Source organism: Alnus glutinosa, chromosome 10, assembly GCF_958979055.1.
Source record: "Alnus glutinosa chromosome 10, dhAlnGlut1.1, whole genome shotgun sequence".
Taxonomy (NCBI): domain Eukaryota; kingdom Viridiplantae; phylum Streptophyta; class Magnoliopsida; order Fagales; family Betulaceae; genus Alnus; species Alnus glutinosa.
In genome coordinates this window covers 9,510,038-9,626,238 of record NC_084895.1, presented here as the reverse complement: position 1 = coordinate 9,626,238, position 116,201 = coordinate 9,510,038, and the positions used below count along the sequence as shown (strand labels likewise).

Here is a 116,201-nt window from a genome sequence, read left to right as displayed (position 1 = left end):
CTAACCCTAGACCCTAGACCCTAACAAACCCTAACCGTAAACTCTAAACCCTAAACCCTAAACCCTAAACCCTAACAAACCCTAAATCCTAAACCCTAAACCGTAACAAACCCTAAACCCTAAAACCCTAAACCCTAAACCCTAATCGCTTTAAACCAAAATAAAACCCTAAATCGTAAACCCTAAACCCTTAAAAAAAAAAAAATTTACCTAAAACCCTAAACCCTAAACCCTTAAAAAATAAAAACCTAAAACCCTAAACCCTAACCCTAGACCCTAGACCCTAACAAACCCTAAACCCTAATCGCTTAAAAAAAAAAAACCTAAAACCCTAAACCCTAACAAACCCTAAACCCTAAACCATAAACCCTAAAACCCTAAACCCTAAACCCTAATCGCTTAAAAAAAAAAAAACCCTAAATCCTAAACCCTAAACCCTTGAAAAAAAAATTTTTACCTACAACCCTAAACCCTAATCGCTTAAAAAAAAAAAACCTAAAACCCTAAACCCTAACCCTAGACCCTAGACCCTAACAAACCCTAACCGTAAACTCTAAACCCTAAATCCTAAACCCTAAACCGTAACAAACCCTAAACCCTAAAACCCTAAACCCTAAACCCTAATCGCTTTAAACCAAAATAAAACCCTAAATCGTAAACCCTAAACCCTTAAAAAAAAAAAAATTTACCTAAAACCCTAAACCCTAAACCCTTAAAAAATAAAAACCTAAAACCCTAAACCCTAAAAAAAAAAAAAAACCTAAAACCCTAAACCCTAGACCCTAACAAACCCTAAACCCTAAACCATAAACCCTAAAACCCTAAACCCTAAACCCTAATCGCTTAAAAAAAAAAAACCCTAAATCCTAAACCCTAAACCCTTGAAAAAAAAAATTTTACCTACAACCCTAAACCCTAATCGCTTAAAAAAAAAAAACCTAAAACCCTAAACCCTAACCCTAGACCCTAGACCCTGACAAACCCTAACCGTAAACTCTAAACCCTAAATCCTAAACCCTAAACCGTAACAAACCCTAAACCCTAAAACCCTAAACCCTAAACCCTAATCGCTTTAAACCAAAATAAAACCCTAAATCGTAAACCCTAAACCCTTAAAAAAAAAAAAATTTACCTAAAACCCTAAACCCTAAACCCTTAAAAAATAAAAACCTAAAACCCTAAACCCTAACCCTAGACCCTAGACCCTAACAAACCCTAAACCCTAAACCCTAAAAAAAAAAAAAAACCTAAAACCCTAAACCCTAGACCCTAATAAACCCTAAACCCTAAACCATAAACCCTAAAACCCTAAACCCTAAACCCTAATCGCTTAAAAAAAAAAAACCCTAAATCCTAAACCCTAAACCCTTGAAAAAATTTTTTTTACCTACAACCCTAAACCCTAATCGCTTTAAACAAAAAAAAACCTAAAACCCTAAACCCTAACCCTAGACCCTAGACCCTAACAAACCCTAACCGTAAACTCTAAACCCTAAACCCTAAACCCTAAACCCTAACAAACCCTAAATCCTAAACCCTAAACCCTAAAAAAAAAATAACCTACACTTTCTAAAAAAAATACCCTAACCCTAAACCCTAAAAAAAAATCCTACACTTTCTAGGAAAAAAATCCTAACCCTAAACCTTAAACCCTAACTCCTAAACCCTAAACCTTAAAAACATTTTGACATACACTTTCTAAAAAAATACCCTAACCCTAAACCGAAAAAAAAAAAAAAAAAATCCTACACTTTCTAGGAAAAAAACCCTAACCCTAAACCTTAAACCCTAACACTAAACCCTTAAAAATAAAAAAACAAAATCCTACACTTTTAAAGAAACAAATAAAACCTAACCCTAAACCCTAACAAAGCCTAACCCTAAACCCTTTAAAAGAATAAAAAAAATAAAAACACTTACACTTTCTAAAAAAAAACTAAAACCCTACATAAAATAATCCTACACTTTCAAAACAAACCATAACCCTAACCCTAAACCCTTAAAAATAAAAAATGAAATATATTTGTACACGTTTATACTGTAAGCCGTATGATTTGTCTTGTCCTCTTAACCCTATACAGATAAACATGGACAAGTCTTGGATGTCAACACCTAGGGGTACGACACGGTATAACGATGGGTGTAGGGCGTTTGTGGCATTTGCCGTTAGTAATTGTACGGCCGGCGATGGAAAAATTTACTGCCCATGCAAGTATTGTCGAAATAACCAGCGTCACACTCCTGAGTACGTTCTTGCCCACCTGACTGGAGGTCGGGGGATGAATCCGGGATACAATTTGTGGTATATGCACGGTGAGACTACGACTGGTTCCGCTACTCCTGGTCAGTGTTCGAGTCATCACAGTGGCACAGAGGCCGCTGACCGTAGCACTGAACATGGTGATCATGTCACAGAACAGGAGGGTGTCGCCGTGGAACAGGATGATAACATGCACGCCATGTTGCGTGACGCCTTCGGCGTGCACGATGTTCCTGAAGACGTCAGTACTCTTCCGCAACAAGTTGATGAAGATACCTCGTGCGGGGACGCATTGAAGTACCAAGAGCTGTTAAAGACTGCCGAGAAGCCCCTTCACCCTGGTACGAAGCACAGTAAATTGAGTGCTACTGTACACATGTACAACTTGAAGTGCGTTGGAGGTATTAGTAACAAGATATTTTCAGACATTCTCGAATTCATCAATCAGTTGTTGCCTCCTTGCGATGAGGCATTGCCAGATAACACGTATGAGGCGAAAAAGTTCCTAAGTGGCATGGGTCTGGGGTATGAGAAGATTCCGGCGTGCCGTAATGACTGTATGTTATTCTGGAAAGACAATAAAGAATTAGATTCATGTACCGTATGTGGAGAGTCTAAGTGGAGGGCTGATACACATATAGATGATGATGGTGAGATCATATCAGCGAGAAAAAAACGCCCGGTGAAGATCTTGAGGTGGTTTCCACTCATCCCACGGTTGCAGAGGTTATTCATGTCTAAGCATACTGCGCCCCATATGAGATGGCATGCAGAAGGCCGCACTAGGGATGGCGTATTGAGGCACCCGGCCGACGGTGAGGCATGGAGATCGTTTGACATTTTACACCCAGATTTTATGGCAGAGAGTAGGAACGTCCGGCTTGGTTTGACAGCAGATGGATTTAATCCATTTGGGAACATGAGCACATCCCACAGCACATGGCCCGTAATGCTTGTGCCGTACAATTTGCCACCTTGGATGTGCATGAAACAGTCGTCCTTCATCCTTTCCATGGTTATCCCTGGACCGAGCTCACCAGGTATGGATATTGATGTTTACCTTCAGCCATTGATTGATGAGTTGCTGGAACTGTGGAATGTAGGGGTACGAACATTTGATGCTTCAAAGAAGGAAAATTTTATTATGCGATCTCAGTTGATGTGGACGATAAACGACTTTCCAGCGTATGCAGATTTATCTGGTTGGCCTAACAGGGGTGCGAAGGCATGTCCTTGCTGTATGCAATCGACGCGTTCTATACGCTTAAAGAACGGATGCAAATTTTGCTATATGGGGCACAGGAGATATCTGCCGCCTGAACATCTGTGGCGGCTTAACAGGAGGACATTTGACGGTACTGAAGAATTTGACAGCGCCCCGATTGTGCCATGCGGATACGAGGTTCTCCAACAGTTGGACGGAGTTGCGTTTGGGGATGAGACCGCGGGTAAGAAGAAGAAACGGAAGAAGCGGAAGAAGGGTGCAGGGAGTTCCGATGTTATATGGAAGAAGAAAAGTATATTTTTCAGATTGCCGTATTGGGAAGACAATTTGCTTCGGCACAATCTTGATGTTATGCACATAGAGAAAAATGTCATGGACAATATACTTGGCACTATTTTGGATATAAAAGGGAAAACGAAGGACAACTTGGCAGCTCGGCTGGACTTGCAGGAAATGGGGTTGAGACCTAAGTTGCATCCGTTCACGGCCGCCAATGGTAAAACGTATATTCCCGCTGCCTGTCACACCATGACTAGAGAGGACAAAGAAAGTTTTCTGAAGGTTCTTCGAAATGTAAGGGTCCCGGACGGATACGCCTCGAACATTTCACGATGTGTTCGGCTGAAGGACCGTACAATTTCCGGGTTGAAGAGCCACGATAGCCACATACTGATGCAACAGCTTCTTCCAATTGCACTGCGTAAGTCATTGCCTGATAAAGTTGTTAGACCTCTTGTGGAGATTTCGGCATTTTTTAGAGGCATATGCTCAACAAAGCTATCACAAGAAGATATGGACCGACTGCAGGGTGACGTCTGTATCACTTTGTGCAAACTAGAACAGATATTCCCTCCAGGGTTTTTTACGAGCATGGTCCACTTGGTCGTGCATCTTGTGCGCGAGTGTAGACTCGGCGGACCCGTGCAGTATAGATGGATGTACCCGGCGGAGAGGTAAAATTCAGCGTAATATGTAAATATATAATTTGATTTAAATGTAACCATAATTGACGACAATTAAATTGTCGTGTATGTGTGTACACCAGGAGTCTGGGGCATTTCAAGTCTACTGTGCGCAATAAAGCGGCTCCTGAGGGGTGCATTGCGGAGGGGTACATAGCGACCGAGCTGGTAACGTTCTGTTCAAGGTATCTGAATAACGCACCAACATTCCACAACAGACCTCAGAGGAATCCTGATGGATCCAAGGGGGCGGGCACGCGTGTTACCCTGAACCGGTTGATAATGCACCAGATTCATCGTTATATTGTGTTCAACTCTGAAGAGTTTCACAATTTGCGGACGTAAGTAGTGTTTATATATTTAACAGAATTCGAATAACGCATCTAATTGATTTTACTACATAATTGTATACGCTGAATGTAGGATGCACAAAGACGCGCTTAGGCGATCATGCACTAGAGGTCGCATTACGGAGGCTCTTATTGAAGCAGAACATCATGAGCAGTTCTGCGAATGGTACCCTGCATATGTAAGGAAATAGTTGTAATTTTTAAGTTGGATAAAGTTATGCGGGTTCAATATAATTACCCAATACACGTGTTTAATATTTGTAATTATAACATAGGTCGATGGCCTTGACGATCAACGTAGGGAGGAATTGGGCCACAACTTGGTTATGCGTTGTAGAGGGCTGAAGGAGACAGCGGTCAAGTACAACAGGTACGTGGTAAATGGGAAATTGTTTCGCACGCTTGCCCATGATGTGGGAAGGAGGACTCAGAACAGCGGCGTATGTGTTCCTACCGTTGAAGGCGAAACGTACTACGGGCAGTTAACCGATATAGTTGAGGTCGAGTACTATGACAGGACTACGTACGTCCTATTTAAGTGCAATTGGGCAGACCCCACGATGGAAAGAGGATTCACAATAGACGAGTATGGCCTAGTGTTTGTCAACTTCAATCACCTCGTCCACAGGGGAGAACTGATTCAGGACGAGCCGTACGTGCTTACATCTCAGGTGGATCAAGTATTCTACGTCGAAGATGGAAGGAACCCAAATTGGGTTTGTGCGGTTAGGACCAAACCGCGCAACGTGTACGACGTTGGCCAGGGGGATGGGAGTAATGAGGATGGTACAACCTACCATGAGTGCGTACCGCTCGTACTAGCCACTGATGACCTACCTGATACGAATGATGAATTCGAGTACGACAGGCCCGATATTGATCCGATTGAAGCTCCCGTGATACAATGATTGATGTATTTCTTGTGAGTATAATTAGCTTGAACTCAACACACTTGACTGATATATAAATTGTTTGTACAATTCGCTTGAACTGAATAAGGGTTTCTATTATTATATGCAAATTTCGTTGTATAATTTGCATATTCATTAAAAATATATTACAAAAAATATTCTAATTAATTTGTCTACATTTATTCGCAGGTATTGATGGACCAGGGACGCCATCCTTATGCATATCGGGCACCTCGCCCACCCGTGCCCCCCATGACCACGCCCACTGATTCGACGCCAGTATATACTGCGGCGTGGCCACCCCACCCAGACGGGGCTTATAGACCATTGTTGCCGGGTATGGTGGCCGTGCCCACGTCAGATCACGGGCAGACCAGCACAGCTGGAGTTGGCAGCTCTCCATTGTCGGAGCCGCCGACATTATCTCAGTTAGGGTTCACCCAACCGGGTAACGCCTATCGATGGTGGGTGCAAGAGGGGGTGGGGTCACAGGGTTATGCGCCGTACTTTCCGTATACGTATAGTCGACCTATGACGTGTAACCCTGATAGTGAGACGCAGGATTGTAGATTTCCACTGTCACAGACCGGGGAGATGCAGATGCCGGCTGTGGGGTTGGGACAGATACCGGCACAGGCGGCGATGCAGGGCCAGATTTTGGGGCCGAGACAGATGCCAGCATCGGGGGCGAGTCAGGGCCCGGGGCAAGTAGAGAGGCAGATGCCGTTACCTGGTGAGAGCCAGATGCCGCTTTCCGGTGAGAGTCAGATGCCGCTTTCCGGTGAGAGTCAGATGCCAGATGTGGGGGGGAGCCAGACTACCCATGAGGAGGACGTTGCGATGTTGGGTACCGATCAGTTGGCCCCCGGTAGCCCCCAGGGTATGGATTCAGATGATGATCAGCATCCTCCACCAGCCGGAGAGGTTGGCGAGGAGGTTGCAGGCGACCCAGCGACGCAGCACATAGGGACTGGGCAGATTCGGTTGATGGGTAAGTACATATGTAGACATCCTTAAAACTCATATTATGTTACCAAAATATTTTTTTTGGTTTGGAAAAAAATAACTATTTGATTACATTTTGTTTATATATGTGTGTGTGTGTTATTTAATGTTAACCAATTAAATTAATGTTGAATATATTTTTTCATTAGGGTACAACCCAGACGGGACCATTTATTATGAGGTGATTGACGACCCAGCGAGAAACTGGGTGCTCCCGAGGGGGAAGAAGGTTGTATTGCAGTACAATGCTGCTATACAACCTGTAGGACGAGCCTGCAATCGTTTTCGGCGGGAAGTGGGCAAGATGATCAGGAGTGGGTCCTACATACACATGCGGGACGAATGGGCGAGGGTAAATAGGCAGATTAAGCAGGCAATGTGGAACGCACTGATGGTATGTTTATGAATATAATTTAATTATTTATTTGAATTAAACTTGAGCTTAATGTTTAGGTTGAAGTTTTTAAACCTATAATGCTTTGATTGAAATGTGCAGGAGGAGTTCTATCTACCTGTATCAGTTGACATGCGCAGGGCACAACAGGAGGCGTGGAATGATATTGGACGTAAGCACCGCTCGTGGAAGTCGAGGTTCAAAACCCAACTAGGAATTGGAGACGGTGACACGCCCGAGAGTATCCGTGCGAGAATGCCGGAGAAATTTTTTGAGCAGTATGATGCAGAAGATGTAGAATTCCTGCTGAGAGATTGGTGCAGAGAGCATAAAATCGTATGTAGGCCAAAAAATTGTCAACTATTTTTTAATAACAGTTCATTTAATTTTAGTTTTAATTTAAGTGTGTCAATTGTTACATGTTTACTTTCATGTTCAATGCGTAGGCAACCTCTGAACGGATGAAGAGGTTGCGGGAGCGGAATGACCTACCCCATTGTGCGGGATCTAAAAGTTATGCCAGATTTAATCACGAGGAGGTAATTAAATATATATGTTTATGTTTTTAATATTTGTTGGTAATTGTTTTTCTTTTTCTTTTTCTTTAAACTATTTTTATCGCTATCTGTTTGTTATATATGTCAACTGCATGACGACAGGCATGTACATCTGGCACGCCCCCCACTCGCGCCGCGTCGTTCGTGAAGACCCACACAAAGAAGGACGGCACTTTCCTGAACGACCGTACACGGGTCTTATGCGTATGCTACTGATTTAGTTTACTAATATTTTTAAATTATGTGTGATATGTCATTATTCAATATATGACTTTTTCATGTTGACGACGTACAGGAGAGGATGACGCAGAGTTTAGCCAGTGATCCAGCCGCCACGCAAAGCGTCTCCGCAGACACGGTGCGTTGGGCACCGAACGACGCTTACGAACAGGCGATTGGGAGGCCTGAGTATGCAGGGAGGGTTCGGCAGGTTGGCCCGAACGTCACACCTGTTCGAGGGACATGTTTTTCATATAGGCCTCGGTCACAGGGGGGACCATCTCAGGGGACGTCTCGGGATTGGGCTGAACAGTCTCGGAAGATGGAAGAGATGCAAGCGGAGCTACATGCTGAGCGAGCGAGGAATGACCGTTTGGAGCAGCGCGTGCAACAGTTCGACGGCATAGAGCAGCGCTTGCGAGAGATGGAGGTCTTCATGTCCTCCATGGCAGTACCAGCACCATGTGTTGGTAATCAGTCTTCTCCTGCACACGTAGGTAGTACGTCGTCCGTTGGTAGTGCATCTGCAGGTATGGTTTATATTGTGTATAGGACAAAATTAATTTCAATTTGTTTTCATTACCCCTTTAATTTTGCAAGTAATATTATATACTTTAATTGTCTATATTATTTGCAGGTAATTCGACAACGGTTGGTACGTTGTCGCCTGTTGGACGACAGCTGAGCCAGCACTCCACTGTCGCTACACCTTTGCCCGCTACACCATTCATTGCGCAGCAATCGCCGGTGGGCGAGAACACGCCTGGGACGGTACCTCGTGATTCGCAGAAACGCCTTTCAGATTTGTAGATATTTTGTGTAATTATTTTTTGTTCGTAAATATTTGCTTGTTAACGAATATGTTATTAATTATTTGTTTGTGTAGTATGATTTCGTGTTGGTTTTGGGTAAAATAAATGCTGCGTTATTTGTGGTCGAAAATTACAAAATTTGAAAAATTCAAAAAAAAATTTAATTAACCCAAATAAATTTTATAAAACAATAAAAAATTTATTTTTTTTAAAAAAAAAACTAAATTCAGTTTTTTATTTAATTAAAATTTTTATTTAATTTTTTAATTGTATTTTTATTTTAATTAAAAATACAATTAAATAATTAAATAAAAATTTTAATTAAATAAAAAACTGAATTTAGTTTTTTTTTTAATTAAAAACATTTTGACACGTGTATCGGAATACACGTGTCAAATTTGACATGCGTATTCCGATACACGTGTCAAAATGTTTTGACACGCGTATTTGGAATACGCGTGTCTAATTTGACACGTGTATTCCAATACACGTGTCAAAACATTTTGACACGCGTATTGGAATACGCGTGTCAAATTTGACACGTGTATTCCAATACACGTGTCAAAACATTTTGACACGCGTATTGGAATACGCGTGTCAAATTTGACACGTGTATTCCGATACACGTGTCAAAATGTGCAGTTTGTAACATGCACATTTGACACGCGTAATACGCGTGTCAAAGTACACGTGTCTAAATGTTTGACACGTGTACGACACTGTACACGTGTCAAACTGCACGTGGCTATTTCATACCATTTTTGTAGTGATACTACATCTAATAAATACAAAGAAACGCAGTATGATGGTAGTTCTCTTGACAGATGCATACAAACATTTACAGTGGGCAAGGAATTGGATAAAATAATGGTCACCAGGAGGTCATTGAAATAATCTTCCAACCTTTTAGGTCCCATTATAATTAAGCTAAAAACAAAGAAAAAGTTGAGCCTAGTTGTTAAAGAACAAAATAGCAAAAGCTATATACTAAATTGTTTTTGCTCTTAGGACATGCAAGACCAACTTGTATGTGTATGAACAACATCAAATTGCTTTTTGGTCAAATGTACGGCTGTAATTGAGGCGAGTATTGAATGTTCAAGTTCAGTTCACTCAATTTTTTTTCAAACATGAGCTAAGCTCAAGCTCGAATTTATTACCGAGCTAGATAATCTGTTGAAACTTTGTTTATTTATTTTTCGAACGAATTTGAATTTGTTCACATGCTACTTAATTAACTTATTCATTGCATATATAAAGTAAATGTTGTGATTGTTTAATTTTTTCGTAAATCCATATTATTATTAGTTAATTAATTATTGTTAAAATTCTATTATTTGAGTGTTTTTTTTTTTTTTTTTAATAAGTAATCAAGAAATCATTAAAAATGTAACGCATCCCATGTATACAAGAAATATACAAGAGAAGCCACCTAACTAGTACGGGCAAAAAGAACAAAAAAAATTATGACAACTAATCACAACAGGACAAACATAAGCAGTTGTACAGAGATAGAAAGTATTGAAAAATAAAGACTTAATTAGATAAATTAACTCGAATCTTAAACAATTTAATATTGAGTCTATATGTTTGTCTTACAATATGTATATACATTCATTACACACACAAATATATACATACACACAAACCCACTCATATACACACACATCCACATATATTTATGTCAAAACTCATAATTGCAATAATTCAAACTATATCTATTATATTATGAAAAGAATTCATTTTCATCTTTTTAAATACTCAAGATGTTCTCATTACAATGTTAAAAAATAATAAAAATTGAGTTATACGAGTTTATACAAGTTTGGCTCAATCGTTTAATAAATAAGCCCGGAAATTTGTCCATGCGCTATTCGATTTAATAAATGAACTGATTCACGAAAAGCTTTGTTTCATTTACAACCGTAGTCAAATGATAGGATTTTACCAGCAAAGTTCTAAATTGGATTTCATTCGCAAAATACCAACTTATGTGCAGTATCAGGGGACCAGTAATATTTATCAATTCTACTGTAAACATAGGTTGGCCCATTTGAAATCAGCTGCAGGAGAATTACCATAAGTTCTAAATTGTTCTTGCTCTTAATTAGGACATGCAAGACCAATTAATATGTGTATGAACAGAGAGTTGCTTTTCAATCAAATGAAAGGATTTTATTAACAAAGTTCAAAATTGGAGCTCATTCAGAAAATACCAAATTATGTGCACTATCCGAGGACCAGTAATATTTATCAATTCCACTCTAAACTGCAGGAGAATTACCATAAGGTGACGAACAGTGTATAATTTGGCAGTCTGAAAATTTTGAGAAACAACAATGCCAAAACACAAGCGGCAGGAACATGCATTCACCTATAGGTTAATTTATTATTAGTTGATAGTTCATCAGTTTCTGTAAGATTTTGTGATTCTTTTTTCGATAATGTAATGCTCGTGGAAATCTTTGTATATACGATTTTCTTCTATCCATTTATCATTTCTCCATATATTTTAGTTTAACAAAGTCATCCTGTTAAAAAAGGTCCATGCAAAACCAGGAGAAACACGGACTTAAAATTTGGAAGGAGGTGAAAAATCTGTGTCCAGACCAAAATCGTAAGGAAAAAAAAAAAAAAATTGAAGTGAAATTGTTGAAAAGTGATGGTAGGATAGTTCGGCTTTTTGAAAGGCAAAGAAAGTACGGTCATTCATTTCCAAAATTTCCCCCCATTTCCCAAATCTCCCCCTCTCCACCGTTCCCGAATCTCTCTACGGTCAGTCTCTCTCGTCGGAGCTCTCTCTCTCTCCATAGTCGGATCTCTCTCTCTCTCTCTCTCTCTCTCTCTCTCTCTCTCTCGTTGCTTTCTGGGTCTGTGTTATTTTGGGTTCTGAGGTTGGGGGTTTTGTTAATTTATAATGGGTTTTTGTTACTTTGTTACTCACAGAGAGATTGTACAAAAGTGTTTGTTGTAAAGCTTATGTTAATTTTGCTATGGCCTTGGTTTTTGTGTTGGTTTTTGGCATTGGAGATGGAGGTTTAGAGAGGTGAAAAATGCAGATGAGGTGTTTAGTTAAATGCAGCTATAACGTGGGTTTTGGTATAGATGGGTTTGATGAAGTGCAGCTATAAAGTGGATTTTGGTAACGATGATGCAGTTTGGGTTACTTGAGTACTGGCAAATTATGATATTCCATGGATGGGCTAGATGCGTTTCATTCTACACGAACACACACACACACACACATATAATAGAGCAAATTTATGTAAATTAAAGCTAAGTTGAGTGATGTCTTGGTTTACAAGTTTTAGTGAGAGGATTATTTCATTTTTGCTTGAGATACTTGTATTGTCGCTGGTATTATGAACTTTCAGTTTCAAAAATTGTTGCCAATTTTTACAGACAGAGTATGCCTAATGTCATAATCGTTTGTCATTTTGTTTTTACGAGAAAGAGTGTGTCTAATGATTTTCTTTTTGTTGCTATTCTCTTTGTTCTTGTTGTTACCATTACATGAACTCAGTCTTAATTAAGAGAGTTTTAACAAATAGAACTATAAAAGTGGTGCAAGAAATGCGGTAATTGGCTTTCCATTTCAGTAATAACCAGAATTAGCATTTAATAATTTCAAGGGGTATAGAGAGGCACTTGAATTTTTTAGGAGAAAGAAACAGCCTACTAATTTTTTCGCTGTGATTCATGACAAAAGGCATTTACCTGTGGTTCTGTGTTATTCCCTTGATTTGTAATGAAATTCTTCTAAATTCTAATTTATTGTTTGTTTATATTGCCTTTGTTTGGACACAAAAATTCAAAGCTTTTATGTTTTCCATCCTTTTGGATCTCATAGCAGCTAGAGGGAGAATAATTGCATGGAAGAAGAGGCTTACGACTGCTTGACTTGTTGAGGCCTAATTGAACAAATTGGTAATTTTCACATGGCATAAACTTTACTTTTTAAGTTCCTTTTATATTTGTGGATATGATAATTTGTTGCTTAAAAATTCGGATGTCCTAGATATGAAATCATCTTAATTGACATATTGCTCTTTTTGACTGTGATGATTGATCTTGATGTCCCGTGGACTCTTGGCTCATTTTGTGGAAGGTACTAAATTTGATAGGAAAGATGCCAATCTTGTGGGCATTAGATGGTCGTCTCGCACACATGAAAGACAGCAGTGCCGTAATGGCTTTCTAAAGGGTCCCCTTGGTTGCTGCATGGAAGCAATGTTGGACCATTTCTTTCTCCCTGGCAAATCCACTCAGCCCCTCCCCCCCCCAAAAAAAAATAAATAAATAAAACGTTCTAGGGCTTTATTACTTTCTTACAGAGCTGGTCACCAATTTAACTTTTTGAAATGCAAGTACCATCTGGCTACTACCTCCGCAGCTCATTACAGTTTATTGGAAGAGTCTTAAATTAAATCACCAAAAGAGCATTCATATCCTTGTTATTGTAAATGAGAATTCACCCTTTTTGTATGTAAAAGTTAGTATTTGTGTTCTTTGTAAAGAAGCTGTGAGATATAGACCTTCTGTGGGTTTTAATGTTATTTGATTTACTTAAAGTGTATTTTCCCCTAATTGTTTTAAAGACAATTTGAAGGATATAAAGACAAAAGTAAACCACCATAACACTTGTTTTGTTTTCTTCTTTTGCTGGTTTTGTAGTACCTCTGAGTGCACTTGTTTTGATAAATATTCTTCGCCCATCTTGAATGTGCCTATCCAGATTTTGAACTTCTGAGGTTTTAAGTTAGAATTAGGAAATGAATGTTGGTATTGGTTTATTTTTCTTTATTTTTAATTGCAAATGATCAAAATTGAATGGTTTGCATAAAATGGTTGATACATGCAAAACCTGCAGGCTGCAGCATCTGAAACATCAAGCAAGCTAGCAACATTTGCTTGACATTAAAACATCTGAAACTCAAAAAGTTTACTTCAGGGCATTCTCATGCCAATGAGAATGTAACAGAGCGTACGTACAGCATTTGCTGGAATGTAGTGAAAGTAGAAAAATTAAAAGAACTACATTTTTTTATTTTTTTTTTATGAATAATAATTTATTAAAAAAGCAAATCCTTCGTACACATAAAAGTGTATAAGAGAAGCAGTCACCGTACAGGAGTTTGAAATATAAAAAGAAAAGAATCATATTTATTTCATGTACAAAATTTCATCACATTGTACATTGTCCAAGATGCCTCAAAAATTATGCAATTTCTTTGTACGAGTTGTTCTATATATGAGACTTTCATCCGTCTCTCTTTTGTCGGTTTTCCTACATGAGTTTTTTTTTTTTTTTTTTTGATTGAAAACAACTCAGAGGTTTAAACTATTGACCGCCTTCTTCCATCTCCCCCATTTCGGCTTTGGGTAGTGATACTTGCATCAGAAGTGCACAACTTTAAAGTATATTGGGACTTACACATGTAGGTCCTAAATATACTTTGAAGTTGTGCACTTGTTGTAATTCTAGCATTTTCCTTCGATTTTTTCCCCAATTTTTAGTTTCCCTCCATTTCTCCTCATTTTCAGCACCGACCACCTACTGCCGCCCTCCCCCACCATTCGGCTCCCCCACCAAACGGCCAACACTGTCTGGTCCTCCCCTCTCAGACCACCTCTCTCTCTCTCTCTCTCTCTCTCTCTCTCTCTCTTGTTCGTTCCTCTCTCACCTTTCCTTTTATCTCGTTGCAGACCCACCGACCACAGTTCCACTGCCGACCGGGAGCACCGCCCATTGCAGTTCCAGTGCCGAGCCAACCACCGTATTCTCTCTCTACAGTATCTCTCTCTCTCTCTCTCTCCACGGCCGGCCACTATGGGTTTTTGTTCTGTTTTTTCTCTCTCTCAACGGCCAGTCACTGCTTGGTTTTGTTTTGATAAATTTTTGTTGTTTGCGTTGTCTTTTTTTTGGTTCTTGAAGACGTTGGGTGTTCGACAAAATGTCTGAATCGAATTGTGCTTGGTTTTGTGGTTGTGAATTTTTTTTTTTTTTTTTGGGTCTTGAGTTTCCTCTTAGTTTGACATCCAAACCCGCCCTATGCCTTGCCTTGTTAGAAACCTTGTTCCCAACTTTTACCCATCTTTAGCATCATAAAATCCTAACTCTTCTTAAACTCTAAAAGAAGTTGTTCAGAAACTCTTACATCAAATTTGGCATCTCAGGCTCTCAGCCTTTGTATTGTATCAATTACTTTAACTCGATCGGTCAGTCTGTGTTGTTATTGCCAATTATAATCTTACTATTGCTACTATTATATATATATATATATATATATATATATATATATATTCATTAACTGCTGTTGTTGTTGGTTTATCTTCGAGAAAATGATGGGGATCGGATAGGATATTTTGGGAATTGCACGCTTAGTGGAAATAAAAAGCCAGATAGTTCAAAATTGTCTATTCCATGCTGACATAATTACTGTAAACCTTATGCAGCAAAGGAATGTTTATATTGTTCGAAAAGACATGGATCTATCTTCTTCTTCTTCTCTTGTGATTTATACTTTGTGTACTTTATATTGTTGCTAGTATGCTTTGTTACTCTTGCTTCTCTCGTGAGTTATTAGTTGGTTTAACATATATGATTAGATCAGAAACTTAGTCTCCAGCAGCCGAAGTTTAACCACCCACATTCATCCAAATCCATACAACTAACCCTAAAGTGAATGTTATGCAGATAGGTCCACCACTCTTCAGCACAACAAGAACAGAGCATCTAACCAATGATTTACTAATGGAGAACTCTAAATGCTGTGGCTCTTATTATTATGGATATGTTTTAAATTTTCTCATAGTTCCTGAATTGTGTCTAGTATCGTGGCTAAAATTTTGGTCATGATGTTGCAGCTTGAAGATAATTTGTGGGATGACTTTGGTGAGAGTGACGATCATATAGTGCCTCATCCTGGTGATGAATGTGGAGATCAATTTGCAGTACAGAGTGATGGCTGTAAGAATCCACGACGTGAAGTAATTGGTGTTACAAATGATGCTGCTAATGCAACTAAACATAGTATTCGGGGAAAGGAGAAAAATGATTTACCAATTTTGACCAAGAAAGACACATTGTTGGATAAGGGTTCATGGTCTCAAACACCTAACGGTGTTTTTCCTTCTTCACGTGACAGTGACTCTCTTAAAGGAGCTCGTCTATACGAACGTCAAGCGTCCGGCTAGAGACCGGCTCTTAAACCACGTGGCATCGTTTTTTTTCCTTTTTTTATTTTAAAAAAAAAAATAAACAAAACAAAAAACCAAAATGTTCAAAACGCGGTGCTCGTCCACTTTCCCTTCATTTCAAAAAATTTTGCCCCAAAACTTTCAAAATCTCTCAACCCAAACGCTCCGCCCACCGCTGACCACCCGTTGCATGAACCTCCAAGCACCGGTGACCACGCTGACCCAGCCTCCGTCAACCTCAAATCTGGTTTTCACCCAAAAATCCTTCTCGCCATCTCCATCTTCCCCCGCCCAACGCCGACCACAAACATCGCGAACCACTGTCGCCCACGACCACGCCGACCAACCTGAGTAGGCCGTCGTTCCCGAATCTCTCTACGGTCACTCTCTCTCGCCGGATCTCTCTCTCTCTCTCTCCATAGTCGGATGTCCCTCTCGCCGGATCTCTCTCTATCCATAGCCGGATGTCTCTCTCACCGGATCTCTCTCTCTCTCTCGTTGCTTTCTAGGTCTGTGCTACTTTGGGTTCTGAGGTTGGGGTTTTGTTAATTTATAACTGGTTTTTTTTGTTGTGTGTTGGTTTTTGGCATTGGAGATTGAGGTTTAGAGAGGTGAAAAATGTAGATAAGGTGTTTAGTGAAATGTAGCTATAACGTGGGTTTTGGTATAGATGGGTTTGATGATGTTCAGAAATTGTTGCCAATGTTGCCAATTGTATTGATGCAAATGCCGAATATATTTATTGCTGCAAGTAAATTGAGAAATCAGTGGCATCAACTTCAGTGTTTTTGCTAATATCGAATGCGTGAAAATAAAATGTTTGCTTAACAAACCGCTACCGAGTAATCTCTATGCAATGTTGCATTAGCAGAATGCACAAATACTTCAAAATTCATTGGAAGTTCTTTTCAATTGCTCTTAAAAACCCAGTTACAAATCTGGTTAACGGTTACTATTAATTCATGGGCTATTTACCAAAACTCTCTTAATTTGCTAAAATCCGCTGGAAAAATCTTGAGTTGATTTTTCCCTATATACCAACGTTTTGGTTCTTCAAAGAAACCTCTTCCAAGTTCCAACTGCAGTAAAACATAACAAGATATCCAGAAATCCAGCAGGAAGATGATTCACAAATTACATATCATATGAAGAACTTTGCTGTTTTTTCCGTAGATTTGAAAAAAAAAAAAAAAAAAAAAAAAAAAAAAAAAAAAAAGAAAGGGAAAGAAAAGAAAGAAAGAGTTGAATAACAAGGTTTTTTATTGGCAAGAGCACAAAACCAAGAAGCTAGAATGATGTAAATCACCCTGCCAACCGCTAATGCTACCTGTTTCAAGGTCCTTTTTCTTTTTCTTTCTAAAAGGCTTATGCAAAAGCAGCAATCAAAGTGCAAATAAATACATGGTACCAAAAATCTCTCTAACAGAACAACCCAATAATCCATTTTCTTCTTGGAAGAAATTTCAAGTCATACATATTAAGCTTTAACATCGTCATACAAATGAAACACCATAATTTCTCCAGCTTCATCGTCATACAAATAACAAGAGTGAACAGTGTTTAAACTACAATAATTTCACAATACTTAGCTGCTTACAAAATTTAGCATCACCTACAACAATCTTAATAGAGAAATGTTCCAAGTATAGAATCCAAAGTTGATGTTGCGCGCCGGTGTACAAATCCAAATGCATTTGGTTTTCATTGGCTTGGTAACTCATCTGCATTTTTCACAGGAAATCTTAGACCATGACCAAGTTGACCAAGTTGAAATTATAATGGTTATCTACAAAAGGGAAAAAAATATCATATGATAATTTACCTTTTCTGCAAAACCCCCAAATACTTACGACAAGTATATTAAATCTCCTTCAATAGGACATGATGATTGTGAATTTCAGAAAGTCTGAAACAAATATTTCATATGATTAACATATATGAAAATAAAATTATTCGTTAACATGTACGAATCAAATACACATGTATGAACCCATTTTTTTTTCAAACCTATAAATACCTGTGTAACTACACTATTTTGGATTCCAATTGCTTGCTCATGCTGAACATCATTTACAAAAGGCAACAGATCTTCACTTGTGTCAAGTTCATCTACTAGTGATCTTTGGCATGTCTTCAATAAATAAAATATTGAAACATGTTAGATATAATTTAACACATACAATGACTTTCAAATCTATAAATACCTGTTTTTTTTTTTTTTTTTCCTTTTCTGTATGGGATTTGTGTCACTATGTCTCTTGTTTCCTCCTTTTGACTTTTTCATCACTGCTTTTTCAACTTCAGACACCTTTCTTTTTGATGCTCGCTTCCCTTTAATCCGAGCAACAAGAGGACTACACACCTCCATCGCCATACAATCAATGGCTCCATTACCAGTCATAGATGTACTTGGAACAGATTTTGCACTTGGGAGTGGATGGGAAGGTGGACACTGTTCACAGCTTTGACCACTTAATTTCTTAATTAGCATATCAACATAATTATTCACTTCCGTGCAATGGTCCACGTCTGGTGCTGCGATTGCGGCTAACTTCAACATATGTTTGCTCAATTCAGCATATCGATCTGCAGTAGGGTTACCACTCAAGGGATCATAACTACTTTTGATTAACTTATATGGCCGCTTCAAATCCTTCCTCCATTGGTTTAGAAAATATTTTTCTGGCAACAATTCCACATCTTCAACTGTAGTCAATACAGATATGACATGTCTACACAAAATTCCTCTTGATTCAAACAAACAACAACTGCAGTTCACTTCACATGAAGGGTCATTATAGTGAACAATAAAGCATACTTTTTTCATATAGGCATCATTAATTTCTACCTGTTCCATCACTTGATAGGTATTAATTCCACCTTCATTTTTCAAAAGAGAACATCTACAATGTAGAACCTCTGTAATCTCCTTCTGAACTTCTTTGGATTTTGCATGTGTGTAAACTTTTTGAAACTACTTCTCAAGGGGGAACCTACTTACACATGAAACCGTGGAATTAAAAGAATTGAAATCAGCAACATTTTCATTCTCAACCTTCTTACGCAAAGCATTATCGTATTAATCTACAAATTCCTTCAATGAGGTGGATGAGTACACATAACCATCAAAAAATGCATTCATACTCTCACTCCGTTGTGTGGTAATCATGCCAGCCAAAAATACACCCTTCAAATATGCCGGTACCCAGAAAGTCCGTTCATTGTATAAACCACACAACCATGCATTATCCTCTAGATTATAACACTCAAGTATACTCTGCCACTCTGCTTCAAACTCGTCACATGTCTACGAATTATACACACAATTTCGTATGGCACTCTTGATTGCATTGTACTGTGAATGTGATCCAAATTTTTCTGGAAGTTTTTTCAGTATGTGCCATAAACAAAATCTATGTCGAACATTCGGGAAAACCTTATTAATTGCGCTTTTCATAGCCCTATCTTGATCTGTAATAATTGCCCTTGGCGCTCGGCCCTTCATGCATTTCAGCCATGCCTCAAACAACCAAACAAATGTTGATGTATCGTCACTTGAAATTAATGCCGCCCCTAAAAGAATTGATTGACCATGGTGATTGACTCCCACAAAAAGGGCAAATGGCATTTCGTATTTGTTAGTCAAGTATGTTGTGTCAAAAGTAACCACATCCCCGAAATCGTCATATGATGCCCTGCTTCGTGCGTTAGCCCAAAACACATTTTTTAACCTACACTCATCATCCACATCTATATCATAATAAAAATCATCATTCACTTTCCGCATTCTGTCGAAGTAGCCACGAAGTGCTGTAGCACCTCCTGTGCCAAGGCAAAGACGTCTTGACTTCGCAATATAATTGCTACAATCTTTCTCTCCAAATGAAAGATTCTCATATCCTCCCGCTTCAACAGCTAGTGAGTTATAGATCTTATTCATACGAATTCCAGCTCTATCATCTATCTCAAGCTTTCTCTTCGTACAAGGATCCAAGTTCTTGTGGCATCTAAAATATCTCCTTTGCCTGGGCTTAAATCATGATTATGACCACTGTTCACATTTGTCACATACCACTTTGTACCCACTAACTTTGCATTTAACGTAGCCTTACATCCCGTTCTAATTGTTTTGCTAGGCTTGCAAAAGCTATTACTTGAGCTGGATTGTCTGCTGCCTTGACGAGCACATGCTAGAGTTATGTAATGTACATCTCCATTTTCATCCTTTTTTTTCTTCTTCTGTATCACACCAAAACCCTTTTGCTTTGCGTAATTTCTATAATATTCATGAAGTTCCTCCATGGAGTCAAATAGCATCCCATCCTTAGGCTCCTTAACATTTGTATCTTCATCTATGAGCTTGAGCTTGGGACGACAATTGTCAACACTATCTGCCAATTGTTCATCAGCTACAGTTTCATTTTCACTTATATCTATATCAAAACAAATAAAACATAGTGTAAAGAAAAGAACCCAACTATGAATAAAAACATTTACTAAAAGATATGTTACAAATATTAAAAGTAAGAATGAAATACTCAACATACCATTTTGAGGGTCCATTTCGATGGGCACAACATCATCAAGCTGCTCATGTGTCAACGAACAATTTATTTTCGCATTGTGAAATCAAGGCCGGTTGTGAGAAATCCATCTAAAAGTTATTCCAAAAAAAAAAAAAAAAAAAACAAAAAAAAAAAACAAAACAAAACAAAAAGTTTAATTAAACAATTAAACTAATTAAACAATTAAACAATAGTAAAAGTTTAATTAAACAAAACAAAAAGTTTAATTAAACAATTAAACAATAGCAAAAATTTTGATCAGAATGTGAACCCCACTAAATCAAAAGGCAAAAATTACACTTCCCAAACACCCATTCTCAACAGTGACGAAATGGAGCAAAACAAAGCATGCATATTCGTTTTAAACATTTTGTCGAACACCTGATGAGCATCTTCATGAACCAAAAAAAGAAAACAAAAAAAACAACCAAAAATTATCACAACAACAAGAATCTGTGAATGGCCGTTGAGAGAGAAAAAAAAAAAAAAAAAAAAGCACAAAAAATCTACACTGGCAGGCCATGGAGAGAGAGAGAGAGAGAGACCATACAGCGAAAATACCGTGGTCGGCTTCATTTCTGATCGATGTTGGGCAGTGCTCCGATGGGTGGTGGGCGCTCCCTCGTCGGAGATCCGTGGTATGGTGTTAGTGGGCGGCGAATCCTTTAGCTGCTGGGTTCGAGAGAGAGAAAGAGAGAGAGTTGGCAGAGGGGCGGCGGTCGGTCGGAGTGGCGCTGGTGGTTTGATCGGTGGGGGAGGGTATGGTTTGATCGGTCGGTCGGAGTGACCCAAATGATTACTTTTCCATTTATTTTAACTCCAATTTCAATCAAAGTGTTTAATTTAATAAATGGTAGTAATAAAATTTTTTAAAATTTGTAGTAGTAAGTGCAAATGTTATAATAACTGGGGGTTAAAAGTGTATTGTCAAAGTGAAAGACTAATTTAGCGGAAAAATAAGTTTATGTACCTTCAACTATGATTGTTCAAGCACTTTCTTGATTCAAAACAAAAAATCCCAACATACAAAATTTCATGATTCTTCTAAAGAATGCAAAATATTTTCCATTTTTTAGTAGACTAGGCTACTTATGCCCTTTCCACGGGCCTAATCCATTCTATTTTGGGCCTCACAGTAGAAGCCCAATGATTATTGGCCCCTTTTTTAATTTGTTAATGGGACTTTATTTTTGAGAACCAAAGAAGCAATATATTTTTTGTCAAGGCATTATCCATTTCTTTCACTTCCACAACGATATTTTCCAGGTCCCCTCAATTCATGAATCGCTTAAAACAAAGTGTGAATCAATCGCCTGAGACCGGCCGGCTGCAGGCAAAAAGTTCAAAACTTGAGATAGGCTCCCCTGTTATTGTTATTGAGGCTCCCAAAATGATAAAGACCACCACATTATCTGTTCCATATATGCCTGTGCAATTGAATATGTGATGGGAAGCAAAGCTTCGGCTTTCTTTCTTGTCGATCCATTTGCATCTCTCTGTATTCAGTCGAAATTCTAATGGGGAATTTTCTATTCTATTCTCTCTCTCTATGTTTTTTTTGTGTATGTATGAATTATGATTAGAGTCTGAGGGCCAGTTAAGGATCAGGAGGATGTGGGTGGGTTCAGCAGAAACGATAAAACGACTCACAACATTGGGTTATCAACTCTCACAAGTTCAAAAGAGTAATGCTACATGTCTCCTTTGTGTCCTCCAAAACTGATGTGGCTCTTAAAATTACCATTGAGTTTATGATATATCACTATTAGATTTTGATCAAATGGTAATTTTAAGACTTACATCAATTTTGAGGGGATACAATGGGACATAGGGTGACATGTAACATTACTTTTGAAAGAGGGAATCTCCTTAAATTATAAGGTACCACTCAATTTTCAGACTTTTTATTTATTTATTTATTTTATCTAAAAAGATAAAAATGAGAAATCAATTATAGCTATTTTAGTTGGGCATGGCTATAATAATAATACATATTTGTAAAGCTGTACAATAAAGGCCTAGACGATAAGAATTACAAGTGTTCTTTCAAGTTCGACTGAATTATAACTTGACTCAACCTCGTCGACCATCAAGATATTAGTGAAACCCAAGACAACTGATACAAATAATTGGATGTGGATGCCTCTAAAGTTTATGGTCACCATAGAAATTTTCATCTCTTTTCTTCTACTCAATTAATTAAATCCAACATGAAATTTAATTTTTTAAAAAAATCTAGTTGATGGTTTAGAAAATTTATTTTATAGTTTAAATTAAATTTGGTTGCCTCTCTTTTCTTTTTCTTTTTTTTTTTTGTTGAAAAAAAAAAAAATCATTACAAATGAACTATAAATCTATAAATAATAAACTAAATCTTTTGTTTTATCTAGTAACGAATCCAAACCCACCATTAATGACCTTTAAAAAACAAGAGTTTGTAAAACTGAAATACTTCTTAGTTCTTTCTTTCCCTTCAGCTTTATTATTGGTATTCTTTGTTTTTCTTTTTCAGTTAATATTCCCCTTCCTTTTGAATGTTTACACGTTCATGCTGACTTGGCCGCATCACACGCTTTCTATTCGCCCTACTCCTTTACACTGCACAACTGATGGTCCCTTTGGTATTTGACATAATTCAATTGTTATTTGGTGCGTGAATTTTGAAGTTTAACTTTAAATAAAAATATAATTTGTTTAAAAAAAATTAAATTATATATGATTTGTTTTTCAAAAAGTTAAATAAAATATGATTTGTTTTTTAAAAAAGAAAAATCAAAATCATATTTGTTTGTGAAAATTCTTTTGTCAAACGCACCATAAAGTAGTAAAGTGATGGTGCAGAGCCGTGGCTCTACAATTTTTCTTTCTTAATTTTTTCATATAAATTCTTTTTATTTTATATCATATCAATCACTTTTTTTAAACATTAAAAAAAAATTCCCCTCATAATTGAAGGGATAATGTTACCAAACGGGCCGTGGACTAGTCTCATAGCTGAGTGGAGGTATTCTAAAAGAACTCAAATTACTTATAGTTGGTTTTGTGATTCTCCTTCAACTCAAACATTGAAACGTTTCAAAGTCATATTGAGATAAGTGTTACAAGAATTGAAGATATAAGAGTTACAAAAGTTACAAATAGATATATTAAATTTATTGTGGAGTAATGCTACACATCATCCCCTTGTCCTCCTTTTGTCCTCCCAAAATTGATGTGGCTCTTAAAATCACCATTGGATCAAAATTCAATAGTTATATATCAAAAATTCAATGGTAATTTTAAGAGCCACATCAATTTTGGGGGGACAAAAGGAGGACAACAGGATGATGTGTAGCATTACTCTTTATTGTTGGTAATATAAAAATATAAGAAACTTGTAATATTCAGACTCTTTCTCTATAAATCGAGTCTTGTATACAATTGAATGAATCAAGCAAAAATTTAACCAAAAAAAGGGTTTGACGTGTGGATGTAAGTCATAGCCTTTCTAAATTAGGTGATTTTACAAGTCAAAAAGAAAAATGTTAAATTATTGGCTAAGTGAATATGAAAACAAAAACATTTATTTATTTATTTTTCTGAGCATGCTTTGGATTTCTGCTCTGAAATGTTAATTAATCTGTACATCACACAAAAATAATGTTAGTCATAATAGAAGGTTTTTATTTTTATTTATTTTTAAGTGAGTCATATAACAGAAGTTAAAATGTAAAAGAAAATCAAAATCGTTTACAAAATGTAGGTGCCCAATGATTCACTTTTAAATTCTTTTAATTTTTCTTCGTTTGAGCTTCAAAAACAAAAAAAAAAAAATATTAGTTCTAAAATTTACCTCCCAAACTATTTTGTTACTTGATTAGCCAATTCAAATACTTAATAACTTTCCAGTTGTTTTGTTTTTTCTGATCAATGAACAAAAGACACAATCCTAGCATATGAACTATCTTACAAAGCTTCATAAAGATATCCCTATTTCATCAAGCGAGTGACGCCCAATTTTTTATCGAATCAGAATGCTTACGTTTAGAAACTCTTAGAAACAACAATTTAAATAGGGAAGTAAAATCATTGAAAAGTAATGACATGTCATCGTACCAATCCTCTGTTTTCTAGACCTCAAAAATTCAGTCTAAAGAAAAATGTTCCTTGGCCCTAAACTAATGGAGCCGAAGGTATTAGGAAAACATTTTTTTTTTAAAAAAAAAAAAAAAAAAAAAAAAAAAAAAAAAAAAAAAAAAAAAAAAGAGGAAGAATGCATTGTAGCAACTATTTAAAAAGCAAAGTAAAAATACTCCTGCACCAAAAGCAAAGAGTAATAAAAAAAAATATAGAAAAAAAAAAAAGAACAGAAAAAAGAAAAAGAAAAAGAAAGCTTGAAATATCTACAAGTAATTGCATCTAATCCTAATACAAGTTCATGCATTAATTTCTTAGTTTTCTACTTTCAAACTTGTCGGTGGTCCCGACAATAATGGTCGTACCTTATCCTTGTGTTTGGACTTTGGCATGATATACAAAGGTGTTCAAATTGGCAACATCAGGGCATTAATTTCTTAGCATTATCTTTTCTAATCATTTATATATATAACATCCCCCGGTCAGGATGGAGCATGAAGTTTTTATGAGCAGAGCAATGGCAAAAAAAAAATTTTAATAGGGTCGGTAAACTAAATTTTAATTTTTTATCTTATATTTTTAATTTTTTTTTCCAACCTTATAATTTTGTTTTTAAGGAAATGGGGGGGGGGGGGGGGGGGGGGGAGGGGGGGGGGGGAGGGGTGGGCAGGGGTCCCCCCTCCTCCCTCCGTCCCTACCCATGGTGATGTAAAACAATAACTATCAAAAGATAACATGGGTAAAACACTTGCGGATATCAATGAAAACAGTATAAAAAGAGCTTATCTCTTTTATCAGTAAGTTTCAGTAGGATAAGAGTTTTTTCTGATTATAATCAAATACAGTAGAGTAAAAGTTTTCTCATTATGAATCGATATACTAGGATGAGAGTTTCTCCTCATTAATAAATAGTTTAATACTCTGTTTGTTTCGGTGTAAAATGATTTCCGTCAAAAAATATTTTCCGTCAAAATTATTTTTCGGTGTTTGAAGCGTATGGAAAATTACAAATATTTTTTATATTTTAATTTAATCATATTAATTTTAAAAAAATTAAATTTTATACAAAAAATAAAAAATGTTAATATCAAATAATATAAAAATATTTTTTTTATATATTTGACACATACAAATTCCGGCAAAGTGGCCGTAATCTGGCCGTTTGTGACGGATTCCGGCGATATTTGCTGAAATCCGGCACAAAATGGCTGGATCCCAGTCAGTTGACCGGAAGCCGGCCATCCTGGCCAAATTCCAGCCAGTTGGCCGGGATCCTGTTGTTCTGGGAGGATCCCGGCCATTCGATCTGTCCAGGATCCGACTGTTCTAGCCAGATCCAGGCTGGATCCGGCCGGGATACACCAATTGGATGTTAACAATGCTTTTTTGCATGGTGATTTACATGATGAGGTTTACATGAAAATGCCCCCGGGATTTGGTGTTAAGGGCGAGTCTAAGGTGTGTCGGCTCATCGGCAATGGTTTTCTAAATTTTGTTCAACTCTTATTGATCTTGGTTTTGTCCAATCAAAGGCAGATTACTCCTTGTTCACTCGGGTACAAGGTTTTTCTTTCATTGCTTTACTTATTTATGTTGATGATGTGGCCATTGCAAGCAATGATTCTGTTGCTATTTCTTCCTTCATTACTATGTTGAATGACAAATTTAAACTCAAGGATTTGGGTTCTTTGAAATACTTTCTTGGCCTAGAGATTGCCCAGTCCTCTAGTGGAATTTCTGTTAGCCAAAAGAAGTATGCTTTAGAGATCTTAGAAGATTCAGGCTTGTTGGCATCAAAACCTGCTCAATTCCCTATGGAGTAGAATTTAAAATTGTCTAGAAATAATGGTGTTCTCATTTCGGATCCTACTGTTTTTAGAAGATTGATTGGCCGACTCCTTTATTTGACTATTACTCGGCCTGACCTAGCTTATTCAGTTCAAACTTTAAGTCAGTTTATGGATAAACCGAGACAACCCCATCTTGATGCAGCTCACCGGGTTCTTAGATATATTTAGTCTGCTCCAGCTCAAGGTCTTTTATTTCCTGCAAAATCAAATATGCATATCAAGGCTTTTTGTGATGCTGATGGGCAGGGTGTTTGGATACCCGTAAGTCCATCACAGGTTATTGTGTTTTTATTGGTGACTCTCTCATCTCCTGAAAATCTAAGAAGCAACAAATTGTTCCACATTCTTCTGCTGAATCCGAATATAGGTCCATGGCCTCAACATGTTGTGAACTTATGTGGCTTCGTTCCTTGCTTAAGGATTTGTTGGTTCCTCATCCACAAGCTGCTTTCTTATATTGTGACAGCCAAGCAGCTCTTCACATTGCTGCAAATCCCATGTATCATGAACGAACAAAGCATATAGAAATAGACTGTCATCTTATTCGGGAAAAGATTCAGCTTGGCTTCATCAAGACTTTTCATGTCTCCTCTAAACATCAGCTTGCAGATATTCTGACTAAACCACTTGGATGTACTCTTTTTCACCAGTTGATGTCCAAGATACCTGTCAGGGACATATGTCATCCATTTTGAGGGGGAGTATTAGAGTTAAAGAAAAGAATTTTTCTTTCCTTTGTATAGTTACTCTGTTTTAATCTCTGTTAGTTCAGTTTTTAGGCTTGTATTTTTCAGCCTATATATATATATTTGTGAAGGTTGACTCTTGACTGACTACTATTCAGATAATAAGAATTCCTTTTCTTCATTTCTCTGTTTTCCGCACTCTTTCTCTCTGTTCTTTCTAGAATTTGATAGCGTGTGTAGCAGTTCTTTGGTTGGTTAAAATTTCTATTCATCCACAAAAAAGAGGAACAAGTAATGTACTCGTCTTTTATCCCCTGTTTCTTGCTAGCGTGAACAGAGCCACTTCTAACTCCATGCTGAACGAAAACTCTCCTTGCTTTGATAGGTTATTGCCAACTTATCCACTTCCCTCCATTTCCAGGTATTTTAACAGGAAAAAAAAAAAACCAGAGAATTTGTTTCCACCTTAAATAAGCAACTTGAAGGTGTAAGGAAACCAAATAATCAGAAAAAGCGGAAAGGAAGAAGCAAAAATGCAAAATCCAGTTGAGTACTACTGTGTCAGTGGAGGGAGGCTGAAGCCGAAATCCAAAAATGCAAAATCCAGTATTGTCATTTTCGTTGAAAAAACTACTATTGTGGCTGAAAGGTTAGTTTTTGTGGCTTCAATTTTCAGAAGAAAATGGAGGGAGCTAACGAAAGTTATTTTTGGTTGAAAGAAGAAGGAAACGTCTGGTTCAGAAAAAGACTTACAGGCCGTTCTTTTGATATCCTCAGCGGTTGCTGGGTTTGATGGCGAGACGGCTACTTGTAGTCCTTGCATCTGAGAGTCTGAGACTGGTGGAGGTAGGGAAAACTGAAAAGGGTGGTTTTTTTTTATGAAAGAACGTGAAGTGCATGTGTGCAATTTTAAATCTTTTAGTTTTGGCGGAAGAGTTTAAAACCAGTTGGTTGAAATATGAGTTTTGAAATTTAGAGTTTTACACGTGTCAACTTCCGTGCCGTTGGTTCTAAGAACGGCCTGGATTGAAGCTATTGCTACCACGGCAATTCCTGGATCCGAATCCCGGGCGGTCATCTGCAATATCTGAATAACATATCCTAATTAATGTTGTTTTTTCTTTACGAGGTTGTCATGAACTTTAACTGAGCATATGATTGCATGAAGATAATAATTGAAATGTTTTATCTAATAATTCGTACTTTCTAATTAATTATGCCTTGAAATTTACAAAATTTATAATTTATTAAACGGTTAAAGGGTAAAATGAATATTACCAAATTCTCTTCAATTACAATTATACTATTTTTTTTTCTTTAATAAAAAATTGGGGAAAATATATGGGTAGTTTAGGAATTTTCAGCTATTGGTTAAGATTTAATACAAAATTCTAATGAAGGTGAGACTGTAAATTTTGTAAATTTAATACACTAAATTGAAAATTTTTGAACTTTAAAAAATAATTGTAAAACCTATAAAAGTTTTTTTTTTTTTGAGCGAAATATTTGAGTATTTCATTAATAAAAGATCACAAGTATAAAACCCTTACATCACAAAATATAAAGCTCTGCAAAATTTTAGTCACATGGTATGAGGTTACAAAGTCATAGATACAAATAAAATCTTTACAATAAAATGTTATATATGACTTTCAACTTCTATCAACCCATGTATAAAAATAGTTAAAGAACAAATCTGCTAGGTAGCCAAATATCCTAGAAAAATTTATTTAAACCGGTTGTGAGAGATAACCCATCAGCTAACCCATGTACAAAAATAGTTAAGAACAGATTTGCTACGAGCATACTAGATCTAAGACAATGGTAGCCAAATATCTTAAAAAAAATTATTTAAACCTGTCGTGAAAGATAACCCTCGCATCGAATTATTCAGGCCGTGATAGATAACCCCTTACACCTGATTAACCTTCATCCAATAAATCGTTCATGAAGGCAGATCTATAGAGAAAAAAACTCTTATTCAAAGTAAAAACATAACCAACAAACAATAGTAACGGTCATGTAGGAGATGAACGACATAATATGGAGGTAAATGGATAGATGTATAGCGGAGATGACAAAATTGTTGATCTGGTCAAAGAACACGTACAAACAAAAGAAAAAAAAATTAGAATGGGAGAGGAAGGGTAGGAGCGAGAAGTAGAAAGATAAATGAAGAGGAGGGAGCAGATCTACTCCCTCCTCCTTTCAGATTTGTTTTCCGAAAATTTTTTTTTCAAAACCGACCGAGAGAGAAAAAGTCTTACCAATGAAAATTGAATGTTTTACACTATCAAAAGCTATATATAAAAGTTAAAAGAGAGTTTAAGTGATAAATGCCAAACATAATAGAGGCAGTTCCGGTTTCGCCCATTTTTGGGGACGTAGGCAAGGAGAATTTTCAACATGGCACCAGGCGACCATAAATTATTCACTGCAAGGCACATCACTCAAGAAAAAAATTAAATTATAAAAAGACTGCCCATTATTTATTGGACACAAGTTTTTTTGACAAAATGGTTTATAAGAAATTCATATAAACCAAATTTTAAAAACGCCATGTAAAAATTAAATATAATTAAAAAAATGTGTATTTTTCACATGTAAAAAACACATTTCAATATTAGGAGTTGCTTAGTAAAAAATTTCCTACAAATAAATATTTAACTCCTTTCCTTTGTTTTTTTATCAATTTTTTTTTTTTTTGAGTAAAATACTTAACTCCTTTCTTAAGGGATGATAATGTAGAGGCAAAATCACATACATCAAATTAAAAGCATGCGAGAGAAAATGTAGTATTTAATCGAATTAATGTAGGCAAAATTGCAACCTAAAAACCTGACTCTTCTGAATTATGTTGTTTGAATCCAATCTCGTCCTTGGACCCGAAAAAATCTGCCCTTTTAACAACTTAGATCTATCTCTCGTATTTTGTAAATCATCTCCTCAAAGCAAGATTTAATAAAAAAATGGGAAAGCTACAGTGCCTCCTAATGCATTGAAAAACACTGTAGTATTCACAAGGAATAGAAAAATATAAGAAGGTTATTGTAGGTGGCTTTTTACGACTTTATTGAAATTTTTCGTAAAATTTAAGGAACAAAACACTTATAGAGAAATTGTTGTGAATGTTCTTAAAGCATCTCTAGCGAGCTCTCTAAATTTTCTCTAAAGTTTAGCCACACAATCTATTTTTATTATTTTATTTATCACTTAAAAAAACTTCTTACATTAAACTTTTAAAATATTTCTCTATTTTAATTAGATATTATTTTCTATTGGTTTTGAGAACCCTACTTTAACAACCCATTGTTCTCCTTCTTTATGTCACTCTCAATCCACTCCATCATGTAGTCCTTCACTCTCCCATACTCAGAGCATTTGTAGTGAAGTCGTCAAAATTTCAGCAAATTTTGACAAAAAATATCACTTTTGTTATTTTAGCTACCTAGTTTTCAAAAGCTTTAAATACCAAACTCCCTAAATATTCTCTACTTTAAATAAATATTATTTTTTATTACAATTAAAATAACCACTTTTCAACCGACCTCCACCGGACCCAACCCGTTCTCCTTCTCCAGACCCAACCCTCGACACTGGCTTCCTGATAACGATTGGCAAGATCTCAACAGTTGGCTATTCCTCGATGGCCAACTTCTTCTCTACCTTTGCCAACCCAAGAAAATGAAAGATCGGCTGAAGAAGACATCCTCTACTTCTAGATCCACCGGAACCCTAATCCTTAGCCTTGAATCGCCACACTTGTAACACCCGGTCCAGCCGTTGCGCCTATCTCCCGACCCAACCTGTTATCCGGCTTCTCCTCTGTCAGACCCAAGCCAAGATCCATTGGACCCTCGACGACCGGCTTCTCATCTATTGACCTTGGCTTCTTCGACGACCAGAAAGAGATGAAGGCAATTGGTTTGTCGGACCCGCAAAAATAGAATAAAAAACGGAAAAATAATAAGAGACGAGTGAAATCGACTCTGCTAAAGAGACGAGGCATTCTGACAATCGACTGATTTACTGTAGCAGTAGGGAGCTTGCTGCGTGCATGTTTTTGTGAAAGATTGACTGATTTTGGTGATTTACTTTAAATCAATACTATTTTTTTTATTGGTTTTAAAACAACCACTTCCAACCACTTTCAACTGGAGAATCAATGACAATTAATGTGAAGAACTAATGACAATTTGAATCTTTCAATTTGTATTTGATAATTCAATTAAACAAACCAACTACCAAGAATTAATGACAATTTAAACCTTTCCATTCATATGATGCAACTTAGAGCATTTGTATATGGTACGTCAATTGAATGCTTTTTTCTAGTTTGTTCAACAACCAACAAGAATTAATTAATTCAATTGAATGTTTTATTTATAGTGCACAACCATTTGTTCAGTAACATACTATTTTCATTTAATATAAAGAACAAAATTATTTTTTAATTTCTTATATAAAAAAAATACCTAACAAAAGTTTTTATTTTTTTTTATTTTTTATATATCAATTAAATAGTATTTATTTATTTTTTTTATACTTTTTTAGTTGTGATCATTTATGTGAAAGGAGAGATAACTTTTTTTATAAATATAATAAAGAAATAGAAAAGTTATATTGCTTCCTAATACATTGAAAATTATTATAGCATTCACAAAGGAATAGAAAAATATAAAAAAGTTGCTATAAGTGGCTTTTTACGACTTTTTTAAAATTTTTCTTAAAATTTAAAGAACAAAACACTTATAGAAAAATTGTTGTGAATGCTCTAAAAGCATCTCTAGTGAGCTCTCTAAATTTTTTTTAAAGTTTAACCAAACAATCTACTTTATTATTTTATTTATCAATTAAAAAGCTTACATCAAATTTTTAAAAATATTTCTCTATTTTAATTATATATTAATTTTTATTGGTTTTGGGAGCTCCACTTTAACAACCCATCGTTCTCCTTCTTTATGTCACTCACAATCCACTCCATCAGATAGTCCTTCACTCTCCCAGACTCAGACCCATTCCCGATCAAAACTGATATGAATTTTCATATAACCAAGAAGGAAACAGTGAAGAACAAACGGTCAAAGAAAGAACACAATCTTTTTGAGGCAAAAATTTTAAATTTCAGATATAAACCTGCACAGTAATGCTGATCAAGAGCCTGCTGCCCTTGGCGTTCTTATTTCTTCTTTGGCTTGTACAGCAACATCGTTGCAAACCCCCAAAAAACAAGAAATTGTAAGATAAATAATTCGACCCAAATGAGGATTTTTAAGAATCAAGGCGAAAAATAAGAAAGCTTGAAATGGGTATGGAGGTGGGGTCGGAGAACAAGAAAAAGTAAACAAGTGTGAGAGATTGAGAGGTAGAGGCCGAGGCAGCAGTAGTACCAGCCTTCCTTGCAAGATCCGAAAGCGAAAGCAGCGCTCGCCCCAGACATGAAAAGGGAGCACATGAAACTGCTACTGCTTGGGATTTCCACCATTTATACCGGCGGTGCTTGAATCTTCGATTTTCGTTTTGTTAGGCCTAAAGACAAGAGAAAACACGGAGAAAGAGAGGAAAAAGTGGGCGTGGAGTGGTATCGGGCCTCTGATCACCTGTTTGCGTTTTAAGGCTTAATACTTGGAGTGTCGTCGGACATTGGGTCGGAGATTAATCTGCAATTCTTAGCAGTTCACTACAAAAATCGCATGAAATAGCCACGTGCAGTTTGACACGTGTACAGTGTCGTACACGTGTCAAACATTTAGACACGTGTAGTTTGACACGCGTATTACGCGTGTCAAATGTGCATATTACAAACTGCACAGTTTGACACGCGTATCGAAATACACGTGTCAAATTTGACACGTGTATTCCGATACACGTGTCAAAAAAATTTTAATTAAAAAAAAAACTAAATTCAGTTTTTTATTTAATTAAAATTTTTATTTAATTATTTAATTGTATTTTTAATTAAATTAAAAATACAATTAAAAAACTGAATTTGGGTTTTTTTTTTAAAAAAAATAAATTTTTTATTGTTTTATAAAATTTATTTGGGTTAATTAATTTTTTTTTTGAATTTTTCAAATTTTGTAATTTTCGACCACAAATAACGCAACATTTATTTTACCCAAAACCAACACGAAATCATACTACACAAACAAATAATTAATAACATATTCGTTAACAAGCAAATATTTACGAACAAAAAATAATTACACAAAATATCTACAAATCTGAAAGGCGTCTCTGCGAATCACGAGGTACCATCCCAGGCGTGTTCTCGCCCACCGGCGATTGCTGCGCAATGAATAGTGTAGCGGGCGAAGGTGTAGCGACAGTGGAGTGCTGGCTCAGCTGTCGTCCAACAGGCGACAACGTACCAACCGTTGTCGAATTACCTGCAAATAATATAGACAATTAAAGTATATAATATTACTTGCAAAATTAAAGGGGTAATGAAAACAAATTGAAATTAATTTTGTCCTATACACAATATAAACCATACCTGCAGATGCACTACCAACGGACGACGTACTACCTACGTGTGCAGGAGAAGACTGATTACCAACACATGGTGCTGGTACTGCCATGGAGAACATGAAGACCTCCATCTCTCGCAAGCGCTGCTCTATGCCGTCGAACTGTTGCACGCGCTGCTCCAACCGGTCATTCCTCGCTCGCTCAGCATGTAGCTCCGCTTGCATCTCTTCCATCTTTCGAGACTGTTCGGCCCAATCCCGAGACGTCCCCTGAGATGGTCCCCCCTGTGACCGAGGCCTATATGAAAAACATGTCCCTCGAACAGGTGTGACGTTCGGGCCAACCTGCCGAACCCTCCCTGCATACTCAGGCCTCCCAATCGCCTGTTCGTAAGCGTCGTTCGGTGCCCAACGCACCGTGTCTGCGGAGACGCTTTGCGTGGCGGCTGGATCACTGGCTAAACTCTGCGTCCTCTCCTGTACGTCGTCAACATGAAAAAGTCATATATTGAATAATGACATATCACACATAATTTAAAAATATTAGTAAACTAAATCAGTAGCATACGCATAAGACCCGTGTACGGTCGTTCACGAAAGTGCCGTCCTTCTTTGTGTGGGTCTTCACGAACGACGCGGCGCGAGTGGGGGGCGTGCCAGATGTACATGCCTGTCGTCATGCAGTTGACATATATAACAAACAGATAGCGATAAAAATAGTTTAAAGAAAAAGAAAAAGAAAAACAATTACCAACAAATATTAAAAACATAAACATATATATTTAATTACCTCCTCGTGATTAAATCTGGCATAACTTTTAGATCCCGCACAATGGGGTAGGTCATTCCGCTCCCGCAACCTCTTCATCCGTTCAGAGGTTGCCTACGCATTGAACATGAAAATAAACATGTAACAATTGACACACTTAAATTAAAACTAAAATTAAATGAACTGTTATTAAAAAATAGTTGACAATTTTTTGGCCTACATACGATTTTATGCTCTCTGCACCAATCTCTCAGCAGGAATTCTACATCTTCTGCATCATACTGCTCAAAAAATTTCTCCGGCATTCTCGCACGGATACTCTCGGGCGTGTCACCGTCTCCAATTCGTAGTTGGGTTTTGAACCTCGACTTCCACGAGCGGTGCTTACGTCCAATATCATTCCACGCCTCCTGTTGTGCCCTGCGCATGTCAACTGATACAGGTAGATAGAACTCCTCCTGCACATTTCAATCAAAGCATTATAGGTTTAAAAACTTCAACCTAAACATTAAGCTCAAGTTTAATTCAAATAAATAATTAAATTATATTCATAAACATACCATCAGTGCGTTCCACATTGCCTGCTTAATCTGCCTATTTACCCTCGCCCATTCGTCCCGCATGTGTATGTAGGACCCACTCCTGATCATCTTGCCCACTTCCCGCCGAAAACGATTGCAGGCTCGTCCTACAGGTTGTATAGCAGCATTGTACTGCAATACAACCTTCTTCCCCCTCGGGAGCACCCAGTTTCTCGCTGGGTCGTCAATCACCTCATAATAAATGGTCCCGTCTGGGTTGTACCCTAATGAAAAAATATATTCAACATTAATTTAATTGGTTAACACTAAATAACACACACACACATATATAAACAAAATGTAATCAAATAGTTATTTTTTTCCAAACCAAAAAAAATATTTTGGTAACATAATATGAGTTTTAAGGATGTCTACATATGTACTTACCCATCAACCGAATCTGCCCAGTCCCTATGTGCTGCGTCGCTGGGTCGCCTGCAACCTCCTCGCCAACCTCTCCGGCTGGTGGAGGATGCTGATCATCATCTGAATCCATACCCTGGGGGCTACCGGGGGCCAACTGATCGGTACCCAACATTGCAACGTCCTCCTCATGGGTAGTCTGGCTCCCCCCCACATCTAGCATCTGACTCTCACCGGAAAGCGGCATCTGACTCTCACCGGAAAGCGGCATCTGGCTCTCACCAGGTAACGGCATCTGCCTCTCTACATGCCCCGGGCCCTGACTCGCCCCCGATGCTGGCATCTGTCTCGGCCCCAAAATCTGGCCCTGCATCGCCGCCTGTGCCGATATCTGTCTCAACCCCACAGCCGGCATCTGCATCTCCCCGGTCTGTGACAGTGGAAATCTACAATCCTGCGTCTCACTATCAGGGTTACACGTCATAGGTCGACTATACGTATACGGAAAGTACGGCGCATAACCCTGTGACCCCACCCCCTCTTGCACCCACCATCGATAGGCGTTACCCGGTTGGGTGAACCCTATCTGAGATAATGTCGGCAGCTCCGACAATGGAGAGCTGCAAGGTCCAGCTGTGCTGGTCTGCCCGTGATCTGACGTGGGCACGGCCACCATACCCAGCAACAATGGTCTATAAGCCCCGTCTGGGTGGTGTGGCCACGCCGCAGTATATACTGGCGTCGAATCAGTGGGCGTGGTCATGGGGGGCACGGGTGGCCGAGGTGCCCGATATGCATAAGGATGGCGTTCCTGGTCCATCAATACCTGCGAACAAATGTAGACAAATTAATTAGAATATTTTTTGTAATATATTTTTAATGAATATGCAAATTATACAACGAAATTTATGCAAATAATAGAAATTCGTATTCAGTTCAAGCGAATTGTACAAACAATATATATATCAGTCAAGTGTGTTGAGTTCAAGCTAATTACACTCACAAGAAATACATCAATCATTGTATCACGGGAGCTTCAATCGGATCAATGTCGGGCCTGTCGTACTCGAATTCATCATTCGTATCGGGTAGGTCATCAGTGGCTAGTACGAGCGGTACGCATTCATGGTAGGTTGTACCATCCTCATTACTCCCATCCCCCTGGCCAACGTCGTACACGTTGCGCGGTTTGGTCCTAACCGCACAAACCCAATTTGGGTTCCTTCCATCTTCGACGTAGAATACTTGATCCACCTGAGATGTAAGCACGTACGGCTCGTCCTGAATCAGTTCTCCCCTGTGGACGAGGTGATTGAAGTTGACAAACACTAGGCCATACTCGTCTATTGTGAATCCTCTTTCCATCGTGGGGTCTGCCCAATTGCACTTAAATAGGACGTACGTAGTCCTGTCATAGTACTCGACCTCAACTATATCGGTTAACTGCCCGTAGTACGTTTCGCCTTCAACGGTAGGAACACATACGCCGCTGTTCTGAGTCCTCCTTCCCACATCATGGGCAAGCGTGCGAAACAATTTCCCATTTACCACGTACCTGTTGTACTTGACCGCTGTCTCCTTCAGCCCTCTACAACGCATAACCAAGTTGTGGCCCAATTCCTCCCTACGTTGATCGTCAAGGCCATCGACCTATGTTATAATTACAAATATTAAACACGTGTATTGGGTAATTATATTGAACCCGCATAACTTTATCCAACTTAAAAATTACAACTATTTCCTTACATATGCAGGGTACCATTCGCAGAACTGCTCATGATGTTCTGCTTCAATAAGAGCCTCCGTAATGCGACCTCTAGTGCATGATCGCCTAAGCGCGTCTTTGTGCATCCTACATTCAGCGTATACAATTATGTAATAAAATCAATTAATTGCGTTATTCGAATTCTGTTAAATATATAAACACTACTTACGTCCGCAAATTGTGAAACTCTTCAGAGTTGAACACAATATAACGATGAATCTGGTGCATTATCAACCGGTTCAGGGTAACACGCGTGCCCGCCCCCTTGGATCCATCAGGATTCCTCTGAGGTCTGTTGTGGAATGTTGGTGCGTTATTCAGAGACCTTGAACAGAACGTTACCAGCTCGGTCGCTATGTACCCCTCCGCAATGCACCCCTCAGGAGCCGCTTTATTGCGCACAGTAGACTTGAAATGCCCCAGACTCCTGGTGTACACACATACACGACAATTTAATTGTCGTCAATTATGGTTACATTTAAATCAAATTATATATTTACATATTACGCCGAATTTTACCTCTCTGCCGGGTACATCCATCTATACTGCACGGGTCCGCCGAGTCTACACTCGCGCACAAGATGCACGACCAAGTGGACCATGCTCGTAAAAAACCCTGGAGGGAATATCTGTTCTAGTTTGCACAAAGTGATACAGACGTCACCCTGCAGTCGGTCCATATCTTCTTGTGATAGCTTTGTTGAGCATATGCCTCTAAAAAATGCCGAAATCTCCACAAGAGGTCTAACAACTTTATCAGGCAATGACTTACGCAGTGCAATTGGAAGAAGCTGTTGCATCAGTATGTGGCTATCGTGGCTCTTCAACCCGGAAATTGTACGGTCCTTCAGCCGAACACATCGTGAAATGTTCGAGGCGTATCCGTCCGGGACCCTCACATTTCGAAGAACCTTCAGAAAACTTTCTTTGTCCTCTCTAGTCATGGTGTGACAGGCAGCGGGAATATACGTTTTACCATTGGCGGCCGTGAACGGATGCAACTTAGGTCTCAACCCCATTTCCTGCAAGTCCAGCCGAGCTGCCAAGTTGTCCTTCGTTTTCCCTTTTATATCCAAAATAGTGCCAAGTATATTGTCCATGACATTTTTCTCTATGTGCATAACATCAAGATTGTGCCGAAGCAAATTGTCTTCCCAATACGGCAATCTGAAAAATATACTTTTCTTCTTCCATATAACATCGGAACTCCCTGCACCCTTCTTCCGCTTCTTCCGTTTCTTCTTCTTACCCGCGGTCTCATCCCCAAACGCAACTCCGTCCAACTGTTGGAGAACCTCGTATCCGCATGGCACAATCGGGGCGCTGTCAAATTCTTCAGTACCGTCAAATGTCCTCCTGTTAAGCCGCCACAGATGTTCAGGCGGCAGATATCTCTTGTGCCCCATATAGCAAAATTTGCATCCGTTCTTTAAGCGTATAGAACGCGTCGATTGCATACAGCAAGGACATGCCTTCGCACCCCTGTTAGGCCAACCAGATAAATCTGCATACGCTGGAAAGTCGTTTATCGTCCACATCAACTGAGATCGCATAATAAAATTTTCCTTCTTTGAAGCATCGAATGTTCGTACCCCTACATTCCACAGTTCCAGCAACTCATCAATCAATGGCTGAAGGTAAACATCAATATCCATACCTGGTGAGCTCGGTCCAGGGATAACCATGGAAAGGATGAAGGATGACTGTTTCATGCACATCCAAGGTGGCAAATTGTACGGCACAAGCATTACGGGCCATGTGCTGTGGGATGTGCTCATGTTCCCAAATGGATTAAATCCATCTGCTGTCAAACCAAGCCGGACGTTCCTACTCTCTGCCATAAAATCTGGGTGTAAAATGTCAAACGATCTCCATGCCTCACCGTCGGCCGGGTGCCTCAATACGCCATCCCTAGTGCGGCCTTCTGCATGCCATCTCATATAGGGCGCAGTATGCTCAGACATGAATAACCTCTGCAACCGTGGGATGAGTGGAAACCACCTCAAGATCTTCACCGGGCGTTTTTTTCTCGCTGATATGATCTCACCATCATCATCTACATGTGTATCAGCCCTCCACTTAGACTCTCCACATACGGTACATGAATCTAATTCTTTATTGTCTTTCCAGAATAACATACAGTCATTACGGCACGCCGGAATCTTCTCATACCCCAGACCCATGCCACTTAGGAACTTTTTTACCTCATACGTGTTATCTGGCAATGCCTCATCGCAAGGAGGCAACAACTGATTGATGAATTCGAGAATGTCTGAAAATATCTTGTTACTAATACCTCCAACGCACTTCAAGTTGTACATGTGTACAGTAGCACTCAATTTACTGTGCTTCGTACCAGGGTGAAGGGGCTTCTCGGCAGTCTTTAACAGCTCTTGGTACTTCAATGCGTCCCCGCACGAGGTATCTTCATCAACTTGTTGCGGAAAAGTACTGACCCCTTCAGGAACATCGTGCACGCCGAAGGCGTCACGCAACATGGCGTGCATGTTATCATCCTGTTCCACGGCGACACCCTCATGTTCTGTGACATGATCACCATGTTCAGTGCTACGGTCAGCGGCCTCTGTGCCACTGTGATGACTCGAACACTGACCAGGAATAGCGGAACCAGTCGTAGTCTCACCGTGCATATACCACAAATTGTATCCCGGATTCATCCCCCGACCTCCAGTCAGGTGGGCAAGAACGTACTCAGGAGTGTGACGCTGGTTATTTCGACAATACTTGCATGGGCAGTAAATTTTTCCATCGCCGGCCGTACAATTACTAACGGCAAATGCCACAAACGCCCTACACCCATCGTTATACCGTGTCGTACCCCTAGGTGTTGACATCCAAGACTTGTCCATGTTTATCTGTATAGGGTTAAGAGGACAAGACAAATCATACGACTTACAGTATAAACATGTACAAATATAGTGCATGTCACGCAACATGGGGTGTACGAATTTATTTCCCTTTTAAAGGGTTTATGGTTAGAGTTTAGGAGTTTTGTTTTTTTTTTTATAAAGTGTAAGAAATTGTTTTATTTTTTTTTTAAAAGGGTTTAGGGTTAGGGTTTAGGGTTATAACCCTAATTAGGGTTTTATTTTTTAGAAAGTGTAGGATTATTTCATTTTTTATTTTTAAGGGTTTAGGGTTAGGGTTATGGTTTGTTAGGGTTTAGGGTATTTTTTGTTTTGAAAGTGTAGGATTATTTTATGTAGGGTTTTAGTTTTTTTTTAGAAAGTGTAAGTGTTTTTATTTTTTTTATTCTTTTAAAGGGTTTAGGGTTAGGGTTTGTTAGGGTTTAGGGTTAGGTTTTATTTGTTTCTTTAAAAGTGTAGGATTTTGTTTTTTTTATTTTTAAGGGTTTAGTGTTAGGGTTTAAGGTTTAGGGTTAGGGTTTTTTTCCTAGAAAGTGTAGGAATTTTTTTTTTTCGGTTTAGGGTTAGGGTATTTTTTTAGAAAGTGTAGGTTATTTTTTTTTTTAAGGTTTAGGGTTTAGGAGTTAGGGTTTAAGGTTTAGGGTTAGGGTTTTTTTCCTAGAAAGTGTAGGATTTTTTTTTAGGGTTTAGGGTTAGGGTATTTTTTTTAGAAAGTGTAGGTTATTTTTTTTTTAGGGTTTAGGGTTTAGGATTTAGGGTTTGTTAGGGTTTAGGGTTTAGGGTTTAGGGTTTAGGGTTTAGAGTTTACAGTTAGGGTTTGTTAGGGTCTAGGGTTAGGGTTTAGGGTTTTAGGTTTTTTTTTTTTAAGCGATTAGGGTTTAGGGTTGTAGGTAAAAAAAAAATTTTCAAGGGTTTAGGGTTTAGGATTTAGGGTTTTTTTTTTTTAAGCGATTAGGGTTTAGGGTTTAGGGTTTTAGGGTTTATGGTTTAGGGTTTAGGGTTTGTTAGGGTCTAGGGTTTAGGGTTTTAGGTTTTTTTTTTTAAGCGATTAGGGTTTAGGGTTTTAGGTAAATTTTTTTTTTTCAAGGGTTTAGGGTTTAGGATTTAGGGTTTTTTTTTTTTAAGCGATTAGGGTTTGGGGTTTAGGGTTTTAGGGTTTATGGTTTAGGGTTTAGGGTTTGTTAGGGTCTAGGGTTTAGGGTTTTAGGTTTTTTTTTTTTTTTAGGGTTTAGGGTTTAGGGTTTGTTAGGGTCTAGGGTCTAGGGTTAGGGTTTAGGGTTTTAGGTTTTAATTTTTTAAGGGTTTAGGGTTTAGGGTTTTAGGTAAATTTTTTTTTTTTTAAGGGTTTAGGGTTTACGATTTAGGGTTTTATTTTGGTTTAAAGCGATTAGGGTTTAGGGTTTAGGGTTTTAGGGTTTAAGGTTTGTTACGGTTTAGGGTTTAGGGTTAAGAGTTTTTTTTAAGAAAGTGTAGGAATCTTTTTTTGTAAGGATTTAGGATTAGGGTTTAGGGTTTTCGTTTTTTTTTTCGAAAGTGTAGTAAGTTTTTATTTTTTTTTAAAGGGTTTAGGGTTTTATTTTATTCTTTTTATAAGAGTTTAGGGTTTGTTAGGGTTTAGGGTTTAGCAGTTTAGGTTTTTTTTAGAAAGTGTAGGATTTTTTTTTAGGGCTTAGGGTTTAGGGTTTAGGGTAAGGGTTTTTTTTTAGAACGTATAGGATTCAAAGTTTATTTAAGGGTTTATTATTGTGTTGGTTTTATGGTTATGATTTAGGATATAAAGTTTATATATGCATATGAGAGAAATTTTAGTTTTTTTTTTTTTGAGTTTTTTTATCCGAAGATACCAAATTCTTCTTATAAATCTGTAGTCTCTTCACATGAATAGTTAACGTTAAAAATGGAAGATAAAAAACAAATTCGTCGCAATTGATGATTTATGACGTTTGTTTTAAGGTTTTTTTTACGAATATGATTGTAAATGGTGGACAGTGGAATATTTGTTTTTTTGTTTTTTTTTTTTCCCGAAAATACCACAATTTATATATATTAGTAGCACAATTTATTTTCCCCACAATTTATATATATTCATAGCACAATATGTTGATTATAATTTTGTATTTTAATTTTACTTTGCCATTATTGCTCACGATCATATTTTTATAAAATTAAAATGATAGCGGATATTTTTTCTTTTTGCCACTTCATAAAAATACCAAAATTCACAATAGCACATTAAATCCATAGTAGCACACTAAAATATATCTCAAATATCCTCACATCAAGAGTTTTTTTTTAAAAAAAAATTAAATATAATCACCAATAAATTCCATATTTCCATATTCCATATTTTCCATATTTCCACCAACTAGACAATGATTCAGTAATAAAAAATCAGTAATAAAAAATCTACAAGTATATATTCCATATTTCCACAAACTAGACAATGAAAAAAATTAGACAAATATCACAAAAAAAATTAATAAAATATACAAACTTATAGCAAAAAATTCAAAACAAAAATAAAAATAACTCACAGTGATTTTTGTAGTGCAAGCTTGTACGTGTACCTGGAATTTTTGACAGAAAAAAAAAAAAAAAAAAAATTAAAGCTGAAAATGTTAGAACAGATATGCACTGTAAACCGAGAGAGAGAGAGAGAGAGAGAGAGATTGAGAAGATGAGTGAGAGTGAGAGGAAGTGGAGGGAATACCTTGAACGGACGCGAGGGCTGTGGTGGGCGGGGGACAGTGGCGAGAGCTGAGAGAGAGAGAGAGCTAGAGAGAGAGAGAGAGAGAGAGAGCCGGTACCGGACAGTACTGGCCGGAACGGGAGGTGAGAGAGCTAGGGAGAGCGAGAGAGAGGGAGGGTCGCCGGCAGAGAGCACCGGAATGGGCTGTCGCCGGCCAGAGCTCGACGGAGAGAGAGAGAGAGAGAGAGAGAGAGAGAGAGAGAGAGAGAGAGATAGAGTCAGAGAGAGAGAGATTTACGTAAGAAATGGGTAGCTTCCTTTGGAAGCTACCCATTTCTTTTATATAAATTAAATATAAAATTTAAAATTTAAAATATATTTAAAAAAGTATATAATTTGAATAATATATAATTTAAATATAATATATAAAGCTAAATTATATCCTAAGATTGGCCAGGTGGCGCGCGGGAGAATTCTCGCGCAGTACCTGGCCAATCAATTGGACACGTGTACGTAGTACACGTGCCCAATTGGGGACGTGTATGTAAATACACGTCTCCAAATGTCATTTTTTTTATTTTTTTAATATATTATATATATATATATATATTTAATATATTATATATATTTTATATAAACCCATGCAACCCATAACGTGTATGCACTGCATGTACTGCATGTACACATTGCTAAACCCTAAGACCTAAAACTAAAACATAAACTATAAATTAAAACTAAATATAAACCCTAAATTTAAATCATGACACTAAGTATAAGTATATATACTATACTACCCTAACCCTAAGTATATGTACTATATATTATTTTGAATTTTAAAATGGCGGCGCGCGGGAGACGTGTAATTAAAATACACGTCCCCCATTGTAGAAATTGTATGTAATTAAAAAATAATAATTATATATATATAATTTAACAACGTAAAAAATTGTTAGGGTTTAGGGTTTTAGTTTCTTAGGGTTTAGGGTTTAAGGTTAGGATTTTTGTTTTTAGTGTTAGGAATTTTTTTTTTAGAAAGTCTAGGATATTTTTGTTTAAGGGTTTATGGTTTAGGGTTTAAGGTTAGGATTTTAGTTTTTAGTGTTAGGGTTTCTTTTTTTAGAAAGTGTAGGTTTTTTTTTTTCTTAGGGTTTAGGGTTTAGGGTTCGTTATGGTTTAAGGTTAGGGTTTGGTTTTAGAAATTGTAGGATTTTTTTTATTTATTTTTTTTTTTTTTAAGGATATAGGATTAGGGTTTAGAGTTTAGGGTTTGACTTTCTTAGGGTTTAGGGTTTAAGTTTATGATAGCTTTAAGTGTATATATTATATATACATATACAACATAAAACCCTAACCCTAAGTGTATATACTATATATAGCGATAAACCTTAACCCTAAGTATATACTATATATAGCTATAAACCCTAACTCTAAGTGTATATACTATATATAGCGATAAACCCTAACCCTAAGTATGTATACTATATATAGCTATAAATCATAAGTTTAAGTGTATATACTATATATATCGGTTTTATTTAATTTTGAACTGCTCATGATTTAATATATATATATATATATATATTTAAAAGTGTACAATAATGAAACGTGAAAAATATATTGACATTATTATTCATTAAACGTAAAATCAATTAAATTATAATTCATAGCCCTAAGTGTATATATTATATATACCTATAAACCCTAAAACCCAAACCGTAAGTGTATACTATATATATCGATAAACCATAATCCTAAGTATATATACTATATATAGGTATAAACCCTAGCCCTAAGTGTATATACTATATATAGCTATAAACCCTAACCCTAAGGGTATGTACTATATATAGCCATAAACCCTAAATGTATATATGTACTATATGAGGGACTAAACTATAAGTATTTAATTCATTATGTAGCGCAGAATTCTAAAAATAATTGCATTTACTATATATAGCCATAAATAAAAAGGTTACTGTATATAATTTCTAAACCGTTTACATGCATGCATATCTATATATATAGTATTAATTATAGGTTTTTTAACTTTGTTATGTTTAAATTTTTTTTTTTTTTTTGTTTCTAAACGTAGATGGTGTACAAAACTGAACCCTAATTTGAACTATTTGGTTTAATTAGATATATAGCACCAAATTTGGTTAATTATGTATATAGTACAATATAGTATACTATATACATATAAATAAAGAACCTAAAAAGTATAAATTTCAAATATAAAATTTACATATAGCATATACTTTTCAAACTTAATTTTATGTGTATAAGTTATGTACACCGTATTTTCAAAGATTTGTATCATTAATAAGATAATGAGTTTAATTTTTTTTTTTAATTTTAAAAAATTAATACAACACTGATTTTTTTTTTAATGTTTATTTTGGCAAAAAATACCAATTTGCCACGTGTAAAAATACACGTGTGCAAGTGGACACGCGTATGAAATACACGTGTCCAATTGGACACGTGTCTTAATACACGTGTCCATTTGGACACGAGTATAAAATACTCGTGTCAAACTGGACACGTGTCTTATTACACGTGTCCAGTTCGACAAGAGTATTTTATACTCGTGTCCAAATGGACACGTGTAATAAGACACGTGTCCAGTTTGACACGAGTATTTTATACTCGTGTCCAAATGGACACGCGTATAAAATACACGTGTCCAATTGGACACGTGTATTTCATACGCGTGTCCATTTGTGACGCTTGCACAATTTGACACGTGTCACTTGTGACACGTGTCAAATTTGACGCGTGTCTACAGTAACGGGTACTGTAGACACGTGTCAAACTGCAGCGATTTTTGTAGTGGTTGGTTACTATGTTCGGAAGGTTCGACTACCACTTTGTATGGGCCAATTGTCCAGCAAACGAGATACATCATAGCTATAGGTATTGTGGAATACCTTGATTAAAATAAAAAAGTTGGCATGGAGCATGGGTGTGGAGTGAACATGGGGGGAGAGGGAAAGAGAAGAAGGGAAAGACGCAGGAAACTAACAAAAAATAATAAAATAATGAATAGTCCATAAAATTGAATGTTTTACGCAACCAAAAGCTATAGAAGTTAAAAGAGAGTTTAAGCGATAAATGTCAAACATACTAGAGGCAGTTTCGGTTCTGCGGCTTCCGCCCATGTTTAGGGATGCAGGCAAGGAGAATTTTCAACATGGCACCAGGCGACCATAAATTATTCACCGCAAAGCGCATGCTCAAGAAAAAAAAATTAAATTATAAAAAGACTACCCATTATTTGTTGGACGCTCATTGTTTGTGTGTTCGAATTTTTAAAATTTAAATTCTAACTATAATTTATTGTACGAATTTTGAAGTAAAATAAAATTGAAAACAAATTTGGATGGTTTGATTTTTTGAGATAAAATTAGAAAAAATTCGATAAAATCTAATTTGTTTTTAAAAAATTACGAATACTAATAGAATTTGTTTTTGAAAAACAATTAATGCACTCAAACAAACATTTATAATTTAAAAAACGATATCTTAAAAGTACATGCAATTAAAAAAATACGTGTTTCTCCGTGATCACTTTGAAAAATTTTCTAACAGTTAATACTTTGAAACTACCTCCCATAGATGCCTTGATGAGTGAAGCCCATGCAGCCTGATTGGCCTTTTGGATGGCTGTCTCTATGGGTTGCTCACCTTTGATTATTGAAGGAGATTCTCTCTTTACTATTTTGGCCTTCAGGATCCTTTACTCTTCTTATATTGGATTTCTACACTGGTTATTTCTGACACTCTCGTTCAATTGCTCTCCAAAAATGTTTGGAGTGCTTTTAAAACATTTATATGTGCTAATATTAATGCACACCTTGTAACTAGATTAGCCGCTTCTCACCTAATATTTGGAAGCATTTTCATTATTTCACCTTTTATTTTCTCTATCAGGTTAAGGAGTGATAAAAATCTTCATTTGTAATATTCCATTTTCCCCCTTTTTCCATATTTGAATAAGAAAAAAAAAAAAAAAAAAAAACCTAATAATTTGTAAATGGCTCACCACGTGTTTGAACCGGTTCGTAAAAAGTGGCTTCAAAATTACTTTGCTGCTTTGGTTTATTTGGAGCAATGAGGGAAAAAGCTGACATATTTACTAAATTCGTTCTCGCATGTTAATTTTTGTAAAGTTATCTTTGTTCACAACAGCTTTTTAATAGCCCATTTCTTTTAATACATATAGGAAAAATGTTAAAAAAAAAAAAAAAAATACAAAAAACCACCAACAACATATATTTTATTGATTCTTTAAGTATTGAGAATGGTATAGTTCTACTAAATATGTAATTCTCAAAAGAACTTTCTTATTCATTATTTTAATACAAAATATTTTTCATTCCTCTTTCATCTCTCATCTCTATAACTTTTATTAGAGGTTGTGTTGAATTTTTTTAAAAATTGTGAGGGTAGGTAGAAACTTATATTTGTAAAGAAATAATATTTAATTAATATAGAAAGATTTACTGAAAACTATCGTGAAGTATATTTGAATATGAAAGTAAAAAATAATTTTATTCTTAAAATTTAAGAAAAATCAGAAAAAAGATATTGTGAATGCTTTAATTGATTCTTTATATATCCCATTCTCTTCCTATATTTTCATTTTCTCAAAAAAAAAATAAAAAAAAAATATGAACTTAAAAAATTTTAACTTTTTTTTATTTTTTATATTATATAAATATTTTATTATTATTATTTAAATAAAAAATTCACTACAATATAATTTTATTTTTATTTTTATTTTTACATAGAAATTCCTTTTACTTGTATCATATGAATGACTTCTAACTACTAAAAAAAATTGAAGAGAACAGTCTTTACCAAAAAATACACATTATAAATACGCTTAATGACGGCGTCAGCAACCGTTGGAGCAGATGATTACTTCCTTTTTTTGGGATATTTTATTCTATGGGATATTTTTATTTTTGTTAAGCAATAAAACAGCAAATCTCTATGTAATTGCTGGCGTAATAGCAGGCGTGGACAGCAAACCTCTGTTAATAAGGAAGTTTCCATAAGTCAGCAGATTTGGGTAGCTTGATTATAGGCATAATAAGGTAGGGTTTTCAGTATTTAATAACCTACTGTATTGGAATGGAGGCAGAATATGATGAATACGAATTGCTGTGTTTACTCTTGAGGTGGGATTCCTCTTCCAACGAGACGTTGGTTGTTTTTCTTTCTTCCTTTTCTTCCCACCAGCTCCAGTTATAGCCCTCTGCTGCGTCAATTTTGGTATCAGAGCACAAAATTAATTGTTTTCTCAAACAATTGACGATCTGCTGCAAAGAAAAAAAAAAAAAAAAAAATCCCTTCGAGATGTCCTTAGTCTGCGCTACCCACATGAAGATTCAAGAAAGTTCTATTTTGTTTGGCTTATGGAAAAGGGGAGAAGACAAGCTTTCTTGTGTTTGGTTCAAAAAGAGAAGAAAATAGAGTTTGTTTCCTGAGTCTAGGTAAAAAAAAAAAAAAAAAAAAAAAAAAAAAAAAAAAAAAAAGAAGAGAGAGAGGAAAAAAAAAAAGAAAAAAGAAGAAGAGAGAGAGAAAAAAAAAAAGGAAAAAAAAGAGAGAAAAAAAGAAAAGAGGAAAAAGAAAAAAAAATTATATATATATATGTTTTGCTAACTTTCTTAGTTTTTTTTGTGTCTTGCAATTGGGCCTTATGAGTATGCAAAGTAACTGAGCATAAAGAGTAGTAGATCTGAAGAATGATAGCCTACAATGGTGAGACTCTGTTGTGGTTACAATAGAAAGATCGTGAGACTCGATTTATCTATTGTTTTTGTTATTCTTCTTTGGTTTGAAAATCTCTAGCTCGTATTTCATCGTCTTATGAGTACACGAAGCAACCGAGTATCAAGAGTACTAGATCTGAAGCATGACAACCTACAATGGTGAGACTCTGTTGTAGTCACAATAGGAAGATCGTGAGATTCGATTTATCTATTGTGTTTGTGCGTCTTCTTTGGTTTGAAAATCTCCAACTCGTGTTTCACCTTCTAAACTTGAGGACGAGTTCTTTTCAAAGAAGGGGAGAATGATGCAGGACGAGACAAGAATAAATATGTCATTTAGTTTAATTAAATTATTAGTTTTTGTTTGTAATTCAATAATGGGATTGGCCCGCAGTTAGTCATTTAAGTTTAAGTTATTTGTCATTTTAAAAGTGGGCTTGGCCTTTGGCCCAAAGTCGGTCACATTAGGGTTAGGTTTAGAGTGTCTATTTAAGCCTAATGTTCTCTTGTAATAAGGAGATTATGATATTATGAAAAACAGTTTTGTTCCCTTGAGGTGTGACTCCTCTCTTCTTTCTTGGTGGTGAGACGCTGCTAAGGCCAGTGAGACGCTGGTTTGTTCTATCATCTTCGTTAATTTGGTGAGACTCTAAATTAACGTAGATTTATTTTTATTTTATGTTCTTTTGTTATTCCTGCTGCGTCAATTTTGGTATTTTATGCTCTGATACCAAAATTGACGCAGCAGGAATAACAAAAGAACATAAAATAAAAATAAATCTACGTTAATTTAGAGTCTCACCAAATTAACGAAGATGATAGAACAAACCAGCGTCTCACTGGCCTTAGCAGCGTCTCACCACCAAGAAAGAAGAGAGGAGTCACACCTCAAGGGAACAAAACTGTTTTTCATAATATCATAATCTGTCTTATTACAAGAGAACATTACGCTTAAATAGACACTTTAACCCTAACCCTAATATGACTGACTTTGGGCTAAGGGCCGAGCCCACTTTTAAAATGACAAATAACTTAAACTAACATGACTAGTTGTGGGCCAACTCCATTATTAAATTACAAACAAAAACTAATAATTTAATTAAAACTAAATGACATATTTATTCTTGTCTCGTCGCTCGACAGGCTTTCACCACAGCGTTCCACGAATCTGAGTATGCCCCACGTTATCACACCAACATGAGGCCACAGTACCACCGAGAGGAGGAAAACCCCTACGTTGATAATTATACTAACAGAGTGGACGAGGCGACGAAACGAGTTCGCATTGAGGTACCCGATTTCCATGGGAAGCTAGACCCTTATGCTTTCCAAGATTGGTTAACTTCATTAGATGATTATTTTGACTGGTTCGGATTAGCTCCGACGAGGCAGGTTCGGTTCGTGAAGATGAAGTTGAAAGGGCAAGCCCGAGTCTGGTGGCAGAGTGTGGAAGAACACCTTCACCGGCTTCGACAACCACCCATCACTGATTGGGAGGAGATGAAGCTGAAACTTCAAGAAAAGTACCTACCAATTGACTATGAAGAGGCCCTGTTCGAAGAATTGTTGTTACTGAGGCAAGGGAACTTATCTGTGGATGAGTTCACTAACAAATTTCATGAATTATCAATCCGCAGCCGTGTGTCCGAAACGGACCGCCAAACTATTGCTCGGTACAAGGCAGGTTTACGTGAAGAAATTAGGAGAGAGCTCCTCACGGTTCGACTTGTCAGTGTGGAAGAAGCTTACCAATTGGCGTTACGGGTAGAGCAGCAACATAGCATCCTTACACGCCGTACGTTCCAAGGTTGGGGAAATCTCCCTCCCCGCGGATCAATAATCACACGGACAAATTCGGGCGGACAGGAACGTTTTTCCAGCAAGGTGGGCACCCAGACCGATCGTAACGTGGTGGAACGCGATGATAGGAAGGGGAAGGCAGTGGTGAACAATCGACCAGAAAGGGGAAAAGAAGAATGCTACAGGTGCGGAGGCAGGGGCCACTACGCAGTGGTTTGCCCCACAAGGGATCAGAAATTTACCATGATTTGTGAAGAAATGGAGCCTCAGACTGAACCCGAAGCGCTTCCCTCAACCGCAGCCATGCAAGAAGATCATGATGCTGAGGCAACTGAGGAAGTATTGGAATGTTCCAATTTACCATTGTGTGTTATACGACGAGTTTTGGCTGGACAGAAGAACCAGGAGCCGGAGGGCGAAGATTGGCTCCGAAATAATATTTTCCACACCCGAGTTGAACACAAAGGACGGGCACTGAACCTCATCATTGATAATGGAAGTGGTATGAATATCATCTCCAAGGAAGCCGTACACAAGCTGCAACTGCCAATAGAAAAGCATCCACAGCCATACAAACTCAGTTGGGTGGACAACACTTCCATACCGGTAAAACATCGCTGTTCTCTTTCATTTTCATTGGGTAGGGTGTATGAGGATACATTGTGGTGTGATGTAATCCCAATGCACGCTTGTCACGTGTTATTGGGCCGGCCCTGGCTGTATGATCGGCGAGTGATGTATGATGGGTTTGCCAACACTTACACATTCTTTTGTAAAGGTCGAAAGGTAACATTAAAACCCATGAAGATCCAAGATTTCCAGACATCGGCAGAAGAAAGCCGAGTATTGTCTATGCGGCAATTCTCTTTGGCCTGTCAAGAATGAAGAATGGTGTTTGCCTTAGTTGCAAAACCAGTTACCGAAGTACCATCAAGGTCCTGGCCGACAGAAATTCAGACCATCCTGAGTGAATTTGCAGACCTAGTTCCTGAAGAGCTTCCTCAATCTCTTCCTCCCATGAGAGACATACAGCATGCCATTGACTTGATCCCTGGAGCATCATTGCCTAATCTGCCGGCCTACAGGATGAGTCCCGAAGAGCACCGTGAAATGCAACGCCAAATTCAGGAGCTACTAGATAAAGGCTTCATCCGTGAGAGCCTAAGCCCGTGCGCTGTCCCAGCATTGCTTACACCAAAAAAAGATGGTAGTTGGCGAATGTGTGTTGATAGCCGAGCTATCAACAAGATCACGGTAAAATATCGTTTCCCTATTCCCCGTTTAGATGACATGTTGGATGTCTTGTATGGTTCACAGATTTTTTCAAAAATTGACCTCCGGAGTGGATATCATCAAATTCGCATTCGGCCCGGTGACGAGTGGAAGACGGCGTTCAAAACCCGGGCAGGGCTATTCGAATGGCTGGTCATGCCCTTCGGCCTCACCAATGCCCCAAGTACCTTCATGCGAGTCATGACCCAACTCTTACGGCCCTTCATTGACAAATTCGTAGTCGTCTACTTCGACGACATTCTCATATTCAGCCGTAATTTTTCAGAGCACCTACAGCATATTCGACAAGTGATGGAGGTTTTAAGGTTTGAGAGCCTCTTCATCAACCTTAAAAAGTGCACGTTTGCACAAGACTCTGTTTTGTTTTTGGGCTTTATCATTTCTGCGCAGGGGATTTCAGTGGACTCATCCAAGATCCAAGCCATCACGGATTGGCCCAGTCCAACTAATGTGCATGATGTTCGTAGCTTCCATTGACTAGCTTCCTTCTACCGCAGATTTATAAAAGATTTCAGTGCAATCATGGCGCCCATCACCGAATGCACCAAAGTTGGGTCTTTTTTGTGGTCCCCTGCCGCCCAGCAAGCATTTGAGGTGATCAAGAGCAAGCTAACAGAGACTCCAGTCCTCAAGCTCCCAGACTTTGCACAACCATTTGAGGTAGCCTGTGATGCATCACACGTGGGCATTGGGGGTGTTCTCAGCCAACAACGCCACCCTATTGCGTATTTCAGTGAAAAACTTAATGAGACCCGGCGACGTTACCCCGCCTATGATTTAGAGTTGTATGCCATTATACAATCTCTGAAGTATTGGCGGCACTATCTCATACACCGGGAATTCGTGTTATACACCGACCATGACTCTTTACGGCACATCCAGTCCCAAAAGAAGTTGAACGCCCGGCATGCTCGGTGGGTGGACTATTTACAACAATTTACATTTGTGCTAAAACACAAGGCAGGTAGTGAGAATCGGGTAGCAGATGCACTCAGTCGCCGAGCCCACGTGTTGACCTCACTCACTGTGAAGGTCACTGGATTTGAAGAACTTAAGCACTGATACCCAAATGACCCTGACTTTGGGTTTGTCCATGCAGCCATACTCAATGGCCCATCTCCTAATCACCCGCACTACACTGTCCAGGATGGTTACCTTTTCTTCAAGAACAAGCTGTGTCTTCCCAAAACATCTATCCGTGAGTTTGTCATTCAGGAGCTGCATGAAGGTGGCCTGGCAGGCCATTTCGGTCGAGACAAAACCATCAGCCTTGTAGAAGACCGTTTCTTTTGGCCCGGTTTAAAAAAAGACATCGCCATGGTGATCCAGCGCTGTCGGGTTTGCCAATTGGCTAAGGGTCAAAGGCAAAACTCTGGGTTATATACACCTCTGCCTATTCCTAAGGAGCCATGGACAGACGTGAGCATGGACTTCGTACTCGGCCTCCCCCGTACCTTGCGTGGACATGACTCCATTTTTGTGGTGGTCGACCGGTTCTCTAAGATGGCGCACTTCCTAGCTTGCTCCCGCACTTTTGACGCATCTCGTATTGCGTCACTCTTCTTCACTGAGGTGGTCCGCCTACATGGCCTACCAGCCACTATTGTGTCCGACCGCGATGTGAAGTTCGTCAGTTACTTTTGGAAGACGTTATGGGCTAAGTTGGGGACAAAGCTCCAGTTTTCCAGTGCTTACCACCCACAAACGGACGGTCAAACGGAAGTCGTCAATCGCAGCTTGGGCAATCTCCTTCGCTGCCTAGTAACTGATCACACTACCTCATGGGACCTCCTTCTTCCTCAAGCTGAATTTGCCTATAACAATTCCGTCAACCGCAGCACCGGACGTTCCCCATTTGAAATAGTTACTGGACTTCAGCCCCGCACACCAGTGGACTTGGTCCCCCTGCCACTACCCCCTCGGGTCAGTGAAGGTGCTGCAGATTTTCTGCGCCATATACATGAAATACATGACGAAGTCCGGAAGAAAATTGCACTAAGCAACGAAAGTTACAAGGCCCGCGTCGATGCTCATAGACGAGTTGTTGAGTTTCAGCCCGAGGACTTGGTGCTAATTAATCTTCGTCCCGAACGTTTCTCCAAAGGCTCCCTCCACAAGCTCCACTCGCGCCGAGCCGGCCCCTTCAAGGTTCTCAAACGATTGGGAGATAATGCCTATCTTATTGATCTCCCTTCTAATCTCACATTCAGCCCCATCTTCAATATTGCCGATCTCACTCCCTTTCATGGACCTGTGGATAGTGCTACTCCCACTCCACCTGTCTCTCTCCCTCCCTCCATCAAACCACGGGACGAAATTGCAGAAATTCTTGATGACCAAATTGTGTCGACTCGCCGCGGGGGGTACCAGAAATTCCTAGTCAAGTGGAAGAACCGGCCACCATCCGACTGTTGCTGGTTACAGGCTGAAGAAGTGCAGCGTTTGAACCCTGACCTCTATGAGTTTTATCAAGCTCGTCATTCGTCGGAGTCGAATGCTTGTCCGGTGGGGGGAAATTGACGGCGTCAGCAACCGTTGGAGCAGATGATTACTTCCTTTTTTTGGGATATTTTATTCTATGGGATATTTTTATTTTTGTTAAGCAATAAAACAGCAAATCTCTATGTAATTGCTGGCGTAATAGCAGGCGTGGATAGCAAACCTCTGTTAATAAGGAAGTTTCCATAAGTCAGCAGATTTGGGTAGCTTGATTATAGGCATAATAAGGTAGGGTTTTCAGTATTTAATAACCTACTGTATTGGAATGGAGGCAGAATATGATGAATACGAATTGCTGTGTTTACTCTTGAGGTGGGATTCCTCTTCCAACGAGACGTTGGTTGTTTTTCTTTCTTCCTTTTCTTCCCACCAGCTCCAGTTATAGCCCTCTGCTGCGTCACTTAATCTCACTGAAACGTTAAGAGAGTTTACACTTCGCCATCATAAGTCAAAAAAGGATAAGGATAGACGTACAACGATGAAAAGCAACAAGACAAAAGAATCATGGAAGAAAGAGAAAATGATGATGGGACTCATGGGAGGAGTAACAGAAACTTGCGCTTAATAATGACGAGGCAGCAACTTCTCAACTATTTTCATTTAATACAAAGAACACAATTATTTTTTATTTCTTATAAAAAAACATCTCATAATAGTTTTTTATTTTTTTTTATTTTTTTTTTATATCAATTAAATAGTATTTATTTACTCTTTCTTTATATTTTTTTTTTCATGATGATTATTTATGTAAATGGAGAAATAACTCTTTTTATGAATATAATAAAAAAATGGAAAAGTTACTATACTTGTTAATGCATTGAATTACACAGGAGCATTCACAAGAAATAGAAGAATATAAAAAAGTTGTAGGTGGCTTTTTAAGATTTTTTTGAACTTTTTCTTAAAATTTAGAAAACAAAACACTTATAAAAAAGTTGGGAATGCTCTTAAAACATTTTTAGCAAGCTCTCTAAATTTTTTCTAAAATTTAACAAAACAATCTACTTTTATTATTTTATTAATCACTTAAAAAGCTTCTTACATTAAAATTTTAAAATATTTATCAATTTTAATTAAATATTATTTTTTATTAATTTTGAGAACCCCACTTTAACAACCCATCGTTCTCCTTCTTTATGTCACTCTCAATCCACTCCATCATTTTCTAATTTGTCCAACAACCGACAAAAATTAATTAATTCAATTAAATGCTTTACATATAGTGCACAACTGTTTCTTCAGTAACATACACGGCTGAATTTGAGGAAACCTTTACTTAGGCGAGCTTCTTACCCAGTCGTTTCTTCAAGTTGGTCTACACCGGTGAGCTTTAGGAGCCGTGGTTTTGGAAGACGATAGCCCGTCTATCACTGTAAGTAGTTATCTTATGTTTTGCGTTTGCATTTATTTGTTTGCATCGAATCTGGCAGTGAGTGAGTTTGAGACGAAGAAACGGGATATCTGAATAACATATATATCCTTCTTAATGTTGTTTTTTTCTTTACGAGGTTGTCATGATCTTTTACTGAGCACGAAGATAATAATTGAAATGCTTTATCTACTAATTCTTATTAATTATGCCTTGGAATTTACAAAATTTACAATTTATTAAACGTTTAAAGGGTAAATGATTATTACCAGATTACTTTTAAATTACAATTATACTTTTTTTTAAAAAAAAAATAAAAAATTGGGGAAAATAAATGGGTAGTTTAGAAATTTTTCACCTATTTGCTAGGATTTAATACAAAATTCTAATGGAGGTGAGACCGTAAATTTTGTAAATTTAATACATTAAATTGAGAATTTTTAAACTTTAAAAAATAATTGTAAAAGCTATAACTTTTTTATTTTGAACGAAAGATCTGAGTATTTCATTAATTAAAGATCACAAGCATAAAACTCTTACATCACAAAGCATAAAACTTTGCAAAAACTTTGCATGCCGTGGTTCGCTCAAGTCTGCTCTTAACAAGACTTTCAATTGCTACAACGTGCCTTGGTGCCAGCTTGGTCACGACCAAGTCTTGTTAAAATAGAAATTTTAGTTGTTGTTGTAGTCGGTGGCATGTGTTGCGTCCACCAAGGCGCGGCACTGGCGCCGTGGATATAGATATATCTCACCATTTCTTTAAATATTGAAGTTTGCCTATTAAAAACCAGATTGCAAAGTGGAACTTACGAGCTTCGGTTTGGGAAGACAGTCCGCGCGTCGTCTAAACCTGTAAGTAACTGCTTCATTTTTGCATCAATGTTTCCCTTTGCATTTTGTATAAAGAGAAATGCTATGTTTTCATGAAAGAGTTCTGTAGTTGCATGCCTTGGATGCTCGATCCAATAATATATATAGTTGTTGTGAGGTTTTCTCATGAAGGATGTGATTGTCTCATTAAATGTTTTGTTAAAATGATCATGTTTTAGTCCAATTGGTTGACTGCTTTAAGAGTGGGAATGTCACGGTTAAACTTCAATTCCATTTAAAGATTACTCGGCCAACAATTATTGGATCCTATGAAAAGATTGTAGTAGTATATACTACAAAGTATTTAAATTAAAACTATTCAATTAAGTTTATTATTACAAGTATGCTCAAACTTATATCGATATCAAATGTGTTTAGTGTCATTTTCTTACGCATCTCTTTTATAAATCAGTCATAAAACTCTGTTCAACCCATATGTGGTTTCACAAATGGAATATCGGATTTGCATATCTTTTATATGAAGCTGAATAAAAGAATAAAACTAAATATTTTTCTATCGAAATAAAACAAGCAATTTGAATGTTATAAGCAATGAATGATCGAATGAGCAACTTCGTCGCACATACAATGCTAGAGTTGTTTCATCGTTCATACTTTGAATGTGTACACATTAGCGCATCCACTTCCCTTGTAAACCCTCTCCTCGTCGTAGGATTTCCATCATTACAAACCAAGTCATCCCATGAATATTCAATATTATCAGGTTTTAAACTATATCATGGTGATTTTAGAACCTGTAAAAGAGTGAAGTATTTTTTCTTAATTTTTTTTTATTTTTCACTAAAATCCTAGATTTTGGGTTGTTCTAAACGCTATGATGATTGTGTTCATATCACCCTCTCTTGCAAAATGGATTCCACCTTGTGAAACCAATGGGTACAAAAACAAAAAACTGTAACACACTGATTACTGATTTAGGGGTTTGAGACTGATTATGTAAGAAATGCGGATGAATTGATGAAATTGAACGAGAGAATCTGCTTGTATTTATACTGGAATATCTCGGTTACACCATTACAGTAACTAGAACTAGATGCTAAGCTAGAGATGCCATTACTGACTAGAATCTAGAGCTAATTGCTAAGCCAGCTGTTATCTTTGAGAATACAATTCACTAGATATTTTCTGGACACCAATTACAAGATAGATTGGACTATTTATAGAATAACCCACTGGGTGCCAGCTAGGCCCAAGTGAACAGCCCACTAGCTTTGACAGCTAGATTCAGCCCATTCAGTTATAACTATCTAATAAAGCCCACATTACTGAAAACCCATTATTTGCCACGTCATCCACTTATGCATGTAGCCATGTGACAAAAACCAATTTCTTCTTCTCATTGTTGTTCTTACTTTTCGAGGAAGCGGTATACATTATTTTCAATTCCACACCATAAAGCAAAGTACTTCAGAGGATTGAGTGAGGTGAGACAGGGCTGTTTGGCAAACTCCTTCCCTTGGCCTCAATTTTCTCTTAAAAAGTCAATGTCAAAACATTTCATTTTTTTTTTAATTTTTTATATTCAATCAATTATTTTTTATTACTATGAAGAAAAGAAAAACTCTACAAAACGTTTTACTTTTTCATACAAAAATTTTTGCGTTCCAAGAATTAATATATAAAGAATTAGAGAGAATTGAAATTAAGCACATTTAATCTATTTTAGTCTATTGAATAACTGCATGTGAGCAAGTTGCTCTTAGTAATGACAAAGTAAAAATTTTCTACAAAACAAGACTCTCAAGTCTCAACGTACTGCTACAACGTGGATTGGTGCATGCCAGCTTGGTCACAACCAAGTCTTCTTAAAGTAGAATTTTTTTTTTTGGTTATTTTTGTTGTTTGGCATATTTGTTGCGTCCACCAAGGCACTGGGGTCGTGGATATACATATATCTCACCATTTCTTTAAATATTGAAGTTTGTCTACTAAAAACCAGTATTGCAAAGTAGGACTGACTTACAAGCTTCGCTTTGGGAAGACTGTCCGTCGTCTAAACCTGTAAGTAACTGCTTCATTTTCGCATCAATTTTCCTCTATGCATTTTGTATAAAGAGAAATGCTATGTTTTCATGAAAGAGTTCTGTAGTTGCATGCCCTGAATTCTGGATCCAATAATATATATAGTTGTTGTGAGGTTTTCTCATGAAGGATGTGATTGTCTCATTATATGGTTTGTTAAAATGAACATGTTTTAGTCTAACTGTCCGACTCCTTTAAGAGTGGGAATGTCACGGTTAAACTTCAATTCCATTTAATTAATACTCGGCCAACAATTATTGGATCCTATGAAAAGATTGTAGATGTATATACTACGAAATATTTAAATTAAAACTATTCAATTAAGTTTATTAATACAAGTATTCATAAACCGTATTTCAATATCAAATGTGTTTAGCGTCATTCTCCTACACATCTTTTTTTCAAATTAGCCATTAACTCTGTTGAACTCACATGTGGTCCCACAAATTCAATAGTAAATTTGCACATCTCTTATAAGGAGAAGACATGAACTAAACAATAAAACTAAACATTTCTCTATCGAGATAAAACAAGCAATTTGAATTTTATAAACAATGAATGATCGAATGAGCAACTTCGTCGCACGTACAATGCTAGAGTTGTTTCATCGTACATACTTTGAATATGTACACATTAGCATCTACTTCCCTTGTTTCTCTTTTTTTATTTTTCTTTTTGAAAAAAAAAAAAAAATAGATGTTCTTAGGGAATTTAAAGAGAATTTAACAAAAAATTCAAAGAGATAGGTGAAATTTTTTGTTAAATTGAAACAAGAAAGGGAGGAAGTTCGAGGTGTGGCTCCATCCACCTTTGTCCAAATGAGGGTGTCAAATTCTTATTAAAGGCTGTAAAAATAATGTTTTACAGATTGTCCGAATTAAAGGTTTTCTCTAATTGAAATGTTTTATCTAATAATTCTTACTTTCTAATTAAGTATGCCTTGAAATTTACAAAATTTACAATTTATTAAACGGCCAAAAGGTAAAATGACTATTACCAAATTACGCTTAAATTACAATTATACTCTTTTTTTCTTTAGTAAAAAACTGGGAAAAATAAATGGGTAGTTTAGGATTTTTTTTTTTCCCCTATTTGTTAGGATTTAATACAAAATAAATGGGTAAAAAATTTCCTACAAATATATACTAAACTCCTTTCATTTTTTTTTTTGTTGGAGTAAAATAATAAACTCCTTTCTCATATTAAGGCTAGGGACGGCAACGTAGCGGATTTACAAAATCACATATGTCAAATTAAAAGCATTAGAGAGAAAAGGTAGTATTTAATCGAATTAATGTAAGGCAAATTACAACCTTAAAGCCTAACTCTCCTAAATTATGTTGTTTGAACCCAATCTCGTCCTTGGACCCAAAACAAATCCTGCCCTTTTAACAACCTAGGTCTATCTCTTGCATTTTGTAAATCCTCTCCTCAAAGGAGGATTTCCATCACTACAAACCAAGTCATACCATGAATATTCAATATTATCAGTTTTTAAACTGTACCTCTCGTTGATTTTAGGACTGGTCAGAGAGTGGAGTATTCTTTTTCTTTTTTCTTTTTTGGTTTTTATTTTTTGGTGCAAGCTTCATGCTATTTAGTTAAAGATCCACTTATGCATCAATTATTTTTTTGGTTGTTCTACTTTAACGCTATGATGATTGTGTTCTTATCACCCTCTCTTGCAAAGTGGATTCCACCTTGTGAAACCAAAAAAAACAAAATACCAATTTCTTCTTCTTATTGTTGTTGTTACTTTTTGAGGAAGCAGTATACAGTATTTTCAATTCCACTGCATAAAGCAAAGCACTTTAGGATTGAGCGAGGTGACACATAGGGCTGTTTGTCAAACTCCTTTCCTTACCATCAATTTTTTCTTAAAAAGTCAATATTAAAACATTTCAATTTTTTTTAACTTTTTATATTATATAAATGACTTTTTATTACTATTAAAAAAAAAAAAAAAACTCTATTACAAAACAAAACTTTTCACTTTTCCATAAAAAAAATTTAAAACTTCTTTATACTTATATCACATCAATTACTTCTTATTACTTAAAAAAACAAAACCACTCAAAAACCTTTACCATAGACACTCTTTTTTGCGGTTATCATCTCCCCCGACCATACTAGAATGCACAAAGCAAGCTAACTTTCAACTTGCAAAATCCATTTGACAAAAATTTCATACAATCTGATTTGATACAAACCAATTTCTAATATTGACAGGTGTTCCTTGCATGTGAAAAGCACATGTTGTTTTAATTGTATGTGTTTGATCTCACATGCGTTTTTAATAGCTTAAAGGACACATGTCACTTTTAGATGCTGGTTGTATGAGTTTCCTACAAACTAGTTTGTTGAAAATTTGTGTTGATCAAATCGCTCCGCTTGATTATTTTGACCCAAGCCTACCTTTATTTATGGGATAAATATACTTTGCCCCCCTTTAACCAACTGTCATTTTTTATTTACCAACATGAACTGCAAATATGACACTTAGATACCTCAAACTATCATTTTGTTACAATTAAGCCACTCTGTTAGGGTTGACAGTTAGAATGGAAGGAAAAATCATATTTGAATCAAATTCTTCCAAAATTATCCTCGTTTTGACCATTGAAAAAACCAAATTTACTTCTTATATTTTTAATCGATAAAGAAAGAATATATATATATATATATATATATATATATATGGTGGGCCGGTCTGCTGGGTTCGACGTCGGCGTCAGACCTAGGCGGCTGGTCTGTGCTGGGTCCGACGGAGAGAGAGCTGGGTGTCGGATGGGAGAGCGAGCGGCGTCGGCGTTCGTTGGCAAGGGCGTCGGATTCGGATTTCCGGCCGGTGGGCCGGTCTGCTGGTTTCGAGGGACTCCGATAGAGAGAGCGAGCGGCGTTGGCAAGGGCTCCGGCGTCGGCAAGGGAGTCGATGATCCAGTCGGGGGGGGGGGGGGGGGGGGGGGGGGGGGGGGGGGGGGGGGGGGGGGGAGGGCACAGTGGAGAGGGGGAGATTTGAGAAAGAGAAATGAGGAAAATTTTAAAAATGGAAAGTGAGACACCTGCGTTTTGATTGCTTTTTTTGTTATAAAAAAAAAAAATAAATAACACGTGGAAAAAAGACTGAAGAGCGACGGATGCATTGCGCATGCGTAGAAGCTCTCATATTGTTATGGACTCATAACTCCATTGCATCAAACAATTTAAAATTAGAAGAAACAAGATAATGCAGTGTTCACAAGCAGGACTTCTCATTCCAGTTCGCGTTGTTGTGAATCTTGTGCTCTTCATTTGATTTAGTTACCGAATAGAAAAGCTCTTTATTTATTTGTAAACCTTTATTTCGGTCATTGAGAAGCAGCTGACTTTTCTTTTTTCAGCTTTCGCCCATACAGATATCTTTGAGTAACCATGTGTTTCGGTTGTTGGTTTTTTCCAACAAATATTTTATTAATCGGGGAAAAAATAAGAAATAGCAAATAATTAAACGTCAGTTAATGGTATGCAAGAAGATTAGAAAAGTTCGTCTAGGAATTCATATTATTACTTTTATTGTCTTTAATTTATGCTCCTAACTCTATTTGGATATACTCACAGATTAAACATGGAGATAAAGGGTGGCTTGACTGCAGCTGCTCTTCAAGTTCTTGACAAAGATAATTACGTGGCTTGGACTGTTCGGGTAAAAACCTATTTGATGGCAAACGATCTTTGGGACTTAATTGAAGGAACCACCGGACCTCCAAGTGATGATGAGGCTGCTTCTAAGGCTTGGAGTATGAAGAATTCCACTGCCTTAAATGTCATCCAAATTTCATGCGGACCAGACACATTTTCTAATATTATTCGGATTAGTTCTGCAAAAATTGCTTGGGATACATTAGCAAAAAAGTTTCTTCGAGTTCTTAAGAAAGATAATTATGTGGATTGGAGTGTTCAAATAAAAACCTATTTGATGGTCCATGATCTTTGGGAGATAATTGAAGAAACCACCGAACCTCCAAGGCAAGAAGATGATGAAGCTGCCTTTAAGGCTTGGAGTAAGAAGAATTTCGTGGCCTTACATGTAATCCAAATTTCATGCAGACCAGACACATTTTCTAAGATTATTCAGATTAATTCTGCAAAAATCGCTTGGGATACGTTGGCTGAAAAATATGGCGTGCCTACAGATGCTGACTCAGGTCTCCCCTCTCTCTCACTAAACTGTGCAAATGCTCAAAATAATCGGCAAGTTTTCTTGTGATTTCAATTCTGTCATCAAATTTTCAATTATGATAATTAAAATTTTAAATTTTCCCTTAGTTTTAAAAATGTCCATTCGTCAACTTATTTTTGAATTAATTGGCATAGTTCAATGTCAGATAACTTAAATGATGAAACATAGTTAATTAAAAAAATATAATTAAAAAAATAAAATAGTGGTGGCTATGAGCTAGTCCTCCCCTCACATAAATTTAAAAAAGTATAAATATCTTATTGAAGAAGGTCTTGTCACCAAATGATAGTTCCTTTTATCTTTCAAAGTTTTGGTTCACAATGACTATTATTTATTCTTTTCCAATTCTATTATTTAATCTAGTATTTTTTCTTTTCTTTTCCAAACGAGGGAGAGGGACAGGAGTTATTTATTCTAGTTCAATTGGTCGATTTTATTATTTAGAAAAATCATTAGGTCGATCAATTCTTATTCGTTTTATTATAAGGTATAGTAAACTATGTAACCAAAATTAGTCTTGTTAGAACAGTTTTCAGTACAGTGTGAACTACATATTTTTTGGTGTTCTTGATGCGCCCACGATCATTGTATGTTCAATGTATAAAATAATCAATCTGTCATTTATACATGGGGTATGGCCTATTTATATGCGAAGTGGTGGAGTCAATCTATCATTTATACCATGGAACTTGATTTGGCCTGTGAGTCCTATTCTCATTCAAGTAGGACTGTTGACCAGATTTTTTAAGGAGTCATAATTAGACCTAGATTGTCACTCATACCCCCCCCCCCCCCCCCCCCCCCCCCCCAATTCGACTGGAAGTAAGGTTCTGATCTTGATTATAAGTGGGATTTATTCTCAATAGTTACTCCCCAATTCCTTTATCCGAGACATTTTCGGATAATGAAAATTTTGTGTCTCAGAAAATTCGAGCATTTACTTCTTTCGAGGTTTGAACAATCTTTAGCTCGACCCTTAAAAGTCTCGAGTTCAACTGCTTCACTTCTTGGGGATACCGAGCGTGTGATCACACCCGAGACATGTCTTTCTATCCTGTTGAATATCGACCTACCCCTCTGCCTTCAAATTTTGGGGGTGATGCTCCTTAGTAAATTCTGTTGAGAATGTCTTTCGGAAATGTGTGATACCTTTGTAGTTTCTGAAAACTTGAAACGTGCAAACCAGAGGGTTAAATTCGACCTCCTATGCCTTCTCGTTTTTTTTTATGGTTTTCTCCCTATAACTTGAAAACCGAGGGTTATCGGAAAAGTGAGAGTTACCTGAAAATCGAGGGTTGTCTCATTTCCTTGTTTTCTCTGCAGGGTTTTCTCCCTAGATTTGCCTTAGAGTTTTCTTTCATCCTTGTTTTCTTTGCAAGGCTGTCTCTTTGGATTTGCCTTAGGATTTTTCCCTTACCACTAAGGTAGCTACATGCCTTCTTGTTTTTTCTTAGGGCTTCCTCCATATCTTCGGGGATGACCCCATTCTTCCAAGTTTCCTATGTTGTAAAAGAAGTTTTAAGCTGGTGATACACTTTTTGTCGGTACTAATTAATATACAGATTAAATCAAATCCGATAAATCAAACAAATATGGTAAATGCTAGAATATATTCAAAATGGGGAATGCTACACTTACACCCATCCCTTGCTCCCATCTTTTTACACCCTGACGTGGCAACAGCCACATCAGATTTCCCCTTACACCCATTCTTCTCTTCTCAGCGTCGACACTCCCTTGCTTCTCTTCTTCTTTTTCATCAGTATTTTTCTTTGAGTAATGTTTCTTACACAACTCTCACACAGCTTTTGCACAACTCTAACTACTTTTTGTTATGATCAACCATTGGATTTGTTTTTCAACATGTGGGTCCTAAATATTCAATGGCTGATTTTAAAAGAAAGTTGTTAGAGTTGTGTAAAAGTTGTACAAAAATTGTGTAAGAAACATTACTCTTTTTCTTTTCCTCTTCTCAGCGTCGGCACACCCATCCCCAAGAAATCTTCGTCTCCGACATTCTCTCTCTCTTCTCGCCGGCCGTCCAGATCTCGAGCTACAGTCACCAATACAATCGGCCAAAATAGAAGACCCAACATCTCTACGCACAACCGGCCGAAACAAGGGACACGGGCAAACACCACACACACGCGGCTAGATCACCATCTAACCGAACCCACCAAAAACCCATTCAAACGTGAATCATGGCAACTGGGTAAACCAAGGAAATCAACAATAAATCAAATAGAAATTACAAGAATCACTTACATAGGGGAATTTCCGCTCAATACAGAAAAATCCACCGAAAAATTCAGCCGAAAACCGCCTCTGTTCTCACCAGGAAAATCCTCCACGAAAGTATCCGGAATACGCGCCCTCCGACGACCCACCGTTGACCAGACCCCCGGAAGGATCGGGTCCCTCTGTTCGGTCCTCCAGCCTCACGGGTTCACTCACGGGGACTGATCTCTCCCTCTCCAGGTCTCTCTTCCCGTCTCTCTCCGTGTATCTCTCTCCCTCTCCCTCTCGATCTCTCTCTGTTAATCTCCCTCTCAATCTCTCACTCTCTCTGTTTCACCGAGAAAGGAAGAACAAGAAAGTGAAGGGAGAAGAATCAGGAGAAACTGGGAGGAAGAAGAGAAAAATAGAAAACGAAGAGGAAGAGGAAAAGAAAAAGAAGTAAGGAGAGGAAGAGGGGGATGTAGGCGAGGAAGAAACCGGGAAAAAAAAATCTGATTTCCGGCGAGAGGGGAGAGAGAGAGTGCCGGAGATGGAGATAGAGTGAGAGGGGGTTGTGGACGAGGAAGAAAACGAATAAAAAAAATCTGATGTGGCATTGCCACATTAGGGTGTAGGGATTTGGGAGTGGGGAGTTGGGTGTATGCCTAGCATTTCCCATTCAGAATATATTCTAACAACCCCGACTCGACTTGGAATAGGGTTCTGATCCCGATTTTGAGGGGGATTTACTCCCAACATCTCTTACATGATTTTTCAATTTAACTATCATTTGGTGTGATATGATAACTATGTAAAAAATCCCGTACATTGCTGACGGTGCATAGATAATAAATATACACGAACACACACAAGAGGGAGATATGAAGTCATTTAATAAAATTTTGCTTTTTAATAAGATTTTTCCTTCCAAGTTTCCAATGTTATAAAGAAGTTTTAAGGAGGTGATACGCTTTTTGTCTGTACTAATTCTACCGACCTTTACATATTGAGTTAATTCTGAAATTTAAAATCCAAAGGAAAGAACATCCCATATATATATATAGTTGCCATGTTGATGTTAGAGTGCCCTCAAAAAACTTTAATTTGCAGGCAGTGGCCAAAATGGGAACGTTGACTATGGTCAGTATAAGGACTTAAGAGAGGCTCTGAAACGTGGTGATTGGAATGCTACAGAGGAGTTCCTTAAGGGCCAACCGGGTGCAAAAATCACTGATTTAGGCCAGACGGCTCTTTACCTTGCTGTTGAAGCTGGGCATGAGCTTATAGTGGAGAAGTTAGTGGATGTAATGTCGGTGGAAGACTTGGCAATACCAGATAAGTTTGGCAACACAGCTCTGGTTCAAGCAATTAATGCGGGAAACTACAGGATGACTGCATGCTTGCTTGGAAAGAACAACAACTTGGTCAGCATTGAAGATTCGAGTTCAGATATTCCAGCTTTTCAGGCTATTTACAATGGGCATACAGAGTTGGCTCGATATCTCTATTCTCGCACTCCACTGGAAGTACTAACGGAAGAAAAAGCCGTCAACGGCGCTGCACTTTGTACCAGCGCTATATATAACGGAAGTATAGGTAAGAAGCAACTCTTCGCCTAATTAAGTCTAACAATATTCCATCGGTCGTTATTTCTGATGATTTGAAATTGTCGCAATATAATTAATTCCCTTTTTGATCCAACAGATATTGCTTTGGATTTAATTCGGAAGTGTCCACGTTTGGCTCTTGTTCGAGACAGATGGGGTCAGTCCCCTCTGTACGCTTTGGCCGATACGCCTAATGCATTCCAGAGTGGAGATGGGCTCGTGTTTTGGAAACGATGGATCTACAAATACTGTAAGTACCAATAATCTCTTTTCTCTTCTCTTATTGCTTCTCATTAATATTTTTCGGGTCGTGCAAACGTACAGCTGGCTAGGTTGGATATAATTTCTATACATAAAGATTAAATATAACATTATCCAATAATGGCATGGATTTGCCGCGCGCATCAGATCTTCTTCTTTTTCTTTTCCAAATGGAGGAGTATGCTACCCAATCCTTTAGCAAGTGATTCCTATCAATTGTAATATGAACATACATGCGTTAAGAAAGAAAAAACTACATAAATCAAATTAACTCACCACTATGAATTAATTCAAATATTCTAATAAAATTTCATATTTTCATACATACAAAAGAAAGTGATACCAAATCTAACACAACACACATAAAAACATAATTATTTGTTATTATTACCCTTAACCTTAATTTCTAGTGAAGAAAAAAAAAAAGTTGGTGATTTTTGAATAACTGACTTCAAATGAGTGAATTTATACTATGCAAACTGTTTGTATAAACTTATTTTAAATTGACGACGCAGTACTCAATTATTTTAACATAATCTTGAAAGCATAAACAAATGAAAAAACTATGCTGTTCACATGAGTCATTATATGTGGCCAAGTCATTTTCAATTTTGTTTAACTACACTTAATAGATAAATAGCATAACTACTAACTAGACCAACGTTTTATACCATTACATTATGAAATCTTAACGTACTGTATCCACATGTCGAACCAAAAAAGATAGTGTGATACTGATGCCCACTCCCAGAGTCCCTACTATTTTCAATACATATTTGAACAACCTTAATGTTAGATCATTTTTTGGTTTAGTGTGAACAGCACCATTTTTCGATATTCTTTAAGTTTCTACGATCACTGAAAAACAACTAAATTTAAGAGAGAACTCATCAGGGTACTGGTGGGGTCTCACTAGGATCCCTAAGTAAGTCTTTGTGACGACCTCTATTTTTTTTTTTTTTTTTTTAAATAAATCATCACAGTGGAATGACAATTTTTCATGAACCAACACAACTCAAACACATCACTGTCATGTGCATAACATATCAGAGACTCAACACATTGCAGCGGAAACTAATATCATTAACTAACAGTAGTAATTACAACATCAGAGCCATTTGACTATCTATGTAATTAAAGCTTAACAATGTATTAATTACATAACAAAAGTATGGTTATACAAAAAGGGTATCACATGCAACACATGGCCATATATGTAAAATATTCACAAAAAGGACTATCTAAGGGTCTGACACAAACAACCGATGGGATAAGCCTTAGTTGTAATATCCCAAATATAAACCCACAGGGTCCTCATCGACTTCTACGGAATAATGAGTCCACAATCTCAATAGTATAAAACTCACTAAGTTTTCCAATGATCCAACATTTGTTCGTTCTTCTACCATATGTTTACAATAATAGCTACTTAAAGTAAACAACTTCTCTTCTTATAACGTTTCGTAGCTGATAAGGTAAACACTGACATCTTATAACCAGATAAAATCATATATATATATATACATATAAAACATGTGGCTCAGCTATAATCATATGCAAGCTTTCCAAATTTTCAAAAAATATAAGCATATGAATACATTTAAGCAATAAATAAACCATATCATAACTCAACTATACTTGTATATAAGCTTTTCAAACCTTCGGGAAATACAAGCATACGTGTATATCTAAGCATAACATCATATATAAATCATCATATGCATTTTAGCCGTAACGATATACGTATGTTATGTTTCATTCAAACTCATAGGCATATAAGTACGTCTATCATAAATTTCTTATAAATCATTCTATGCATTCCAACTTCCAACTGTTATGATATATATATATATATAAACATGTCACACATTATCATCGTGCTATGCATGTTTTTTATTCATTTTTCTTGCCATCTTGGTGTCGTGAGGTACGCAGCCCAAAGGTCTTTCGTTTCATAGTGCCTAGGGGTACGCATCCCAAGGGTCTTGTTTCTTGGTATCGAGGGGTACGCAGCCCAACAATCTTTCGTTTCATAGTACCCAGGAGTACGCAGCACAAGGGTCTTGTTGCATGGTGCCCAGGGGTATGCATCCCAAGAGTCTTTAGTTCAGGGTTTTGTTTCATATACATCTTTGTGCTTTCATGACATATAATCATTGTGTCCATACTTTCACACACTTATGCATCAATTAACATCATGTGCTTCTCATGTCATTTTCAAACATATCATGAAATTTATAAATCTTATCACAATCTCAATTTACATAACATATTTTAAAACTCATAAACCACATATTTTCTACCTTCTATTTGCCACATGGACAGAAACCAAAAGGTTCTCCTCAAAAGGGGCCTAGCATATATATCATGAATCCAAAAAAAAAAAAAAAAAAGGAAAGAAAAGATAGCCTCGAACACTACAACACACTATATGATAAAGCCAAATTTCTAAGGTATTGAAGAATTATTTATTTAATCTTTTGTGTTCCTCAAAAGTAAATTGCTCATGTGAGATAGGTAGTAATACTATTACCAAACTTCTTACTCGTGATTCATTGGCCTTTTGTGATGAAAGGTATATACATTCAACCGGCTCGAGCCACTGAGGAAATTCGTTTGAACATTCAAGACATAGGAAAAAGTAGAAGCAATCAAATAAAAATCATCGAATCAGGTATGTTGTTGCCTCAAATTTTTTTCTCTAAGATTTGGCTTGTAACAAGTAAAATAATATTTTGGACAACTTCACATTTTCTCTTTTGATAATTACTTAAATGATAAAACCATGACTTGCTTCATCAAAGAAAACATTAATAATAGTCAACTATCAAAAGTCACCTCTGATAAACACATATCTGCAACGACTTTTGGGATACCGCTAATAATGTCATTGCTAATGATGATATTTCTTAGAATGAGAGAGACCTTGGCAATTTAACATAGATGCTACATATAGGGGGTGAGACAATGTTTATATAAGGGATAATTGTACCATTGGTCCTTATGGTTGGCCTAAATTACAAATCACTTCCTCTAGTATCAAAATTAATTCAGAGATCCTTATGATTTGTGACGACCCGTTTTTTTTTTTTTTTTTTTTAATACAAAACATCCACATAATCATTAGTCCCTTAAAATATAAACGAATCTTCACAGTGGTACGACGATATGTCGCAAAGCCAACATATGTACATACCCCATAATATGTACCTGGCAAATCAGAGTATAACATCTATCAACTATGCAGCGGAAAACATAACCTAATAGCGGAAATCACATCTTATACATTTATCACAAATAATTACAACAAAGAGTCATTAAATAACTACATGATTAAATCTTTCCTCGAATTAAATACATAACATAAATGGCTTAACAAAGACCATGTGGCGCAAGCGTCACAAGCCATAATCAAAATACCTAAAGGAATAGACATCCCGCGGTCTAACACATTACAACCGTCGCGTTGAGCTTCAGTCATAATATCCTCAGTATACTTCTACAACATCATATACTACGACCGAAATACCTGCAGCCAAAGAAACATCATCTATACGGTTGTGGGGGTTTGCCACATCCGTATAGGTGGAATTATGAGCCCACCATCTTAGCATAAATAAATACACTAAGACCTCAGAGGTATACTATTCACTGAGTTTTCGCAAAGAACCAACTTTTCATTTTTAGTCGTGCGTACACTATAACAGCTACCAATTTTATAAACTTTTGTTTGAAAAACCCCCATAGCTGATATAGCAAACACCGACTAATAGAAAACATTTAAATACACTGGGCAGCCAGTATTATACGTGAAAGATTCGTTATTGAACACAATGGCATTTAAACCATGCAACCATCCGATACCAATATACATAAACTCTTTTTCTATCAAGACTTTTATGCATACTAATACGTCTAGCAAAACTACAATATACTTTCATAAAAACATCACACAATCCGATATCAATATACATAAATTCTTTTTCTATCAAGACTCTTATGCATACTAATACGTCTAGCAAAACTACAATATACTTATCATGAAAACATTACACAATTTAAACAATGCTATGCATGCTCATGATAGTCTTTTTGTTCATTATGAGCCTCACGCTCTCTTCATTATTATGAGCCTCACGCTCTCTTCATTATTATGAGCCTCACGCTCTCTTCATTATTATGAGCATCACGCTCTCTTCTTTATTATGAGCCTCACGCTCTCTTCATTATTATGAGCCTCACGCTCTCTTCTTTATTATGAGCCTCACGCTCTCTTCTTTATTATGTGTTCGTGCATTATGCTTTACAACTCAAACTCTATACTCCTATTCTTTACAAATCATGCTCTCTTCAAATACAATGAACCAATCAACATGAAGTTTTCTTTATTTTTCTTTGCATAATTGCAGTACATATTCAGACACTTTAAATCGATTCAAACATTTCATTTATGCATCATTTCATAACATCATTGACATTTCAACATAATTGAAACTACTTAAAACATTCAAAGCATACATGTTAACATATCGTTGGTTCAGTAGAAAATTATCTATCATTTGCATTTCTATAAAATACGAAAATATCTTTTCTCAGTGAGTAGAATACTCACCTTGGCTGCATTGGACTCACGACTCGAACTCAACATTAGAGAACCCATTGAAGTCTCCAATTATGACACGACCCTGCAAATACTTATAACATTAGACAACACTATGGGACTCATCCTATGACACTAAGACTACCCGCGTGCTTACACGTTGTGTTACCTGCGTATAAATCTAGTTAAGTATCCTAATCCTATTATTAGGTTGGCATTTAAGCTTAGGTCCATATTTTATTTTGCTTATTATCTTTAAGATGCGTTTACTATTTTATTCTCCTATTTATTATTATTACATCGCATTATTATTAATCCATTTTTGGCTCATTATTTATTTACTAAGTTAACATTATATATTGAACTCATGTGCATGTTTATGTATGTATATAATTATATATATATACCGCACTTAATAGACTTAAACCTAATCCGATAATACACAAAAATACTATGTGTACATGAATAGGTGGATTAGTTACTTAGTTACCTCACATTGGATTCCGGGTACATTTAGGTACTTCTACTACCTTGTCAATTTATACATGTTGCCTACGGGTTACATGAATAATTCGCCATTTCATTTAATGCTTTACATACATTAGTTATTAATCATCTAAGTAGTTTGGATTATAAAACCTTAATCTAATTTAACTTATGAGTCTAGTACTTCTTATTAAATTAAATTATAATTACATATTGAACATGTATTCATTTACTAAAGCTAATCATTATTCACTTGCTACATATCTTAATTCCTTAGTTATTTGTCTCCCATCACTCAATTAGTTACTAACCATGAGTGCAAATAACTCAATAACAAGTCCCAAATATAGCTACTAATCAATATTATCAAGAAACCCAAACCATAATCCATTCGGCCTTTTAACCAAACCATCCAATTAAAATTTACCCACATATAGCAACCATAGTACCAATCCATCATCATCAACTTCTCTATGTTCACCCCATTTGTCATTTACACTAAAAGAATCTAACACATTAACTTCAACATTATAGTTCACTCCAAATCAACACCAAAATACCAATCAATCAACCACAAACATTAACCTCAATCCCTATCAAATAATCATTAACCATTCATCATTAAACTATTAATCCAAATCAGATTTGAATTCCATTAAGACACTCCTAAAAATCAGCCCATACATTCCTCAAAGCTCAACTATAAATCACCAAGCTAAGCCCTAAAATTCTTCTCATCAAACTATCAAAATTCCATATATCATCTATCAAATTCCTTTTCAAAACTGAATCTAATCCAACCAAACATTCTATAATCTATAATAGGCCATTAACCATAGATTAACACCATTATCACCAAATTGTAAACACAAACCATATCTGAATTTCCATCAAAATACTCTTCATAACCACTTTTCTTTCCAACATTAACCACTCACAATAAAGCATCAATCATGGGTTATAAAAAGCAAGAATCAAAACCCATAACAAATACCATTCAGCCATCACCCCCAAAAATCACCATAAACCCTAAATTTACTTCTCAAGTAGTTCCCAACCACAACCCATAAAATTATTTACCTAAATTCGTAGCTTTCCATGCCCTAGAATTTCATCTAAATCAAATCCAAAGATAACCCATAATTTCCAACCCAAATAAACCTAATTTTGTAATATAGAACCAATGGGTAAAATGGAAATGCAAAGAAAAGCTAAGAATTTTAACCTCTCCGGACGTACATGGCCGAAACCCATTTCTTCTTCTTCTTCTTCTTCTCCTACTTCTCTTTTGGGCTGCATCTTCTCGGCAGAAACTCTCTCTCACAACCGGCTGTGTATGTGTGGGTGCAAGTGAGACAAGAGGAAGAAGAAAGGGAAGGGAAAGAGAAGAGGCGAGCTGCTGAATGTGCGTGGCAGGGGAAGAAGAGAAAATAAATGGTGAAGGCTGCTGCTGCTACCGGGAAAAGGGGAAGAGAAGAGAGGAAAAGAAAAGGAAAGAAAGAGAGGGGGACGTGGGCTGGGCTGCTGCACAAATAGAGGAGAATAGGGGAAGAGTGAAGAAGAAGAGAAGAAAAGAAATGAGAGGCGTGAGAGAGAGGAGTGTATTCGGATTGGTGGGGAAAAGTAAAGAGAAAAGAAGGGAAAAAGAAAGAGAAAAGGGAGAGAGAGAAAAAGACAATGTGTCATGTTAAGAGTGGTTGGGAAAAGATAAAGTAATCTTCTCCTACCCAATCCTGCGATGACACGTGGCGGATAGGATTCTCCTTTTTATTTAAAACCACAACTATAATAAATTACATTAGGACCCCTACTTATTTTATTTATATCATTTGGTAATTAATATATAACACCACATTCATTTTAATTGCACTCGATCCATTCAATTACTTATTTATTCAATTAGGATCCATTACTATTATCAATCTAGTTCTCGTATTCTTACCCGGACTTGTTTTATTTTTTTATTTTCTTGTGACACAATTATTATTACCAAAAACATAATTATTAATCCCATCAATTTAATAAATACAATTTGTTAATTGATAAATCTCCTTTTTAATTTCTTGGTCTTTACATGATTGGCTTAATTTACAAATTGCTCCCTGTAGTCAATTCCGTCAATAATATTGACAGATTTTGTTAGGAACCACATTAAGGCCAGTAAGATGGTGACACGTGTCAATCTGAATAAAAAATATATAAATCTATTAAAAATAGGGTTAAATTCATTCTTGCCCCCTATGGTTTGCAAACTTTATTTTTTATCCCTTCAATTTTACTTTTTATCATAGGTGGTACTTGTGCTATGGAAAAAGATGCAAATGGTACCTCCGTCTATTTTTTCATCCAAAACTAACAAAAATCCACGTCAACGCCACGTAACACCATTCAAAATGCGACACATGGCCACACTTTTTTTTAAAAAAAAAAATTAAAACAATTGTAGGGGTGGCTTAGCCACCCATTTTGGGCCACAAAATGGTGGCCAGCCACTCCATTTGGCCTAGGGGTGGCTGAACCACCCCCATGGGCCATGGCGGTGGTTCGGCCACCCCAAGATTGGCTGGTCTAGGGGTGGCCGAACCACCCCCGTGGCCTAAGGGGGTGGTTCGGCCACCCCCAAGGCAAAATCCTCACATTTTTTTGCTTCCCGTTTTGCCCTTAGGGTGGCCGAACCACTCCCATGGGCCACAGGGGTGGTTCGGCCACCCCCAGATCGGCCGGTATGGGGGTGACCGAACCACCCCCGTGGCCTACAGGGTGGTTCGGCCACCCCCAAGGCAAAACCCTCACATTTTTTTGCTTCTCGTTTTGCCCTTGGGGTGGCCGAACCACCCCCATGGGCCACAGGGGTGGTTTGGCTACCCCCAAGACAAAACCCTCAAATTTTTTGGCTTCCCGTTTTGCCCTTGAGGGTGGCCGAACTACCCCCAAGCCAAATGGGGGTGGGCGGCCACCCCCATGTGGCCCAAAAGAGCCACCCCAAAAATTATTGTTATTATTATTATTTTTGTAAAAAAAAAAGCCTTAAAAATTTTTTAAAAAAATATTATGGCCACGTGTCGTATTTTGAATGGTACCACGTGGCGCTGACGTGGATTTCTGTTAGTTTTGGATGGAAAAATAGACGGATGTATCATTTGCATCTTTTCCCATAGCACAGGTACCACCTATGATAAAAAGTAAAACTGAGGGAGCAAAAAATGAAGTTTGCAAACCACAGGGGGCAAGAATGCATTTAACCCTTAAAAATCAAATAAAAATTAATATATATTTTTTCTTTTTTTAAAAAATGAAGATATAAAAGGGGTGGCTACCCTTTGATGGTGGCCACGTGTAGGGCTGGCAAAACGGGTCACCCGACACGACCCGTTTACGACCCGTTAAGACCCGCGACCCGTTTAGCCTAGACCCAGACACGACCCGTTTATGTTAACGGGTCGAGGCTCCAGACACGACACGACACGATAATTTCACGGGTCACCCGACACGACCCGCGAGACCCGTTTACCATAATGGGTCGAATCGGGTCAACACGACCCGACACGACCCGTTTGAACCGTTTAGCTTAATTTTTTTATTTTTTTTTTTTGTTTAGTTTTTGTTTATATATATATATTATTATTTTTTTGGGGGGGAGGGGGGGGTTTGTTGGTATTTAAATGAAATAATAATAATTTTAGCAATTCATCTCTAAACTCCTACTCCTAGTCTCCTAGTAGGCTAGCACCAAATCACTTAATATGTTTAATTGTCTAATCAAATAACCAAAAAAAAAAAAAATACTACATCATCATTACAAATTTACAAATACAAAAAACTGCATCATAATTGTCCACTCTTGAGTCTTGATTTCTTGAATGACCTACATAAGCTCATTGTCCATCAGATTGGGTCCAACGCAGGTTAGTTTGACATGCCCATCTTTGTGATTCAACTCCAATACCTAAAGGAAAAAAAACAGAATAATTGCATTGGGAGATGAAAAAGTTTAAGATGTCAACTAACATCATTTACTTTCTACAATTCAATATCGATCTAACAGATTGTACCATTCTGCTTCACATGCTAAATTACAAACAATAACATAAGAACAAAAGAAAGAATAGGGGATCTCATAAGAACTGCTACTATCCAATGTCAAAACATCCTCTTCTTCGTTATCCACCTTCATTGAAGTTTGTTCTATATCAAAAGATAAAAGAAATTAATTTCATTAAAATAAAATGAAAAAAATACAAGTAAATGAAGAAATTAAATATGCAAATAACTTATATTACCTTGCTCTCCATATAACCAATTTCTAGTGCAAACCAATGCCTCAACAATATCAGGCTTGAGTGAACTCCTATACTGATCAATCACACGTCCACCAATACTAAAAGTGGATTCTGAAGCAATAGTAGAAATAAGAATACTCAAAACATCTCGAGCTATGGCAGCTACTTCAGGATAACGAAATTCATTTTCTTTCAAAATGAAAGAATGTCAAATGTCGTGTTCTTCTCCAAATACTTGGGTTCATCCAAATAAAGTTTCAATTGAGTCTTTTGTGCATCAGGATAGACTCCATCAAATGCTAGAAAATTCTACATAAAAAGAGATAAAATAAACATAAAATTAGTAAGTGATTATGAATATATATATATATTTGTTTGTGTTTTCACTTTTTTTATTCTTTTGAGTTTTGAATCTTTTGTTTTCAACTTTTCACTTTTCAAATCATTCCCTCCAATTTGACAATTTCTCATTAGGCCATTCTCCCTTTTTTTTTTTAAACCCAAAAAAGAAATAAGAAAAAAAAAGAGAAGAAGTTAATCGTGTCTGGCGTGTCACCCGCGACCCGACCCGCCAAACCAATATAAACGGGTAGACCCGTTTATGACCCAAACCCGTTTAAGGTAGACCCAAACCCGCTAATTTCGTGTCGTGTTCGTGTCGGGTTGTCGGGTCGTGTCAAAATTGCCAGCCCTAGCCACGTGCCACCTCTAGAGGTGGTCGGGGGTGGCGCTCCCACCCTCTAAGCTTGGCGGTGGCCCGAATGCCACCCCCAGGGCCTGGGGGTGTGCGTTAGCCCTTGGGGGTGGCTGTCGGTTAGGCAGCCACCCCTTTTCTATTTTCATTTTTTTTTAGAAAAAATTTAAATTTGTATTTATTTATGTTTTCAATAGATTTATATTTTTTTTATTCAGATTGACACATGTCGCTATCTTATTGGCGTTGACGTGGCAAACTAATGGACTCTGTTAAATTTTGTTGACCAAAATCAACTTCAGGGAGTGGTTCGTAATTTAGGCCAACCCCAGAGACCAATTGTGCAATTTTATTTTTATATAATTATGAAGTGTGTTTGAAAGATTGTCTTAGCTAGGTACCATGAAAGAGGATGACGTAGAGAGACTTTTTCTCTTAATTAAAAATCAAGATTTCGTCACATAAACAAAGAGTTTGGAAAGAATGGACAATGATCCTTTTCATTTCAAGGATCCTATTCCGGAAGGAATGACATAGCTTCTTTAAATCATAACTCGAGGTTGAGTATATTTCAAGAAGGGGCATGGCGCAAAATGCAAGGATATGAAGATGGCGCTAAATGGGCACTTGAAAGCCATTTGAATGATGCTCATCCAAAGAGTTCAGCGCATAGACAGAAAGGTGCATTCTAATTAGCAATGTCTGAACAAACATTCCATTGAGAGCCACATAGAAGGATTTTTTCGATGTAGAATTAAAAAAAAATAAAAATAAAATACGTATTCTTAATTTTCTCCCGCTTCAGTTATGTACACCATTGATTGACTGTTCAAGCAATTAATAAATTGATCACATAAATCTTCTATGAACTGGGTTGTAAGAGTTCTTATAATTAAGCCTCTAAGTCGTGTCCTTTAAGCACGTAAGAAGCACATAATTTCTTATTAACGCTATTAAAAAAGAAATGAGAATCACATACGATTAAAAAAAATATATATGCTTCTCACATGTTAGGGGACATAAGTCATTATTTTAGAGGTTGGGTTGTAGAAGTTCCAACAACTTAGTTTGTAAGAAATTTCTATACTATTTAATTAATAGATGGTCTTTTGCACGCACCCCCCACACACATACATACATATATATATATATATATATATATATATATATGGTACTTGATAAAATAAAAGCTACTGTTAAAGAAAAATTTCTTACAACTAGGCTTACAATAAGCTACCTCCAACATAGTGAAGATGGTTACTAGAGTCCATTGATCTCAGGATTACTCAGGACACTCCGATGCTCAAGTCAGCACGGTGTTTGGAAAATATTTTTGAAATAATACAGATTTTTTAAGAGGAAACCAAATGCCCCTTTTACGTGGTCGCTGGTGCTACATACGCTACCTTTTATACTGTTTTCTACAACTACTATCTATGTAGATGTCCAACATTGAATCCTTATTTTTTAGGATTTTGCTTCCACTCTATAATAATGGGCAGTTATCTTCACATAGTGGGAGCAGAATTATTTTCCATGTAGTGTGTAGTTATTCCTCATGCAGTGGGCTTGTGCCATTATTTCCATGAACTAGCCGAATAGTTATTCCCCATGTACTGGTCCATGTGGGAGAGGTTGCTTGACTGGGACTGATGATAAATTATATCTCCAATGGTTAGAATAATTCTTGTCAAGGTCTGTTTGGATTTGCAGCTTTTTTTCAATCTATTTTTTTTTTTTTTAAAAAAAAAAGGAAAAAGAAAAAGAAAAAGAAAGAAAGAAAGAGAGAGATTATAAAACGTTTGATTTGAAACGAAAATTTTTAAAAATCAATTAAGTACTTAGTAAAATCGCAGAAAATCACAATTTAACTAGAAAAATAGTGCGTTTTTAAAAACATACCCCTTACTTGCAATTTGACAACAATTTTTTTTTTTTTTAAACCATGATATTTTTAAAACACATCATTCTATTTATTAATTTTATTTTAGTAATAATTTTATAATGTGTATGAGTGACCGAATTTCATTTTTATTTTGCAGTGCTAACTCTATTGCAGCAGCTAGTTTCGAATCTCCTTAACTTCTTTGGTATAGTACATACATCAATTCAATTAATACCATACCTTGCTTAATTAATAATTTGTGGAGCCTTTGTACTCTATTCTTAAAATAAAAAATAAAAAAATTTAGTTTCTTCTAGCTAAGTTGGCATTCATTCAATCATTGACAAAGGAATCAAGGATTTATATGAAATGAAGTTACTCCACGTGCAATCCCAAGAACTTCTCAATTGCATGTGCAAAGAAGTATCAAGTTTGAATGATGGCCAAATGATGAAAGCTCAAGTTCGACTTGCCATCTTCCGTTCTATCGAGGAAGGAAATTTTGATTTTATTTTTGGTATGGTCAAAGCAAAACCAATTCTTAAGTGGAGCCGTGGTGTAGACGAGACATCCATATTTTCATTTGCTGTCCTACATCGTCAACCAAAGATCTTTAGCCTTATATACGGGCTTCCTATCAAGAAAAGTATGACAACTTGGGTCGATAACAAAGGCAATACCATGTTACATATGGCAGGAATGACAGGAGCTTCAATTCAAATTAATCAAATCCCAGGGGCGGCTTTGCAGATGCAAAGAGAACTACAGTGGTTTAAGGTCATCTCTCTCATTTAAAACTTTTCTCATATACTCTTACTGGTTAGTACCCTAAAAGTCACATTGAATTTGATTTTTTAAAATAAAATTTATTTTATTTTCAATATTCATATTGTTTGGGTAATTGTGAGTCAAGAGATGAATTGAATTCCTGTTATATTGTATGTGATTTAGGTGCTTAAAGTGCAATTAATCCGCGAAATATCTAAATTAAAGTCTTTATAACTTGTAGCAAGTAGTAAAATTGGGCATTTTATTTGCAATATAATTACAATAACATATTAACTTTTTATCATATAATGATTTGTCTTGATCATTGAAGTGGAGACTTGTACTTCACATGTTGATGCATTTAGAATGCAATGATCAGTTGGACTACCATGAAAATGCATATATTCTACAGATACCTATTCCTTGAATGCATTTCTTAAATCTACTAATTGCAAAAACTCTTAATTTTGAGAAAATGAGTTCTACAAAGAGTTGTCACTTTACGAAGGATTTGGGAGACGTGAGTGGTAAGGTGTGAGCAAAAAACAGTGGTTGAAAGTTGGAGAAGCCTAGATCAGACAGATCATTTGGTGGGTTTGGTTGGAGACTCGAGCATGCTTGATGTATGTTTGAGTGGTTGACTCGGGCTTTGCTGAGTGGGTCAAGTGGACTCAACAGTAAACACCTCCAGATTGATTCAGGACTCTGATGATGAGGAAGGGAGTAGGATGGTGGAAGTTTTATTTTGGTTCATAAGTAATCTACAACCAAAAGAGATTTCTAGAGCTTTTGGGATCATCAAACCCACTCGAAATAGAGCTGGATTTGCCCAAGGAAAGATGACAAAATTCAAATTTTTGAGAAAACTATGATTTGACCTTTAGGAGAAACACATAGACATAGTTTGTGAGAGTGGATAGCCACCCTGTGTGTTCCCCAACCATCAACAAAAACTTTAATGCTGAAGAGGAATGGTTTAGGAGTAAGATCCATTTTGATGGTAAGCTTATTAATGAAGCTCTAAACATTTTGAACGGTTGCTTAGACAACATGTCTGGTGAGTGGCTTGAGAGATGTTTTTTTCCCAACAAATGAAAGGATGAAGACAGAGGCTAGTTCAATTGGGGCTTATTAGGGATATTATATCATTTAAGGAAATATGTAAGTACCCAAACTGCACATAAATCTTTTTGCATGAATTTTTTTTTTTTTTTGACATGTCCACAAAAGAGGGGGAGGGAGAATTCGAACAAGTGACCTCCGCTTTGTGAGGCGTGGTCTCCAGCCGATTGAACTACCCCTTGGAAACCTTGCTGCATGAATGTTAAGAGTATAGATGACGAATAAGATTATAAATGCTTTAGTGATTACAACACAAACAAACAAATAAAATAACAAATACTGTAAATAAAGTTCAAGTTCTTGGGATAATGATGCTTAACCTTTTTATAAGTCTAAGACTTTGGATAACTGATAATTTAATTGATATTCATTCTGTCTTAATAATTCACATTTTTTTTTTAATTTATTTTATTACGTATTGAGCTTTAATGTTAATATTTACTCTTCCTACCTACAGGGTATTAAGTTTATATATTAATAGCCTCCTTTTTCGTTTCTTTTTTTTTTTTTTTTTTTCCTTTCAAGACATTCTTATTCCTCTCAAGCTTTATACCAAAATTGCAATGTTCTCTCAAATTCTAAAAAGTTGCAATTGGTACACTAAATGAATATTCAATTATGAAAATAAATAGTTATTACTAAGAATGAATGAGTGTGGAATGTAAAAGTTATTCATATTTCTTAATTTAGTGACAAAAGATATGTCATAATTGGAATTGAATTAAAATTACTAAAAAACCCCTACATGATTGTTTTATTTTTTCTAAAACTTGAAAAAAAAAAAAAAAAAATTAATTGTTGTGGGTGAACAGCTACCAACAAAAAAAACCCAAGGGTGGCCGCAACACCTATCGAATAGTTTTTCAATGCATGCGATGTTTTGAGTAGGAGTGAAGGGTCTCACTTTCAAGTTTATCGGCCATTGGGGGTGGTCGCGGCCACCCCAACAAGAATTGAGGTTGGCCTGACGCAAATCAAAGGTGCCTAGGCCACCCGTAAATTCACTAAGGATGCTCGCACAACCCCCAGAGTACCTTAGCTGTTGTGTGGCCACCTCAGGGTTCTATTGTGACTAGCCAGCCACCCCAATGGGTGGCCAGACACCCACAGCAATTCAACGTTTTATTTTATTTTTATTTTTATTTTTCAAAAAACATTGTCTATTTCTTAAAAAATAGCGATTCTTCTCATTTATCAAAGGAATGGGTATTCCTCTTCCTAAGGGGAATAAATCCCTACCAAATTAAAAAATAGTTATTCCATAGAAATAGTCATTCTAGGAGTCTATTCTGCAAAACCAAACAAGCCCTAAATTCTTCCATTAAATACGATAGAAAGCAAGTAAAATGTCTATTATACCCCTATCATTTCTTTAAAACTAAGATTATGTGCTTCGACTAAAAAAATTCACTAGCCATGGATGGAGACCCACAACCTAGCCATGGGTTTTGCTTCATAATTTTTTTTTTTAATTTTTTATGTGATGTAGGGGTATTAATTTTTACGTCAGATATAATGAAATGAGAAACTTTTTGTTTTCATCAACAATCCCAACCATCTCTTGTTCATTTCTATATAAGAAATTGTGAATCCACCATTAAGTGTATGAACCCACATGTGGTTCTCACAAATTGAATGACAAATGTAACATCTCTCTAATTAGAAATCCTAACGGAGGCAACTATGTAAATGGCTAGGTAGTTTACGGGATCAATTGAAACTCTTCAAAGTTTAGGGGACATTTTAATTGAAGTGTAATTTTGAGGAAGTATAATTTTTTTATTTGTTTTCAAATAACGTGGGACTTATAAGAGTTAAATCAACAATGCAGGAGGTGGAAAGTATTTCTGTTCCCAGGTGTAAGGAATATTCGAACACTGATGGTTTGACTCCTAGGGAATTGTTTACAAAGAACCACATAGACTTGAAGAAAGAAGGAGAAAAATGGATGAAGGGCACAGCAAGTTCTTGTACAGTAGTAGGGGCTCTCATTATTACTATTATGTTTGCTGCAGCCTTTACTGTTCCAGGTGGTAACAAACAAGATACTGGATTCCCTATATTCTTAGATGAAAGATTGTTCATGCTCTTTATAATATCCGATGCCTTGTCGCTCTTTTCCTCCACAACTTCTGTCATGATGTTTTTGGGAATCCTAACATCACGCTATGCAGAAGACGATTTCCTTGAATCCTTGCCAAGAAAGATGATCATAGGACTTTCCACTCTTTTCTTTTCCATTGCAGCCATGATGATAGCCTTTTCTACTGCTCTTTTCATTATGCTACAGGAACAATATTCATGGATAATCATTCCTGTCATTTGTTTGGCTATTGTACCTGTCACCTTATTCGTATTGATGCAATTTCCCCTTCTTGTTGACATGTTCATGTCAACTTACGGCCCAGGCATCTTTGATAAGAAAATGAAGAGATGGGTATAACTTTATTCATTTTGCTGTATAATGTAAATGTTTTCCACTAAGAATTGGCATATTAGCCAAAGCTAATGATTTTCTTTTTCTTGGACGGATGACTGATAAATCTTCAGTTGGTTTACTTTGCCTATTTTGTGATTCATCCGGATGGTTTTAGACCAATTATCATTATATCTTTTTATTATTTATATTTCTATTTTATATTGCTCCAAATATATAGAAGACAGAAAATATTACTCTTCTCAATAGCCAATCCATTATTTTTCAAAATTTATGCTAGAGTAACGACCGTGGCAATAGCTGCAAATATAAAAAATAAACACATTAACAGATGCACTGCTGCACTGCTGCAATGAAATACTAAGATCGATTTGTCAATTCAAAAAAAAAAAAAAGGATTGATAACATAAACATGAACTGTGTCAACCAACCTTCACAAAATTGCAGGTTTTGTCCACTCCAGCAATGCGGTTTAGTTCCAGTGGAGCAACAGAAGCATGATTGTCAGGAAATGGCATGTTCATGAAGTCAGCCTGCATCATCAAGAACCAATATTAATCCTTTTGTAGTATCATAAAAGGTTTGTTTCCAAGTCTCATTACCAATTAATAGAAATTGTAGTATGCCATACGGCTAAGGTAGAAAAAAAAACCCATCTACCCAGAAAATTTAAGACATAAAAACTTGTTCCACAACACCATAATCAGTCATCTTAAAAGAGAACACCTAGAAAATCTTACCCATTTTCGAAATTAAACAAAACAACCCACCAATTCTTACTATAATCGGTCAAATAAGAGTACCCATCAAGATTTCAAAATATATACCCATTCAGCTATAACAAAATCAACATACCAGATTAACTAAATCAACCAATTTCCATAAAGAAAGAAAGAAAGAAAGAGAAAAAGAAAAGCTTCAACCGAATGGGCATCTCATAATTAGCAAGAGAAACTCAAGATTAACTCCCCTTGCTTGATTTCCTTTGATGACCCAAAAAAAACCCTTTGGATTTGCTCTTCCATCTTCTTCGGCTCCTTCTTCTTCTTCTCCTCTTCTCTTCTTGGTTGGATGATGCCAATCAAAGGAGCGTTGGGCATTTGGGAAGTAGGTTGAGATAGCTCCATGGTATCCTGCCCAGAAACATTAAACCGGTTGTAACCAAACACAAAGTGGAAGACCCATTCTGTCAACACCCACCAAAAATCACTAAAACACCATAGCTCTACTTCAAACCCAAGGAAAAGCATCGATTGAAGCTCCAATACTCTCAATCGGCCAACACAGAAAATCAAAGGAGAGATTTAAACAAATCAAAGACAAGGGAAAGAGAAATCTCACCGAAGCAAGGCCGGAACCCACTGCCCTAGCTGCTGCCTCCACGCCACGACGGTGACCCAGCCACCACATCTCAAAAAATCGCACCACCCACGGCCAAAAACCCATCTTCCACACACGGGTTCTCTCTCTCTCGGATCATCAAGTGTGTGTGTGAAATGGAGAGGAGGTCGTGCGAGAGAATCAGAGAGAAGAGAGGAAGAAAGAAAAGGAAAAGAGAGACAAGGGAAGGAGGAGTCGGCTGGGGCAGGTGTAGCCGAGAGAAAGAAGAAAGAAAGGGCAGGGGAGAAAGGACTCGAAGAAGAATAAAAAAGAGTTTGAAATTTTTTGAAAAAAAACAAGGGGCGTGCGCGGAGGACACAAACCGCTCGTGCCCCCCAAAACGGAGTCGTTTTGGGAGAAAACGATTCCGGTTAGAATCGTTTTTGTCAAAAAGGCTCCAATTGAATATAAAAATTAAATCTAAAAATTAAAAAATTAAAAACTATTTCTTTTGCTATATGACAAAAATTCTGTTAATAATTTTTTAAAAAAAATACAAAAAGATTGATTTCTAAAATTATTAAATCTAATATTTTTTTTTAAAATGAGTTCATATTTCTATTTCGAGAAAAGATAAATAAAAAAAATAATAAATAACAAATTAATCAACTGAGATTATTCTCAATTTAAAAAATAAAATATAAGTTTTTTTTTTTGGTTTTTTATTAAAATAAAATAAAATCTAATTTTTGTTTCAAGTTAAAAAAAAATATATTTTTTTTTAATTAGTTCATATTTTTGTTTGGAGTCGTTTTTTATTTTCCTATGATCCTATCATGATCGATCGCATTCATTGTATCAAGTTCGATTGATCGAACATTCATATCACAATAAATTGGACCGCTGCACAACGATAAATTAGATATTCAATCAAAACTTCAATTGTGTCACATTTGATCGATCATTTGATCGTATCACGATCGATTAGACAAATGCACTAGGATCAATCAGAGTAATACACCAAGATCAATTGGATGATTCTATCAATCTTATGATCCTATCATGATCGATCGCACGTTAGATCGAATATTCACTTTGTCAAATTTGATTGATCAAACATTCGTATCACAATAGATCGAATCGATACACTACGATGAATTAGATATTCTCAAACCTTCAATTGTGTCAAGTTTGATCGTATCACAATAGATTAGATTAATGCACTAGGATGATCGGAGTAATACACCAGGATCGATTGGATGATTCTATCGATCCTATGATCCTATCATGATCGATCGCACGTTAGATCGAACATTCACTATGTCAAGTTTGATTGATCGAACATTCGTATCACAATAGATCGGACCGATACACTTCAATGAATTAAATATTTGATCAAACCTTCAATTGTGTCAAGTTTGATCGATCATTTGATTGTATCACGATCGATTAGACTAATGCACTAGGAATAATGTTAATCAAGGCAAAAGCCACACGAGAGGATGAAGGTTTTGTCTGATGTATGTGTCTTTGATTAACTTTGGAAGGATGTTATTCTCATATATTGTCAATTTTCTCATGTTAAGTTTGTAGTACTTGTGTTATAACTTATGTCGTTGTAGGCTTTGAAACCGGCAATTATGATTCTGAACCGATACTATATATATAGTATAAACATTGTGCTTATTATAATCACAAATTAAGTGAAATGCCACTTAGAAGTGACCGTTTATGATTATCTTGTTAATCATCGTGGTACAAAATTGTGTTATTCTGGAGATTTTCAATTAATAACATGTCAAGAAGCCAAAACGCCCAGCTTATTTAACTCTTAGAGCATATGATCATATGGCATAATATTAAATTAGATGAACATATATATTATCTAAATTTTGATTATATTACTTAGATCATATAATATAATGATTAGTTAATAGTGATATAAGATGTTATTAATTGTACTAATACATAACATATTATTATTTTTTGTTATATAATACATAACATATTAAGTAATTAACATACTATGTTTATATGTTCCATTTACTATATAGTGTACACATCATTTTAATATATGTGTGTGTGTAAGTATAACATTTACCCTATATATATATATATAATGCAATAAACCTAAATATGAGTCGTTATATTTAGGATATACTATTTATATGTATAACCCTAACCCTATTTAATATAGTAATGTGTTAAATTTCGTCAAAAATCAAACCGAAATGTATATATATAAAATTAGGACGTCAATAATTTAGTGACTTGTGAAAATAAAACGTCACTAGTTAGTGACGTCAATAATGTGGTGACGTGTTAAATTGACACGTCATGCACTAAATAGTGATGTGTAAATTTAACATATCACTAAATAGTGATGTGTCAATTTGACACGTCACTGATTTAGTGATGAGTCGAATTGACACGCCACTAAATCAATAACGTGTTAAATTGATATGTCACTACTTAGTGACGTGTCAAACCAACATGTCACTATTTAGTGATCTATCTTTGTCATACGTCACTAATAATTTAAAATTTAATATATTTTTTGAAAAAAAAATTATATTTACAAAAATTATAGTGTCGTGTAAAACACGTCACTGAATATTTTAGTAACGTGTCAAATAGTGACACATCACTAATTAGTGACGTGGGAAAAAGTGATTTACTATTCACACGTCACTAATTGCTCTTTTTTTTTTTTCTTTTCTTTGGTAGTGGTAGTCTTCTAGAGCCCATAATGGCTCACACTATTGTTCCTTATCATCCATCCTTTTGAAGTGAAGCAAAAATTACATCAGATTATGAAAAGGGAAAAATATAATTTAGCCCTTTAAACTACCATCATTTTTTTGGATGGCCCTCCAAACTACTAAGGCTTGCACTCTAACCCCCCAAACTACCAAAACCTTTGAAAAAGACCCCTTTTGGCGAAATATCCCCATAATATTCCGGCCATGTGTTATTTTTCAATTAAAAAATAATAATAATAAATTCAAAAAATAAATAAACTAAAATTTTATTTCTTATTTTTTTTTTATTTTTTTTTTAAAAAATATGGGTTTGGGGTGGCGTTATTTTCCAACCTCAACCTGATATTCTCGACACCCCTCTAGTCACCGCCCATCTCTCTGTCAGAAACTAATTGAGGTATTCCACAACGATGATAGACTTGCTCGTCGTTTGTAACAAAACAAAATTTAGATTGGAATCATTCATAACCTTCGAAAAATCAATATCATAATCATCGAAGGATAAGAAATTAGCCATGTCCGCGTTTAGAGAGACGGGAACAAGTTCACCGAGCTGTAGGCGTGCATCGTGCCCAATGATGATGCTGGAAAGAAGTAGCACGTCCTCCGATCAATTGCAATATTTTTTTTTAAAAAAAAAAAATAGTTTTTTTTTTTAGTTTTTAATATTTATATAAAAATAATAATAATTATTTTTATTTTTATTTTTTTGAATTTTTTTGAATAAATTTTTTCTTAATTTTTTTTCAAATTTTTTATTATTTTTTAATTGAAAAATGACATGTGGCAAGGGTATTACGGGAAAATTTCACCAAAATGGGTCTTTTTCAAAGATTTTGGTAGTTTTGAGGACCAGAGTGCATGACTTAGTAGTTTGGGGAGCTAAATTATATTTCTCTTATGAAAATTTAGGTTGATTTCTTTTAGTGGTAGAGCTAGCAGTTCTTTGTTTTTGTTTTTGTTTTTTTTTTTTTGGAGGGGGGGGAGGGGTGGACAATGACAATTTTTTTTTTTTTTTTTTCTCTTTATATACTATGTTTTTACTATATAAAAATAAAATAAAATAAAATGAAAAACATAATACAAAAGGAGATGAAGTATTATATAAAACAACATTTGTATCACAAAAAATATAGATACCAAAACTTTATAAATATGCATCAATATATTTTTAAGGTACGCTTTGCACGTGTTCGAGGTTTATCCAACACAGATTGGTACACGAAGTGCCCTACCTTAGAGGGGTTTCTTGTCTCATATATATATATATATATATAAACAAACAAATCAAAGGGTGGCCAAAGCCACTTTTGTCCAAATCGGGTGGGAGGTGCCTAAACCACCCCAAAAGATTGACAAGACATAGTTCATTCATTGTGACTTTCATCTCTCCCTTTTTTTGTAAATAATTCCATCAAAATACAACTAACGAATTCTGGGTTTTTCTATAAATTTTCAAATAAGAAAAGAATAGAAAAAAGTTATAGTGTATCCTAAGCACATACCTCATTAATTGCTTAAGCCCATATGAATTAATTCCTAAGCCCATAGCTTTTTAATGGCTTAAACCTATAGAAAATTAATTTCTAAGCCCAATCATTTCTAAGTAATGAGCCTTATATGAATCAAATTTCTTTGGCCCATGTTTTATCAAATAAAACAATCCTAATAAATTAATACATAACCGAGACACATAGGATGTGGTTAATTTATATCAGCTCAAAGAGGGACACCTAAAGGGAAAAGTACAATTAGCTTTAAATAGGTCCATGACAATATCACACAACCCTATTTAATCACAATTGATTCCACTAAGTAAATATGACTATACTTTAATATGTATTTTCAAATTAATGAATCAATCCCCGCGACGTACTTATTTATTACATATGACCCCTCCATTGAATCATTCCGTATTCGAATCAAAGTCAATACACTATTACTTAGTTCACTATATCTTTTTCTTGATACTCCTGATTTAATTACATGATATATCTTTTTTGTACCTTGTGAAATTTTCATCTCACCTTGCACAAAACAAAGCTTCGGTAAATACTATCGAAACACCAGGCCCAAGCTTTAAGATAATAATTCCCAATAAATCTACATCAATGGAAAGATTCCTTATCGCTTTGTTTCGTGACAAAGGAGTTTGATTCCTTCTTGAAGAAAGTCTTCCAACAATGCTATATGGAGCCACCCAACGCACGGAAGTATTGACAAGCGATTTGATTTCATTGTTGTACATTAAAGTAACCTACACTTTACATCTGAGTTCACAATCTTGTCAGGATTTAGGGTAACTGATGAGCATTGAATATTGCATATTCATGACCCTTAGCTCGCATATATTAGTCCTTGCAGTCAAAACACTTGACAAATTCGATCAATGTCTATGTCAGCACCAATAAAATGATGACATGTGTCACTCTTAGTAAAAAAAAAAAAAAATGCAAAATTAGTTCATGTGGTTTACCTAATTTACAATTAACTCTTTGTGATATCAAAATGAACTCAAAGGTCTCTATGGTATGTAAAAAATACAAATCACTCCCTCAAGTCAAATTTTGTTAAAAAAATTAACAGATTCCGTTAGGTGCCACGTCAGCGCCAATAAAATAACAACATATGTCACTCTTAATAAATAAATACAAATATATTAAGCTAACAATATTATTTTATTTTTTTAAAAAAAATTGAAAATAGAAAAAAGTTAAGGGATGGCTACCCCAGCCCATGGGGTTGGCCGCGCGCCACCTTAGAGGTGGTCGAGGGTTGTTCGCACTTCGCGGCCACCCCTAGCCTAATCTAGGGGTGGCCCAAAGGCCACCACCACCTTTGTGGATGGCTGCGCACTATTTTTTTTTTTTAATTAAAAAATTTTAATTTTTAAAGTTTTTAATTTCTTTAACGTTTTAGATTTTTTTTAAAAGTAAAATATTTTTATTTATTTATTTTAGTTTTTGAGAGAATAAGACTATTATAAAAATAAAAATAAAAAAAAAAAAGTGACATTTTTGGCACGCCTTGTTAGTTTGATAAGTCACTTTAGTACACTTGAAAATTCATCTTTAATTTTTTCTATATTTTTTAGTTCAAAATTTTAATTTTAAAAGTTTTTAAGTTCTTTAACCTTTTAGATTTCAGTTTTTTATTTATTTATTTTAGTTTTTAAGAGAATAAGGCTATTAAAATTGAATGGTTGTTAATGGGACTTTTTTATATTTAACCCCTTTTTAATCATCTAAATCTTTACGAATATTTTCTATTTCTGGACCAAAAGAAAATGATAACTCTTATTCAAACAATTACCGGGCATAGACCGAAATAGTTACAACTTCAAGCCTTCCAAGTTACAGCTGAAATTGTCAAAAGACAATACAAACTTATTTTTAACCGTCTCATAAGACTATGAGAGGGCATAAACCCTATTAAATTATCCAGGAGACAAAAAAAAAAAAATTACAATTACATGACATAGCAACACAAGCAGCAAATTCTTTCAGATAGTCATTTTACCATGAGCACAGGCACAGTGTAGAAGATATCTGAGTGAAATACTCCAGGCTCATAGAGACAAGGAAGATTAGCCCAAGATAACAATTAATCCAAATTTACTTAGGCTGCCCGGTTTTGGGGTTGAGAAGAGCCTGACTCTTATCAGAAAGCAAAACTGGGCCTCTGCCAGGTCTCGTGCAGATGAAATAACTAACATCCCCCCTGTATTTCTGGGAAGGAATGCTGTCCTTGATTTCTGGAGGTGGTGGCAAATCTTCCACATCCCTCATCCCCTCAAGCCCAGCATCTTTTAGAATTGAGTTATCACCAAGGATGTAACTGTACGTGAATAAGCAAAAGAAACACAAGGGCAAAAATAAAAATCTCTACAAGTTTGCACTTGGACAATAATTCATTGATATTTCACCAAGCATAACACAATGTTATATGGCAGTACTAATTACCTATCCAAACCCGAAGATGCATTTGGAGGGAAGTAGAAGAGCAGCCTCTGAAGCAAAAGGGTAGCAGCCTTTCTATTACGCGCAATCGGTACAGCATTTGGCCCCGCATCAAAAGTATATGCCACCTGTCAATTGTCCGACTTAATCACATATTCAAAATAGTAAACAACAAGACTGAAAACACCAAGTCAAAAAGAAACAAGCTTCGTGTGCGCCATATGACTATTATAACATTCCGGTCCCATATTAAAAAAATAAGTAGTTCACATTAAGCTCATGAATGCTAAATATCACATTACTTACTAAGTGAAATTGAGCTTTATAAGTAATTATAAGGAAACTCCAAATTGACTAATCCTTTTGAGGTGATAGCACAAATGTGGTAAGAGTTTTCCTTGAATCGTTACTAATGGTATCAGAGCCATTTAGTAATCCAATGTGGTACTGTCAGACCTCATGATGTGGCCCTAACGATGATGTAATGAATTTAAGAGGGAGACATTGTAACAATCCGGTCCCATATTGGAAAGATGAGACCCACATGTGTGGTTTATAAATACACTCATGAGTGTTAAGTTCCATATTATTTAAGTGTTTCTTCACCATATGGGTTTTTGATAGTGACATAAATCATAGACAACGACAAATAAAGGAACAGCTCCAAACAAGTGGTGATGATACAAAGTCTTAAATCATGACCTCATCACTGAAGGAACATCGCCTGATTAATATTCTTTAGGATTATGGGATCAAATGAAATGTATAACGCAGTCAAGGCTGGGAAGCAATTTAACACTCGTGAAGCTAAAACTGAAATCTTTGTTGTGAATGAGAGGGTTTTATGACTCCTTTAGCAAGTGAAAAAACAAAAATTTGAGAGCATAACATCCAGGCCTTTGGTGCTTTCGGAAAAATTTCCAAAAGGTACCATATGAAATCAACCAATTCATGACTTATCTTTGTTTACACGTGAAAAATTAATCTGAGAACTTATGTCTTATGTAAGTAGTTATAGAACGTTTTGTAGCACTCAGAAGACACTACAAAAATACTATCATTTTGACGCGTGTCTACAGTACCTGTTACTGTAGACACGCGTCCAATTTGACACGTGTCATGGGAGACACGTGTCAAATTGTTCAGCCGTCCAAAATGGACACGTGTATTGAATACACGTGTCCATTTGGACACGCGTAAATAATACACGTGTCCAAATGGACACGTGTATTTCATATGCGTGTCCAACTGGACACGTGTATTATTACACGTGTCCATTTGGACACGCATATTTAATACACGTGTCCATTTTGGACGCGTGTCTGAATACACGCGTCCAATTGGACACGTGTATTCCATATTCGTGTCCAAATGGACACGTGTATTATTACACGTGTCAATTTTGGACGCGTGCTTGAATACACGCGTCCAATTGGACACGTGTATTTCATATGCGTGTCCAAATGGACACGTGTACTAATACACGTGTCAAAAATTTATTAATTCGCCAAATATATATTAAAAAAAAAAAATTCTGTGTTGTATTAATTATTTTAAAAAAAAAAATTTTAAAAAAAACTCCTTACATTATTAATCATACAAATCTAATCTAAAAATACGGTGTAGATTACCCTAACCTAATTTACATATTGTACTATATGCTATATGTAAATTTGTTGGTTGGAATTTAAACTTTTTAGGTTCCTTATTTATATATATATAGTATACTAATAAGCACGTAAACCTTAACCTAATTTACATATTGTACTATATGCATAATTAAACAAATTTGGTGCTAAATATATAATTAAACCAAATAGTTTAAATTAGGGTTTAGTTTTATACACCATCTACGTTTAGAAACCAAAAAAAAAAAAAAATTTAAACATAACAAATTTTATATAATTAATACTATATATATATATATATATATGCATGCATGTAAACGGTTTAGAAACTATATACAGTAACCTTTTTATTTATGTCTATATATAGTAAATGCAATTATTTTTAGAGTTCTGCGCTACATAATGAATTAAATATTTATAGTTTAGTCCCTCATAAATTTATGGCTATATATAGTACATACCCTTAGGGTTAGGGTTTATAGCTATATATAGTATATATAGTATATACACTTAGGGCTAGGGTTTATACCTATATATAGTATATATACTTAGGATTATGGTTTATCGATATATATAGTATATACACTTAGGGTTTGGGTTTTAGGGTTTATAGGTATATATAATATATACACTTAGGGCTATGTGTTATAATTTTATTGATTTTACGTTTAATGAATAATAATATCAATATATTTTTCACGTGTCATTATTGTACACTTTTAAATATATATATATATATATTAAATCATGAGCAGTTCAAAATTAGATTGTTCCGATATATATAGTATATACACTTAAACTTAGGATTTATAGCTATATATAGTATACATACTTAGGGTTAGTGTTTATCGCTATATATAGTATATACACTTAGGGTTAGGGTTTATAGCTATATATAGTATATATACTTAGGGTTAAGGTTTATCGCTATATATAGTATATATACTTAGGGTTAAGGTTTATCGCTATATATAGTATATACACTTAGGGTTTGGGTTTTATGTTGTATAGGTATATATAATATATACACTTAAAGCTATGGGTTATAATTTAATTGATTTTACATTTTATGAATAATAATGTCAATATATTTTTCATGTGTTATTATTGTATACTTTTAAATATATATATTAAATCACGAGGATTAGGGTTAGGGTTTATGACTATATACAGTACGTACCCTTAATTAGGATTATAGTTTATAGCTATATATAGTCTATGCACTTAGGGTTAGAGTTTAATTTTATGGTTAGGTTTTAGTTTTTATTTTTTATTTAGGGTTTAATATAGTATATATACTTAGTGTTAGAGTTTAATTTTAGGGTTAGGGTTTAGTTTTAAATTATAGTTTACGGTTTACTTTTAGCGCGTAAAGTTTAGCTATATGTACGGTATTTTTTTTTAAACCCAGGCTGCATGGGTTTGTATTTTTTTTTATGTGGTTAAATTATATAAATATATATATATATATATGCATGCAAATACATTTCGAGACGTGTATTTAAAAAAAAAAAAATATATCCTACACTTCTAAAAAAAGAAACCCTAACACTAAAACAAAATTCCTAACCTTAAACCTTAAACCCTAAACCCTAAACCCTTAAACAAAAATATCCTACACTTTCTAAAAAAAGAAACCCTAACACTAAAAACAAAATTCCTAACCTTAAACCTTAAACCCTATACCCTAAAAAAAAAAATTATCCTACACTTTCTAAATTAAGAAACCCTAACACTAAAACAAAATTCCTAACCTTAAACCCTAAACCCTTAAACAAAAATATCCAACACTTTCTACAAACTTTTTTCCTAACACTAAAAACAAAAATCATAAACTTAAACCCTAAACCCTAAGAAAGTAAAACCCTAAAGCCTAAAGCCTAAACCCTAATCCTAGATCCTTGAAAAAAAATAAAAAAAATAAAAAATCCTACATTTTCTAAAACCAAACCCTAACCTAAAACCATAACGAACCCTAAACCCTAAACCCTAAGAAAAAAGAAAACCTACACTTTCTAAAAAAAGAAACCCTAACACTAAAAACAAAAATCCTAACCTTAAACCCTAAACCCTTAAACAAAAATATCCTAGACTTTCTAAAAAAATTATTCCTAACACTAAAAACAAAAATCATAAACTTAAACCATAAACCCTAAGAAAGTAAAACCCTAAACCCTAAACCCTAATCCTAGATCCTTAAAAAAAAATTTAAAAAAAAAAAATAAATAAATCCTACATTTTCTAAAACCAAACCCAAAGCTTAAACCATAACGAACCCTAAACCCTAAACCCTAAGAAAAAAAAAATCTACACTTTCTAAAAAAAGAAACCCTAACACTAAAAACAAAAATCCTAACCTTAAACCCTAAACCATAAACCCGGCCTTAAACAAAAATATCCTACACTTTCTAAAAATAAAATTCCTAACACTAAAAACAAAAATCTTAACCTTAAACCCTAAACCCTAAGAAACTAAAACCCTAAACCCTACCAATTTTTTACGTTGTTAAATTATATATATATATATATATATATATATATATATATATATATATATATATATATATATCTTTTTTAATTAAATAAAATTTCTACAATAGGGGACGTGTATTTTAATTACACGTCTCCCGCGCGCCGCCATTTTAAAATTCAAAATAATATATAGTACATATACTTAGGGTTAGGGTTAGGGTTAGGGTAGTATAGTATATATACTTATACTTAGTGTCATGATTTAAATTTAGGGTTTATATTTAGTTTTAATTTATAGTTTATGTTTTAGTTTTAGGTCTTAGGGTTTAGCAATGTGTACATGCAGTGCATACACGTTCTGGGTTGCATGGGTTTATATGAAATATATATAATATATTAAATATATATATATAATATATATAATATATAAAAATAATATTAAAAAATTACATTTTGAGACGTGTACGTAGTACACGTCCCCAATTGGGCACGTGTACTACGTACACGTGTCCAACTGTGTACTGCGCGGGAGTTAAATTATGTGGTTAAATTATATAAATACATATATATTATTTTTTTAATAAATAAATACAATTGGGGACGTGTATTTAAATACACGTCCCGGATTGGACACGTGTACTCAGTACACGTGCCCAATCCTTTGGCCAGGACGGCTGCGCGGGAGTTCTCCCGCGCGCCACCTGGCCTTGCTGTGCAAATATATGTATATATATATATATATATAAACTTTAAAATTCAAATAATAATATATTAAATATATTAAATATATATACATTATCGGAAATGGGTAGCTTCCTCTGGAAGCTACCCATTTCTGATCACACTCTCTCTCTCTCTCTCTCTCTCTCTCTCTCTCCCTCTCCGTCGACACATACAGCCGCACCGGACAGCTCCCGGCCACCGCGATCCGCCCTTCCCGCCGGTGAGACGCCCTCTCTCCACCTCTCCTCGTCTCGGTCTCTCTCTCTCTAATATCTCGCTCCGTCTCTCCCTCTCTCTCTATCTCTCTCTTCCTCTCTATCTCTTTCTCTCTCTGTCTACCTCTCTCTCTCTATCTCCCTCTTCCTCTCTATCTCTTTCTCTCTCTACCTCTCTCTCTCTCTCTCTCTCTCTCTCTCTCTCTCTCTCTTTCTCTCTCTGTGTATCTCTCTGCCTCTCTCAGTGTACTCTCTCTCTCCCTCTATCGCTCTCTCCCTATCTCTCTCTTCTCTCTCTCTGTATCTCTATGTCTCTCTCTCTCTCTCTCCCTATATCTCTCTGCCTCTATCTCTCTCTGCCTCCCTCTCTCTCTGTATCTCTACGTGATTTTTTTGTAATTAGTTTTTTGTAATTTTTTGTTTTTTATTTTTGCTATATTATTAATTTGTTCTTCCCAAAAAATGCAGGTACAAAAAATACAACAATCAGTAGTATATTACATCACAGAGTACAAGATTGTGAGTAATTTTCAAAATTTGTTTCCTACATTTTTTGGCTATAATAAATTTCAAATATTTCACTGTATTTATTTATATATTTTTCTTAATTGTTTATCATTACAGTATTACTATATATTGTTGTATCATTTTTTTGATTTTTCTGTGGTTGGTTATTATGCATGGAAAATATGCATGCGTACAATTGTATGTTTTTTGGTGATATATTTTACCATTTACAAATTTGTGTTGTTATTATCATTTTCGACAATTATCATATTTTGGTTTTTGGGAATTCTATAAAACCGAAATCTGACAAAATGACTCAACAAAATGATCCACATATAGAAAATCACTTTTTAAAAATAAAATTATGGAATTGTTTAAACTAAAATTGAAACAAGTATATCGTACTATTCGTTTTTGATATTTTCTTAAAAAAACAATTTGAGAAACATAAAATGACCCAAAATATTTAATTTATGACGAAAAACCCTTAAAAAAACCAAAAAACCAAGCTCCTTAATTTTAAACCACTAAAAAAAAAACAAACACCCTAACCATAAACCCTAAATCTTAAACCCTTTACAAAAAGCAAAACCCTAACCCTAAAGTCCAAACCCTATAACAAAACAAAAACTCTAACCCTAACCCTAAACCATTTTTTTTAAAAAAAATACCCTAACACCCTAACCCTAAACACTAAATTCATAACCGTAAACCCTAAGCCCTAACTCTAAACACGGAACAATAAACCCTTTTTTTTTAAAAAAAAATAAACACCCTAAACCCATATTTGTTTTTGTTTTCTGAAAAAAGAACATTCAGCTCTTAAAACAAAACAAAAACCCTAACCCAAGAAAAAACCCTAAACTAAAACCTTCTAAACCCTTAAGAAAAAACTAAAACCCTAACCCTAAACCCTAAACCCTTAAAAAAAACAAAAAATTCATATACTTCCAAAAAAAAACTAAAACCCTAAACCCTAATCCTAAACCCTTTTTCCAAAAAAAAAAATCCTCCACTTTCTAAAAAAAAATCCCTAACCCTAAACCTTAAACCCTAAACCTTAAACCCTAAATCCTAAACCCTAAACCCTAAAAAAAACATCCTACACTTTCAAACCCTAAAAACCCTAACCCTAAACCTTAAACCCTAAACCCTAAACCCTAACAAACCCTAAACCCTAAACCCTAAAAAAAAAATATCTTACACTTTCTAAAAAAAGAAACCCTAACACTAAAAACAAAAATCCTAACCTTAAACCCTAATCCTAGATCCTTTAAAAAAAAAAAAAAAAACAAATCCTACACTTTCTAAATAAAAACCCTAACCATAAACCATAACGAACCCTAAAAAAAAAAAATCCTACACTTTCAAACCCTAACCCTAAACCTTAAAGCCTAAACCCTAAACCCTAACAAACCCTAAACCCTAAAAAAAAATATCCTACACTTTCTAAAAAAAGAAACCCTAACACTAAAAACAAAAATCCTAACCTTAAACCCTAAACCCTAAGAAACTAAAACCCTAAACCCTAAACCCTAATCCTAGATCCTTTAAAAAAAAAAAAAAAAAATTCCTACACTTTCTAAATAAAAAAAAAAATTCCTACACTTTGTAAATAAAAAAAAAAAATTCCTACACTTTCTAAAAAAAAACTCTTAACCCTAAACCCTAAACCGTAACAAACCCTAAACCCTAAACCCTAAACTCTTAAAAAAAAAAAAAAAAAAAAACCTAAAATCCTAAACCCTAACCCTAGACACTAACAAACCATAACCCTAAACCATAAACCCTAATCGCTTAAAAAAAAAAAACCTACAACCCTAAACCCTAACCCTATACCCTAAACCCTAATAGCTTAAAAAAAAAAAAACCTAAAACCCTAAACCCTAACCCTATACCCTAGACACTAACAAACCATAACCCTAAACCATAAACCCTAATCGCTTAAAAAAAAAAAAAACCTACAACCCTAAACCCTAACCCTATACCCTAAACCCTAATCGCTTAAAAAAAAAAAAAAACCTAAAACCCTAAACCCTAACCCTATACCCTATACCCTAACAAACCCTAACCCTAAACCCTAAACCCTAAACCCTAAACCCTAAACCCTAACAAACCCTAAATCCTAAAACCCTAACAAACCCTAAACTCTTATAAAAAGAATAAAATAAAACCCTAAACCCTTTAAAAAAAATAAAAACTTCCTACACTTTCTAAAAAAAAACTCTTAACCCTAAACCCTAAACCGTACCAAACCCTAAACCCTTAAAAAAAAAAAGAAAAACCTAAAACCCTAAACCCTAACCCTAGACCCTAACAAACCCTAACCCTAAACTCTAAACCCTAAACCCTAACAAACCCTAAATCCTAAAACCCTACACTTTATAAAAAAAAACCCTAACCCTAAACCTTAAACCCTAAAAAAAAATATATCCTACACTTTCTTAAAAAAAATACCCTAACCCAAAAAAAAAAAAATATATATATATATATATATATATATATATATATATATCCTACACTTTCTAAAAAAAATACCCAAACCCTAAACCCTATTCCTAGATCCTTAAAAAAAAAAAAAAAACATTTCCTACACTTTCTAAATAAAAACCCTAAACCATTAACCATAACAAACCCTAAACCTTAAACCCTAAACCATAAACCCTTATAAAAAAAAATAAATAAAAAATAAAAAATAAAAAATAAAAAATAAAAAACCATAAACCCTAACACTAAACCCTTAAGGAAAAAAAAAAACAAAATCCTACACTTTTAAAGAAAAAAAATAAAACCTAACCCTAAACCCTAACAAACCATAACCCTAAACCCTTTAAAAAAATAAAAAAAAAAATAAAAACACTTACACTTTATACTGTAAGACGTATGATTTGTCTTGTCTTGTCCTCTTAACCTTGTACAGAGAAATATGGACAAGTCTTGGATGTCAGCACCTAGGGGTAAGACAGGGTATAACGACGGGTGTAGGGCGTTTGTGGCATTTGCCGTTAGTAACTGTACGGCCGTCGATGGAAAAATTTACTGCCCATGCAAGTATTGTCGAAATAACCAGCGTCACACTCCAGATTACGTTCTTGCCCACCTGACTGGAGGTAGGGGGATGAATCTGGGATACAATTTGTGGTATATGCACGGTGAGACTACGACTGGGTCCGCTATTCCTGGTCAGTGTTCGAGTTATCACAGTGGAACAGAGACCGTTGCTTGTAGCACTGAACATGGTGAAGTCACAGAACAGGAGGGTGTCGCCGGGGAACAGGATGATGATATGCACGCCATGTTGCGTGACGCCTTCGGCGTGCACGATGTTCCTGAAGCCGTCAGTAGTCTTCCGCAACAAGTTGACGAAGATACCTCTTGCGGGGACGCATTGAAGTACCAAGAGCTGTTAAAGACCGCCGAGAAGCCCCTTCACCCTGGTACAAAGCATAGTAAATTGAGTGCTACTGTACACATGTACAATTTGAAGTGCGTTGGAGGTATTAGTAACAAGATTTTTTCAGACATTCTCGAATTTATCAATCAGTTGTTGCCTCCTTGCGATGAGGCATTGCCAGATAACACGTATGAGGCCAAAAAGTTCCTAAGTGGCATGGGTCTGGGGTATGAGAAGATTCCAGTGTGCCGTAATGACTGTATGTTATTCTGGAAAGACAATAAAGAATTAGATTCATGTACCGTATGTGGAGAGTCTAAGTGGAGGGCTGATACACATGTAGATGATGATGGTGAGATCATATCAGCGAGGAAAAAACGCCCGGTGAAGATCTTGAGGTGGTTTCCACTCATCCCACGGTTGCAGAGGTTATTCATGTCTGAGCATACTGCGCCCTATATGAGATGGCATGCAGAAGGCCGCACTAGGGATGGCGTATTGAGGCACCTGGCCGACGGTGAGGCATGGAGATCGTTTGACATTTTACATCCAGATTTTATGGCAGAGAGTAGGAACGTTCGGCTTGGTTTGACAGCAGATGGATTTAATCCATTTGGGAACATGAGCACATCCCACAGCACATGGCCCGTAATGCTTGTGCCGTACAATTTGCCACCTTGGATGTGCATGAAACAATCGTCCTTCATCCTTTCCCTGGTTATCCCTGGACCGAGCTCACCAGGTATGGATATTGATGTTTACCTTCAGCCATTGATTGATGAGTTGCTGGAACTGTGGAATGTAGGGGTACGAACATTCGATGCTTCAAAGAAGGAAAATTTTATTATGCGATCCCAGTTGATGTGGACGATAAACGACTTGCCAGCGTATGCAGATTTATCTGGTTGGCCTAACAGGGGTGCGAAGGCATGCCCTTGCTGTATGCAATCGACGCGTTCTATACGCTTAAAGAACGGATGCAAATTTTGCTATATGGGGCACAGGAGATACCTACCGCCAGAACATCTGTGGCGGCTAAACAGGCAGACATTTGACAGTACTGAAGAATTTGACAGCGCGCCGATTGTGCCATGCGGAGACGAGGTTCTCCAACAGTTGGACGGAGTTGCGTTTGGGGATGAGACCGCGGGTAAGAAGAAGAAACGGAAGAAGCGGAAGAAGGGTGCAGGGAGTTCCGATGTTATATGGAAGAAGAAAAGTATATTTTTCAGATTGTCGTATTGGAAAGACAATTTGCTTCGGCACAATCTTGATGTTATGCACATAGAGAAAAATGTCATGGACAATATACTTGGCACTATTTTGGATATAAAAGGGAAAACGAAGGACAACTTGGCAGCTCGGCTGGACTTGCAGGAAATGGGGTTGAGACCTAAGTTGCATCCGTTCACGGCCGCCAACGGTAAAACGTATATTCCCGCTGCCTGTCACACAATGTCTAGAGAGGACAAAGAAAATTTTCTGAAGGTTCTTCGAAATGTTAGGGTCCCGGACGGATACGCTTCGAACATTTCACGATGTGTTCGGCTCAAGGACCGTACAATTTCCGGCTTGAAGAGCCATGATAGCCACATACTGATGCAACAGCTTCTCCCAATTGCACTGCGTAAGTCATTGCCTGATAAAGTGGTTAGACCTCTTGTGGAGATTTCTGCATTTTTTAGAGGCATATGCTCAACAAAGCTATCACAAGAAGATATGGACCGACTGCAGGGTAACGTCTGTATCACTTTGTGCAAGCTAGAACAAATATTCCCTCCAGGGTTTTTTACCAGCACGGTCCACTTGGTCGTGCATCTTGTGCGCGAGTGTAGACTGGGCGGACCCGTGCAGTATAGATGGATGTACCCGGCAGAGAGGTAAAATTCGGCGTAATATGTAAATAAATATTTTTATTTAATTGTAATCCTAATTGACGACAATTAAATTGTCGTGTATGTGTTTAAACCAGGAGTCTGGGGAATTTCAAAAATAATGTGCGCAATAAAGCAGCTCCTGACGGGTGCATTGCGGAGGGGTACATAGCGACCGAGCTGGTAACGTTCTGTTCAAGGTATCTGAATAACGCACCAACATTCCACAACAGACCTCAGAGGAATCCTGATGGATCCAAGGGAGCGGGCACGCGTGTTACCATGAACCGGTTGATAATGCACCAGATTCATCGTTATATTGTGTTCAACTCTGAAGAGTTTCACAATTTGCGGACGTAAGTAGTCCTAACCTTATATTTAGCAGAATTCGAGTAAAAGTATTAATAACAATTATTACAAAATTGTATACGCTGAATGTAGGATGCACAAAGACGCGCTTAGGCGATCATGCACTATGGGTCGCATTACGGAGGCTCTTATTGAAGCACAACATCATGAGCAATTCTGTGAATGGTACCATGCATATGTAAGGAAATAGTTGTAAATTTGAAATTGGATAAATTTATGCAGGTTCAGGATTATAACCCAATGTGATGTTTACTATTTGTAATTAAAACATAGGTCGATGACCTGGACGATCAACGTAGGGAGGAATTGGGCCACAAGTTGGTTATGCGTTGTAGAGGGCTAAAGGAGACAGCGGTGAAGTACAACAGGTACGTGGTAAATGGAAAATTATTTCGCATGCTTGCTCATGATGTGGGAAGGAGGACTCAGAATAGCGGCGTCTGTGTTCCTACCGTTGAAGGCGAAACGTACTACGGACAGTTAACCGATATATTTGAGGTCGAGTACTATGACAGGACTACGTACGTCCTATTTAAGTGCAATTGGGCAGACCCCACAATGGACAGAGGATTCACAATAGACGAGTATGGCCTAGTGTTTGTCAACTTCAATCACCTCGTCCACAGGGGAGAACAGATTCAGGACGAGCCGTACGTGCTTACATCTCAGGTGGATCAAGTATTCTACGTAGAAGATGGAAGGAACCCAAATTGGGTTTGTGCGGTTAGGACCAAACCGCGCAACGTGTACGACGTTGGACATGGGGATGGGAGTAATGAGGATGGTACAACCTACCATGAGTGCGTACCGCTCGTACTAGCCACTGTTGACCTACCAGATACGAATGACGAATTCGAGTACGACAGGCCCGACATAGATCCTATTGAAGCTCCCGTGATACAATGATTGAAGTATTTGTTGTGAGTATAATTAGCTTGAACTCAATACACTTGACTGATATATATATTGTTTGTACAATTCGCTTGTACTCAATACAAATTTTTATTAATTGCATAAATTTCGTTGTTCTTTAGTATGTTCATTAAAAATATATTAAAAAAACATATTCTAATTAATTTGTCTGCATTTGTTCGCAGGTATTGATGGACCAGAGACCCCCTCATTATGCGTATCGGGCACCTAGCCCACCCGTGCCCCCCATGACCACGCCCACTGTTTCGACGGCATTGTATTCTGCAGCATGGCCACACCACCCAGACGGGCCTTATAGACCATTGTTGCCGGGTACGGTGGCCGTGCCCACGTCAGATCACGGACAGAGCAGCACAGCTGGACCTTGCAACTCTCCATTGTCGGAGCTGCCGACATTATCTCAGATAGGGTTCACCCAACCGGGTAACGCATATCGATGGTGGCTGCGAGAGGGGATGGGGTCACAGGGTTATGCGCCGTACTTTCTGTATACGTATAGTGGACCTATGACGTGTAACCCTGATAGTGAGACGCAGGATGGTAGATTTCCACTGTCACAGACCGGGGAGATGCAGATGCCGGCTATGGGGTTGGGACAGATACCGGCACAGGCGGCGATGCCTGGCCAGATTTTGGGGCCGAGACAGATGCCAGCATCGGGGGCGAGTCAGGGCCCGGGGCCGAGACAGATGCCAGCATCGGGGGTGAGTCAGGGCCCGGGGCATGTAGAGAGCCAGATGCCTTTATCTGGTGAGAGCCAGATGCCACTTTCCGGTGAGAGTCAGATGCCACTTTCCGGTGAGAGTCAGATGCCAGATGTGGGGGGGAGCCAGAGTACCCATGAGGAGGACGTTGCGATGTTGGGTACCGATCAGTTGGCCCCCGGTAGTCCCCAGGATATGGATTCAGATGATGATCAGCAGGATCCACAAGCCGGAGGGGTTGGCGAGGAGGTTGCGGGCGACCTAGCGACCCAGCACATACAGATTGAGCAGATTCAGTTGATGGGTAAGTACATATTTAGACATCCTTAAAACTCAGATTCTCTTACCAAAATTTTTTTTTTTTTTTGGTTTTGAAATAAATAAATATTTGATTAGAAATTGTTTATATATATATATATATATATATATATATATATATATATATATATATATATATATATATATATATATATATATATATATATATATATATATATATATATATATATATATATATATTTATATATATATATATATATGTTCTTTAATCTTATGATTAAATATTTAACATTAATGTTGAATATTTCTTTCATTAGGGTACAACCCAGACAGGACCATTTATTATAAGGTGATTGACGACCCAGCGAGAAACTGGGTCCTCCCGAGGGGTAAGAAGGTTGTATTGCAGTACAATGCTGCTATACAACCTGTAGGACGGGCCTGCAATCGATTTCGGCGGGCTGAGGGCAAGCTGATCAGGAGTGGGTCCTACATACACATGCGGGACGAATGGGCGAAGATAAATAGGCAGATTAAGCAGGCAATGTGGGACGCGCTGATGGTATGTTTATGAATATAATTTAATTATTTATTTGAATTAAACTTGAGATTAATGTATTTCTTGAAGTTTTTAAACCTATAAAAATGTGTTGAATGTGCAGGAGGAGTTCTATGTACCTGTATCAGTAGACGCGCGCAGGGCACAACAAGAGGCTTTATGTGATATTGGCCGTAAGCACCGCTCGTGGAAGTCGAGGTTCAAAACCAAACTACGTATTAGAGACGGTGACACGCCCGAGAGTATCCGTGTGAGAATACCGGACAATTTTTTTGGCAACTATGACGCAGAAGATGTAGAGTTCCTGCTGAGAGATTGGTGCCGTGAGCAAAAAATCGTATGTAGGCCAAGAAAATGTTGTGGTTTTTTAATAACAGTTTATTTAATTTTAGTTTTAATTTAAGTGTGTCAATGCTTACATTTTTATTTTCATGTTAAATACGTAGGCAACCTCTGAACGGATGAAGAGGCTGCGCGAGCAGAATGACCTTCCTCATTGTACGGGATCTAAAAGTTATGCCAGATTTAATCACGAGGAGGTATGAAAATATATATGTTTATGTTATATATATTTGTTGATAATTGTTTTTATTTTTATTTATACTATTTTTATCGCTATCTGTTTCTTATATATATCAACTGCATGACGACAGACATGTACATCTGGCACGCCCCCCACTCGCGCCGCGTCGTTCGTGAAGACCCACACAAGGAAGGACGGCACTCACGTGAACAAACGTACACGGGTCCTATGCGTATGCTACTGATTTAATTTACTATTATTTTTAAAATTATGTGTGATTTGTCATTATTCAATATATGACTTTTTCATGTTGACGACGTACAGGAGAGGATGACGCAGAGTTTATCCAGTGATCCAGCCGCCACGCAAAGCGTCTCCGCAGACACGGTGCGTTGGGCACCGAACGACGCTTACGAACAGGCGGTTGGGAGGCCTGAGTATGCAGGGAGGGTTCAGCAGGTTGGGCCGAACGTCACACCTGTTCGGGGGACATGTTTCTCATATAGGCCTCGGTCACAAGGGGGACCATCTCAGGGCACGTCTCGGGATTGGGCCGAACACACTCGGAAGATGGAAGAGATGCAAGCGGAGCTACAGGCTGAGCGAGCGAGGAATGACCTGTTGGAGCAGCGCCTGCGACAGGTTGAGGTCTTCATGTCCTCCATGGGAGCATCAGCACCATGTCTTGGTACGCCTTCACCTGCACACGTAGGTAGTACGTCGTCTGTTAGTAGTGCATCTGCAGGTATGATTTATACTGTGTGTAGGACAAAATTAATTTCAATTTATTTTAATTACCCCTTTAATTTTGCAAGTAATATTATATACTTTAATTGTCTATATGATTTGCAGGTAATTCGACAACGGTTGGTACGTTGTCGCCTGTTGGACGACGGCTGACCCAGCATTCCATTGTCGCTACACCTTCGCCCGCTACACCATTCCTTGCGCAGCAATCGCCGGTTGGCGAGAACACGCCTGGGACGGTACCTCCTCATTCGCAGGGACGCCCTTCAGATTTGTAGATATTTTGTGTAATTAATTTTTATGTGTAAATATTTGCTTAGTTAACGAATACGTTATTAACTTATGATTTGTGTAATATTATTTTGTGTAGTTTTTCGGTAAAATCAATATTGCGTTATTTGTGGTCGGAAATAATAAAATTTGAAATAACTATTAAAATTATTATACCAAATGATTTTAAATAACCAATACCAAAACTAAATTGAAGAAAAAAAATCCAAATTGGATTTTTTATTTAATTTAAAAATACAATTAAATAATTAAATTAAAAATTTATTTAAATGAAAAATTCGATTTGGATTTTTTTAAAAAAAAATAACCAATTTGACACGTGTATCTAAATACACGTGTCAAAACACTTTGACACGTGTATCTCAATACACGTGTCAAATTGGTTTGACACGAGTATTTAAAATACTCGTGTCAAACGGTTTGACACGTGTATCTGAATACACGTGTCAAACCAATTTGACACGTGTATTACAATACACGTGTCAAATTTGACACGTGTATCTCAATACACGTGTCAACTTGGGCACTTAATGTCGTGCACATTTGACACGCGTCTTACGCGTGTCAAAGTGCACGTGTCTAAATGTTTGACACGTGTACAGCACTGTACACGTGTCAAACTGCACGTGTCAAACTGCATACATTTTTGTAGTGAGAGGAAAAAAAAAAAAACAAAAATACAGCAAGGGTCTTTATGTACTTCAAAGATACCACCATTTGAATTTTAAAAAGGTCTAATAACAATGTGATTTGATGACAAGCTTGATTTTGAATCATAAAATTCTGAAAAGCACTAATTTCTAACCTACAAACGGTAGAAGCTCTACTTTGTCAATCATATATATTACTAAGTTAAAACAAATTATCATTTATCATTAAATTACATATAAAATCATGCATGCTGAAGTATTCAATTATAAAGAAACTTTCTGCATCTATAAATCTTTTTATTTATTTATTCAGTTTTTAGTTTTTTTTTTTAAGAAAAGTTATAGATTATCAAATAGTAAATAAATATCATTTGCAAAGAAATATGCAACCCGGCCAGGCACCTTGGTCCAATCTGTTACTAGATACAAGTCATGAAGGCTTTCCAGAAAAGAAATAGGAGAAAGAAAATCAAACCTGAGTTGTTCCTTCAGAGCGATTCCACTTTTCGACAATGCTGATTATCCTGAAAGATAGTTGTTTCACTGATTTTAAATTCAGCATTTTAAGGCCGCATTTCAAGGAAAAAAAAAATTGATGCTGTAGAACCAAAAAATTAAACTAGAGCACAACTCACTTATGGGATGTATCATTCATGTAGAAAATTGGGGGAGATGTGTCCAGGCAAACAGCATGAAACTGGTTACTATCAGTACAGGTCAACTGGGCAAAAGATGCAAAATCACGATTTTTTATGGCTCCTTCCATTTGTAGTATGCGTTTTGGTACTATTTCCTGTTGCATTCCAAAAAAGGAAAAGAACAAATACCAAAAGTCAAATACAATTTTAGAGAATTAAACCTAAAAGACCTGCCCTCCAGCAGGGGAAAGTACGTGAAAATTCAAATTTTAAAACAGAAAAAAAAAAAATCCAAAAAAGACCATGCAAGTTTCAATATTTATGATTATATAAAATAATGTACAGTAATATAGAAAGTTGACTCCTAAATTGATCGCTCTTGGTTTTCTCTCCATACAAAATACCAAAACAAGCCCATATCTTATTTTCAAGTAACTGAAGGTAACAAAGTAATTTTAGCCACTGTTTTTTGCTCTCTTTACTCTCTCCTAAACTTTCTCCCCTCTTCTCCCTCTTCTCTCCCCCTTTTCTTTTCTCTTTTCAAGTAATCAAATCTTATCTCTCAACCATCTAATCCACAAACAACAAAAAAAGAGAGCCATCTATCACATGCAGAGCCTTGGTGGATGCCTAGTTTCATGAAAGACAATGAACATCCTTTATAAGAGAGAAAAAGATGAATAAAATGTACCTTTTCTCTATGTTTTAAAAGCAAACTAGTTTCAACTGTTTCACGCATTCCAGTGGTGCTACTCGTTTCCTTCTGCCTTGAACTTACCTAAAATCAAAAAAAAATAAAGATTGAAATAACGAAAACAATGGGGCATAGTAGGAGCAATATAACAGCAGATACTCATCAAATAATAATAATAATAATGATTAAAATAATAACAGTAATACAGCAGCAGCAGCAGTAGTAGTAACAGTAGTATAATAACAATAATTCAGCACGCACATTAGGCTATACAAATAACTTTCATGATACTTGACAAATTATAATTATCTCTTGTAGAAACAAGACAAACAAGTAGGAAAGATAAGGATTTCATAGACATAAATTCTACATTTGACATTGATCAGAGAAACTCATTTGAGACGGTAAGTTCCTATTAAGAAATTAAAATAATGTTCATGGAGCACAACTGATCAGAAAGGTGAAGCTTAATTGTATCTAAAGTCTACAGTTTTGAACACATATACAGGATCTCACCATAAATAAGCAACTTAGAGATGAAATTAGCAAACCAAAACAATGGGAAAGGACTTTTAGAAGCAAAGCAGTACAGCATATATTAAAGGAAAAAAGGGCTACTGCCCACAACTCCATTTTTCTTACTGTTTCTTTTTCTATTGGGCTTCTCCTTCTAATACTTCAGTGTGCATGGGTTGCCCCCTCTTTGGCACTTCATAATTTTTTTTTACTATACATGCATGCATGCATGCTAGCATACATACATATTAGCGTGCGTGTGTATGTCTACTGCTCAAATTCACCAGAAAACTCAATCACACAGCAGAAGGTAAAATGGAAGAGAGACATACCACAGCAATAATAATAACAAGATCATCCCAGTGCTTCTCATCTGCAAGTTGAACTACAAGACTGTCTTTTCCATCCTTATCCTTATTAAATATCAAGATTAAAAGAAAATTTAAAAATAAATAAATAAATAAAACTTCAGAACCAAATGCATAAAAAAAGATGAGAAATACTTTATTGAAAGAAAGAACCTACGATGGACACGAGGATAAACTTACTTTAGTATTCGCTCCGATTGTTGTATGATTGTGGGTTCTTAGTTGCTATCTTTATGCTTTAAGTGAAAGTCTTTTGCTGCAGATGAATTTAATTATATTTAATGGTAGTTAATTGAAAAGAGATTGGGAGGCGAACAATGAAATTAACTACCAGTTAGTTAATTTTATTGGGGCATTACAATAAGAGTTCTACTTGAATTCAAATAAGTATAGTCTAGGCTGAATATGACTTCTTGCCTATAAATAGGTCCATACCCCAGCAAACACTCTCTTTTCTTTTCTTTGTGTTTTTCATTTTTATAAGAATTGCTCTTCAAGAATCTGACTTAGGCATCACAGGCATCATATCCCGTCGGCACACCCACCAAGCTCCTTTGTTTACTCTTATTATTTTGCTGCAATCGAAGAAAACCCTATCAAAAGGTGTACGTCATCAATCCAAAAACTGTTCTAACACACACACATACACATATGTATATAGATATATATTGAGTCCTAACTTTAGAATAGCCATATAACAACATGCCTAGCAACCTCACCAAAATAGACACATGTATATAGATATATATTGAGTCCTGACACTAAAATAGCAATATAACAATATGCCTAACAACTTCACCAAAATAGCTTTTTAACTATTTTGGTGAGGCAATTTGGTGAAAACACACAGAAATACAATCCAGCAGCCTTACTATTATAACAGCAAAGTTTTGGTGAGTGAACAGTATTCACCAACAATAGTGAGTACTAGTCACTCACCAAATGATTAAAATATCACTAAATTTGTTTTCTCTCTCCCTTTTAATTTTCTTTCTTTCTTTTTTCTTTTGTTCGTTTCTCTCTCCCACTGCCCATTCTCTTCAGCCGGTCCTCTCCCTTGTAATGTTGATTGCTGAGTAATGGCTTAATGAGAAAATTGATAAAAACTTGAAAATATTTTTTAATCTTACGATATTTGAGGTCTTGGGTCATTTCAGTTAGTTGGGTGGCTTTTTCCTATGTTTTCTTAGCATCCCTGAAATTCTAATATGAGAGTATATTTTTGTATTCATAAATATGACCATTAGGAAAAAAACAAAATTTTAAAAATATAACTATTAGGAAAATATAAACATTCAAAAAAGATTATAGAAAAAAAATGAAGAAATCTGAAAAAAAAAATTATTATTTAAATCGAATAGTGATTGTAGATAGTTAAAATAGTGAGATTGCTGTGAGTGTTTTAAAAAAGTTGATAGCTAAAATAGAGGAAAGTAAATTTTATCTATTCTGATCAATAAAATTTGATGAACGATGCTACTAAAAATGCCCTAACACTTTCTTAATCCATCTGCTAGTGTAAAACTTCACAAAGCTAAACCATGCATATATATGGACGCATGCATGTCACATGTCGGAACATTGGGTGGGCGATGGCGTGGCTGCAGGCTTGCTCTAGCAAAAGTAAAAGCAAAAAAATCAAAAGAATTAACATGTCTCCGACGCAAGCAAACTCCTAAAGAAAAAGTTGTTCTTGCTAACTCGGAGAGGCAAGCATCCTGGCTCCCCTTTATTCTCCATTTGTATTCTCTATTTATTTGCTTTTGCCTCGGAATGTGAGTCAAGCTTAAGAATTGAAGGAAAGTCGTTTGGGTATTCGATTTTTATGTATTTTTTGGTATTGTTTTTGAAATTTTGAATATCGCAAAAAAAAAAATTAAATTTATGTCTAAATGATTTAGAGAATATAAAATAAAATTGAGAATATATGTTTAGAAATGTGAATTAAATTAAATATAATTAAGAAAAGTAACACTAAAAATGAAAAAATAAAAATATGAGTTTAGTTGAAAGGTGTTAGAATATAAGAAAATTATAATATATTTTCCATATATTTCATATTAGGTTAATATCGAAATATTCTCTATTTAAAGGTTGATTGTAATCAAATCATTTTGGATTTACCATCCTTGTACTTACTATTATATAAATAGGAACCTCGATCCGTATCGTAAGTAAAGAAAGTTAATGAGAGCACACTATTGGCCCTAAAAGTCATTTATTGTGGTGAACATAAGCGTTTAACATCGAACCACTCATAATTCTATCTCTTTTTTTTATCTCTCTTGCTTCTTTTTTTCTCTCCATATTTTATTATTATTTAGGGAATTACAAAAGAAATTGAGTTGGGTGTAAAAAACATTTGGTCTGCTTCAAACCTAAATTTAAAAACAAAACGCATTCAAACAGGCGGGATTCGTGGTTCTGCCAAGCCATGTTCCTCTATCGGGTAAAGCAGAAAAGATAAAAAGAATTCTTTGGTCTCCAAAGCAAGCAAACTCCTAAAGAAAAAGGGATTCTTGCTATTTCCGAGAGGCAAGCATCATGGCTCCCCTTATTTTCCCTTTTATATTCTCTATTTATTGTCTCTTGCATCGGTAATCTGATTTAAGATTAAAAAAGGGAAGAAGGAAATATAAGGGAATTTTCGTTGTTCTGCCAAGCCTTGTTCGGTTCTTCCTTTATCGGGTGAAGAGTGAAGACAGGAGTAATTAAAGAGGAGCAGTGCTACGATTATCAATAGCATTCTTGTAATTATAAATAATTACAAGAATGCTATTGATAAGCAAAATTTCTGGATGAATTCCAAAAATTTTGCTACACTCAAGTATTACCCATTAAAAAGAGCTCTTCTAAAGACGGTAAATAATGATATATACTCATTTTTTACTACTCACAACAGAACACCATTTATATGTACTCATTTTTTTATTTTTTTTTGGGTACATGAAGAACAATTAACATATCTTTAGATGAATGTAATTGTTGTCCGAAACTTTATTTAATTTTTTTGAACTTTCATCATTTTTGTATCACCCATTATTAAAATTATTTGTTAAATTTTGACGGAAGAATGAAAAATTCTCAAAATACCCCTACATTTAAAAATAATAATTAAAATTTAAGGATAATTTCTTTCTTCTGCCTCATGTCCGTCCCTTTTCAACGTGGTACTGACATTTTATTAAAAAAATGAAATCATTTGGAAAGGAGTCGGGATATTGAACCCAACCGATGAGTCCTTTTCTGGCCAATCTCTTCCTTTTTCAATGCTTCGATTTGCCCCCATTTTCCAGCCTGCTCCATCGTCCCTGCTCCATCGTCCTCTCTGTGAAGTATTTTGAGGTAATAATTTATAATCTTGGCGTCGTCGGCTTCGTTGGAGATCTGGTCGGCTGGTTTCGAGAGAAAGCGAGCTGGGCTTCAAAGGCGTCGGAGATCCAGTCGGTGGGCGCTGGAGCAGACCGTTCGAGAGAGAGAGCGTCGTCGTCAGCAACGGATTGTCCGGTCTATTCTGGGTTCGAGAAATCGAGAGAGCTAGGCATCAGAGTCGGATTCGGATTTTCGGTCGGTGGGCCGGTCTGTTGGTTTCGAGGGACTCCGAGAGAGAGAGAGAGAGAGAGAGAGAGAGAGAGAGAGAGAGAGAGAGAGAGAGAGTGGATTTCCTGTCGGTGGGCGCCGGTGCCGGCCGTGCTCCTTCCCCACAATGTGGAGGAACACCCTGAAGACCACCACGTCGAAGCTGTTGTCTCCGAAGGGCAGCCTCCTCACGTCGCCTTCATTGGAGATCCGGTCGGCTGGTTTCTAGAGAGAGCGAGCTAGGCTTCAAAGGCGCCGGAGATCCGGTCTGTGGGCGCTAGAGCAGACTGTTCGAGAGAGAGAGCGTCGTCGATGGGCACCGGTGCCGAATTTCCAGTCGAAAGGAGCAAGGGTGTCGGATTTCCAGTCGGTGGGGGAGGGCATGACTCTTTGATTGCTTTTTTTTTTTTGTTAAAAAAAAAAATGAAAACAAAATGACACGTAGAAAAAAGACTGAAGAGGGACGGATGCAGTGCGCATGTGTAGAAGGACTTCAATATTTTTCCTATCAAGAGTAAAATTTGATTTTTTTCATTTTACCCCTGATCACGAGTCAAGTTTGCACCGTCAATATTTTTCCTACCATGAGTAAAATGTGTTGTAAATAATTGTGTTATAGAATATTTATTTAATGCTCCGTTTGTTTCGATGTAAAATGGTCTTTGTCGTAAAATATTTTCGACGTAATCAATTTCAAAAAAAATAATTTTCTTGAAACTATTTTTTGGCGTTTAGTTCACACGAAAAAAATTACAAAAACCGAAAATACATCTGTCGCCGGAATCCGACAACGCTCGGTCGCTGTCGCCGGATTCTGACGAACATGTTTGGCTAGATCCGGTTAGATCCGACCGGATCCCGGCCATTTTGGCCAGATCTGGTCATATCCGGCCGGACCCCGGCCATTTTGGCCAAATCCAGCCAGATCCGGTCATATATGGCCGGATTCCGGCCATTTTGGCCAGATCAGTGGCCCGATTCGGCCCGATCCCGGCCATTTTGGCCAGATCCAGCTTGATTAGTTGTCGAATCCGATCAGATTCGGCTGAGTTCCAACAAGATTCCGCTGGCATCTGGTGATGGTGGCCGGATGTCACTGGATTCTTGCGCCGGCAGTATTCTGGTAGCCGGATGATGCCGAATTCCGATGCCGCATAGTTTCAAACGACCGACTATTGTCAGATTCAGGCAATCGAATATTAAGCATGCGTGCAAGGACAAAGAATATAATTTCGGAAAATAATTTATGGTTTTTAAAACCGTAAATCGTTTTTCAAAAATTAAAGAAGCTTTTACGGTCAAACCAAAAATGATTTTCGTTGACCATTATTTTCGTCCTTACCAAACACTGTAAAATACCGAAATTATTTTTCAGAAATCATTTTACGCCGAAACAAACGGAGTATAAATAGTAATAAGTGATTGATGTGATATAAAATTTAAGAATATTTTATAGAAAAGTAAAAAAAAAATTGTTTTGTAGTAATTTTTTTTTATTTGAATAATAATAAAAAAATTATTAATATAATATAAAAAGTGTAAAAAAATTAAAATATTTTTAGAAAAAGTGAAAATAAATGAAGTGATAACAAAAATGATTTGCCAAATATGATCCTTGAGACCGCTCATGGTCTGCCAAAAGCGGACAGACAGTACGGATGTCAGAAGAAAATGAGAGAAGGGGAAAAGATTTCAAACGGGGCCCTCCGAGGAGTCCTCTTTCCACTCTAATTTTTTGACATTTTCTCTTTATACTCCGTTTGTTTTGACGTAAAATGATTTCCGTCGTAAAATGATTTCAGGAAAGTCATTTTTCTGGACAATATTTTTTGCCAAAAGCATTTTTTGGTGTTTGACTCGTACGAAAAATCACAAATATTTTTCGAAGACGAGATTTCGTCATTGACCGACAGGATTCCGGCTACTTTTACCTGCTTCCGCCATTCCGACTACTACAACCAGAATCCAAGATAAACGCCGAAATCCGAACAGTTTTGTAGGAATCTAGGTTGGCCGGATTCCGGCGAAAGTAGCCAGATTTCGGCCAAAAGTTACTGGATTCCGACGACATTGACCGGATGCTGTCGGATTTCGATACTTGCAAGATTTCGGTAATGGTCGACTGCTTGAAGTAAAGGTCAACTGTGTCGTTTAATAGGGGTCGAATGCGTCTGACATCTTTGGAAAGAAAAATGATTTACTCTTTTAAAAAGTGTAAATAATTTTTTGAAATTTACTAAGTATTTTTAGTCAAACAAAAATTACTTTTCATTTGACTATTATTTTTATTTTTATTAAACATTAAAAAATATTAAAATTATTTTTTAAAAATTATTTTACGTCGAAACAAACGAAATATCGAATATTTTAAAGTGTGCTTAGCGCCTGTTCTACCAACTCTGCATTTTTTGCAACTTCTCTAGTCCTCGCCCCGTCTCGTCGTTCAACTCAAACTTTATTGGACATCAATGAAAGTAGTGGATGACAGCAAAATGTACGTGAAACACGTGGAAAGAGAAAAAGAAAATTAATTATCATTCAGTGGAATCAGTGCAATATGTGATCGTTAGGTTTCCAACTGAAAGAGTTTGGGACAGGCTAATTAAGGGTGCTACAGAAAGTTTTATCGGTGCTACAAAACAGAAAGCTTTGTTTTTTTTTTTTTTTTTTTTTTTTCTATGAGGAAACTTTCTCTAATGCTTATTTCTATAGGTTGCTGTTTACTAAACAGTGATAGGCACAAATTTTTTTTTTTTTTTTTTGTTATTAATAGCTTTCCGCGCAGAGCACAAAACAGTGACTCACTGTTTACTCTGCGCAGCGTACAACCAATCACGTTTAATCTCGCTGAAACATTAGAGAGTTTACTCTTACTCTTTACACCATCAAATGACAATTTTATGAACCGACGGCGCCAAGTGAAGGGAAAAAGTGAAAGGGGAAATGTTGGAAAGCAAAAGGAAAAGGATAGACGTGCAATGATGAAAAGCAACAAGACAAAAGAATCATGGAAGAAAGAGAAAATGATGATGCGACTCATGGTAGGGGTAACAGCAACTTGCGCTTAATAATGACGAGGCAGCAACTTTTTAACTATTTTCCTTCGATATAAAGAAAAAAATTATTTTTTTATTTCTTATAAAAAAACAACTCACAATAATTTTTTTTTATATCAATTAAATAGTATTTATTTATTTATTTATTTTCGTTATGATTATTTATGTGAAAAAAAAATGATTTTTTTTATGAATATAATAAAAAAAATAAAAAAGTACAGTTCTTCTTAATACATTAAAAAGTATTGAAACATTTACAAAGAATAGAAAAATATAAAAAGACTATTGTAAGTAACTTTTTATGACCTTTTTAAAATTTTTCTTAAAATGTAAGAATCAAAACACTTATAAAGATATTATTATGAATGCTCCTAAAACATCTTTAGTCTCCCTAAAATTTAGTTAAATAATTTATTTTTATTATTTTATTTATCACTTAAAAAACTTTTTAAATTAAACTTTTAAAATATTTCTTTATTTTATTTAAATATTATTTTTTATTGATTTTGAGAATCTCCACTTTAACAACCTATCGTTCTCCTTCTTTATGTCACTCTAAATCCACTCCATC

General features: G+C 36.2%; 3 protein-coding genes and 2 long non-coding RNA genes across 5 annotated transcripts; 2 read left to right on the top strand and 3 right to left on the bottom strand.

Annotated features, from left to right (window-relative positions):
- Positions 1 to 39,587: 39,587 nt before the first annotated feature.
- Positions 39,588 to 42,765, bottom strand: LOC133879409 (uncharacterized). The gene is made up of 3 exons (XR_009902072.1): positions 42,659 to 42,765; positions 42,483 to 42,515; positions 39,588 to 39,936 (listed from the first exon to the last, which is right to left on the bottom strand). It is a non-coding gene; the product is annotated as an uncharacterized LOC133879409 (long non-coding RNA).
- Positions 42,766 to 55,262: 12,497 nt separating this feature from the next.
- On the top strand, positions 55,263 to 66,349 carry LOC133879002 (uncharacterized). Its single transcript, XM_062317557.1, has 5 exons — positions 55,263 to 55,381; positions 56,173 to 56,233; positions 58,193 to 58,273; positions 61,892 to 62,478; positions 65,841 to 66,349. Exons 4-5 carry the CDS (start codon positions 61,899 to 61,901, stop codon positions 66,347 to 66,349), a joined length of 1,089 nt encoding a protein of 362 aa, XP_062173541.1. The 5' UTR covers positions 55,263 to 55,381; positions 56,173 to 56,233; positions 58,193 to 58,273; positions 61,892 to 61,898.
- Positions 66,350 to 66,471: 122 nt separating this feature from the next.
- Positions 66,472 to 83,015, top strand: LOC133880167 (uncharacterized). Its single transcript, XM_062319062.1, has 5 exons — positions 66,472 to 66,587; positions 69,174 to 69,272; positions 78,701 to 78,748; positions 78,893 to 79,320; positions 82,265 to 83,015. The coding sequence occupies exons 4-5, from the start codon at positions 78,913 to 78,915 to the stop codon at positions 82,874 to 82,876; spliced, it is 1,020 nt and encodes a 339-aa protein (XP_062175046.1). The 5' UTR covers positions 66,472 to 66,587; positions 69,174 to 69,272; positions 78,701 to 78,748; positions 78,893 to 78,912; the 3' UTR covers positions 82,877 to 83,015.
- LOC133880206 (uncharacterized) lies at positions 69,768 to 73,287 on the bottom strand. Its single transcript, XR_009902212.1, has 3 exons — positions 72,910 to 73,287; positions 71,211 to 71,283; positions 69,768 to 70,148 (listed from the first exon to the last, which is right to left on the bottom strand). It is a non-coding gene; the product is annotated as an uncharacterized LOC133880206 (long non-coding RNA).
- Positions 83,016 to 90,230: 7,215 nt separating the features above from the next.
- Positions 90,231 to 114,518, bottom strand: LOC133879001 (diphosphomevalonate decarboxylase MVD2, peroxisomal-like). The gene is made up of 7 exons (XM_062317555.1): positions 114,486 to 114,518; positions 108,960 to 109,040; positions 108,109 to 108,195; positions 107,415 to 107,572; positions 107,255 to 107,303; positions 90,915 to 91,039; positions 90,231 to 90,789 (listed from the first exon to the last, which is right to left on the bottom strand). The coding sequence occupies exons 1-7, from the start codon at positions 114,516 to 114,518 to the stop codon at positions 90,567 to 90,569; spliced, it is 756 nt and encodes a 251-aa protein (XP_062173539.1). The 3' UTR covers positions 90,231 to 90,566.
- Positions 114,519 to 116,201: the final 1,683 nt, after the last annotated feature.

Coding starts and splice junctions, on each gene's coding strand:
- LOC133879002 (XM_062317557.1), top strand. CDS start 61,899: ATGGAGATAAAGGGTGGCTTGACTGCAGCTGCTCTTCAAGTTCTTGAC. Junction 62,479..65,840: donor GCCTACAGATGCTGACTCAG/GTCTCCCCTCTC, acceptor TTTAATTTGCAG/GCAGTGGCCAAAATGGGAAC.
- LOC133880167 (XM_062319062.1), top strand. CDS start 78,913: ATGAAGTTACTCCACGTGCAATCCCAAGAACTTCTCAATTGCATGTGC. Junction 79,321..82,264: donor GAGAACTACAGTGGTTTAAG/GTCATCTCTCTC, acceptor TCAACAATGCAG/GAGGTGGAAAGTATTTCTGT.
- LOC133879001 (XM_062317555.1), bottom strand. CDS start 114,518: ATGGCGGAAGCAGGTAAAAGTAGCCGGAATCCT. Junction 107,573..108,108: donor TTTTAAAACATAGAGAAAAG/GTACATTTTATT, acceptor GGAATGCAACAG/GAAATAGTACCAAAACGCAT. Junction 91,040..107,254: donor GCTCTGAAGGAACAACTCAG/GTTTGATTTTCT, acceptor GACAATTGACAG/GTGGCATATACTTTTGATGC.